The sequence below is a fragment of the Atractosteus spatula genome, chromosome 10 (assembly GCF_055471065.1).
Source record: "Atractosteus spatula isolate fAtrSpa1 chromosome 10, fAtrSpa1.hap1, whole genome shotgun sequence".
NCBI classification, from domain to species: Eukaryota; Metazoa; Chordata; class Actinopteri; order Semionotiformes; family Lepisosteidae; genus Atractosteus; species Atractosteus spatula.
The window spans coordinates 22,430,951-22,575,129 of NC_142715.1; the positions used below are offsets into that span (position 1 = coordinate 22,430,951).

At 43.1% G+C, this 144,179-nt stretch overlaps 4 protein-coding genes and 2 non-coding genes across 6 annotated transcripts; 2 read left to right on the forward strand and 4 right to left on the reverse strand.

Moving 5' to 3' along the window:
* Positions 1 to 980: 980 nt before the first annotated feature.
* Positions 981 to 7,942, reverse strand: LOC148825848 (scavenger receptor cysteine-rich type 1 protein M130-like). Its single transcript, XM_088926349.1, has 5 exons — positions 7,891 to 7,942; positions 4,156 to 4,473; positions 3,605 to 3,829; positions 2,778 to 2,810; positions 981 to 1,318 (listed from the first exon to the last, which is right to left on the reverse strand). Exons 1-5 carry the CDS (start codon positions 7,940 to 7,942, stop codon positions 981 to 983), a joined length of 966 nt encoding a protein of 321 aa, XP_088782475.1.
* Positions 7,943 to 20,528: 12,586 nt separating this feature from the next.
* trnat-ugu (transfer RNA threonine (anticodon UGU)) lies at positions 20,529 to 20,600 on the reverse strand. The gene has a single exon. It is a non-coding gene; the product is annotated as a tRNA-Thr (tRNA).
* A 3,552-nt stretch (positions 20,601 to 24,152) lies between these two features.
* LOC148825850 (uncharacterized) lies at positions 24,153 to 42,831 on the forward strand. Its single transcript, XM_088926252.1, has 3 exons — positions 24,153 to 24,732; positions 40,752 to 41,711; positions 41,796 to 42,831. Exons 1-3 carry the CDS (start codon positions 24,153 to 24,155, stop codon positions 42,743 to 42,745), a joined length of 2,490 nt encoding a protein of 829 aa, XP_088782378.1. The 3' UTR covers positions 42,746 to 42,831.
* Positions 42,832 to 48,102: 5,271 nt separating this feature from the next.
* trnay-gua (transfer RNA tyrosine (anticodon GUA)) lies at positions 48,103 to 48,190 on the forward strand. Its single transcript is given in 2 exon segments — positions 48,103 to 48,139; positions 48,155 to 48,190. It is a non-coding gene; the product is annotated as a tRNA-Tyr (tRNA).
* Positions 48,191 to 54,834: 6,644 nt separating this feature from the next.
* Positions 54,835 to 77,148, reverse strand: LOC148825852 (antigen WC1.1-like). Its single transcript, XM_088926350.1, has 17 exons — positions 77,121 to 77,148; positions 76,621 to 76,941; positions 71,478 to 71,789; positions 70,562 to 70,876; positions 69,424 to 69,651; positions 69,032 to 69,130; positions 65,676 to 65,990; positions 64,981 to 65,283; positions 61,852 to 61,917; positions 61,099 to 61,413; positions 60,832 to 60,864; positions 60,359 to 60,502; positions 59,687 to 59,758; positions 58,945 to 59,031; positions 56,562 to 56,645; positions 56,302 to 56,373; positions 54,835 to 55,010 (listed from the first exon to the last, which is right to left on the reverse strand). Exons 1-17 carry the CDS (start codon positions 77,146 to 77,148, stop codon positions 54,835 to 54,837), a joined length of 2,970 nt encoding a protein of 989 aa, XP_088782476.1.
* Positions 77,149 to 92,713: 15,565 nt separating this feature from the next.
* Positions 92,714 to 105,166, reverse strand: LOC148825853 (class I histocompatibility antigen, F10 alpha chain-like). The gene is made up of 7 exons (XM_088926276.1): positions 105,105 to 105,166; positions 103,960 to 104,192; positions 103,516 to 103,782; positions 101,588 to 101,866; positions 101,359 to 101,472; positions 101,016 to 101,072; positions 92,714 to 92,928 (listed from the first exon to the last, which is right to left on the reverse strand). Exons 1-7 carry the CDS (start codon positions 105,164 to 105,166, stop codon positions 92,765 to 92,767), a joined length of 1,176 nt encoding a protein of 391 aa, XP_088782402.1. The 3' UTR covers positions 92,714 to 92,764.
* Positions 105,167 to 144,179: the final 39,013 nt, after the last annotated feature.

Sequence of the window (144,179 nt, forward strand, 5' to 3'; positions counted from 1 at the left end):
GGACCAGACCACCAAGAGCTAAACACAGTCCCAGATGCCTTCAGCTCAGAGGTCTCTCTGACGACTGTTCTTGGAAGAGAGCAGTGATGTTACTGAGGGCTGTCAGCTCAGTGACTATGAAGGAGACCAGTGAGGAATAAAGAGTCCTCTGGATCATGTCCTGTGGTCAGGGCTGCTGTGTGACTGACAGATCTGCACAGTGAGCTCACCTTGGGTCTGCTTCTGAGGCTTTTCTTCCTGGTGTGATGGTGTGATTAGAGTGTGGTTTCTCTTGGGGCCTATCAAGACAAGTTTTATTATTCAAAACATTTCAAAATAGTAACGGTGCAATAAAATTTCCCCCTGGCCTTTACCAGTCATGGCCTCCTAATAATCTCCATCTCTGAACTGGCTTCATCACTCTGCTCTCCTCCCCAGTGATAGCTGATGTGTGGGGAGCATTCTGGCGCACTATGGCTGCCGTGGCATCATCCAGGTGGGGCTGGACACTGGTGGTGGTGGAGGGGAGTCCCCATTACCTGTAAAGCACTTTGAGTGGAGTGTCCAGAGTGTAGAATATGTAAAATATACATCTAAATGTTAAAGCATATAAAACCTTACTAGGTCTTCCATAATACATTCAATAATTAATGATTTATTTTTTATTGTTAAAGCTGTTTTAGAACAATTAATTATTTTAAAAGAGAATTACTGAATTTAAAAGAGGTTACTGAATGACTCCAAAAAGAGAATGATGGGGTAACTGATTCTGTTCCTCAGCTCAGGGCTGCAGTGTTTCTGACTGTTTTACACACTGAACAGCTGAGGCTGCTCTTCCTGAGGGGCTGGAGTGCTACTGTCAGCTTCTTTTCTAGGACCTTCAAAGATTAATGATCATATACAAAATCAAACTCACAGAAAATAGTTTATACTTTTGTTTGGATATAAATTGCTAAGAATTCTGTTGAAAGCTCATGACGAGACAATCACTGCAGAGCTGCTCAAGAGGAAGGCAGCATCACTCTTCCCTCTGTACCTGAGCAGGTGATGTTAGCCACTTCTCGGTCTGTGCAGTCATTCTGACCCCAGGGGGAGGAGGGACACTGCCACAGGGTGGAGTCATGTTTGCGACAGGAGAAAAAGTCCAGCCATTTGGGATCAGGGCTCAGCCTGGAGTTTGTCTCTCTGATGGTGCCCTTGTCTCCACAGCCCAGCTGTTTACAGATCACAGTAGCTGTGGTGTCTGTCATGCTGTTGGCACAGATGCTGCCCCAGGTGCCATTGTAGTAAACTTCTGCCTGTCCTGAACATCCTGCAGACAGCCTCAGGAGAGTGTGATCTGTCAAGACAAGAGGGAACCAAATCCTGAGTCCAATGTTTAACTCAGCACTGGTAAGAAATGGCAAGTAAATACGTAACAAGTAGAGGTTTATTCCATGCTGAAAAGAAACAACTGTTCCTTTGCAGCCTATGCATGCTGATGCAGCTACCTATTTGAACTACTAGCAAGTAAATATGAGCAGAAAATAGTCCACATTACTGTGCTCTTCCAGTCATAAATGACTCAGGTACTGTAGGTGTAACGAGGTGTAAGAGCCCAGCAGTTTCAAACAAGATGACAGCCTTGTCTAGACTATGTTTCCCAGAAAGCTTTGGAGGATTGAGCTTCTGGTCTTGGTCACCTGACCTGGAGCTGGACGACAATCGGTAAGGTATAAAAACCATGAAGCACAGGCTGTCTGAGGCACAGGTCCTCTGTGTTTCACCTTGACAGCAGCTTACGGTGCTTTTCCCTGCACTGTTAAATAAAGAGCATGATTTTTTTAACCTTACAGCTATTTAGGGTGAGTTGTCATGAATCATACATTTGACATATAGGTGACAGGAGTATATAGGCATGCTTATGTTCCAACCTGGACAGCGCAACACAACAAGCTGGATGAGAGTACTACAGACTTCAGGGTTGTGACCTTGATTAAATTAAATTCAGATCCCATTATAGGATCATTCTTATTGTTCTTGGCCCTTCAGCATTAGCAGAAAAAGTAAAAGCAGAACACATTCAAGGACATCCAACATCAAGTGATTCCACGGGATCTCGGATCTGACCGAAATGAAAACTTTGAGGCACAAACTGAGAAAGGCAAAGACCAAGACAAAACAGGCAACAGACCTTGCCGATGTTGTCAGTTGACAGTTGACAGTTGACAGTTCAGTCTTAGACTTCACTGGAGGACTGAGATCATGAGCTGTCCACACCATATTCTCAGTCACTAGTGGAGGAGAATTTGAGAAGCCACTACCTTCAGTGCCAGCATTGCTTTATCTGTTTACTGTCTATACATTTATCAGACTTTGTATTTAACATTGCCATTATACCTGAAATGTTAAGGTAGAGAGACAATTACTCCAGACAAACTGCAGTGTTCATGTAGATGTGTTTGCTGGAGATTCCACGGAGCCCTGCCTGTTTGTGTTTGGGTGGCAGAGCAGGACAGTCTTGAAAACACAGAGCAGCAGTCTTTTCAGCCTAATTGGGGAGTCAAGTGAGTAACAGAGGCTTCAATACACACAACAGATATGAGCCGTAAGGATACAAAATGGGGGCCAGTTTATACCTGATATTACAAAGGAAGGAACCACTGAAGACGGAAAACCTGTAAACACAAAGAGAGAGAGACATAGGTGTGTGAATTATGTGTGAGTGAAGCAGTTTAACAGCAGTAATGAAGAAGCAGTCCTGTTTTAACTGCCATGTGACAAAGTAAGTCTTTATACCTGGGGCCATTACAACGTACCTTTTGCAGGTAGATCCTTGCTGCTTTTCGAGTCTGTAAAACAAAGAAAGAGCTCAGTACCGTCCGCAGGTGTAATGCTTCACAAGTGGTGTGTCAGATATGTGTGTAAACAGGCCAGTTCTTCATACAGGATACATAGGTCAAGCACATTCTTATGTCTTTTAGCACTAACAGTGACCTGAATAAAGATTGAAAACTAATTTGTATTCCTTACTATGTTTGTCTACCCAACTGAAGAAAATTCTACAGTAATCTAATATATAATATTTGTTATATATGTTTAAAATTAATCATTATCTATCATTAACTGGCATTATGTAGAACTGGCAGTGTGTAACAGAGCACGTATTCAGTCATGAAGACTGTCACGCCCTCTGCAGCCAGAGGGCGCTCCTTCTCTGTCCTGTCTCTCATTTCCGGTTCTTTACTGTCCTTCCGGTGTTTCTCTCTCTCTGGGGCTATATATTTCTGGGTCTTTCATTCTGCCTGTGCTCAGCATTGACGTTCGGATGTGTTGAAACCCGCCTAGCACCAGGTTGCCCCACGTCCACTACATGAGGGCAATGGTTTCTATAGAGCATTTCCTGAACAGCTGAGCCCAGGCTAACCCCCATCTCGCCGCTAAGCACAGGGTCTTTTCGCTCTCCTGTCATTCTACGGTTCGTCCTTTCCGACATCCGTGACAAAGACAATGTGCTGCTGTGTGTAAGCACGTGATTTTTAAACACGATTCTCACCAGACCAGATGACTCCTGCGTCCTGTCCATGAGAGCACCCTGCTCTGCCCCATGAAGAGACAGCGCAGTGTGAGAGACGACTCTCATTGCCCTGGCACTCAAACACATCTGCCCTTACTGGTCCACTGCCCTGTCCAAACCAGGCCTGTCCTGGTGCTGCTACAGCCTCCCCACAGCCCAGCTGCTGGCAGAGAACACTGGCATCTCTCAGGTCCCAGTACTGGTCACATACTGTCCCCCATTTACTGTCGTACTGCAGCTCCACTCGTCCAGAGCAGGAGTCCGAGCCGTTCGCCAGCCTGAACCCTGTGTATCCTGCACACAGGACAGGGATTATAGTTAGGAATTGTGCAGTACTTACACACACTCTTCACACTTACACAAACCAATACTGTCCTACAAGTACCTGAACGTGTTACTGTTCAGTCCAATTGAATTTGAATGCTTTATTCATCAGCAAATGTGGCAATTTAAAGTTTAATTAATTTACTGTTAATAAGAAGATTGGTGTAGTGAATCTTTATGGTTAAACACCAATCCCCAGTGCTGACACAGTTATTGTAGCAATCATCAGTTTCTCTTTTAAACTTCAGTTTTGAGCTCCATTAAAGACAAAATGAAATAAATTATCCTCCTCTTACCAAAACACTGCAGTCCCACATCGTTCTCATGGGTGCAGCTCTGTGTCTTTGTGGAGGACTTTGGACAGAAGGACAGGTGAGATTCACTTCCCTGGCACTGGAGCTCCTCTGTCCAGACCTGTCCCTCCCCCTTCCCAAAATGAGCCCCCTTCAGCACCTGTGAGGGAACCCCACAGTCCAGCTCTCGACAGACAACTTCTGCTGCATCCTGCCAGTCAAAGTCAGAGTCACACACTGAGCTCCAGGTCTCTCCGTGCTGCACTTCCAGTCTCCCAGAGCAGAGATCACTGCCTCCAACCACTCTGACCCCTCGATGAGCTGGAATTTCAGAACAATAACAGAGATCACTGTCCCTGACCTTTCTGACAACTCAATAAGGTGGAATATCAGAATAATAACAGAGATGATTGCCCCTGACCAGTCTGACCCTTTGATGAGCTGGAATATCAGAACAATAACAGAGATCACAGTCCCTGACCAGTCGGACCCCTCAATGAGCTGGAATATCAGAACAATAACAGAGATCACTGTCCCTGACCACTCGATATGCTTGAATATAAGAAAAGATAGGAAGAGAGAGCAGTAATAGAGAGTGAGTATTCATTATTTGAACAAAATTGTGAGGAATTCTAAAAAATGCTAAAACTATACACTGTTTTGGAATTTTGGGAAATTGCTCAGCCAAAAATTAATCTGTAAATTATCAAGCACACATTCACTGCAGATCAAGTCACTGTCACAGAAACACTGAGAGATCAATGAAAAATAATTAAAATGACCAGAACCTCTGGACACCCCACTGTGTCATAGGAGCTGAAATCCTAGAACTCTGGGCTTCAAAGTGGGAATCTGGTTGTGAAACACAAGTAATTGACCTGCAGATATTTGAGACCCTGAACCAAGATGAAGAACACATTCTACCCCAAAGCTTCCTGATAAACCTGGAGAAAACCTGGGAACTAAACAATGTCCTTCAATATAAAGCAGAAATGAACACTTACATATAAAAAATAAAGTTGTTTTAGACGTCACGTCCAAAGTGGTGCAGAGGTTATAGAAAACCAAGCCTATCACACCCAGTCCAGCTACTGTTGCAGCTGGACTGCCTGACCTGCCCCCTGACAAAAACTGTGAACAGGACTGTCACAACCTGGCACTTCTGGGGCAGGACTGTCTGACCTGGGCACTGGCACACACTCTGGACAAGACCAGGACTGTCACAGCCTGGCACTGCTGGAGCAGGACTGTCTGACCTGGGCACTGACAGACACTCTGGACAAGACCAGGACTGTCACAGCCTGGCACTGCTGGAGCAGGACTATCTGACCTGGGCACTGACAGACAGTCTGGACAAGACCAGGACTGTCACAGCCTGGCACTGCTGGAGCAGGACTATCTGACCTGGGCACTGACAGACAGTCTGGACAAGACCAGGACTGTCACAGCCTGGCACTGCTGGAGCAGGACTATCTGACCTGGGCGCTGACACACACTCTGGACAAGACCAGGACTGTCACAGCCTGGCACTGCTGGAGCAGGACTGTCTGACCTGGGCACTGACAGTCACTCTGGACAAGACCAGGACTGTCACAGCCTGGCACTGCTGGAACAGGACTGTCTGACCTGGGCACTGACAGACAGTCTGGACAAGACCAGGACTGTCACAGCCTGGCACTGCTGGAGCAGGACTGTCTGACCTGGGCACTGACAGTCACTCTGGACAAGACCAGGACTGTCACAGCCTGGCACTGCTGGAACAGGACTGTCTGACCTGGGCACTGACAGACAGTCTGGACAAGACCAGGACTGTCACAGCCTGGCACTGCTGGAGCAGGACTGTCTGACCTGGGCACTGACAGACACTCTGGACACATCCAGGGTTGTGCTTCTCCACATGAAAGCAGATCTCAGAGAATGACACACTCTCATGGAGTTCAGCTCCACGTACACACAGCTAGGTCTAGCAGTCAGCTCCTGGCTATGTTAGGGATTCAGTAAGAGAAACCGAAACCAGTGAATGAACCCACTTGCAGGAGCTGATAAAGCCTAGCCGTGATCCGAAGAAAGCCGTAGTCGAAGAAACGAACCGAGAGTCCAGGGGAAGCCAGAGATCCAAACAGGGAACGAGTTAGCGAAGCCAAACCGTGATCCGAAACGGTAGACAATAGAGCAATCCGGGAGTCCAGGGGAAGCCAGAGATTCAAAACAGAGCGTGAGTACCGAAGCCAAGCCGTGATCCGAAAAACCGTCATCAAAGGGGGAAAAACCGTAATCCGAAAACCAAGAAAGACACAAAGCAGAAGAAGGAGTAGCGCAACTAGGAAGCTTAAAAGGAAAACCAATACTGAGCCAGGAGGTAGGAAAAGACAGGTGTTTAAGTACAGGATGAGACGGGGGTGTGGTGGTGAATAAGTAAACTGATAGGTAGACTGATGAAGTAAGGCTACGCCTTCTTCTGCCTCCGTCGTTGCCAGGAGGCAGGGATCGTAACAGGCTACAGTGCATCACAAGAAAATACATGACCATCAGTGCCTTAAAGAAGTCAAAATATGGCAGAGCAGTTTAGATGTTAGTGGTCTAGTCTGAAATATCAAACCTGAAATCATTAATTTACATAAATGAGCCAACAGAACTGTTTCTTCTCTATTTATATCCAAAGCTGCATTGTTTTCTTGAATTTTTAAATTCTGGGCTCATCAGAATCAGACCGACAGTCACTCCACCACCAAGGATCAGCCCTTTGGACAGCTGGTAGTGCAGCTGAACTCCACTACAGCACTGAGCCCCACAAGACCATTATAAGACACCTGAGACTGTCCAGATCCACTGACACTGACACCAACATACCATTTAAATACACCTGAAACTGACCAGATCCACTGACACTGACACCAACGTACCATTTAAACACACCTGAGACTGACCAGATCCACTGACACTGACACCAAAATACCATTAAAACACACTTGAGACTGACCAGATCCACTGACACTGACACCAACATACCATTTAAACACACCTGAGACTGACCAGATCCACTGACACTGACACCAACATACCATTTAAACACACCTGAGACTGACCAGATCCACTGACACTGACACCAAAATACCATTAAAACACACTTGAGACTGACCAGATCCACTGACACTGACACCAACATACCATTTAAAGACACCTGAGAATGACCAGATCCACTGACACTGACACCAACATACCATTTAAACACACCTGAGACTGACCAGATCCACTGACACTGACACAAACATACCATTAAAACACACCTGAGACTGACCAGATCCACTGACAATGACACCAACAAACACACCTGGAAATGAAAAGGCATTTCACCCAAGAGCACAGTGGAACCACAGTAGATTGTCACTTCACCAGTGCTAAAACAGTAAAGGCGCAGTGAAGTAGATACAGACTCACTGAGCACAGCCTGCCTGTTTAAACTGAACAACACTGAAGTGCCTGGATAGAGAGGATGAGCTACAGGCTCAGTGAGACTGCATAAACACAGAGGAAACACAGAAACAAGACACACTAATCAAATTAAATATATTATGTTTATAACATATTGCTTTGAATTATTATTATCATCATATTATCAATACTAGATTTGAATTCATTTAATTTTAATTAAATGGATCATGATGATGGACTCTAGATCAGTGGAGGAGTTTTCATTGTCCTCAGTGCTGGAGTCTGGAGACAATCTGTGTCTCTTACCTGAACACCTCACTCCAGCATCATAGTCATGAAGAACGCTATACTGTTTCATTTCTTGTTTTTCACAGTCCCTCAGTGCAGACTCTGACCCACTGCACTTGACCCCACCCAGCAGGACTGATCCAGACCCTGGTCCGAAGTGAGAGCTCTTTGGTGCTGAAACAGCAGATCCACAGCCCAGCTGTCTGCACACCACTGTAGCATCATTGAGATCCCAGCCACTGTGATAAACTGTCCCCCACTCTCCTTTATACTGGATCTCCAGTGTCCCTTCACAGGGACTGGCACCATTCACCAGCCTCACATCAACACTGCCTGTAGAGAGAGAGGAACAAAACTTATCGTCATGTCTACTAGATATTTTATTTTAAGACATTTTAGAAACACACCAGCTTTTTTTATTTTGTTTTACCTGTTTGATTGGATTGCTAGTCTCTCCCATGGGGAACAAGAGACAGTGGAGTGACAGGAAGTCCACCAGCAGCCATCTCACCTCTCCCTCCACACACCTGTGTCCAGATCCTGTAATATATCTCTCTGTCCATATCACTGTGTGACTGCAGAGGGCTGTTCCACTGTGGTCAGTACAGAGGACAGTGGCTGTAATGACTGTGTTCCTGTGTTTCTGGGAGCTGTGGTCAGTACAGTAGACAGTGGCTGTAATGACTGTGTTCCTGTGTTTGTAGAAGCTGTGGTCAGTACAGTGAACAGTGGCTGTAATGACTGTGTTCCTGTGTTTCTGGAAGCTGTGGGCAGTATAGTGGTCAGTGGCTGTAATGACTGTGTTCCTGTGTTTCTGGGAGCTGTGGTCAGTATAGTGGACAGTGGCTGTAATGACTGTGTTCCTGTGTTTCTAGAAGCTGTGGTCAGTACAGTGAACAGTGGCTGTAATGACTGTGTTCCTGTGTTTCTGGAAGCTGTGGGCAGTATAGTGGTCAGTGGCTGTAATGACTGTGTTCCTGTGTTTCTGGGAGCTGTGGTCAGTATAGTGGTCAGTGGCTGTAATGACTGTGTTCCTGTGTTTCTAGAAGCTGTGGTCAGTACAGTGGTCAGTGGCTGTAATGACTGTGTTCCTGTGTTTCTGGAAGCTGTGGTCAGTACAGTAGACAGTGGCTGTAATGACAGTGTTCCTGTGTTTGTAGAAGCTGTGGGCAGTACAGTGGACAGTGGCTGTAATGACTGTGTCCCTGTGTTTCTGGAAGCTGTGGGCAGTATAGTGGTCAGTGGCTGTAATGACTGTGTTCCTGTGTTTCTGGGAGCTGTGGTCAGTACAGTGAACAGTGGCTGTAATGACTGTGTTCCTGTGTTTCTAGAAGCTGTGGGCAGTATAGTGGACAGTGGCTGTAATGACTGTGTTCCTGTGTTTCTGGAAGCTGTGGGCAGTATAGTGGACAGTGGCTGTAATGACTGTGTTCCTGTGTTTCTGGGAGCTGTGGTCAGTACAGTGGACAGTGGCTGTAATGAAGGTGTTCCTGTGTTTGTAGAAGCTGTGGTCAGTACAGTGGACAGTGGCTGTAATGACTGTGCTCCTGTGTTTCTGGAAGCTGTGGGCAGTATAGTGGACAGTGGCTGTAATGACTGTGTTCCTGTGTTTCTGGTAGCTGTGGTCAGTACAGTGGACAGTGGCTGTAATGACTGTGTTCCTGTGTTTCTAGAAGCTGTGGTCAGTATAGTGGTCAGTGGCTGTAATGACTGTGTTCCTGTGTTTCTGGAAGCTGTGGTCAGTATAGTGGTCAGTGGCTGTAATGACTGTGTTCCTGTGTTTCTGGGAGCTGTGGTCAGTATAGTGGTCAGTGACTGTAATGACTGTGTTCCTGTGTTTCTAGAAGCTGTGGTCAGTATAGTGGTCAGTGGCTGTAATGACTGTGTTCCTGTGTTTCTGGAAGCTGTGGTCAGTACAGTGGACAGTAGCTGTAATGATCGTGTTCCTGTGTTTGTCAGAAGGCTGAATCACTGAAACCAGGTTTGGTGTATCTGGGTCTCAGACCCCACATGTACTTAACAGTGCACACTGACTGCATGTCTGTATCAATTAAGAGATTTAAACACTAATAAGTCTTTTCAACAGTCTACTTTGAAAATAAGTTATAAAATCCAGAACAGAATCAATAAAAATATTTTCTTAATAGATGGGTGCTTCACAAGCTGAAATATGTGAAGTGTAATGCTGCAAAAAAATGGAAAATCTGCAGCAGGAGATATAATTGAAACCCAGGCGCAGGACTTTGAGCTCTTTCAGAGTTTGAATGATCAGGGAGTAACAGATCGAATGCAGGCTGATGGGCTGAATGAAAAAGGTGAGCAGAAAGAAAAAATAAAGAGGGACACCCGTCTCCCAGCTGAAATAAAGAAAAGAAAGGCTGGAGAGTCAGCGAGGAAAAGGAAAGAATTAAAACAGAGAAAATATTTCAGGATCGAAGAGCAGGAGTAGTGAGAAATTAAAATAACCGAGTGATAAACTTGACTATGAGAGGAATGCGATCGCTAGGTTCACAAGGTTTAGCTCTAATGATGGAGATTCGGTGTTCTGAACAGTTTCAAATAAAGAGGTGATTAGTGTGACTGGGAGCCTGAATGAAAGACTGAAGGTTTAATTGAAAGACATCCTGACCCAGTCTGAATGACAGGGTGAGCGCTCGAGGGAATGTTGCTGTTGATGCGAGTCAGTCCCAGCCCAGACTGTGCGTGAAGTGTGTATACTTACTGTCCAGGGCACATTTACAGTAACTAGATTTGTTCTTTTTGATTTTCTATCACCTTCACCTATTTTTTTCCATTACACACTATATGCTACAATTCATTTAAATACTACTTTTTATTCATATATTTTTTTGCTATGCTTACATGATAAATATGTGAACAATGTGTTTTAGCTTTTACCTCTCAAGATCTTAGTACATAATTCACAGATTGAATTATAGTTGCACTTAATAATATATTCTAGAATCACAGTGCACAGGTTGTTTTTATTAATCTTTTTTTTTAAATTCCATAATGTTAGAAAAATGATCCCTATCATTAGTTATCTAAGACTTACAAACAACAATTCATTTAGCTGTGAAGTATCAGTCAAATGCAGAATAAACATGGAACAAGAATTAAACCTTTATCTCTTCAAAATGAAGGACTTCCAGGTCAAATACATATTTCTTCCAACATAATAGATCCATTTCTCAAATAAAACTCCAGTCTGAACAGATCCCAAACTTTTGTTTAAAGTTGAAAAAACTACAAGATTTGCCTCAGGACTCCTGTGTTGTTACTGAAACTGGACACTGTTGTCTAAAAGCACCCAGTATGGATTCAGGTCAGAAAACTACAACACACTGCAATACAAATACCTACCACCTGAATGTGACTGTTATAACAAATAAACACAACTATATGTCTTGTCCTCAATCATGCTACAATGTTAGATATAATTACCATAGTATCTAAAACTACTGTAATCATTCTCAAAAATAACCATGGATCAAAAATATTTTAATACATTTACCTTCAGTACTCTTATTTGTATTAGCACATTCACCTGCAATAGTTACTAATATTATTTGTTAATCGGAAACGGGCCTTAAATATACTTTTATCTCTGATCACCTGTCTGTAATAGTTCTTTGCACTAAAATTGTCACCTTCTCTCAAAATACTCTATTTTTTAATAACATTTCCATAATGTTATAATGTTATTATTATTAATGTTACTTTAATAATACAGTAAATACAAAATGTGTCAATAGTAATAATACTGGAGTCTCAATAAGACTCTAGTATTTAATAACACACTTATCTCAGTTAAAATATTAGTCTAAAAATACTCCAGTGTTTAATAACACATCAGTTAATTACCTTAATAAAACATATTAATTCATCAGTGTGTAACATAAAATATCAGTCCAATCAATACAATAGTGTTTAAAAACACACTGATCTCTGTTAATACACTAGTCTGTTTTTATACCTGTTAGAGAGGGCAGAATTGAGCACAATGAAATAAACAACCCCTGGTAAATATTTTGAAGACGTTGTATTATTGTTAAAACATTTGTATTCCTTTTTGTTTGCAAATGGGAACATTTCCACAAGTCCTAGCACATGACCCAAATTACAGCCCAAATTTTGTATTTTATTATTATGGTAATAGATAAGGGATTGTCAAGTTGAACAACATTTGTGATAAGGTTGCTAAATATCTACAATATTAATAGTTATAATAATTATATGTTAGTACTTAAAAAACATTATCCTTAGACTGTGTTGTTTGTAATAGTGTATAACTGCATATAAAACTATTAATACAGCATTAATAGAAAATAGTTTAAAAAACATATAAGCTGAATTAATATTATGATTAATTGTAGAGGTGAAATTCTTGTTAATACTGCAAAATGTTTATTATTTTTCCTTATTTATAGCACCAGATTAAAATCAATTATAATTTTAAGGAATATCCATAAAGCTGAGTTTTAAATTAAACAGAAAAGCACTTCTGCATACTGTGGTCACTACGGCGGGCAGTGGCTGTAATGACTGGAGAACCTCAGATGGCTGGTCCTGGGTTCCAGGAGACTGTGGTCACTATACTGGACATTGGCTGTACTTACTCTGTGGCTTCCAAGTCCTGGGACCAGTGTTTCTGTGTTAGTGGGACCTGTGGTCACAACAGTGGTCAGAGGCTGACAGGTACTTCACATGTTGTACTGAAATGTGTGTGAGGTGTATATTCCCATTGTCTGTATGTGAATTGTTGACAATGTTTTTCTAGCCTTTACCTGCCAACATCTAAACTTAACACATGATCATCAGATTAAATTATATTAAAGAACAACATTTTTCAAATATACCAGACAGGTTTAACATATAGGCACAGATACATCTATTGTGATGTTGTGCTGAGCAACTGCTCAAAAATCTAAACTTGAGTCCTGTGATTATGAATTAATTTTTAAATATTGCATTTGTATGATAACATGTAATTCAATATTTAATTTGTATTACTCATACTTATATAATTGCATTTGATAATAATTTCAGATTTCGAATGTAGTCAAAAACAATAAAGCATTCTTATTAAAACTTCACAATTCACAAAAAAACCCTGTCATTAGATAACTAACCTAAAAACACAAATTAAATTATTTAGCTGTAATAGTAAAATCCTGTATAAACACAAAACACAACTACCATTTTTCAATTCTTCCTGTAATGCCACAATGTCTTGTAGTTGTTAAATTATTAATGTTACACCTTAGTTTCTGATGAGAACCCAGTTAATAATAATACACCTACAATACTAAGAATTTCCACAATTTTGTTAATATTTTTCATTTTATAGCTTATAAACCAATAATGAATGTAACTTTTATCAGCCTGTGCTTTTCAATGTGAAAACAAGCAAACCTGGTCTTTATGAACCAGGTTATACATACAGTATACAAATTTTATTTTCACACTATAAAAATACAAGAGCTAATTGTCCTATGACTGAAAATGTTTTACATTTTCAAAATGTAATTGTACGTCTTTAAAATGAAGAATTCACATTCATAACTTCCTATCATATTGGAACACATATTCTTATAACACCTAGAGGAACTACTTGTTTTCACAGCAACTGAATATCACACAGCCTAACGATAGAAACCTGGACTGTCTGAATACACCAAAGATATAATGGCAGCATTAAAACTCCAGTCTTAATTCTCTAGCATAAACACTTTAGGTGGTAATAACACATTTACTGTATATCAATTAATACATCCGTCTGTAATAATTTAATATCAGTCTCAATAATAATTCACTATTTAAAAACACGTGTATCTCTATTAATGCACCAGTCTGTAATAAGACAATACAGAGGAATCAGAATTGAACACAATAAAACAATAAACAACCCAGGGTATTTCTGAATCATCCTGTATAATATGATATTATTCTAGAAACATTTTTTATTGCTCACACTTTTTTTGTTTTCGAGTAAATGAAGACTTTTTCACATGTCACAGCATATCACTCAAATTATCACTTATATATAAAGTTTATTATTACAGCAACGAGTAAGTTAAATAACTTTTTAAAGATTTTATACACTCCATGTTTTCACAAATTATCAATAGAGGGTGATAATGGCCAGCTTCTGCTCTATCCATCTATAACATTATTATTATATAATGTTTAGAAATCTTAAGAATATTTTAAAAAAAATGGTCATGGTCAAGGGCAGTGTGAGGAGAGCCTGTGCTCAAGGTGGCAGTGAGGTCATTCAGGTCAGCACAGGAATACAGAGACAAGGTGGACTGAATAAGAACTGGCTGTCCTGTGACTGTGATCAATAATTTAAATGAAAAAGAAAGAAAAGCTCAGCAGTGATTGTCCCCTCTGTACTGAGCCTGGTGGATAGCAGCTCTTCCAGTTGAGTCCCTCAGACCCTGAGTCTGTCTCTGCGCAGCTCCAGTCCACACAGATGTTCCAACCCCTCCAGCTGTGGCCCCAGTGTCTCTCTGTGTGGAGCCGACTGCATGACTGAGACTTTCTAACAGCACAGTGGAGCTGAACTGATACTGATACACTGATACACCACCAGTCTGAACAGTGTGAGGGCACAGCTCACATCCTCTTCCTTATTATTATACGTATAAGGAGCAGCAGTAGGAGCAGCAGTAAAATATTAGTAGTAGCAGTAGTATCAGTGGCAGCAGCAGTTGTGGTAGCAGTAGTAGTATTAGCAGTTATGCTGTATTTAAACTTTCCTGTTCAATATAGCAGAGTTCTTGTGTTACAGATTCACCATAATAGCTGCAACAGCAGGAGCCACAGAGCAGTAGTCAGTTTCAAATTTGAAAAAGCAACAAAATAATGAAAAAAAAAGTTCAGTCCTTGTTAATACAGTGGTGATTTAAGGCAGAGCTTTATTGGACCCACAGGTCAGACTCTGCAGTGAGTCTGTGGTTTTTGCTCCTCCGAGCTCTTCCAGCACAGGAAGCCAGGCTGAACTGTGAGGCTGTGGGTGTCAGTGTGATGAGGCAGCTGAGAGCTGAGCTGTACAGGGAGACACACAGGGAGCCCAATATTCAGAGCTCCAGTGCTGCACAGGGAGACACAGGAGAGTCCAGTGTTCAGAGCTCTACAGGGTGACAGGTCCTCTCCCCACACAGCTCTCTCAGTGTGTCTCTCAGGGCTGAACAGGAGGGGCTGTTCCTGTCTGAATGGAGGCTGACACTCAGAGCTCCAGTGTCAGAATGAGGAGAAGCTCTCAGACCTGACTGCTGCCAGAGCCTCTAAGCCTGAGTGGCCATGAGCACTGAGCTCCTCAGCAGCTGAGAAAAGCCTCCTGTCTCCTGTGCTCACAGTGTGGTTGAACACCTGCACTGTCTTCCTGCTCTTTCTCCTCTCTCTCCCCCTTTCTGTCTCTCTCGCAGTGTGTGCTCTTATCTGTCCATCTCTCTCTCTCCTCTCCTATCACTCTGACAGTCTGTGCAGAGTATCTGAAGGGGATGGAACATTGCTTGGCAAAGGAAAAGACTTCTCAGAGGCAGAATAAAAAAAAGTATCTCCTCTCAGTCAGATTCACAGCTCAGACTCACACACAGAGCTCTGGGTCCCTCAGTACTTTACCCAAACTCCTCCCTCCTGAACAGACAGAAGCTCATCTCCATCCTTCTCTTTTTCCCGACAATTCAGAACCAGAGAACATTGAGACAGTCAGTGCTGCTACATGAATAATATCAGACAGAACAGCCTGGACTCAGGTCACATCTCCCCCTTTTCTCCTTCCTCACAGCCTCTTAGAGACAGAAGTGTTTTACTGAAAAATAAGCAATATGTGTTTATCTCTTATTATTATTTTTACTGATTTAATGAACAGCAGTATTGCTACTCTTATAAGTGTAATATGATTATCATCAGCAGCAGACCGATTGTCTTGTCTACAATAGTGACCAGTTGACCAGTCTGTTAATATTAGTGTGAGTACAATCGGTAGTTTTAACATAAATGTTAGTGTTCATGTGAGTATTAATGATTATAGTGCTACTGATTGTTTTAATGCTAGTATTCCTGTTAACATTAGTGATAATTATAGAGATAAGGTTAGATTATTTACACTAGTAGTCATGTTAGTTTTAGTGATAGCATTACTGTTATTATTAGTATTATAAGTGTAGTAGTATTTTGTGTCAGTGTTAGTGATGATGATAGTGTAAGTCTTAGTGATAGTGTTACTGTTGTGATATAATTGTTATTTGTATTAGTGTTATTTATAGTGTATTTGTAGTTATGAGCGTATGTGTTTGTGAGTGTGTGGTGTTTGTGAGGAGTGTGTGGTGTCTGTCACTGTGTGAATTTGTGTTTGTGAGTGTGTGGATGTGTGTCTATAAGTATTCGTTGTGTCTATGTGTGTGTCTGTGAGTCTGTGTAGTGTCTGTGTGTGATTGTTTGGATGTGTGTCTGTCAGTGTGTGATAATGTGTGTGAGTGTGTGGGTGTATATCTGTCAGTGTGTGTGAGTGTGTGTTTAGGTGGGCTTGGGCTCCACTGGTGTGTCTGACAGAAGTGACCCATCAACAGGTGTTGAGGTCCAGAGCTATTTGTGAATGGAATCACTTTCTAGAGTCCAGACCCACATCCACAGATCTGTGAGTGCCCTGTTTTTATCACTATTACTAGTAATGACAGCAGTAGTAGTAGCAGGAGTATTAGTATCAGAATTAGTATAAGAATCTGAAGTCATGGTGGTAGTAGTAGTAGTAACAGTAGTAGTATTAGCAACAGAAGCAGTAACAACAGTGGCAGTTGGATTATCCAAGCAGTTACTTCAGAAACTACGGTTTTACACATTTATACTCTACTTTTCTATGCATGTTTTGTAAAGTGCCTTGATGATCTGGATTAATTAAATTAAATTAAATTTATTTTATATAGCGCCTTTCACAATAACTAGGTTGCCCCATGGCGCTTAACAAAGGAAGTGACTGTACAGTGGATATAAAAAGTCTACACACCTTTATTGAAATTGCAGGTTTTTGTGATGTTAACCCAGAAATCAAGATAAATCATGTCAGATGTCTTTCCATCCTTAATGTGACCTTGCAACCAACAAAATTCAAGAGAAAAATTTTGGAAAAATAATTGAAACTAATAAACCTACAACACCCTGGTTGCATAAGTGTGAACCCCCCCCCCCCCCAGCTAATACTTTGTGGAAGATCCTTTTGCATTTATTACAGCAGTAGAGTTTGTGAATAAGTCTCCATGAGCTTTGCACACCTGGACTTTGCAATTTACTCTGTAGACAAGCAAATCTGTTCAAGGAAAAAACTCAGTTTAGTGAACTACTGGTGAATTCAGCACAGCTTTTGTCATTGGTTGGCTGAGTGGTCTAAGGTGTCAGACTTGAGAACTGATGTCTTTCATCTTGGTTGGGTGTTCTGGTCTCCGAATGGAAACATGGGATTAAATCCCACTTCTGACAGCTACTTTTTTTATTTTTTGTGCATTATTCCTGTCTTATTGTGCTGACAATGACAATAGGAGGAAAACAGAGAAACCGCTTTTCAAGAACATGATGGGCAGGAAAATGCTTCGTCAATACTTAAATGTGATTAGCAGAAAGGAACTTTTAGATGGGCTCCGATTTCTGCCTTAAGAACTTTTTGAGCTGTCTGTAAGTGAAGAAAGATTTCCGGTAAGGTATGCATTCAAAAGTCAAAGACCGAAATATAAAAGCAGCAACACTGCGATTTGTGAGTGTTCTGTACTGTTAAAATCCACGGGTTTCCATGCTTCTTGGATTTCTTAGCCCAAGAAGTGATTCCTGTTTCATTTTCTATTCACCAGCTTGATTTGCATTATGCTCCTCAAACCTCAAAACCGAATAACAAACGCTAATCAAAGTTGCATTAGGCCTACACTACTTTGCCCCATCTAAATAACATTATGTGAAATTAAGAAACAGTAGTATTTTGACAAAGTGCGGTCTTCAAACAGCAAACGCTCAAGTGTTTATATTTACTTGTGAGCAGACCAACCTTGATTTAGGAAAGCCTTTGCCCGCCCTTTGCTTTAACAACGATATCTGAATCGAGCCCCAAAGTGGTAAGAAAGCTGAATTACACAAAGCACATAAGACATTGGGTTGTCACTGTACGCTATCACGTCTTGCTTGCACTGTCCTACTAAAAGATTAGAGGGATCAGAAAGGACACAGATGACCCTTGAATCCACAATTCTGAACTTAAGGGTCACCACCTCTCTTGCTCCTCTACTACAACAGTAATATTACTAGCGTTGGTTGATAGTAGGCTGATAGCTGAAACACATGGCTCACAAGCAGTGACAGTACCATTATCATATATCACTGCAGCATATTGGTTTGGGAGCAAGAGTAAATATCCCCTGGAAACATGTATGCCTCCATAAACATCGTATAGTAGGTGGACTTTTGGGCTATGAGGGTTCAAACCCTGTCTGTGCTTCTTCATTCTGCACCACGTTTCTTTATCTATGACTTCAAATTACTTGGCAAAACATTGGTTCTTGTTACTCTTTCTCTTAAGCGGAAGATTGGTAGTTCAAGCCCACCTAGAGGAGCACATCTTGTGATTCCCATGTAAGCATAATATCTGCTCAAACTCGATTATTGTTCTCAGTGACACCTAAAACATCTTGATATTTGCAAGAAATGCAAATATTGTGCACGTTTAAAGCTACAAGAAGTAATCAATTTAGTACTTAAGTGAATATGATCTGGAATGCTCAATAATGACCAACATCAGCAGCTTCCAAGAAATTAATTTGAATTTCATACTCACCTTGCATTCTCAGCTATAATACTTCAAAATTACAGTGCAGATTTGCTGGAGAACTTCACAAGCATTATTAGGATTGGACTGTACAATTGTATTTTAATATCTCGGTATATGTACCTTCATTTTAATATACATGTAACCATAAATGCTGTTTAGTATATTGTACTTTTGTTGTACTTTTTTAAACATTTTACCTGAGGATGCAAGGAGACTGTTATATCTTGTGATACATGCAAGACATCTGTAAAAGAAGGTGAAATTTTAATAAAATTGGTGATTTAAAGAAAACCACAACTTGTATGATATTATCCCCCAATATCGAAGATCAATTGAAGAATTTGAAGAAACTATCAAAGAAACAACAGCAATACCAGATGATTTGGGTTTTGAACCAATGATTACATGTCAATAATCAATTCGTCCTCAAAAAAAGAAGAGACAGGCATGTTTTGAGCCTCATAATAATCCTCTTCTGGATCCACAGGAAACGTGTTTTGGATGTACTTATAACTTCCATCGAAGAGAGATCTCATCAGTTGCATGCAATTGAAACTTGACTTTTTGGATGGTATTGAAAATATTTTTAAAAAATAAAATAAACAATTTTCCAACGAAGATCTCATGAAGTATTGCCAGGATCTATTCTTAGCGTTTAGTAGTGATAACACTGCTGATATTGATGGAGTAGAAATGTACGATGCGTTGACAGGATTTCTGAAGCGAGAAGTCCTAGAATGCCGCCTATAAATGAGCTAGGATTCATACCAAGAAATAGTTTTTGTTTTCCACCCAGAAGGCTGCTATTGCATTACACATCTTGTGAACATTACCAGTTTTGGTAGCTTCTGGGCGCGATTTTCCAAAACCGAAACTAATAACAAAATTATTTAAGATGCACCATGTCCAAAAATTGTAAATCGAGACTAGTATTACTACAGAAGAAAATATTTAACTGAAATATTAATAAGACTATGTAAGTATAAAAAATAGAACAATTCAATTTATATAACTTATTTTTTATTCTTATTAGAAATGGGCTCACACACCGGAAGACACTAACGTTTATCTTCGTTAGAGTGTGTGAATAACAGTTTAACCCAAAATGTTTGTAATTATGATTTTGTTAAAATGCAATAAATCGTCTATCAGCAGTAAGAAATCATTAAGAAAGTAAGAAATTGTTTTATTTCACAAACTGTAAGACGTGAAGAGAATTTACAGTTCGTTTCCTTCGCTTTGTCTTAACTTAAGCGTTCAGGATCCAAGCCCGTGTGCGGACGGTTGTGTTTCTTGAATCTCTTGTAATCATCAAAAGTCGTTGTTTAGTCCTTCAGTACTTTCTCGAGTTGTACCATGGATATTTTATACGATTAATACTATTCATGATCTTTTGCCTTTTCCTTCACATACGGAAAAAGTTCAAAGTGTCCTTATGGCTGTGCTCCACATCTACACGAGAGCACTTGTAACCGTACAAGACACGCAGTGAGGAATTCGCGCAGCTTTCAATTTAGTGCGGAGTCCAGAGGGAGGACTCGCTCGCTGAATGATTTCTCAAGAAATCCCAGGTGAGATTTAACAGGTGATTTCTTCAACAGCCATGACAAGTGTGGAGACGTTCTCTGGATTTCCTGAATATGACGTTAAATTAGTTCAAATCATTTGTTGTAGTTAACAGAACTAAATGCTTTGGAGGTACATTTAAAACAGCAGAGCAACACTGTAGCACTTCGTGTGTGACTGAACTTAATTGTGTAAACCTGGCTCTCTATGAACACCAACAAAGAGTTCTCACTCAACAGAAGATTGCGATGTGAGCACAATAATATAAAGCACGTGGAGATGCCAGGGATTGAACCCGGGACCTCATACATACAAAGCATGCGCTCTACCACCGAGCTACATCCCCAACGGTGTGTGCGCATGGAGAATGCCTGCAATTTCCCACTTTCGTGTTTCCTCTACTACAGAGTAAATTCATGGGATTGAAGAAATAAGGAAGGAAAAATAATCACATTGAAGCTTCCAGAGACTGGGCAAAAACGAATCAGTTATTTTTATATCCAGTCACACGGGCGACGGTGGTTAATTCCTCGACGGGGGAGTGCTTTTTTACCTCCTTACTCTACTGTCTTTCAATTCTGTTTTCTTTGAAAGCTTTTTGCATCTTTTAAGTGCTATCGGTTAAACTACGCATAGAACAACAGCAGTACTGATGATTTTCATGGACCGATTCACACTTCTTCTGTACAACTCCAGTGATAAAGCCCTGTCTGTAAATATTGTAGAAGAACGAAAAAGGGCGAAACAACGTTCCAACCACAGGAATGGTAACCAGAAGGATCGTGTTCTTATTTAATATGTCATTTTGAGATGCCTTGTCAACGCAGACAGGCATTAGAGCTGAACAAATAATTTATAGTGGTGGTTGTAAACATGGAACATGTTATTTCTATACTAGTAAGAAAGGAGCAGACTCTTAAACTCTTTAACTCTTAAGTTAAAAGAGACAAAAACGACACCTAATCACAGCTAACATTAATTAAAATGACATCACAACAAAAGAGCGGAGCCTTGAGTGAATCGAATTCGTTTTCATTGAATGTCTGTGTCTTCATCACTTTGACCGGGGTAAAGTTAGCTTGAAGTTCATAAACGATTTTGGCACGCCTGTAGCGTTTTTATGAAACAATTGCTTTGTATATACAATTGCTCTGTGTATAAACTACATTGTGAATGTTCGCACAGCCTTCAGTTTGTCTTTTTATTCCACGCACGAATATTCTTGTGTCCATATCACATATCATATAACACAGAACGCCTTCAAACCAAATGCATTTTAAAGACCACGACTTTGAAAATTTTCACAACCCCTCCATAAACATATCAGTGAGCTAATTATTCTTTTCTGACACTCGGGGGTTTTGATTGATGCGCAATTACGCACCATCTGGAACACTGGGGGATACATACATACGTTCACAACGCAGAAATACTGCTCAATAAAGTTTCATGCGAAAAACCCATATATGACCATAGGAAGCAGAACAGCAGTTTCCAATTACCCAGACTGTCAGCATGGGAATAAAGCTTTGTTTTATTTCTGAAACCCTTTCTTTATTTCCTGTTTTCATTCTGCAGGACAATTCCTATTCTTTACTCAACAGCTTTTTAAAAACAGCACCCATGATGTTCAAATCATGATGTCCATGATTGTGTACACAGAAGACTGGCAGAGCTTTGGGTTGTGAATCTCTTTTTCTCATGGTTTTATTGAATGTGGCACTGTGCACTAGGATAGGGGGATGCTGTTCACAAGCCAATAGCATTTAAACCACAGCACCCACAATGCTGCAGGTAAGTGTTTTACACACTAAGCAGGTCCTCTGACCTTTCCCAGCCTTGCTTTGGGTTGTGAAACCTCTTTCAGTTTTTTTTTATGATTTTTTCAATACGGCACCGATTAGACATGCAATACACTGGGATAGGGAGGTCCTCTTCATGACTCAATAGCATTTGAAGCACAAGATTCACAATGCTACAACCAAGTGTTTTACACATCAGACAGCCCCCCTCACCTTATACAACCTTGCTTTGGGTTGTAAAAGTGTTCTTTATTTTTTATGATTTTTTTAATATAACACTACAGGTAATATACTGGAATAGGGGGGTCTTCTTAATACATGGGGTACATGGGGATAGTGCCTTAAAAGGTGGCTTCTCAAAGCTCTTTACAGAATGACAACAACAATAAATAAAAATACACAAGATAAAACACAATTACAATATATAGAGGAGACCGTGGATGGTGGTACTAAGAAAAGCAGAGGGGTAAAGAACAGTTAAATAAAGGCTCTTCTGAAGAAGAAGGTTTTGAGTCTGGATTTGAAGTAGTTTAGAGAAGGTGACTCTGTGATATCCTTGGGGAGAGAGTTCCAGAGCTTGGGGGCATAACAGGAGAAGGCCCTGTCACCCACAGAATGTAGATGGGCTTGGGGAACAGTTAGGAGAGCAGAATTAGAAGAGAGAAGGTTGCGAGGTGGGGAGTAGGGCGATAATAGTTCAGACAGGTACTGAGGTGCCAAGCCATGCAGGGCCTTATAGGTGAGCATGAGAAATTTCATGTCGTGCATTTTTTCCCCTCTGTAACAAGAAACGTGTGCACACTAAATTGAGTGGGTGTCAAATTTGTAAACCTGAAATTATTTTTTGTTCATATAGTCATTAAGATCCAAATGACTTGGACAGAGATTCAACGAGCCCAGGCATAGAGACTGAGTGTCGAGCGAGCAGGAGCGGTGAGGAAGGAGACTGCAAGAGCATAGATATAGATACTTTACACAAAGTACAGACAGTGCATCAAGACAATATACTGTACAAACAGTAGACAACGTACAAGTAAACAATGCAGACATGTAAACAGTGACTGCAGACGTGCGGAATAAATAAGAAATTAAGGTAGATGTTTCTATTAAATTAACGGTATTCGAAATGTTGTAAAAAGAAAAGCGATTTGTTTTGTAAAAAAATGAGAGATGATTTTTATTTTATACAGGAAAGGCATGCGTGTCAAGTTGATCTTTTCGGAATGCACCATTTGAAAATATAAATTGGAAGTTAGTTTGGATAACTCCTGATGGATATTGTATTACAAATAAAGCTAAAAAGATATCATTTAAAATTGTTCATAGGTTTTATCCAGTTAAATAAGTACTGTCTAATTTTAAGCATGAGCAGGATGATTTGTGCATTTTTTGCCGGGTTGAAAGGGAATCTTTGGTACATTTACTTGTAAGGTGTGTGTTTGTGAAGTTGTTTTGGAAAGACTTGCGGAATTTTGTTTGTAGGCATTTAAAGGTGTTTTTTTTTAGGTTTAAGGACTTTGATATTGAACTGTGTAAGAGACCTTTTTTAAAAAATAATTTATTTATAGCAAATTTATTAGTCATTCTGAGTAAATTTCACATTCATAAATCAAAATGGTCCAATAATACTCCCCCTTTTAGTACTTTTCAGATGGAGTTGAAATATTATTTAAATTCTATAAAAATAAAAAAAAATGCTTAAGCAAGGAAAACATTTGATATATGTAAAAAATATAATTTACTTCGTTACCTCTGCCAGTTAATTTTTTTTTTCTGTTCGTGTTTTCTTTCTCTTGTATCTGTTTCTGCTCCTCTAGTTGTATTTGTAAATTATTTACACATTTAATAAAAATAAAACAATGTCGGCCGTATACGTTACACTATAATATAACGCAAACATCTATTCTGGACTATTTTTTCAGATTTTTATTATTCGAATATTTTTGTGGTTTATAGCAACGGTCACTAAGGAAGTTCATCTGATAACCCGGAAGCCCTCTCTATGACCACATTTTGCTTTCTGTGTTCAAACCCACGTGTTTGCAGCCGTGGCAGCTGCAGGACTTGTCTGTGTCTTCTAGATCGACTCTGAAAAAATGGAGCATCTGTTGCTTAATCTGAAAACTGAGACGCACTCTTTCATGGAGATTGTGCTTAAATCGATCGTGCATGAAGTTTCGGAAGTTTTCCGAAACCGGACAGATGATTCCGAGAAGTCGATTGAACAAAAACTCCGCCGGATCTCTGAGGTTCTGGCGAGACGGGTCTTGATTAAAATCACGTCTGTCGACAACGGTTTCGGGGTCGAAATCGCGCAAATGAAGCAGGAAAACGAGCTTCACTGTTTCATGGAGGTTTTGCTCAAATCGTTCGTGTATGAAGTTTCAGAAGTTTTCCGAAACAGGATGTCTGACTCTGAGAACGAGTTTCAAGACAAACTCCGCAGCGTCTCCCAGATCTTGGTGAGTCGGGCCGTGATTAATATCACACAGTGTGTGGAGGACAGTTTCGGGACAGAAATAACGCGAATGAAGGAAAACGAGACCTTTAAAGTGCGACTGCAGCTGTGGGAGAAGGAGTCGGGCGCAGGAGGAGATCAGGGAGGGACAGATCATGTTGGACTCATGCCTCCCTGTGAAATCACTGCAGAAACAAATGAAGAAACGGAGCCGTCGGGTAAGTGCGGTGACTTTTATGTAGTAATGTCTGTGTTTAAGAACGGTGTTTTTAACTTCCTCACTGTTGAATCTGTAGTGGAGAGATGCAGAGCGAAGTAGGAGAGGTTTGTGATGTTGCCGAGGGATTCTTTTCTGCGAACTAAACTAGTTGTGGTCTGGTTATATTCTCATTAATGTTATTGCTGTTCTTTGAATGTGGCCAGAAACTCGGTTTTGTCTAAGTATTATTGAATTTGTCATCAACTGATACACTTTCTTTATGTGAAAACCAATTTAGGAGACTTTGGAGTCTTGGAAATATGTTTGTGGGCAGATTATTTATCGACGTGGCGGTAACTATCTCTTCTGTGCAGTGTAATTGTACCGCATTGTACATTAAAGCAGTGTCCAGTCAGCCAGTGTGTCTGTATGAACCCCTCTCTCTCAGTGCAGTGTTAATGTACTGGAGTGTCTGGTCAGTGTGTCTTTATTAACCCCTCTCTCTCTCAGTGCAGTGTTAATGTACTGGAGTGTCCAGTCAGCATGTCTGTATGAACCCCTCTCTCTCTCAGTGCAGTGTTCATGTACTGGAGTGTCCAGTCAGTGTGTCTGTATGAACCCCTTTCTCTCTCAGTGCAGTGTTCATGTACTGGAGTGTCCAGTCAGTGTGTCTGTATGAACCCCTTTCTCTCTCAGTGCAGTGTTCATGTACTGGAGTGTCCAGTCAGTGTGTCTGTATGAACCCCTCTCTCTCTCAGTGCAGTGTTCATGTACTGGAGTGTCCAGTCAGTGTGTCTGTATTAACCCCTTTCTCTCTCAATGCAGTGTTAATGTACTGGAGTGTCCAGTCAGTGTGTTAAATATTGGCAATTTAGTGAAGTTACATCCCCGACTGTCCTCTGCTGCCCTTTTCAATCTTCTGCAGTGCACAAAAAAGTCTTAAGAAAATGATTACAACTTTGTTTGATCAGCTTCACCTCCTAGACCCTGTTAATTGCTATGATGAGTTATTGCTTTGTGCTCTGTTTTGCCGTCTTCTGAATATAGTCTGAGGAATACCCAACGAAGAAGTCATGTAGCTGGTGTAGTAAAGCAGGCTTAATTATTATAGAACCACTAATATCAAGATAGCGCTTGCTTTTCCCCCAAAATTGGAAACTAAAATATTATTTTTTTATGGTTTTAATATGTGCATATTTTATGTATCAAAATTACATAAATTAGACTACCTTCAGTTCGGGAACAAGTAAAGGTTTATTCCCTGCTGGAAAGATAAGAAACAACATTTCAGCTGTAGAAGAAGGTTTTGACGCCCGAAGAAGGCTCCATAGCCAGAATGTTGTTTCTTTTTTTCTCTTTTCAGCACAGGAATAAACCTCTACGTTCCTTTGCAGCCTACGCATGCTGACACAGCTCCCTGTGTGAACTACTTTAAGTATTCATGCTGTATGTATTATTTTCGTCTGTAGATTGTGTTACATTCAGATTCATCCTGTTTGTGTTCTAGGTACAATGTTTTGACGTACAGATTTGATTTCGCCACCCCATTTTGATGAAAATAATATTGGTTAACCTGCGGTATATTTTGTAGATGGAATATTTAATAATAGACGTATTCAATAGTACAAAGCTTTGAGGTCCAGCCTAGTTTGCATTGAAAGAAAGCGAATGAATGATTTTCCTTCTACTGTCATTTGTGTACTGGGATAGTCGAGTTGAAATGTCTTTAGTAACACAGAGCTGCATATAAACAGGGCGGTATCACCAAGTTTTCCCTTGTTTACTTCGCCTGTTTGGAGTCGAGTCTGCTCAACACGAATGAACACAATGCGTCACTCCCTTTTGGTTCAGGGATAGACGCGGTGAGTTTCAAGTTCATCAGCCTGCGAATGGAGGAAGGAAAAACATTTTTAAGAAATTCTGTCCACATGCACTCACTCACTGCAAAAGCAGCAGCAACCACAGGAAGCGTTTTGACCTGCGTAACAAACCGGTGACGTCACTTGGGGGGGTGTCCCATGCCCCCCTTTTTGTAACTGTGCCTCTCAAATCCTCATGTACTTGAAGTCCACACTTCTTATGCTGCGTCATGGTGTGGACCTGGAGAAAGGGCTTAGTGTACAGTTTGAAAACTGGGACATGGTCTTATAATGTTAGTGAATAGGGAGGACAAGTTATGCCATGAATCAATAAATGTGTGTTGAATGTCTTATAAACCCTCTTAACATTGACACAGGAGCAGGATTTGTGGCTGCTGCGGTTCGGAGCCTCGCATTGTCTTGCAAATGTGTTCATCTGTGTGACAATGAACCCTTTCTCAGTCTGTCTGGGGGGTGGGTCTCAATCTACTGTCTCCCTTCCTCGATTTAACATCTGATTCGTCCTCACTACCACTACGGGCTTAAGAGCTCATGAATTTAAAGTGAATATTTAACAGGCTGTGATATATATATAACCAATATAAATGTCAATATAATATACATATTACTGAGAAGTTATCATCAGTGAATGATTTTAAGATTTTAATGATAAATATCTATTGTACGTAGTGACTTTAAAATCTTTGTATATAAAATTTCAGATTAAAACAAAGTTTTTGCATATTCTTTGTTGTGTATATATATATGGTTCAGCCACAGAACCAGGAGAACATGTCTCCTTCTTCTTATAATATTATTGTGGTTTTGTTTTTGTTACTGAGAGATATTGGTACATAGTATATATATAAAACCATTTTCCATTGTAATTCAGGGTTCCGGATCGCTGAAAGTCTTAACGCACAAGAGAGAATGGTGATATACATAGAAAAATTGGTACCAGATGATTATTTGTAGCGGCTTCCTGAATATTTGTCCCACAAGAGACACTTTTTTGTTGAAACTATCAGGTTTTGATGTACTTTCATGTGAACTCTTGCTCTTCAGATGGTAAGAGATTGCATCTGGTATTGCATGTAATTAAATGGTGATTCTTTTATTTGCTCTGTTTCCTATATCAGGAAAATATAGTATATGCTCAGTAGAGGGGCAAAGTTTTTAGTAGTGTTGTGGGAATTTTCTCTAAACACTTAAACGCGCAGAAAGAGATTCTGCATTCAAGTAGTATGCTCCGTGAAGTTGCCCGTCCTACAGACAGCACAAACAATGAAACCCACGTGATTCGTTAGTGCTATGTTTGTGCCGTTGAAAGTAGCTTCTGTGCTGCTTTCGTTCCTAAGATATAGCGCCTTGTTTTTTCGGGGTCGTGACGTCACTTAGCCCCCTTCAATGTCATAGGGGAACTGGACCGGTCTCAATCGTTAGTGCTGTGTTTGTGCCGTTGAAAGTAACTTCCCAGCTACTTTCTTTCACGAGATATAGCGCCTTCTTTTTGGGGGGTTGTGATGTCACTCAGTCTCCCTACAATGTCTTGTCCCTACAATGGACCGGTCTCGTTTGTTAGTGCTGGGATTGTGCCGGTTTGTGCCGTTGAAAGTAACGTTTGTGCTGCTTTCGTTCCCGAGATATCGCGCCTTGTTTTTCCATTAATCACGTGACCATGCACAGTGACTTTGACCTCGAGTAAATCCGTCAACTGAGTTAAAGCACTCTGTTACCAGCATGAGAGGAACAATTCTGCAACTTTGTTCCTCTGTTTGCCCAGGTACGGGGGGGCCGCGGTGGATTTTGCATTTAATATCATTATCTTCTATGCGTTTGTGTGAACAGGAAAATTAAATTTTCTCCAATATACCCGAATTAGAACAGTTTCAAGTGTAGCCTTAAAAAGTGACATTAGCAAACAATTGTATGTTCTTAAAAAGAGGCTTTAACAAACAAGTCTTAATACCTCATAGCATTGTCCTTTTTTAAAAATCTGAAGAAGTAATCAGTTTCATATTGTCTCCTTCTTAAGTAAACATAGGCATCAAGGGACGTGTGAAGATTCCACCTGTCTGTCGAGCCACGTATTTAAAAAGACTTGAATTTGCAACTTTCTGAACCATTGTTGCTCTTTTTTATGCAAAGCCAAAGTGAAAAGGAACCAGGACTTCAGGACTTTTTTTTTAAAGGGGCACTATGTACAAAGTTTCATAACACATCCGAGAAACAGGAGTCTACCATCTCACACATGCAGACCGTGGCAATATTGGAAATTATTTTTATTTTCACAGAACAGAAGTGAACACATATCTAGGTTCTTTGGAAAAACTGGCATTATCCACGTGTTTGTATTAACAGGGGTCTTATGCACAAACATGAAACGATTAGCTCAGTCCTTTTATCTGTACTTCTGGTCAGTCCTTGGTGTAGAATACAGCATGAGGGCACACCTTGAGCTCTGAAGACACAGATATGACTGCCTTTGTTAGATCGCCAGATTTCTCCCAGGTGAAGTCGTGTCTTTTGCAATATGCAATGTAATGACCCAGGACAGGTGGGCAGAACGCAGTGACACCTCTTAATTTGAAGGTCCCATTTAATTCCAGGTTATGTGGAAAATCTGAAAGTTGACTCTCAAAGATATTTTGAGACTGGACAGTGTTTTCTTCACGACTCAGCCAATCTCCCATGTCACAGTCAATGTTGCCTAGTTGACAAGCTGTGCTCTACAGTACCATTACACAAGATGTGTTCTGATAAAGCTGGGTCACAAACTTGCATTTCTATCAGAGTGTTCTGCACATCTGTAATTTGAACAAGTGTTAACAACACTTTTGCTATGATTTCTGAAATATTACATTCAGCTCTCACTTATTGTAGCTCTGACTCTGTTTTCATTGCACCAAAGATGTCCCTCAAAATTTTAGCTCTTAGAATATAAACATCTTTGTGCACACCTTTCTGTGCCAAATGTTTCACCAGTTGAAATATTTCTATGCTATCTACAGCCTGATTAACATAGCTGCTAGAAGTCCTGCTACCACAATAGGCACTGCATAGGCACTGACATCAAATGCACAAGTGTTCAGTACACTCCACTCACCTTTACTGGGGGCAGGTCTCTGCTGCTTCCATTCCTCATCAGAGCCACTACAGCCTTTTTCACAGGAACCGAACAATCTATGTTGTAACCACTCAGAACAAGGCACAAGATAAAAAGATGGTTTCCGTTTTTTAAGTAGTGCTGGATGTCTCTGCTTCACAGGTGGTAGCACTGACAACGGCCCTCTCACACTGCTGGGAAACACTATGAGCACCCATTGATATTCTCATACCTCCTATGTGTGCTAGGTGCTTCATAAGGAACTTGTCAACTCGCATTGGCAGAGTGTCATGCTTCAGCACTGATTGTATTAGGTTTTTGAAATCCGCCTCCTCATTGGCTGAACTTGCAGTAATGTTCACACTTTTGAAGAGTGGAACCATTAAGCCTGTCCAGAGTGGGAGATAGCAAGCAAGCCTCGTGAGATGAGGAACAATCTCCGGTAGGAAATGCAGGTTATCTCTATCACCACTGTCCACAGCAAGCAACCTGAATTCTTCACAGATTTCTGTTACCCAGTCTTTCAATGCTGTCGGGCATGCATCAAGGGTACAGCTTGGCTCTTGGTCCCCAGCTACACCTATTTCTTCTAGAACTTCATCAGAAGGAAAAGCATCGTATCCTTCTGCTATTTTTTTGTTCTAAGTGTGAGGTTTTAAGTGTGATTTTATCTGTTATGCATGTATATATTGATTCTTTGTTACCTTTGCAGTCCTGCAGCACTTGGGTATATTCTTTTGTCAGGTTATGTCTGGCAGCACAGCCTGAATGTTAGTACTGTTAAGTTCCTACCCTCCTAACAGTGCCTGTGGGTGATGAATCCTGGAATGAAGGGCAAATATGTAGAATGAGTACTATGGTGCAACAACATACATTGTTTAAAATACAAAAAAACAAATCCTGTCCTCACATCGACTTTCGTAACCAAACAATGTGTAAAATGTTTAACAATGTCAGAATAACAATGAACAATGCAGAGCTTTAATCCAGTACATTTCCTTGGTCTCTTAAGTGTGGTAACAGTGTAACACACCAAATGATGCAATTTTATACCAATTCTGTACTTCCTTAATATACTCTGTTGTGTGAGGGTATAACTTAATAAAGCTCACACAAAACTCATTTTATCCTGTTCTATGCTCTGTGAAGGCAGACCTTAATCTATTGTCAAATGGTTAACTCTACTACATTTACTACAATAGTGGAATCACCAGTTTCATGTCTGCTGCTTCTGCGACATGATACAAACAACATAAACCATGCAAACATTCCCAAAGATGCTCAGAACTTCAAAGAGGCAGGTACTTTAACATACATTATGAACTCCTCTTCCTCTCTACAGGTAATGGAACAATAGAAAGGCAACAGCTCCTTAATAAGCTATTGCATGCAGTAGGTCTGATATCTACTTTCATACACAATTAAGAATTAACAATCAAACATCACAAATATGTAGTTCAGTACATGGAATCGGACCGCTCAAAGTTTAAAAAAAATAAAGCAATTGATGAGTAGTTTAAATCCCCAGAAAGAAATAAGGATGAATGCAAAACACTGCATATTGCTTAGAACTGAAATCTCAAACAACAAATCGTGGCGAGCTTTACACTTCTCTTTTGTTAGCTCCATGATGTCACCCTTTAATCTTAGTGTTCATGTGATGGCTGAATCCCTAGCTAGACCCATGGCCCGGGTATTATGGGAAATGTTTAATGCAAAGTATAGAGAAGTCCGATTAAAAAAAACAAAAACAAAAAATGAATTTCACCAAACCTGGCTTAAACTGTTCTTTTTCCCAATTTTTACGTGATTAATAATAATATCCTTTCAGTTACATAGTGCTTCTCTGGAAACCCCAGTGAAAGCGCTCTACAGGTAATGGGGACTTCCCTCCACCGCGTAAATGAAAATAACTAAGTTTTTTACATTGTTATGGATTACAGTTTAAGTGCACATCAAAAAGTCTCTGTATATGTAGATAGAAATTGATAAATTAATATTTTTTAGACCCGCCTACTCACGTTTACTGCAATACCAAGGCCCATCACCACTTCTTTCGTTTATGATATGTTTTTAAAGCATTGCATTCACCACTTAATCATTTCAACTTTCACATCAGCAATTTGTAACATGTCAAAGATTTTTGGGGGTTCAGTTCTCCTTGTAACAGTTACAGAAACAAAACATTATAATTTAAATTCAGAAGTGTGACAAATCCTTTCAAGTTTCACTTGCATGTGTAGAAATATCATGATAACGACAAATGAAGCTTACTAATTTTTGTGGTATTCCCCACGATATAAAACAAGTTTCTCAAATATCTTTACTTTAAAATAAATTCATGGGAACGTCAACGTAGCATCATAATTACAGTATAGCATTTCTAGTTTGTAAAGTAACTTACGATTTGGAAGAAGAGGTCTTCGCCAGAGATGCAGATAATAAATCAAACATCAACTGCAAAGGCTGGGGTCAGCTGATCAAGAGATCACAATTGAAAGATCTGGTGGTTGTGAACTTGCGGTTTTGTATGGTGCCGACGGCACAGAGTGACATCACGGCCAGAAAAAGAAGGCGCTATATTAAAATGTAAAACATCCACCCCCACCCGACCAGACAGAGTCGGAAAACAAATTGCATTCATTGTTTTCATCACATCCAGTAATTTAAGTACTGAGTGTGTTGGTACCTGTAAATGTCTTTGTAGTCATATTTGTGTATTCAGAGGTCAAGGTGTGCCCTCATGCTGTATTCTACACCAAGGACTGACTAGAAACACAGATAAAAGAACTGTGAGCTAATCGTTTCATGTTTGCGCATAAGACCCCTGTTAATACAAACACGTGGATAATGCCAGTTTTTCAGAGAACCTAGATATATGTTCACTTCTGTTCTGTGAAAATAAAAATATTTTCCAATATTGCCGCAGTGTTCATGTGTGAGATGGTAGACTCTTGTTTCTCGGATGTGTGATGAACTTGTGTAAACTTTGTACATAGTGCCCCTTAAAAATAAAAGTCCTGAAGTCCTGGTTCCTTTTCACTTTAGCTTTGCATAAAAAAGAGCAACAATGGTTCAGAAAGTTGCAAATTCAAGTCTTTTTAAATACGTGGCTCGACAGACAGGTGGAATCTTCACACGTCCCTTGATGCCTGTTTATTCAAGAAGGAGACAATGCGAAACTGATTACTTCTTATGATTTTTAAAAAAGGACAATGCTATGAGGTATTAAGACTTGTTTGTTAAAGCCTCTTTGTAAGAATATACAATTTTGCTAAAGTTCGCTTTTTAAGATTACACCCGCAACTCCTCTAATTCGGGTATGATATTGGAGACAAATTTAATTTTCCTGTTCACACAAACACATAGAAGATAATGATATTAAATGCAAAATCCACCGCCGCCCCCTACCTGGGCAAGCAGAGGAACAAAGTTGCAGAATTGTTACTCTCACGCTGGTAACAGAGTGCTTGAACTCGGCAGATGGGGTTACTGGAGGTCCAAGTCACCGTGCATGGTCACGTGATCACCAGAAAAACAAGGCGCTATATCTCAGGAATGAAAGCAGCACAAACGCTATTTTTAACAGCACAAACCGACAGAAACATAGCACTAACGAATGAGGTAAGTTTCATTGTTTGTGCTGTCTGTAGGGGGGGCAACTTTACAGAGCTAATTAACCCCCCTCTCAGTGCAGTGTTAATGTACTGTAGTGTCCAGTCGGTGTGTCTGTATGAACCCCCCTCTCTCTCTCTCTGTGTTTCTCGCGAGACTGAGTGGGTGAGTGGGCGGAGCTTCGGTGGGTTTGATCGTGTGGCGGTGTTTTCTTCACTGGGTTTGTGTTTTTCTGTCTTTTTGGGGGAAAAGCGGGGTTTATTTTCTCATCATGGCCGGTTCTGGAGGCTCTGATCCTCCAGACCTCTCCTTTGAGAAACTAACTCGACGCCATGGTGTGAAAATCTCCCCTGCGGAGTTCTGTCCGCTTGAGAGGTGCGTTCTTGCGGTCGGGGAGGTCGTGGGCTGCAGGAACATCAGGTCCGCTTCCCGCATGAGTGGAGGTATAGTCATTTTCCTGCAGTCTACCGATTTGGCAAACACCCCGGTGGAGAAGGGAGTCGTCCTGGACGGCACCTTCACCCCGGTACTGCCTCTCGCGGCCCCGGCTCGAAAGATCACCCTCTCCAACGTGCCTTTGTTCATGAGGAACGAGCTGCTGGAGAGGGAGCTGTCCCGGTACGGACAGGTGGTCTCTCCGATCAGGAGGGTCCCTCTGGGCTGCAGGGCACCGCAGCTGAAGCACGTCTTCTCTTTCCGGAGACAGGTCTACGTCATCCTATAAAACCCCACAGAAGAGATCAATGTGGCCCTTAAATTTCGTATTGACAGCTGTGACTATGTTGTATTCGTGACTTCGGAATCGATGAAGTGCTTCAGGTGCGGGAGCGAGGGGCATGTGGTGAAGAACTGCCCGGAGGTGGAGGAAGAGACAGGTAGGGAGCCTCAGCCCGAGGGCGCACAGGAGGCTAGCCGACAGCGTCAGGCAGCGGGGAGCGGAGCAGCGCAGGGAGGCAGCGGGGAGTCAGAGCCCACGGCCGGGGTGCAGGAGAGGAGATCGCTGGAGGGAGCAGGTGAGCCCGAGCCGGTGGCGTCCCAAGCAGGAGAGCAGATAGTTAAGAGTGGACCACCGCAGCCCTCAGAAGAGCAGGGAGCCCCCCACACCGGAGAGCAAGAGATGAGCGCTGGCGGAGAGATGAGCGCTGCTCAGGAGAGTCAGGGAGAGAGAGAGCAGGTAGTGACACCGACAGGGGAAAACGCGTCTCAAGCGCCAGCGAAAATTGTAGACACGGTGTGGGGAGGAAATGAATTATCATCTGAAAAAATAGATGATGGTTTTAAGACGCCGCGGAGAAAGCGCACGAAAAAATCTGTGCAGAGTGCGGTGCAGAAGAAGCGCAGCACAGAGAGCTCGGTGGAGGGCGGCTCTGTCGCCGGCCCGGGGGCCGCGAGTGACTCCGACACCGGGAGAGTGAGGACGCGCTGGAGTGTCCTCGCCGCCGCCGCCCGTAGCTCCTCGGAGTCCGGGAGCGACGACGAGGGCGGATTCACCGACTCCTCCCTCGCCTCGGGCTCCTCGGCCCGGCGGAGCTGCAGAGGAGGCTACAGTTTCCAGAGCATCAGGGAATTCTTAGAAAAGACTAAAGGTAAGAGGGGAACTGTGGTCGAGGACTTTTTTCCCGACACCGAGCTCTTTGTCCTCTCCGCGACACGCCATCTGAAGAGGGGCTCGGGTGCGAATGACTTCAGCGATCAGGAGAGATGGCGTCTGAAGAGCCTATTAGGAAAGATCAGGGCAGGACCGCGGAACGCACCTCAGCACGAATGAGTCCTGTCCCTCACGTCACATCACTATCCGTCTGCGTGCTACATGTCTGTTCGTGTTTGATGTTCTTTCTTTTTTTCTTTTCCGCAAACATGGGCGACATTAGGATAGGGAGTTTGAACACCAATGGGTGCAGGAGGGCTTTGAAGCGAGCTGCGGTGTTGGAGATTATCAAAGAAAAGAGCCTGCAGGTGACGTTCCTGCAGGAGACCCACACCGACAGCTCCAACATCGTCGCCTGGCAGCGGGAGTGGCAGGGGGACATCGTGTACAGTCACGGGTCCCCTGTGAGCGCGGGGGTCGCAGTGCTGTTCTCTGTGGGGTTCAAGCCCCTCTCTATCGCCGTCCAGGAGGTGGTGAAGGGTCGCCTGCTACTCGTGCGAGTAGTTGTCGGGAAGAAAACCTTTGTTTTTATTAACGTTTACGCACCCACTGACGGCGGGGAGAGGGTCACCCTCTTCAGGGAGCTTGAGACTGCGCTGGCGACCTGCCAGCCTGAAGAGTTGGTCTTCCTGGGGGGGGATTTCAACTGCACAGAGAGCAGCACACTGGACAGGAATCACGCAGAGCCACATGGCCCGTCGGCCAGGGAGCTGCGCAGGATCCTCGTCAAGTCTGACCTCACCGACATCTGGAGGAGATGTCATGGGGACACGAGGCAGTACACCTGGGCCCAGGTCAGGGGGAATACCCTCTCTCTGGCCAGGCTAGACCGTTTCTACTGCCGTAAAAATCATTACAGCATCGTCAAGCAGTGCTCCATCTGTCCAGTGGGCCTGTCGGACCACTGTCTCACTGTCTGCACAGTCGCTGTGCCATCAGTGGGGTCCCGCAGTGCCTACTGGCACTTTAATACCCAGCTGCTTGACGATGCTCACTTCTGTGACTGCCTCGTGTTCTTCTCGCTATTTCTTCGGCCTAGAGAAGAAACCGGGCCAGAGCCGGCAGATCCACTGCCTGCGCTTGGAGACAGGGCAGGAGCTGCACGAGGCCGGGCAGATCCAGAAGAGGACCGTGCAGTTCTATAAAGCGCTCTTCTCCAGCGAGGCTAGTGAGGACTCGGTCCGCACACGCAGGTTCCTTGAAGACCTTCCACAGGTCCCCGAAGAGGAGAGGGCAGGGCTGGAGAGGCCTCTCTCCCTGGAGGAGCTCTCCACCGCACTCAGTGGCTTGAGCAATGGCAAGACCCCTGGCCTCGATGGCCTGCCAGCCGAATTCTATCGTGCCTTCTGGGCTGTGCTGGGTCCTGACCTGCTCGATGTATATTTGGAAAGTCTGGAGCAGGGGGACCTGCCACTGAGTTGCAGGAGAGCTGTTGTCACCCTGCTGCCCAAGAAAGGGGACCTGTGTGACATTAAGAACTGGAGACCTGTTGCCTTGCTGTGTGTGGATTATAAAATCCTGTCCAAGGCTCTGGCCAACAGTCTGAAGGTGGTGCTGGGGTCTGTGGTGCACTCCGACCAATCGTACTGCGTGCCCGGAAGGTCAATCTTTGATAACATTTTTCTGATTCGAGATGTTTTGGCCACCTCCAGACTATTGGGTTTAGACACTGGTCTCATTTCGTTAGACTAGGAAAAGGCCTTCGATAGGGTTGAACATCAGTATTTGTGGAGGACCATGAGGTCCTTCGGGTTCAGCCCCGTCTTTGTTGCCATGATTCAGGTGCTGTACAGTGACATCTTCAGTGTGCTAAAGGTCAACGGAGGGCTGAGTGCTCCGTTTCCAGTGCGGAGGGGAGTCAGGCAGGGCTGTGCACTCTCAGGAATGCTCTACTCCCTTGCCATCGAGCCTCTGCTACATCAGCTGCGCCGGGTCATCAAGGGGCTGTCCATCCCGGGCTGCCCCAATTCCACTGTCAAGATCTCGGCGTACGCTGATGACATCATGGTTGTGGTCAGTGGAGAACAGGATGTCAGGGCGCTACAGACAACTTTGAGTGATTTCCAACGGCTCACTCAATGAATTATCATCAGCCAAAGTAAACTGGGCCAAGAGTAGCACCCTACTCCTGGGGGAGTGGAGCGAGATGGGTCCCCCAGTCTTGCCAGAGAGGCTCAGCTGGACCAGAGGGGGACTCAGATACCTGGGGGTGCACCTGGGGGATGAGGCCAGCGTGAAAAAGAACTGGGAGGGGCTCCTTGAAAAAGTGAAAGGTCGTCTGGACCGCTGGCGCTGGCTGCTCCCCCAGATTTCCTACAGAGGCCGGGTTCTGATTGTCAACACCCTGGTGGCTTCGATGTTGTGGCATCGCTTGGTGTGTCTGGAGCCACCAGCCGGACTGGTCGAGGAGCTGCAGGCCACGCTCCTCGACTTCTTCTGGGACGGACTGCACTGGCTGCGGAGGGGCGTCCTCTATCTGCCCAGAGAGGACGGAGGGCAAGGACTAATCGACATCCGGAGCCGGGTGGACGCCTTTCGCTTGCAGGCAGTGCAGAAGCTGCTGTTCGGCCCGGCCTCGCTGTCCTGGAGGGAGCTGACCTTCACCCTGCTGCGTCGAGCAGGACACCTCGGGCTCGACTGTGTGCTCTTCCTGATGGACACCAGCAGGGTTGACCTGTCTCCACTGCCGCCTTTCCAGCGCAGTCTCCTGGAGGCCTGGCAGCATCTGCGCGTGCAGAGGGAAGAGGAGCGGCCCAGTCTATACTGGACACTCAGAGAACCATTAATACACAATCTACGAATGGACATAGGACCGGGCCGCTCCTTGGACTTTACTTGGGCGGTGTGTAGACAGGTTTCTCAGTCAGCTTCGCTCTGCTCTGCCTCTCGAGGAGATGCTGCTGATCCAGGGTCTGTTTGAGGATCATCGCATTCCAACCACACAGCCTCCTTTCCCTGGTCTGCTAGTGTCTCCTGCGCTCAGTCCCGGACCGACGGGATCTCTCCTTGAGCCCCTTGCCTCAGAGGAGAGGTCTCTAGCTGGTGTTGGGGGGAAATGTCTGTACAGACTAGTCGTAACATCTAGGCACCAGGCCCAGCTGTCCGCGCTCCCTGACACTCCCTGGAGGGCTCGTCTGGGAGTGCCGGATGACGTCCGGCCTGCCTGGGGTAGCCTCTACAGATTTCCCCTCAACAAGAGGGCTGGTGATCTGCAATGGAGGGTCCTGCACACCATCCTGGGGGTCAACTCGTTTGTGTCGGTTCTGGACCCGGCGGTGACTGACGCCTGTCCCTTCTGCGCTCAGAGGGAGACGGTGTTCCACTGCTACAGCGCCTGCCCCCGCCTGTCGCCCATGTTTGCCGTACTGATCCGGCTCTTCACCAACCTTGGCCTGGCCTTCAACAAGGTTATTTTCGTGTTTGGGGTAGGTCATACAAAAAAACGGAAAACTCAGACCCTCCTCGCTAATTTTCTGCTGGGCCAGGCCAAACTCACCATCTACAGGACTCGGAAAAATAAGATCTCTGGTTCCGGGTCTGTAGATTTGGTGAGGATGTTCGAAGGGTTGGTGAAGAGCAGGATATCGTTAGAATTTTTGTTTTACAAATCGCATAATGACCTCAGAACATTTGAAAAGTTTTGGTGTTTTGGAAATATCCTGTGCAGGATCATAAATAATGAAAGAGTTTTATTCCAATTATGATTTTTTTCCCTCTTAATTCTTAAAATGGAGTTTTAAGACCCTTGATTAATACTTTTGTTTTTTTTTCTGTCAATAAAGTTTGATTGAACTCTCTCTCTCTGTGCAGTGTTAATGTACTGCAGTGTCCAGTCGGTGTGTCTGTATTAACCCCTCTCTCTCAGTGTAGTGTTAATGTACTGCAGTGTTCAGTCGGTGTGTCTGTATTAACCCCTCTCTCTCAGTACAGTGTTAATGTACTGCAGTGTCCAGTCGGTGTGTCTGTATGAACCCCTCTCTCTCTCTCAGTACAGTGTTAATGTACTGCAGTGTCCAGTCGGTGTGTCTGTATGAACCCCTCTCTCTCTCTCTGTGCAGTGTTAATGTACTGGGGTGTCCAGTCGGTGTGTCTGTATGAACCCCTCTCTCTCTCAGTGCAGTGTTAATGTACTGGAGTGTCCAGTCAGTGTGTCTGTATGAACCCCTCTCTCTCAGTGCAGTGTTCATGTACTGGAATGTCCAGTCAGTGTGTCTGTATGAACCCCTCTCTCTCTCAGTGCAGTGTTAATGTACTGCAGTGTCCAGTCAGTGTGTCTGTATGAACCCCTCTCTCTCTCAGTGCAGTGTTCATGTACTGGAGTGTCCAGTCAGTGTGTCTGTATGAACCCCTCTCTTTCATTGCATTGTTAATGGACTGTAGTTTCCAGTCAGTCTGTCTGTATTTACCCCCCTCTCTCAGTGCAGTCTTAATATGCTGTAATTTCCAGTTTGTTCTTGTCAGTATAAATCCCTCACTCTCAGTGTAGTGTAAATGTACAGTAGTGTGCAGTCAGTGTGTCTGCATGAACCCCTCTCTTTCTCAGTGCAGTGTTAATGTAATGTATTATTATTATTTCTGTAGTTTTATTTTTTACATGGTAGTTAGGTTTCTGACAAAGCTTGTATATCTATCACATAATATTAGAAACCCCCTTAAACCCTCTTATTCCTCTATGCTTAAACAACCCAAATTGATTGCGAGTATACTAGACGTGTGTTTGTGTAGCTTAAAGCTTACAGCTTTAGCTTGAAGCTTTTAAGATCACATGGCCTCAGCTATCATTACTATGCTAATGTTACTCATATATACATACATACCAAACCTTATGCTGATGTGGCTGTCTCTATTCTAATTGCATCTCTGACATAAGAACTTGGATGACTCAAAATGTCCTTCATGTTAACTGTGACAAGACTGAAACCATGCTTATTGGCACCACCCATCAACTTTATAAAACCAGTAAGAAACCCTATCTGTAGATGGTCTTGTACTTGAGCTTCACTCTAAATTGAAAACTTGGGGATGATTTTTGACGTTCGACCCACATGCGCAGAATGTTGTCAAAACATCTTTCATTCACTTAAAAAATATTGCTAGACTACGCCCTATGTTATCACTAACTGTGGCTGAAAAGTGTTGTTTAATCTTGAATCAACTACTGTAACGCTCTACTCTCTGGGGTTTCTAAATCCCCATTGAACAAACTCCAGTATGTCCACAATTCGGCAGCCAGTATCCTGACCAGGTCTAGTGCAAGTGTTCACATTACTCCTATCCTGGAGTCCTTGCACTGGCTTCCTGCGTCGAGTCCTTGCGTCAAGTTTCCTGTCGACTTAAAAATCCTCCTGCTCACCTATAAGGCTTTCCATGGCTCGGTACCTGTCTGAGTTATCCCCCTACTCCCCACCTCACAACCTTCGCTCTTCTAATTCTGCTCTCCTTACTGTCCCCCAAGCCCGTCTACATTGAATGGGTGACAGGGCCTTCACCTGTTATCCCCCCAAGCTCTGGAACTCTCTCCTTAAGGATATCGGAGAGTCACCTTCTCTAAACTCCTTCAAATCCAGACTCAAAACCTTCTTCTTCAGAAGAGCCTTTATTTAACTGTTCTTTACCCCTCTGCTCCTACTGTACTTAGTACCACCATCTACTGTCTCCTCTAACTGTGTATTCTCATCGTGCTTATATTGTGTATTTTTTGTTGTTGTCATTTTATAAAACGCTTTGAGAAGCCACCTTTAAAGGTGCTGTATAAAATAGTTTTTTTATTATTATTATAAAGGTCTTGTCTTCTTGTCCTATGTTTACAGGCTCAGAGGCCAGTACTCTCTCTGAAGCTGGGGAAAGGGCTCCTCTTGAACAGCAGCACAGTGAGGAGGAGTGGGGCTCCAGTCTGATGCAGGAGATAGTGCTCACTGCCACACAAGAGAAAGAGAAACTCAGGGAGCAGCAGACAGAGAGCAGACAGAGTGTCAAGGATCTGGACTCTGTGCCCATGATGAAGACAGACCCTGAGAGTGAGACACCTGGGCTCTTAGTATGTGATGATTTTACAGAGAAGATGAATAATCTGGACTCGAACAATATTACACGAGGTTGTAATGAACTGGGTTGTGTCTCTGTACAAGAGCACAGTGAAGAACTGGATGTCTTTAATCTTACAGAGCAGGACATGGAGCCCCAGTTGATTGACTGTGCAGAGCAGCAGACTGATGTACCTGGTGAAGAGAACAGTGTTGAGATACAGCACCGAGAGGAGAGTCAGTACAGGGAGGAGCAACAGCAGCTCCTACAGGGGTTGATAATTAGGCCTTGTTCTGTTCAAGTGGAGAGACTGTCATTGCACAGTCTCAAACAATCATATGATCCCTTAGCATCTGATGACTTTACACACAGGTTTAATAATCTGGTTACTGAGAAAATCATTGAAAGTTTTAATGAACTGGAGAGTGTGTCTGTTCTTGGGCAAAGAGAGGAACAACTGAATGAACTGGATGGTTTAAGTCTCAGAGAGCTGGAGATGGAGTCCCAGATGATTCACACTGCTGAGCAGCACACTGAGGGACATAATGAAGAAAACAAATCTCACTTTCATCACACAGAGCAAGACCATTCCATGGAGCATTTGCAGAATAAGAGACCCCAGATCGATCAGAGGATGAGGAAGAATCACTCAAGGCCTTGCTCAGATGGAGTGGACAAACTGCCATTATGGCACAGGGAGAAGCAGCGTTTCTGTCAGTCTAGCATTTCAAAACCCTACCAGCACCTTCACACAAGAGAGAGACCATTCAGCTGCAGTCATTGTGGGAAGAGTTTTAGTCACTCGCACCACTTAAAACGACATCAGCACATTCACACAGGAGAGAGACCATTCAGCTGCAGTCAGTGTGGGAAGAGTTTTAGTGTAAAAAGCCACTTACAATTACACCAGCGCATTCACACAGGAGAGAGACCTTTTAGCTGCAGTCAGTGTGGGAAGAGTTTTAGTAAGTCAAGTCACTTAAAAAGGCATCAGCGCATTCACACAGGAGAGAGACCTTTCAGCTGTAGTCAGTGTGGAAAGAGTTTTAGTCAATCACACATCTTAAAACGACATCACCGCATTCACACAGGAGAGAGACCATTCAGCTGCAGTCAGTGTGGGAAGAGTTTTAGTCGGTCTGGTGACTTAAAAACCCACCAGCACATTCACACAGGAGAGAGACCTTTCAGGTGCAGTCTGTGTGGGAAGAGTTTTAGTCGGTCAGGTGACTTAAAAACCCATCAGCACATTCACACAGGAGAGAGACCGTTAAGCTGCAGTCAGTGTGGGAAGAGTTTTAGTAAGTCAAGTCACTTAAAAACCCACCTGCGCATTCACACAGGAGAGAGACCGTTCAGCTGCAGTCAGTGTGGGAAGAGCTTTAGTCGGAAAAACCACTTACAATCACACCAGCGCATTCACACAGGAGAGAGACCATTCAGCTGCAGTCTGTGTGGGAAGAGTTTTAGTCACTCAGGTAACTTAATATCCCACCAGCGCAATCACACAGGAGAGAGACCGTTCATCTGCAGTCAGTGTGGGAAGAGTTTTAGTCAGTCAAGTAGCTTAATATCCCACCAGCGCATTCATACAGGAGAGAGACCATTCAGCTGCAGTCAGTGTGGGAAGAGTTTTAGTCAGTCAAGTAGCTTAATAACCCACCAGCGCATTCACACAGGAGAGAGACCGTTCAGCTGCAGTCAGTGTGGGAAGAGTTTTAGTCGGTCAAGTGACTTAAAAACCCACCAGCGCATTCACAGAAGAGAGAGACCATTGTAGCGGCAAGGTTTATTAAAATACAGGAATTAAGTTTGCTGCTCCCTTGCCAGTCTCTCTCTGCCTCATCTCAAGTGGTGCTTGATACAGAGAGGCCATACCATTTGGTTCACATTTAAGGTGTTTTTGTAGCTGATAGAGTGTCCTGATAAGGAACAACTCCCAAAGCTGAGACACATCAGCCACCCTAATTAATGGTCATCTCTGGTGCCTCACTGTCTGGGAGATTCCAAGGGAGAGTCTCATCCCAAGTGGTTTACAACCCCAAGGTCAGAGTTCATAGCTATTCATCCTCACACGGGGCGCCAGTAAATGTAGGGGTTTGTGCATTTACTGGGACAATTGTTAATTGTAGCAGTAAGTCACAAAATGATTCTCGAATGCCCATGGAACTTTCAACCAATGAGTGACCGTAGTTCCTCCAGGTACAACTCCAGCTCCTCCTGGACATCCTCAGACTCGGCTCAGACAGTCATGTAACGGCGAGTGTGTCCCAGTGCCAGGACTTTTCCTTGTTCTAAGAGTTGAGAACGGAGGTTGCCAGCGTGTAACCAAAGGATCCACCCGAGGTTAGCCCAGCAGCAAGCCTCGTGAACCCACCACGAACGCTCACCTGATCAACGAGTGAACTACGGTCGGAACTGTGGACAGCTGAATATCAGTATTCAGGACTCGCGCTACATCGGGAACGAACCGGTCTTCTTCCTGTCTAAAGATTGTGACTTTTCTGTGTGCAAACTCTGCTAGTTTCAGCCAACACTAACTAGCCGGTCTTCAGGGAGCATCAGCAGCGCACCGCAGCAGAAATCTCTCCCTCCTTCTCCTTCTCTCACGTCGAACCAGCACTGCCTTGCCAGAGAGCGCCGATTGGACACGGCAACATCCTGCCACTGCTTCTTTGCGTCCGCGGGAGATCTGAATCCCCATAGAGCGGATGAGTATTCAACATTCTGCATTACAGCTTGAGAATTCAATTGTTACCTCAATGCCAGTTGATATCAATTTAATTCCTATGAGTGATGTACTTGCTTAAGAGTATTTACCCAGTGGGCAAAAGACGTATAATATATGTCTATTAAACGCATACCTTAGACGTATAAATGTGGTCCGCAATTCGTCTAGAATGAAATTCTAATATACGTCTATCGTTATACGTCTGTGATTAGATTAGATAAGTTCATTATACATAAATGGTTGGAGTTCTAGTATACGGATAAACTTAGAGGACTATTATACATATATGGTTGGAGTTCCGGTTAACTTTAGAGGACTATTATACATATATGGTTAGAGGTAGGGCTGGACGATAATTCGATAACGATAATTATCGCGATAAAATTTTCCTCAATATAAGTTTAACAAAAGTTCGATAAATGTTCGATATAATTTTTATGCTTTGCGCATGGTATGCGTATGCGCACAAAATACTGCGCGAGTGTGCGTGCGTGTTACAGACCAGGCAGCTAATGTGGTGTTGTTGACCCACACGGTGGTGGCTGACAGGATTGTAGTTAGAGTGGAGAAATGAGCGACACTGAAGCAAATGTAGTGCTGCCAACGACCAGCTCGAAGGACGATGACATTGTCAACAGAAAAGGTCATTCAACTTCGGTAATTTGGAGATATTTTAGCTTTTTACGATCAGACATAAAACAGAGCACTTTAAACTTTGCAGTCTGTCTGAGCCATCTTCTGTGTGTGTTTTATCACACTGCAGTATTTAATTTTTCTATTAAGATATTTTGTAAATTTTACTCATGCATATTTTGACATAAAAAAGACTTGAATACACTCTATTCATTTGTTTAATGTTTCTGCTGCTTGGCAAGTATTTGTTGTGTTCTTAAAATAAAGAGTTGTTTAATTTTCCAATTAAATGTTTCTTCAACTTTCACTCAGGAGAAAAAATCTGCCTCTAAACTTGAAAGAAATAATGATTTGAGATTTATCGTGATAATTATCGATATCGACTGATATGAAATTTTTTATCATGATAATGTTTTTGGCCGTATCGCCCAGCCCTAGTTAGAGGTCTATTATACGGACAACTTTAGAGGACTATTATACGGATAACTTTAGAGGACTATTATACATACATGGTTAGAGGTCTATTATACATCAAAGATAGGTTTTATAGGTGTAGAAACTAGTAAACCAAGAAATGATTTGGTTTAGAAATTTATTCTGAAAATACACATTCACACCTGAAAAATATGTATTTCAAATTATACATTGTATACAATCAATCAACAATCAACATATGGGCAATAATCATAAAAAAACCACTAGTTAGTCTTAAACTTCAGCTACAAATTCTGGTAACATGGCAATATACAGTATAGTAATGACAAACAAACTAATTACATTAACACACTAACTAACTCAAAACCACATTTTGATTCAAATACAAATTTTAAAATGTACAACTTCTATATTTCCAAGAAAAAAAAAATATTGCAATGGAAGTTAAGACGGTTTTTGTCAACCATTTGAAAACCCTGTCTAATTGTCCTAACAGGACCAGAAACCTATTATTTTCAGTGTCCAGATCTCCTGGCCCCCTGCCTTGCATATGCATTCTTCAAGTAACGCATTGCGTGCTCCTTTATTTCTTTTTCTGTCGATGTAGGGTGGGACTTCAGCACCGCAGCTAGGAGAAAATTATATAATATTACTACTCAAATAAATTATGATTAATATCTTCTTGAGTATAATCTCAAAAATGAACCATTTACTAAGGTTACTAAGGTTTACTAAGCTCAAAGATGAAATAAATGGATAAAATTTGGCTTGCATCATAGCAGTTGAGCAATAAAGTCTGTCCTAATTAAAGAGTACCCAAAGTTTGAAAGTACAACATAGAATAGGAGTACCTTTAATTACTGTATAAAGAGTTGTATCTCCCAGGCCACTCTTTTGTTGTTTATCTTTTCGGCTTGTGCCAGCATCAGTTCATTTGTCATAAGTCTGAAAACCAAATTCTCACTGAGTTTAGACATTTTTTCAAGTAAGTTTCCACTCAGCATTTATTTACTCAAATATTTAGGATCAAATTTAGTACTGTAATCCTTATATTTTAAAAGACAATTTAGCAGTTTTACACCTTGCACATTCAGTGGTTAACACATAGGTATCTATAAGCTCAATTCTGTGGATATGTTAACTTGATCAAAGTAAAAATGTAATGTAAAAACATTTAAAAAATCAACAAGCAATACCTTGACAAGACTGTGAACACACTTTCTCTGACATCACTGCCGCCTACTCTCCGAAGTTGGTTTATCTGGAAATAATATTATATTAGAAATAATGTTAGAAGCTACTAGATCTTCATTAATTAACTAATGAGACATACCCATTTATTCAATGGAACAAACACATTTTCACATATTAACTGCACTTTTTTGCAGTATTTTCTCAGTCTATAAATACAAAGTGACCATTTTTCAAAGTAAAAAAAAAATTGTAGTAACTTTTTAGAACATGAAAACACTTTATTTTGCCATTAAAGGATAAGCAAGATTATACATTAAAAACAGTAAGATCCATCAGGATTACGAGCAGCTCAAACTCGGTCTCCCGGACAGTTGGCTGGAGAAGCTCTGTCCACAAGACTGGGCAGCAGGCCTGGCTTGGCCGGAGCTGTGGGTGAGATGTGCCCAGATCCGAGCTGGCATGGATCTGGGCACGTCTGAGGCTGCCTTTCCTGCCCCAGAGATGCGAACAGCTGGACTTCTTCATCCGTCACAACTGTGTTTTCCCCAAGATGGTGCTGCAGTGCTTCCATGCTGGGGAGGACTTCCTCTGCCTGGTGTGCGTGCAGTGGACGGAGGGGCTGCTGCACCTCTTTGTCAGTTGTGATGGATTGAAGGATTTGAAGGATTACTTGACAGACCTGCTGGATGGCCTGTTTCGCTCTGTTCGAGGAGCTGTTCTTGACGGGGTACCCTGGAAAGAGCTGTTCCTCTTTGGATACCGCGGGTCTGAGGAGGGGGTTAATGCCATTTTAGTGAACCTCCTCCTCAGCCTAGCGAGGGCAGCTGTCTGGGAGAGGGGGAACCTGGTGATGTACAATAGCCTGAAGCCAGGCCTTGTCAGGCTGTACATCGCCAGGGTGAAGGACTGCTTCTCTCTCAGCCTGGCCTACTGCAGGGCTGAGAGGCGGATGGCCGACTTTCGCAGGATCTTCTTAAAAAATAGCATCTTTGTGGAACTGCGAGAGGAAGACCTGTACTTCAGGCTCTGAGATGGAGGTGTCTCCTAATAGAGAAAGATAAGATCAGAATATATTTTATGTTTGTGGTTTAGGGTTGTTATATTTATTTTGTTTTCTTGTGCCTTAATTAGCTTATTTTTTTCTTGAACTATGTTTTATATACAGATTTGATTGGTGTTGTAATTGTCAATTTCTTATTTTCTTTTTGTTTTTAAACCATTTAAATACTTTATTGCATTATTGATAAATGAAAGATAAAAAAGGCGTTGCGTTTAGGTTGCAGTTTCCCTTGGCGACATTTGTTCAAATCTCACTTCCGACAAAGAGCCTCTCTCGTTAGAATAGAAACGACAGAACTTCTAAGTAGAAAACATTTTCACATCTCACATTTCATGTGTTTAATGTTAAGTGTCTTAGTGGTTGCCTCGGTGAATGATGGCTCTTCTCCCTTGCAGGGTGACGTTAAACTTCTTCTGAGGAGTCTCCCACGTACAGCTTTTCTTCATCAAGAGCCAAAGCAACAGAGACAGACTTCAAACTCAAATGAATTACTCCTTGAGTGTTTATGACAGTCTTTAAAAAGATGAGAGCAGGCGAAACCGTCTTTGGAAATGAGCAAATTTAGTTCATACAGTGCTGAGTACCCAAGTTTGTTGCGCGGGAGACCAGGGTACGTTTCTGTGACAGGGCGCTGGTTTAATTTTTTTAATTGGTTGAATCAAATCTGAATGGCCAGGTGGTTAAGGTGTTGGACTTTAAATCCAATGGACAAATGTTAATGTGGGTTTAAACCCCCCTCCAGGTAGACTCTTATAAATATTCTGAAGTGATAGAATAGTTTGAAGATTTACACTGTATTTAAATGTCAATAACTGAACTCTCACAATCACATACTGAAGGCTTTACATGCAGTAGCTGTGTTGCAGTTTCTAATAAAGATGGAATTAAACTGTTTGTTTTGTGTCTCCCTGATCCACTTCTTGATCCAAATGAAATGTTTAATATGATCCCTCGAGAAAAAAAAGTCCTTGAGTCATTTTCCACCTGGAATGTGGAAACGAGTTGGAAACTTGATGTCGAACTGGAATTTAAATCACCTTTCACTACATTGGGCAGTATGTGCCAGAGAGAAGCTCTTGACATCCCTTTGATAGCTCAGTTGGTAGAGCAGAGGACTGTAGTGGAAACAGTGGGGAATCCTTAGGTTGCTGGTTTGATTCCAGCTCGAAGGAAGGTGTTTTTTGTGTACTTTAATCAAAGAGTTAAAATAGTGAATCTTTTTCACTCAGACTTCGATCAAAAGCTCAATAAACGACGAAGCAGGGGCTCTTGTTCCGAATTCAGCTCACGTCTGATTGTCTTGTTTTGGCCAAGATCTGATCTTTGAATTCAGGGACTACTCTGTCTGCTTTGTAATTCAAAAGTAGATACAAATATCACGTTTTTTGTAGATATTAAGGTGTTCTCTGTTTTCAAAGGATAGGTACATAATAGGCTTTATGATTTGGTTTTGATTTTGAATCATTATATTATTAAGTTTGTGCTTCCTGTGTTTTTATCATATCGTGAACTTATTTTTTAAACAAATGCTTACAAAGGCAAACACTGCACACATCTGTTTATACTAGCGGTGAACTGTACATTTTTATTTAGTACAAGCTACTACTGCACTTTTGGGAGTACTAAGTGGCAAAAATATAATATTCTGACCCTGAAAGGCATTATACTCACTGAACTGAGAGCGTGTGACTGTGTACGGGCTTACAATTCATGAATATCAATGGTTAGACTCTTACAATGAGTGATGTTCGTGTTTTATATTATTTAGGAAATTTAAAAAAATCATTTTCAAACCTACAGCTTGAATGAAATTTTTTTTTTAAATAAAATAAAAAAAAGATTTTGTCTCTTTCTTGTAACTGTGCTAAAACAATTCAGATAATAATAATAATAATAATAATAATTGCTAACACTTATATAGCGCTTTTTCTGGACACTCCACTCAAAGCGCTTTACAGGTAATGGGGACTCCCCTCCACCACCACCAATGTGCAGCATCCACCTGATACATCAGAAAACATATACAGAATACAGATACATCAGAATAGTTAGTATGTGAAGGTCACTGGTTTATATCCAGTTACGTGTATTGGGATTGAAAATAGACTTTTACATGGACTTTATTGGGTTTTAGGAATCAGGAAATTTATTTTTGCACATCTTCGACTACGATCAGGAATAACTTAGTGTTTTCAGTGTGTTGATTGTTTCTGCCTGTGATCTCGGAATCTATTACTTGTGCCTTTACATGTACAGTAGAAACCTGGTTCGTGGCTTAAATTCAAGGTAAACAAGACTAAGGAAATGAGTTGGAAACTTGTCCATTATATAAATGAACAGCACCTGAAAGCAAACGTTGGGTCTGGTTTCCTTTCTCTCCAGCATGAAATAGCAATCATTACAAATAGCACCAGCTAATGTCCAATAGGGTTAGTCATTTTAATTAACATGAATATACTGTAAGGTCCTGGTACATGGGAGTGGATTTTATGCATAATTAAAAAAGGGCAAATTATATTTACAGGCTTCAGACACTTTTTAATACAAAAGTGACCTAAAACTCCCTAACTTTCAGGCTTCCTTGAACCTGTGATAAAAAAGGGGTCTGAAACTTCCATTCTGTTATGGAACTGTCTCTAAAGTCGGACGTGGTCTATCGCGGATGTGCAGTGTGCCTTTTCTCTTGTCGTGTTCAAGATGATTCGCTCCTGACTGCATGTTCTGTACTGCTCTGTTATTTTGTTCAGATTACCTATGTGGTGTACAGATAAAACTCAACTGCCTGGTGTATTTTCCTGGTTCAGCACCAACAGAACCAGAAAACACATCAGGTGACTTTGACATGATTTGAACATACAACCTTCTGAAGGGGAGTCAGACACGTTACCATTGTGCCACAAGGTCACTCCTGCTAAGTGATTTTAATTCCCCCAAGGAGAAAAATCCGCATCCCTGAATTTTTTTTTATTCTCTCCTGTGAGGAGCACTGCTCTTCCGAAGGGGTTCTCTTCTTCCCAGACCACAGATTATTCTTCCTGCACATCTCTTACATATAGACCAGACACACCATCTCCACTAACATCTTCACTATATCTATAGATCTGACCCGCTACAGCCCCGATATTCCTGGACAGGATATTTACCACCAGCCTCATGAAATTCCCTTGCGAGGATATGGACATAAGAATATTTGTGTGTGGTTAAAAAAATGGTGTAAATGGCTGTGAAAACATTCAAAATGTACTTTATACACAAAGTAAGTGTTTTCGTAACTGTAAGATGTTTCATGAAAACGTTACTGGCATGCCAAAATCATTTTCAAACTTCAAGCTAACTTCCCCGCAGTGTAGCGCAATTGGTCAGTGTGCAGCGCTTATACAGTGGTGTTCTGCAGAGGTTGTGAGTTTGATCATCACCTGGAGCAGTCTCTGTTTTCAGCTGCAGAAACTTTCTTGAATTTAAGTCGGTTCTTGTGTTACTTTTTCCGATCGATGGAGCTGTATTAATGCAGGCACACCTGCTTCCACGTCAAGTTAGTTTATCGTTGCTCACAAACCAACACACTGCAGACACATCTGATATTGTCACTGCTTTTGGGCCACATGTTCCTCCTGTCAGCCTACCATGATCATACAGGAGTGAACAAATGAAACGAAAGCACACCAAGTTTAAAAAGGTCTTCCTGAAATTCCTCATATTTGAGCCAGCACTAAAATATTTCATTCGGTTTCACCCAATACATCATGGAAACAGTATTTGCAGGGGAATGCTGTCACACATGAAATCTTATTTGGTTCTGAAGTTTGAGAGGTATATTACAAAACGAGTGGGTGAATAGAAAATGAAACAGGAGTCACTTCGTAGGCTTAAAAGAAATCCAAGCAGCATAAAAACTCGTGAATTTTAACAATGTAGAACACTCACAAATTTCATTGTGCTGCACCTTTCTCCTGCTGCTTTTATAATTTGGTCTTTCACATTTTAATGCCTATCTTACCGAACATCTTTTCTCAATTACAGACAGCCCAAACAGTTCTTAAGGCAGAAATCGAAGGCTATCTAATGTTTCCTTTCTGCTAAAGACATTGAAGTTTTTGGGAAGCATTTTCCTTGTCCATTAAGTTCTTGCTAAGCAATTTCTCCGTTTTCCTTTTATTGTGATTGTCAGCGAGTACAAGACTGGAATAATGCACGACAGGAAAAGCTTAGCTATCGGGAGTGACATTTGAACTGACGCCTCCACTTAGAGACCAGAGCACATGAGCAACATGAAAAAACAAGAGTCCTTGAGTGTGGCACTTTAGACCACTTAACCATCCTGCCAGGCAGCAGAGGGTGGTGTGTGCACCCATTGCTTTGTCAACTAAAAATCAGGGCAGATTATGCTAGAACAACAGAAGGATTATTAAACACTACCGATAGTTCTTTTCCTCTTATTACAGAGATTTCTACATTGCAAGACATTTGATGACTTAGATAAAGGAATGTCATGGTAAACAAAACAGGCAAGGATGGGGTTCAAACCCACAAACTTCAGTTTACAAAACCAACACCTTACCACTTGACCCCCACACCTGCAGTTCTGTATTATTTCCCATCAAGGCTATCACGTTTTTAAAATAAAAAAAATAATCTTTGTGTACAAATTGCAATGAGGGAATAAAACAAATATGATTATTACTGTTGTTCAAATTAATTCTACTGAAGTTGATTAAATCGCGTGGAGGCAACAACAACAATATCGTGATTCTTAGTAAGGAAATATGGGGCAGCAGTGGGATTCCAAGTCATGCCCTCAAAGAGACTGGAAATTTAATCCAGCCAATTACCAGTTACCATTCATAATGGCTTTTCAGCACTTGTAGTCTGACTTTGTGGTGTTATGACGCATGGAAGCGACTTCTTTGGCACTCTGAATATAGTTCTTCTGTAGAGCAGGCTTCAGACTCAGCTAATAGCGCCCGTGTAGATATTTTATTTTTACCGGAAAATGCATTCCGAAACGTATCTCTCCTGTTTTAGAAAAGTTTTCAACGGCGTATTTTATACAGCACACACACAGTATTTACTGACCCGTCTGGAAGGACCACTGACAGACTTTCTCCAGAAGCGATGGCACCACTACCAGTAGAATGAGAGAGAAATACAGCATGACATGGGGAGTCAAGGGTCTCCCACAATCCATCTTTCCTCACATTACTGATTTTTTCACTAAGAATTTGACCTTTTCACAATCAGATTTTTTCACATTTAATAAGATCTTTTAATCAACAACATTTAAGAAAGAAAACAAATGGAACATTTTTTGGAACAAGAATAATACAAAAAAACTTTCAGTGCCTTGACTGAGTGCACACCCTTTATAAAGAGGGTTGTAACTGTTGAAATGTCTCCATTCCTTTGCATCCCATGCATGCTGACACAGCTACTTACTTAAATTACCATCAGCTGTGGACCTCCAGCTGACCTGTTTACATACTGTATAGATGAGAGAGATCTAGTTAGATGAGAGGAGCATGATGGAGTATCGAAAACTTGAAAAAGCTCTCGCAGTTAGATTCTGTGTTTTTCTTGTTCCACAGATATGTTTTTAATGTTCTTTTTCTTTTGAAGTTCTTTCATGTTTGTTTCTTTTTTTATAGTTATTAGACTACTACAGGGATTTACCTAGGTTCCTGGAAGACTTCTCATTTTGTGGTTGTTGTGTTTTCGGGTTACAACTATTTTTTTTCTATTGATAGCACCCCATGCATTACTGTGGGACTAGTTAAGTTTAGTTCTTACATTCTACCTGAAATACCTCAATAACTACTGCTCTGTTTTTCTTTTTTTAAAAGGCACAGGCAATGTTTGTTTTTTTCTTGAGGCTGATTGGTATCTACAACATGTCAGTTGCAACAAACTTGGCCGCTGAAATTTGTCAGCAGCTCTGTACTAAACCTGTTCTCAATTGCAACAAACCTAAAATAACAGCTGTTGCCCATTAGATGTTACTGAAGCCTCTTCGCAGGGTTTAACCAACCGAGTAGCAGAGTAAGTGGAACAAGAGATCACATTTGAACTGTTGTGAATATAGTGGAAATAATATAGCCACTACATAACGAGCTTATGCACCACTCGCTTGAAAAGTATTTTTATATTTAACTAAAATTGCTTTCCAGACACCACAACTATTCACAATGAATTTTATCAAAACATGTCTTAATGAAAAGTGTAATTTATTCATAATTAACTTTAATGTCTATCTTAATAAGTAGTATTACATGTACAGCCTTTAATATGCAATAGTAAATTTTCAGCTGTCCTGGGGAGGGAAGAAAACTGAAATGAAGGAAATACATATTTAAAAGGGGTGTAAGTCTTAAATGTGTTCTGTCATATCTGGGCATTTGAAAAGATTTGTTGTATAATTTATTGTGATTTCACTCGTGTTTCACTTGTGTTTCTCAGGAGAAAGTAGTAACGTTGGTGATTTGAGGGTACAAAAAATATGTTGTACTGTACGGGCAAATATAAGGTTATGTTAAAAAAAACGTATCACGCTTTTGAACATGATTATTAGACACCTGTTGAATCTCAACCGGGGTTTCTTGAGAGATCGTTCAGTGAACGAGGCCTTCCTCTGGACTCCGCACTGAGTTGAAAGCTACATGAGCTCCTCACTGCCTGTCCTGTACTGTTACCTGTGCTCTTGTCTACATTATCTACGTGCAGCACAGCGCCAAGAACACCATAAACTTTGTGACGGAACGTGCTTAAGAGTGCTTAAACATTCATAGAACAAGTTGGAAAAACTGAGGGACAAAAGACCATCTACTGTAAATGGACAAAGACTCCTTATCTTTTTATTGATACTTTAAACATCTGTTAACAATCATTATGCTAAAAAATAAAGACCCTGTGCTCAAGTTGGTGATATCTCCACGCTGTTGCAGGAAGTCATTATAGAAAATGTTACAACAACGCAAGTCCTTACACTCAAAAAGCCGATGGGTGGGCGAAAGTAAAAAACCAGGCTGGAACAGTTCAATCGAGATGACAAATCCACATCGCAAAAACGAGGTCAGAAACAAGCGAGAGTCCAGGAAGCAATGATGAGTTCAAACCGAAAGAAGAAGAGTACGTGCACTAGGAAGCTCCAAAGAGAATCCGAATTAGTGAGGGATGGTGAGGGAAAAGAGGAGGGTTAAAGTAGTGATGGGAGTGAAAGGTGATAGGAAGATTAACTGCGGCGTGAGCATCTGTTTAAGTGGGTGTGCGTGGGAATGTGAAGGCGTTTGTTAGTGCGGGTGGAATGCGTGACCGTGTGAGAATTCGTAACAATATCATACTTTGAAATTTCATGCAGATAACAAAAATGGTTTTAAAAACTTTATTGCAGAACAAAATTCTAATAACAATCAAATCAGTTACAATCAAAAGTGGTACATTCAGAATTATACATCAATTAATGTTTTTTTTTCTAATTTCTGAAACATCAAATTATAAAAAAGAAGAAAGACTGAGCAGAAATGGGATGTTCAAGCCTCCTTTTTGTAAAACACAAGCTGTAGACACAGACACTGAGGACAGTATGGAAACAGTGGAGTGAAGTGGACTCAGGTAACAGTGTCAGTGTGGAAACAGTGGAGTGAAGTGGACTCAGGTCACAGACAGAGTCAGTGTGGAAACAGTGGAGTGAAGTGGACTCAGGTCACACTGTCAGTGTGGAAACATTGGAGTGAAGTGGACTCAGGTCACAGACAATGTCAGACAGTCTCAGTGCTCAGAGCAGGTTATAAGGCTGTGTGACTCTGTTGGTGAAGCTCTTCTGTGTCTAGACCTGTAGGAGGAGCGTCTCCCAGGCAGCCCTGTCAGTCTCACAGCACCTATCCTCTCCCTGAGACTCATCCCCAACATCATCATAGTTAGTCCTGTCAGGGGCAGGGGCTCCTTCTTCAGAAGGCAGTGTGGGCAGGACCCTGTCCACTCCAGGGCCAGTGTGGGGTACACCTGAAAGAGAGACACAGATACCTTAGCTGATATAGAGTCATTCCTGTCCATCAGCTGTCCTCTGCCTGTCTCCACTGAAGAGATAAAGCTGCTTAAAAAAAACAGAATACGACCTACAGTTACATTTCTCTCTTTGTGAACCTGGATGCTACAAAATGAATGGCAATCTATCTCCCTGTTCTAAAACTGCTCCTACTGGCCAGGAGATGCTGTTTTTAGCCAAGGGAATCTCAGAACAATTAAAGTTTCTAGAAACAATTGAATGGCAAGCTCTCTTAATGAGGTTCAAATATTAAACTCCGAACTGGTCATTACAGTTGATCTGAACAAGGAGTTCTCACCTTTTGTCTTTTTTGGACTATTAATTGACACTTAATCATTCACCCAGAACCAACTTAACTAAAGTAAACTGAGGTAAATGTTATGGTTGCTTTGATCACTGAATCCCACATCCCTACATCTTAGCATACATCTCCTTGCTTTGAAGGCCCTGAGAATTGGAAATGTTGACAATAGCCAGGTTTATCTAGATTTTTTAAAACACTTCCATAGTCACAATAGTATAGTGAATGGACGTTTTAAGTTGTTGTAATAATCAGAGATTGTAACAGTACATTGTGAGAGTATTTGCTGATTTTATTAACCAATCTAAATAAACAATATACAATTTATTGATAGAAGCATGACATGATCTGCAGTGATACAAATGGCTGTTAGTGGAGTAATGGTTGGAGTAAACAGAATAGTTGTTACAATATAGTAGTCAAAAGCCTTGATGTAAGTACGTAATTTTCCATATAAAATTGTATCTTTTAGGAAGAATTGATGATTTAGTGCAGATTTGACTTATGCTTATGAAGTACTAATTCTCTAAATACAGTTAGGAAATACTTTGACGGTATTTTCTGGATTTATTATTTCTCCCTGCAGTCAGAAAACACAATTCCTGGTCCTGAGTATTCTGAAGCTTTGTTCTGCCCAGACCTCACTCTCAGAATTGATTGGCTGCTGATCAATTTAAATCACCTGTTTGGCTGGGTGTGGCAGTAGGTGGGTTTCAATGAGACTCTGATCTATGAGATCAACTCTCGTAGCAGTACAGTCTCTCAGCCTGTATTGGCGAATATTGATCCCTGCGGGACAGAGCAGAGTGAAGCCACTACTACTGCAAAACGTCTGAAGCCCCCTTGTCTTGGATGAGAGTGGCACAGAGATGGATTACTTGGGGGTTATCTTCCCATCCCTGAACTACCTCACCCACACTGAGTCCCCTGGCTGTAGCTCCATTTACCTGAAGTGGGGTCTCCCTCACTGTCCCCCACATCACTGTATCCAGAGGGTGTCTCATCAGAGAGGAGTCTCCCTGTGAAACAAAGAGCAGGTCAGTAATGGCTCTGTCATTCTGACACAAACTGGCCTGTAAGAGAGCTCTTCTCTTCCAGTTAAAGTTTATTTGCTGGTGTGAAATTAGGTTGTAACTAATTTCTAATGACAAAGGTTAGTGCAGGCTGGTACAGGGCATACTCATAAGTCTTATTTATAATAACTCACCTGACACAGTGTCTGGGCTCTGGGGCAAAGTTACAGCATCATCATAGTGCTCTGGAGCCTCTTCTTTCACAGAGCACATCTCTCCTGAACCACACAGAGACAGGTTTATTGTTACAAATCAGATTTAACCTGTTAGTCCGGATCGCGGTAACCGAGGGACACTCCTGTCTCCCCAGATGACACTTTATATTATTGAGATAAATGCGAGATAAACAATGTTTGTTTGAAACCACTCCACAAATTTTCTCACATGCACGTATTCTCCAATATCACCACAACAAAACCATAAAGTTTGTTTCCACAGACATGACACTATTATGCAATAAACCAATAAATTAATGAACTAGCAGAATCCCAATAAAAACACACGGCAACCCGCCAAGCACAGCATGTCAATATCATCCATTTTTACCAACAAAACCGCAAAAGCAAAAACCAGCAAATATATATATATCCCATGTTTTTACCTTATTCTGGAGCATGATATATATCCAAAATAACCCAGACTAGTTTATCTCAAGAGCTAGAGACTAGTAAACGTTACTGATTACGTAGCAAATGTTTGAAGAACGAGCGCCAGAAATAAGGCGATTTGATTGGTAAAAACCGCTGTCATTCTTTGTATTTTCAGAAGGGGTAATCAATCAGTTTTTTATCAGTTTCGTATCAGTGCTCCTTTTTTTCCACACCAGAAGGCAACTCTGAGGTTTTTTTCATTGCATAACAGCAGATAAAGGCTCTCTAGCAGTGTCTAAAGGTTTTTAGAGCAATTGCAATGGTTATTATTCTTATTTTCAATATTGTCATGATTTTTTATTCATTTATTAATTTCATTCCAGGTCCAGTCTTCACAAAACATGATGTAGAATTTTTTCTAATTGATCAATTTGTCCCTGTCACGGACGTCCAAAGGGACTAACCGTGGAGAGCAGGAGAGTGGAAAAAGACCCAAATGCGTAGCGGCGAGACGGGAAAAAGGCCCGGGCTCATTAGTGCAAAGAGTTCAGGAGTGCCGTATAGAAACCTATGCCCTCAGGTAGCGGACGTGGGGCGCCCTGGTGCTAGGCGGGTCTCAGGACATCCGAACGTCAATGCTGAGCGAGGGCAGAGTGCAAGACCCGGAAATATATAGCCCAAGGGAAAGAGAGGGACTGGAAGGACAGCAGGCAGGAAACTAGGGACAGGACAGAGAAGGAGTGCCCTCTGGCTGCAGAGGGCGTGACAGTCCCAGATTTTTATCCAAGCTAGTAGTCACCTAGAACAAGGTTTTCAAATCATTCCCAGGCCCTTGACATGCATATAGTTGAAAAATCTGACCTCTGAAGACCAAAAAAACATGTTCGCCAGCTGTTTTTTGGGTTTTGTTTTTCATATGTTTGTCTGCTGAGTGGACACATTAAGAAATATAAGAAATTTGACTATTCACACTCAAAGCCAAGGGGGTTAGCTTCAATTTTAGACCTGAACCAGGCTCCTGCTATGTTCTGCTGCAGAGATATAACAAATGTTTAAGGGGGAGGAAATTCCAGGCGGAAATTGTCTAAATATGTCAATGTTAATAAGTAGTTGGAGACCTGGGAACATGGTTATATAATAAATTTCACATAGCTCTATTTTGTTTAAATTAAAATGGTGAATGACAACAGAGTAGCCTGTATCAGAACAAAGAGCAATGGTGTGAATCATTGTTAAATATCTGAAGAAGAGCTGGACACTAGCAGCAGAACAACCCAGAGAATAATCCAGACTCAGTGTGATGTTCTGTGCAGTGCACAGAGAGAGTAAAGAGAGTCAGACTCACTGGGATTGGTGCAGGATTTCTCTGTAGGATTGGACTGAAATAACCCACCTGACAAGGCATCTGGACTGTGAGGTATAGTTACAGCATCATCATAGTACTCTGGGGCCTCTTCTTTCACAGAGGACATCAGCTCTCCTAAAGCACACAGAGCACAGCTTCACTGTCACACAGCAGAACACATCTCATCTAGAGCACAGGACTCCTGGAGCTCCTCAGAATACACTGATTAACTGAACATCACACTAGAACTAAAATTCCAGACTAAATACGGGAGATCAGGGAACCTGATTTCTAATCCTATTCACTTCCATAATAAATATAAAACTACTCCTAGATTTTAACATATTTGGGCGGGGTGAAGATGTGAAACCTATGAGATACTGAAGAGGAGCTGGACACTGGCAGCACAGTGACCCAGACTGATAGCGCAGAGCTGAGTCCATAGAGAGTCAGTTTAATGTGACTGTTGCTGAGTAACTGAAAACCCAGTATTCAGAGGCTGAGATAAAAGGGAGAGTAGAGAGTCAGACTCACTGGGATTGGTGCAGGGTTTCTCTTTGGGACTGGACTGAAATAACCAACCTGACAAAGCATCTGGTCTCTGAGGTACAGTTACAGCATCATCATAGTGCTCTGGGATCTCTTCTTTCAGAGAGGTTATCGAGTCTCCTGAACCACACAGAGACACAGAGAATGTACACTTCAGGACTCTGACTCACTTTACCACAGTGCTCCAATCACTTTTAACATTAATAACAAACTGATGTTCATATGAACTGCAAAGTAAGTAAAATATGTTTTCTATGTAGTTATAGTAAAGTGCAATTCTAAATGCTTTGTGAGATAAAAGTAAGGCAAAACTCCAGGGTGAGTCTTATAAACAGCAATCAACAGAATCTTTAATAATTAGGTCAGGATGCTGGTGTTAATATCTCATCTGAAAGGCAGTGTCTATTGCCTTTAGTTTCCCAATCATCATAGTGGGACAACGATCCTGAATTCTGCTCCTGAGGGAAACAGTAACTGTTGCATCAACACTAGTTAGAGCTGCAGCCTAACTATTCTTTAAAGGTATCCTCTCCCTCTACTGATAAAGTCTAGTTTTGTTTTGTCTTAGCCTCTGTAATCTGTTAAGATCAGGCCAGCATTAGGCAACACTGAAGAGCAGAGTTAATAAGGTGTCAAACACCAGAGGTTATATTTGTAAGATTCAGGATTTTCTGCACAAGTTCTCTAGATGTCAGCCTGGTTTGGGATGAGAGTGAGTACTGGACTGCAGATGCCTCACTCCCACACTGATCCCCCTGACTCCATCTCCCCTCACCTGGTACTGGGTCTCCCTCACTATCCTCCACATCATTGTATCCAGAGGGCAGCTCGTCAGAGAGGAATCTCCCTGTGAACAGGAGGACAGATCAATAATACCTGCAGTCAGACAGCAGCCTCACTGTCCTCTACTGGCTGTTCCCACTGTGTGAGAAGCCAGAGTGTAAAAAGTAACACAGAGTTTGTTTTTAGATCAGGCACAGTGCTGTGCTGATTTTCTTTACTCATGTTGACATACCTCTTGAGAAAGAACTACTATCTGAAACCAGTGTGGTGAGATATTCTACAAGTGTAAGTCTTCAGATCCCCCTCCAGGGTGAAGACCAATCACACCTGAACACTCTCTCCACTCACCTCTTCCGGAGGTGTTGTAGGTTCCCTCTCTGGCCAGTTTGTACTCTATTAGCTCGTAGACAGCATCATGATAGGGGGTGTGTGCTCCCTTAGATAGGGCTGTGTTAGGAAACAAACACTCAGGGTTAACATGCAGTGAGGGGAATATAAGGTATTTGTTCAGTGCTAAACTTTTTCTTGGGCATCTGTGCACATAAATATTATAATTCTTCACATCTGCAAATTTCTGCAGATCTCGATCTTAGAGTAAAGTCCACATATCAGTTTCATGTGAGTGATAGTAGTGACCACCAGAGGTCACTAGTTCCCTCCCTACCTTTCCTCAGCTTCCTGTTGTGGATCAGCTGCCACACTAACAGGGCCAACATCACAAAAAGCAGAGCCCCCAGTGGCAGGAGGACCGGGAGCGAGACGGAGAGGCCTCCCAGAAGCTGTGTCTGGGGTGTTGTCCTGGTGCTGCCTGAGGGAGAGGGACACAGATCAGAAAATTATCTTCTGTGTCTTAATCTTCAATCTCAGTAGTGATCTCATCTGCACAGAGATTAGAAACTGGGGATTTACCTGTTTTCACTGAAGAAGTGCTGGTGGAAGTAGGAAGAGCTATAATAGAAGATAAAATGGTTTTTGATGACAAGATTCACAACAATTCTTCTGTATTTCTTGACAAAAATTAAACAGAGAGGCCACAGTTCATAGAGAGAGCAGTACTTCTGAAAATCATGCATTTTGCCAGCAGCATCATTTAGACAAACCAAAATGTATTTTATTCCCTTCTGTCAACTGCATTACCTGTTCTCACTGGATGGCTTTGAGATTCCCAACCTGAAAAAAAAAGAAAAGGGATGGGTCGAGATTCAGAGAGTATGAAAGAGAGATGATGAGCCAAGACAAACACACACTGCACTAATATAGAGTATTTAATGGCCACAAGGGCTCATACTAATTGTTTTTCTAATAGGCAGAATTTGTATTTGCATCTTCATTATTATTTACATTTGTATTCCTGTACTGAGAGCAGCCCCAAATACCCTGGGACCTCCAGCAGCTCCCACTCACCTGTACAGATGACCCCAGCGTCCTCCTTGTGCCGACAGTCGCTCTGTCCCAGGGGAGGGTGCCAGCAATCCCACAAGTGGAGCTCACTGCCCCTGCAGTTCACCTCGTCCAGCCAGATGGTGCTGTTTCCTGGTCCGAATGATCCGTTTCCCACTGCGCTCACTGCGTCTCCACAGCCCAGCTGTCTGCAGACCACCTGGGCATCTTGCAGGTCCCAGGAGTCGTCACAGACTGTCCCCCAGGAGCTATTGTGATAAACCTCCACCCTCCCAGAGCAGGCACCTCCTCCTCCGACCAGCCTGAGGGGCCACTGGTCTAGTGAACAAAATAAAACTGATTAACAGACAGAGACACAAACCTCACCAGCCTGAGGGGCCAGTAGTCTAGAGATAGGTTTGACACATCTTATCCACATCAAAGCAAAATACATCTCGGATACTGTCTGGTTTGTGCACAGACTATTTGTTATTTGTGAAACAAAATTGAAGAACACCTCCTCCTCCAACCAGCCTGAATGGCCAGTAGTCTAGGGAACTAAATAAACCTGATTAACAGACACAGAGACACAAACTCCACCAGCCTGTGTTCCATTCTATGTTCCTCCTTCCTGGTTTGACACATTTAATAAACATCAAAACAAAATACAGCTAGTCTACTGTCTAATTCAGTGCACTGACTGTATTTGTTATTTGTGAAACAAAATTTAAGAATTGAATTATTTTATCAACATATAGACACCTTTTGTAAACTCACTTGAACATGTTTCCTGGCCTGAGGCTGTGGAACAGGATTTAAAACTCCGGGGCACAGACTTCTTCTCTTCATCTAAAAGAAGGAAAACCCTGTTCATTTCAGATTAATAACTTTTATACTGGATATTCTGACATTAATGAGTATCATGTCAGAATATGTTAGCTGCAGGTATAAGTACTTGTGCAGTCATTACTTCTTCTTTTTTCTTTTGTATTAGATATTTATTTACTTTAATTTTTAATGTATGGATTGTGTATATAAAAAATATTAATTGCAACTTGAAAATGCTGTGACTTCCAGCTGTAAAGCTACAAAATATGGAAACTGTGTGAAGGTCTGAATACATTTGAAAGATACTTGTGTAACCACTGGATTTAATGTTTTACACACTGTGGGATTAGGGATTAGAAACACTAAACTCTGTTCAGGGGTCTGATAAAACTAACATTCATCACTTTTGTCAAGTGACAGCTCACCTTATGTCCTATTTAGCAGATTGTTCAGTCTCAGAAGTGGGAAATATTGTAATCAGTGTAGGCATCCTCTCACGAGGCACCAATAAATGTAGGGGTTTGTGCATTTACTGGGACAATTATTAATTGTAGCAGTAAGTCACAAAATGATTCTTTGATGGCTATTAGAATCAACCTTGCGGGATAACTCAAACGACACACACGCACAGATACTATTACATGAGAATACATTTATTAATGCATAAATGTGCATATAAATATAACAGATCTTATAGTGAGGGTTACCAGAATACAAAAGGTATATTCAATCACGAAGAGTTATAAACCAAGAGGGACATACATTCAGTATATCATTCATTTAGACCGTTTCGTAAATTAACTTGGTTACAACTTCCACACTAGATACTCAAACAAGTACATAACTCTTAGGAATTAAATTGATATCAACTGGTTAGGATAACAATTGAATTCTCGAGCTGTAATGCAGTGAAGTTGAATACTGATCCAATCTGTGTGGATTCAGATCTCCTGCAGACACAAAGAAGCAGTGTCAGGCTTTGTTGCTGTGTCCAATCGGTGCTCTCTGGCCCGGTGCGAGGCAGTGCTGGTTCGACATGAGAGAAGGATAATGTCACGGAGGTTCAAAGGGACTAACCGTGGGGAGCAGGAGAGCGGAAAAAGACCCATATGCGTAGTGGCGAAACGGGAAAAAGGCCCGGGCTCATTAGTGCAAAGAGTTCAGGAATGCCGTATAGAAACCTATGCCCTCAGGGAGGGGACGTGGGGCGCCCTGGTGCTAGGCGGGTCTCAGGACATCCGAACATCAATGCTGAGCGAGGACAGAGTGCAAGACCCGGAAATATATAGCCCAAAGGAAAGAGAGGGACAGGAAGGACAGCAGACCGGAAACTAGGGACAGGACAGAGAAGGAGCGCCCTCTGGCTGCAGAGGGCGTGACAGATAAGGAGGGAGAGATTTCTGCTGCGGTGCACTGCTGATGCTCTCCGAAGACCGGCTAGTTAGTGTTGCCTGAACTAGCGAGTTTGTGCACAGAAGAAAAGTGACTGCAGGTCCAAGAAGGTCACACTCTTTAGACAGGAAGAAGACCGGTTCGTTCCTGATGTAGCCCTAGTTCTGAATACTGATTCAGCTGTCCACAGTTCCGACCGTAGTTCACTTGTTGATCAGGTGAACTTTCGCAGTGGGTTCACGAGCCTTGCTGCTGGGCTAACCGTGGGTGGATCCTTTGGTTATGCGTTGGCAACCTCTGTTCTCGACTCTTAGAACAAAGGAAGGTCCTGCACTCGGACACACTGGCTGTTACGTGGTGGTCCGAGCCGAGTCTGAGAATTTCCAGGAGGAGCTGAGTCTGAGAATGTCCAGAAGGCTCGCTGAGGAAGCCCTGTGCTGCTTGTTTTACCTGGAGGAACTACAGTCGTTCATTGGATGAAAGTTTCATGGGCATCAGAGACCCACGTGGGGTTAACCTGCCCTACCAGGTCCTGATTAGCTGATGATGAGTAACAATGCACTCTGACCTTAGAGTTGTAAACAACTTTGGATGAGACTCCCTTGGAATCTCCCAGACAGTAAGGCACCAGAAATGACCATTTGTTAGGGTGGTTGATGTGTCTCAGCCTTTGGAGTTGTTCCTTATCAGGACACTCTGTCAGCTAGAAAAACACCTTAGATGTGAACCAAATGAAATGGCCTCTCTGTATCCAGCACCACTGAGATGAAGGAGAGAGGGACTGGCAAGGGAGCAGCAAACTTAATTCCTGTATTTTTAATAAGCCTTGCTGCTACATCAGTAATGGGCAAGGCTAAACAGATATTGTGTGACTCAAGATAAACACCACAAATACAGAACATTATTTGCTAGGGATAAACAATATGAAATCACTTTTACACTTTTACAACTGGTGCTCTTTGGCAACCGCTACCTGTTGTGTACAGATTGAACATTACTTTCTCTTCAATTAAGACATTTAAAATTCCCTTGAAACTCAAAATATTTTATTTGTTTTTGTCTTTGATAATAATGATAAGCATGTTAGTCTCAAACATCATTTTTAGATTGTAATAAGAGCCACTAGGTACAGTTTTTGTGAAACTAATCAATTGTTGATGTGTTTAGGTGTTTAGGTGCCAATGTTTTCCCCCCTGTTTTGTGCAGATTTATTTTAAATTAGCTTCTGGGCCATCCCATCATAATCCTAACCTTCACAATTTTACTGTCCACAACAGACTGTGGTCAAATACAGTGAAACACTGGGCTGTCTGTAATCTAGTCATGATCTCTTTCCCCTGTTTTTTCTGATAATAATGAAAAGCATGTTAGTCACAAACATCATTTTTAGATTGCAATAAAAGCTACTAGGATTAGTGTTTATGAAACCAATCAATCATTGACGTGTTTAGATGTCAATGTTTTCCCCACCTGAAGACAGATTTATGTCAAATTAGCTTGTGGGTCATCCCACCATAATCCTGACCTTCAGTGTCTTACTGTCCAACACAGGGTGTGGTCAAATACAGTGAAACACTGGTCTGTCTGAAGTCTAGTCATGATCTCCTTCCCCTTCACCCTCTCCTTCATACACACACACATCCAGCCCCTGCTGACCCTCAGACAGGTGGAAGAGGGAGTTCTTACCTGAGCAGGTGATCAGAGCCACTTCAGAGTCTGTGCACTGGTTCTGGTTCCAGGCAGAGGAGGGGCAGTGCCACAGCGTGGAGTCGTGAGGGCGGCATTTAAATTCATCAAGCCAGTGAGGAGCGGAGTCCCGTCTGGGGCGAGATTCAACAACACGCCCACTCTTCCCACAGTTCAGCTCCTGACAGATCAGACTCACTGTGTCCTCACTCATGCTATTCCAGCACACGTTGCCCCAGGTGCCATTGTAGAACACCTCCAGCTGACCAGAACAGCCCTCGGCCAGTCGCAGCTCCTTGAACTCTGGGGACACACAAGTGGACAGACTGAGAGAACCCTGCTCTGAACTGACACAGACTTTCTAGATTAAAGACCTCAGATAGAAACAGTGTGTCTGCGAACTACTGTGACATTAGATAATTTCATTATCTTTTTTCCCCAAATTATATTAACGTAATGAAATTCTGTTTTTCAATAGAAAATAATACAATCTTGACATTTTTTTAATCAATGTCAACATTCTGTAAATTACAATCCAATTGGAGAATATTTGGATTATTATGTCAAGCACCCTATTACTATTACAATAAAGCTTATTTTCACATTACTGTCCCTGTTCTTGTCTTGAACAGGGGTTACTGTGCTTGCTCCTGGCAGTATATGAACACAGTCCTGGTGTGACTGGAGTCCTGTACCTGAACACACCACTCCAACATCCTCCTTGTGTCCACAGTCATGCCGTCCCCACCCTGCTGAGGGACACTCCCACAGAGATGACTCATTCCCCAGACAGCCCACCTCGTCCAGCCAGATGTGTCCAGTTCCCTGGCTGAAGGAGGCTGGAACTGGAGCACTGAGGGCCGTCCCACACTGGAGCTGCCTGCACACCACCTGAGAGTCTGCCAGGTCCCAGGAGTCATCGCAGACTGTCCCCCAGGAGCCATTGTGATAAACCTCCAGCCTCCCAGCACAGTCGCCTCCTGCCCCAACCAGTCTGAGGGAGCGCTGGGCTAGGAGAGAGACAGTACCCAGTGATATAAACACATATCTATAAACATTACTGACACAATCCCCTCCTGCCTCAACCAGCCTGAGGGAGCACTGGGCTAGGAGAGAGACAGGACCCAGTGATATAAACACATATCTATAAACATTACTGACACAATCCCCTCCTGCCTCAACCAGCCTGAGGGAGCGCTGGGCTAGGAGAGAGACAGTACCCAGTGATATAGACACATATATCATTGTGGCTGGTGTGGTGCCATTCAAGCTAACATGAGGACGTTAGAAAAAAAAGTTAGGAGTCTAAAAAATAGTAGTTTACAGAGCTGCAGGACTGGTAAGCACAGAGGAACAAAGGGAATCTTTTGGTTTACTCTAATTACCTCGTCATTAGAATCGTCATGAGTCAAAATTCACAGGATGAAATATAAGCAAAGATAAAGAGAGGTAACTGAAGGAAGGAAGAGAGAAGAAGCATGTCAGATGAGAAGAACTGGAGTTCAGATTCTTGTTAAATAATGTGAACCTTGGTAAGGAATTCCTGATGAAGAGACATGGATCCTGTGCAGCTGCAGGAGTAGGCGGAAGACACAGCAGATGTACTATCAATACAAAAGTCGAGTTCGTGGTCTGAAGAGAATAGGTGATTCAGAAACCAGGGAGTTCGATAGAAGCAAACAATCCGAATCAAGAGGAGAGATTGTGGTCGAAGGGAGTAAGGTGGGTCAAAATCCGGGACAAACACAGGTGGCAAACAATCCGAGTCGAGAGGTGAGGTCCGAAGTCAAAAGGCAAAAGGAGTCCAAAAACCAGAGTGATACAAGGTACAGTAATCGCCAGGTAGAGCTCTCAGGGAGTAGACTCAATACTGAGCAGCGGATGGTTTAAATAGTGTACCGCACGGTAGAGCGTGTGCTGGTGGGTTAACACCTGCGGCGGCGCTTGCTATTAATAACGCACTGCTGGTGCTGATTAGTTCTCTTATGGGTTGATCTCCGCTGCTTGGTGGTCGTGACAGAGAGCTCTCAGTCTTGTAATTTAAGAAGATTCTGGTTTCCTATATTGTGCCATCCTAAGGCTGAAGACATTCTCTCCTAGTTTGTGATGGAGGTTTAGAATAGAAATATAGTAGTCTTTCATTCACTTTTGGGCATCATATTAGTGCTATTCTGTTAATTTAGTTTGCAGGGTAAATCTCTGATTGCATTATAGAGGATTTCATATTATAGAGTTATAAGGGAAAAATGTTTTCTATAAGAAGGGGAAAACTATGGATTTGTAGCCTATTATCAAACTGACTGCCTACAGAAAATCTGAATGGATAGATAGAAATAGCTGTCAGTCAGGGATTTCTGACCATTCACAGGCTAAGGAAGGTTAGGGTTAGCGTTAAAACTGAGGTCCTGACTCTCTGTGGTCATTAAAAATCCCGGGGCATTTCTCAAAAAGAGTAGGGGTGTAACCCCGGTGTCCTGGCAAATTTCCCACTGGCCCTTACCAATGCTAGCCTCCTAATAATCCCCATCTATGAATTGGCTTCATTACTCTGCTCTCCTCCCCATTGATAGCTGCTGTGTGGTGAGCGTTCTGGTGCACTATGGCTGCCGTCGCATCATCCAGGTGGATGCTGCACATTGGTAGTGGTGGAGGGGAGTCCCCATTACCTGTAAAGCGCTTTGAGTGGAGTGTCCAGAAAAGCACTATGTAAGTGTAAGCAATTATTATTATTATTATTATTATTATTATTATTATTATTATTACAGATGTTCAGGGCAATTCTGAGCAAAAGCCAAGCTTTTCTTTACTTTTCATTGTCAGCCTGTCAAGTGAAGATCAATCAGATTCTGATTAGGTAGCGATCAGTTAGTAAGAAACTTTTTTATACTGCTTTAATGCTATATACTGTATAGGCCATCTAGCTCTGCCAGTGTATCTTAAATTTTTTATTATTTTTTAAATATTTTTGGAAGGTGAAAAAATATTCCAGGTTCTGTCTCCATAAAAAATATGTAGATTTTTTTTTATATTTGTTCAATCTGTCTCAAATTTCTATCCAAGGTAGTAGACTTATAGGACCAGGCCTACATTTTCAGCTTTCTCAGAGTGACACAACATGGAAAAAATAATTCTGAAGAAAGAAAAATGAAATGTGTTATGCATATTTCTTTTGATTGAGTACACACAGTAAGACATAGAAGAAATCTGATGATTCAGACTTACAGCAATGCCCAATGGATACGCTTCAATTCAAACCCTGAACCAGACCTCTGTTGTCAAGCAAGATATTGCATTCCAAGATGCTTAAGGGCACATCCTTCCAGCCCCTAGATTCTGTAACTCTATCTCCAATACAGTTGTTAGGAATCTGAATGTTTTAATACTTACTTTCCTGTCATATCCATTTAAGTCCAGCTCATTCAATAAAAAACATTACATATCAGTAATATAACTAAAAAGGTTGTTTATTGCCATAATGAACCAGTACTTTTCAATACTCTGCTCATGATGTAGTAAGTGCATCTACATCCATACCTTCCGGTATTGCCCATCAATCATTCTTTATCAAAAAAAGAAATAGATAAAACGTTTTTTTGCTTTAGGCTGTAAGCTTTCATTGTTCCCATCTGTTTTAATTAATCTATTGACTTGTCAGGGAAATATTCTCAGTTCTTATCTCTGTTGCTCACAACTGCAAGAAAGGAGATCTTAATGAATTTGAATTACAGGCTTCACATCTGTTGTCAGCAGTGCATTAACCTGATGACTAAACACTGTATCTCTACAGAAAGGGATGACTGGATTGAACAATATATGGAATCTCTTCTATAATCATACTCAAATTTCAAACATTTATCCCTGGTTTATTGCCAGTCCATATTAATGGACTTAAAATAAAAACAAAAATCACTTCATACAATATATTAACTGTTGTTGACAGGTCCAGTTGTTATATTTTGTGAAAAATATTTTAGGGTTTGTGTTTTATGTCCTACATATCAATGTGCATATGTTAAAAATAAATAAAAAAAATACTTCGAATGGCTCCTACCTGAGCAAAGCAGGGCAGCATCCTGTCTAGTGTTGCAGCTGACTGTCTGTGAAGAACTGCAGTTCACCAGGTGAGACTCGTCCCCAGAGCACTGAATACCTGTCAGACACACATTACTGTCACTGTCCCACACAGAGAGGTGTTATAGACTTGTACTACAGAGCACCGAATACCTGTCACACAGCACTGTCACTGTCCCATACAGAGAGAAGTTAATGACTTGTACTACAGAGCACTGAATACCTGTCAGACACACAGCACTGTTGCCTGTCTCATACAGAGAGGAGTTATAGACTTGTCCTACAGAGCACTGAATACCTGTCAGACACACAGCACTGTCACTGTCCCATACAGAGAGGAGTTATAAACTTGTCCTACAGAGCACTGAATACCTGTTAGACACACAGCACTGTCGCCTGTCTCAAACACAGAGGAGTTGTATATTTGCACCACTGAGCCACAGCCCAGCTGTCTGCAGACCACAGAGGCCTCTCTGTAGCCCCAGGAGTGCTGGAGGAGTCTCCCCCAGGTGCTGTTGTAGTGAACCTCCACCCGGCCATCACAGTGACTCTCTCCTCCTGACAGCCGGACTCCACCGTCTAGAGTTGACAGGGAGGAATCTGTAAAAATGAATCATCATGTTTACTGTCATTCACACATCAGAATAATAACAGAAGGGTTATCAGGAACAACATTTTTTTTCATATAAAATTAGCATGACACACCCCAGTTTATTAAATCAGAACATATTGTCATAAACATATTCCTAATAATTTTCAAAATGGTTTCAGACATTTGGCAAGACATTAAGTTCTAATGTCACACTTCCTCTCTATTCAGTATAAATTCTGGCTGGCTGCCCACAACTCTGCACATCTTTTTTAGTTTCCCTTCCTTCACTTCAGTTGCATCCGTGCAGCAGCTTCCTCATGGTTGAAGAGGATGTGCCAGTGCTGGGCAGGTCAGTTGAGCCCACGTGTAAGGGGATGGAAGGATTCTCAGCACCTCAGCAGGTGACTGGGACACTAGATGGTGCACAAACTGCAGGGCTATGAATGAGGAATGTGAATGTGGACTGACTTGTGTGTTTGATAACACAAGGAGGGTGGAGCTGGAATTAGCTGCAGGGCAGGCTCCTGTAGAACAGCATGAAGAGGTGGGTGGAAGGAAAAGAGAAAGCAGATAAGGATGGAGGAAATGATGGAATGATGGGTGGTCTTGAGGTCTTGAGAAGTTGTGCTGGACCTCTGTGGAAATGAGAGAGGATTATGGGAATAAAGGTCTGGGTGAGAGGTGACTATGGTTGTGCTGGAAGTCAGGACAGTTTGAAAAGGAAGTGAGGCTTGGTGATTCCAGTAAAAGGACTGCTTTCAGTGGCACCTTGAACTGTTGGACTGGTGTAGCTGACTTGGATGTAAATGGATTTGGCTGCTTCATGAGTAAGTGGGAGAGATTTGGATTTGACCTCTTACTGATCTTTTGTTTGAAGCTTTATTAATTCTGAAAATATAAATATGTGTTGATTCTTACTAGAACAAATGACTCCAGCGTCCTGCCCATGAGAGCAAGCCGCTCTGCCCCATGAAGAGACAGCACACTGAGAGAGATGGGTCTCATTGCCCCGGCAGTCAAACACATCAACCCCTCTTGATCCACTGCCTGGTCCAAACCAGGCCTGTCCTGGAGCTGCTACAACCTCCCCACAGCCCAGCTGCTGGCAGAGAACACTGGCGTCTCTCAGGTCCCAGTACTGGTCACACACTGTCCTGTATTCACCGCGGTACTGCAGCTCCACCCGGCCAGAACAGGAGTCAGGGCCGCCCATCAGCCTGTAGCCACTGTATTCTGCAGACAGAACAGGTGACTCAGGAGCTGTAGAACATTAACACCACTCTAGACTTTATACAAAGGACGGGGGAGTCAGGAGCTGTACTGTATGAATGCAGTGTTATAATGGTTGATTTTAACAGTGTGTTCATTGTACAATAACTTCTCATAGTTACACATACTTATTGAATATTTAACTTCAGTACACAAGAGTAATTTTCTGTCACACTGTGACAAACAAAGATGAATCAAGCAATGTGGAAATCACATGACCACAAGGCCACTGCCTGCTGCAGCTCGCTGACTGATCCAAAGATATTAGTTTGGGGTGCAATATACGGTGGCCCGAAACGCAAAAGACAAACAAATAAACATTTTTTAAATATTCTTAAAATTACTAAATACCTTCAAAAAAGCAAGGACATACACACTAATGACTTTTGCCATTTTGTCTTTAGGTATTTAAGTAAAAAAGATGATGTCACTGTAGAACAGACAATGCTCTCAAAGGTTAGTGGGCAAAGCTATGATGAAGAGAGCTAATTAGCCCACACTGCCCAGAGTGAGATACTGAAGTATTTACATAAGTGGGTCTAAGTATAGACAGCAGTGCTCTCACCTGTACAGACCAGGCCGATGTCATTGCTGTGAGTGCAGCTCTGATGGTCCCTGGTTGAGGTGGGACAGTCATGGATTCTGGTCTCATTTCCCCAACACTGGATCTCCTCTGTCCTGATCAGCCTCTGCCCCTCTCCGAAATGAGCCCCTCTCAGCAGCTGTGCCGGAAATCCGCAGTCTAGTTGGCGACAGACGACCTCCGCGTCCTTCATGTCAAAGTCGGCCTCACAGATCGTACCCCAGGACGTCCCTCGCAGAACTTCGACTCTGCCAGAGCAGAGACTCCTGCCCCATGCTAACCGCACTCCTGTACCTGAAGAGACATTAACACTTAATCTTCACAAGGGCGCAAAATATAAACTAAGGTTCTTATTAGTTTCCTTTCTAGTATTTACTTCATTAAAAACACCTGAGTGAACCCTCTGTGTGTTTGATGTGTCTCATTCTACTCTGGTGTGACAGAGATTCCTGCTAGTTGTAATCTCAGTCTAGATTTACAGTTAGGGACACATACCTGTACATCTACGTCCAGTACAATAGACTTGATCAGACATGTGACAGATGTATAAACAAAGCATTTGACAAATTGTAGCAGTATTAAAGCACATTTACAGTGTGCGTAACATGATACAGTAAATTAAAGAGATAACTATGTGTAGATCTTCTGTATTAAATATTTTAATTCTAAACTTAAAACAGCTTGAAAACATCTTTTTTTATTCAGTCTAAAAGTTTCTGTAACATTTCTAAATGCTCAGAGACATAAATCGTTAAATTAAACTTTTTTAATTTGAGATAATTTTACATAGTCACAGCACCCTCTCATCCAGGAGGGGGTGCAGAGGGACAGTCAGAGAGTTGGACTGGACTCTGTACAGACCTGAGATCTTGAGAGAGAATGAAGCAGGACTGAGATCTAGACAGACAGTAGGAGCAGCTCCTGGGGTCTCAACAGCGGTCAGAGAAACTGAAGCCTCATGCCCAGATCTACCTTGAGATATGAAGCTTTAGCAACAATTAAAATCATCAGACAACGTGTACAAGTTGTACAAAGCCTGTATTCTGTAGCTCTTGGGATGTGGTAGCTCATAAAACTGTCAGGTCTGGAGGTACATTGCTGGGTTTAAATCTACCCAAGTGAATCCAATTGACCTGCTTCTAGAAGAGCTGCATTAAATCAAACTTAAAAATGTCCATACTCCTGAGTCCCGCAGGCTGTCCAATAAAAAAGAAAATGTCCAGTAAAAAATACAAAAACATCTTGTTAAATGATGAAATCAGTCTGTTCCCTTTCCTTGGATATGATGCTGCCAGGGTGTTGAGAGTTTGACAGATGTCTCACGTTCCCTCCAGCAGAAACAGTTATTACTATTATATAAACCAATAATCTTTTGTTTACAGTGTTATTTTGTTTTTTGTTTTTTTGTTTTCTGTACAAAAGGTTACGTGTTTAATCTTAAAACTGCAGTGTGGGGTGTGACAGTGTGAAAAGTCTTTCCACTGCACACCACTAGAGGGCACTCAAGCTGTTCCCTCTCTAACCAGTTTTTGCATGAGAATGGGAATTAGTATCACCTGGGTCCTCATTAGAGAACCCTACAAAACATTCTCATGTGATTTCCCTTGTGTTTGCCTCAGAACCCCAGCATCAGCTGCAAGACAGCAGACATCTGTATTACTTCACGTTCTGTGCCCAAGAGTCTCTCACTATTTGTTCAAACTTGAGGACAAGAAGAAACACATCTCATAGACTGTGTGTCAGCTCTCTGCTTCTACTAGAAGTATCAACCCTCCACTGGGTGAAAAGGCAGCCCGAAAACCCACTCTGACACAGGGGTCTTATTACAGCTCTTGAGTAAGAAATGAAAGAGACTAGTGTGTCTGAGTGCAGGATTTTTAAGTATTTCTCTTTGTCATCACCAGGGCCATAGATACTCCTGAGGAGTCCAGTGAAAATCTGTTAAATGTTTCCCAGAATCAGCTGAGACACAGGTCAGCATTCAGACTGGTGTCTTGACTCAGCTCCAGTTCCAACAAATTAAGCATTTAAACTATTATTATAATTCCTGCTGCTCAGCATGTCCATAGATATTACTGAACTGCTGAAAAAGAGAACTGCCCGTGGAAAAAAAAAATTAAGAACAGTTCATTCTCATGCTGTCAGAGCAGCATGTTTTTCTAGGTGTCAAACAGTCCAGAGACTAGAGCAGGGACTGTCTGACCTGGGCACTGACACTCACTCTGGACAAGACCAGGACTGTCACAGCCTGGCACTGGTGGAGCAGGACTGTCTGACCTGGGCACTGACACACACTCTGGACAAGACCAGGACTGTCACAGCCTAGCACTGCTGGAGCAGGACTGACACACACTCTGGACAAGACCAGGACTGTCACAGCCTGACACTTCTGGAGCAGGACTGTCTGACCTGGGGACTGACACACACTCTGGACAAGACCAGGACTGTCACAGCCTGGCACTGCTGGAGCAGGACTGTCTGACCTGGGGACTGACACACACTCTGGATAAGACCAGGACTGTCACAGCCTGACACTTCTGGAGCAGGACTGTCTGACCTGGGCACTGACAGTCACTCTGGACAAGACCACAACTGTCACAGCCTGACACTGCTGGAGCATGACTGTCTGACCTGGGGACTGACAGACACTCTGGACAAGACCAGGACTGTTACAGCCTGGCACTGCTGGAGCAGGACTGTCTGACCTGGGCACTGACAGACACTCTGGACAAGACCAGCACTGTCACAGCCTGGCACTGCTGGAGCAGGACTGTCTGACCTGGGCACTGACAGTCACTCTGGACAAGGCCAGGACTGTCACAGCCAGGTACTGCTGGAGCAGGACTGTCTGACCTGGGGACTGACAGAGACTCTAGACAAGACCAGGACTGTCACAGTCTGGCACTGCTGGAGAAGGACTGTCTGACCTTGGCACTGACACACACTCTGGACAGGCAAGACCAGGACTGTCACAGCCTGGCACTGGTAAAGCAGGACTGTCTGACCTGGGCACTGAAACACACTCTGGACAAGACCAGGACTGTCACAGCCTGGCACTGGTGGAGCAGGACTGTCTGACCTGGGCACTGACAGACACTCAGGACAAGACCAGGACTGTCACAGCCTGACACTGCTGGAACAGGACAGTCAGACCTGGGCACTGACACACACTCTGGACAAGACCAGCACTGTCACAGCCTGGCACTGCTGGAGCAGGACTGTCTGACCTGGGCACTGACAGACACTTAGGACAAGACCAGGACTGTCACAGCCTGACACTGCTGGAACAGGACAGTCCGACCTGGGCACTGACACACACTCTGGACAAAACCAGGACTGTCACAGCCTGACACTGCTGGAGCAGGACAGTCAGACCTGGGCACTGACACACACTCTGTACAAGACCAGGACTGTCACAGCCTGACACTGCTGGAGCAGGACTGTCTGACCTGGGCACTGACACACTCTGGACAAGACCAGGACTGTCACAGGCTGGCACTGCTGGAGCAGGACTGTCTGACCTGGGCACTGACACACGCTCTGGACAATATGACAACACACACTAGCTGAGGGTAAGACACAGTAAAGAGAAACAGACCCTGAGGAAGTATAGGCTCAATTACCGAAGCTCACTTCTATTAAGATTAATAGAAACAGTATTATTCTTCATGTATTTACAGTATATATTGGCTACAGACGTGTGCATATGTGACCTTATTTCAGGTACAGTGCCTACATATTATTTTCTAATTTGTAAAGGGATGAGCATGTGGAGACAAGACAAGATTGTGATTTCTGTCAAACCCATGAAGATTGATCTGCCATCCTCAGTCACCTGTAAGGTGACATTTAAAAGCAGGAAGCAGTTCACCCTGATGAGATGGGAGCAGAAGGAAGGGACTGATCACTTTTGAGAAAGATATTAAAGAGCTGGTAAGCAGCTTAACTGCCTGTTGTATTAGTTCATGTGAAGATGCTCATTCAAATGTTTAGCTTTAGTTTTTTTTGTTTTTGGGTTGTTTTTATTGTTCTGTAAATAATGAAACACTACTTTGGAAATGAAGGCTTTATTTGTATTCATCCAAATAGCTGCCTGTATACAGCAGCTGGCTTCTGGGTTTGACACTAACTTACAAAGTGTTTTTATTTTCTGAAACCTGAACCCTGGAAAACATAAAACAGAGGGAGAGGGACATTTTTCCCTAGAGAAACAGAGATGTTATATCAGATTGTTTAGTTATTTTTTAAGAATGTGAATGTATTCATGATGTATTTAAAACATTCCATACTGTATGTACACTGAGAACTGAGGGCACCTTTGCTAAAGGATTGTAGGAATATGGAACAGGTTACCAGATATCCCAGCTTTCTTGAAGAAACAGTGGATGAGATCCTTGGATCAGTACTGACTACCAAATGGACCAGGAAGCTGAGAGATCTCCTCTACATTGTAATAGGTTAAATTTTGAGAATACATATCAGTCATATTGTTTTTATTCTATAGTTTTTATTTCTATAGTTTTTAGATATTGTTGTAACTAATTTGTTTTACTCAATCTCACAGAATGCGGTCATTGTTGTAATGTTTGTAAATATGTCAGAGAAATGCAACTGATGTTCAATGTCAATGCTGTAATTCTTTGATCAATACAGCTCTTTGAATCTGAATTAAATAGAGAAAAGGGAGACTTAAGAGAGACACAGCTGAACTGTAAGTGAAAATGATGCTGGTGAAGACAAACAGTAGTTTTCAAATCAAGACCAAGAATAAATTTGTTTATACTGATCTATCGGTCACATACTGTAAATTTACTTGTAGATTTATAGCCTTATGATCAAACACTGTCCTTTGGCCTCATTATTTGTCAATTGTAAAACCTAACAGGAATCATACAGGTGGGGTTGGGGGTTTCAGACAGTTTTCAATATCTGTTCTACACACTGCAGGAAATACAATCCAGAAGGAGAAAAGACACACAGTGACAGGGAGGAGTGATGTCACAGCTCTCAGCAGGACAGGAGCAGCAGCAATGGGAGGATGGACAAATGATGAAGGACTCTAGATTGGTGCAGGAGTTTTAATTCTCCTCAGTGCTGGAGACTGGAGAGAGTTTGTGTATCTTACCTGAACACTTCACTCCAGCATCATAGCCATGATTCTGATAAAAGCTAATCTTTTTCACTTCTTGTTTTCCACAGTCCCTCAGTGCAGCCTCTGACCCCCTACAGGAAACCCCACTCAGCAGGACTGATCCAGACCCTGGTCCGAAGTAAGCTCCTCCTGGTGCTGAAACAGCAGATCCACAGCCCAGCTGTCTGCACACCACTGTAGCATCATTCAGATCCCAGTCAAACTGAGCTACTGTCCCCCACTCTCCACCATGATACACCTCCACTGTGCCCTCACAGGGACTGGCACCTTTCACCAGCCTCACATCAGCACTGCCTGCAGAGAGAGAGAAACAAGACTTATCATCATGTCTACAGGATATTTTTATACTAAGACATTTTAGAAGCACATCTGGAATTTTTATTTTGTTTTACCTGTTTGATTGGATTGCTAGTCTCTCCCATGGGGAACAAGAGACAGTGCAGTGACAGGAAGTCCACCAGCAGCCATCTTACCTCTCCCTCCACACACCTGAGTCCACATCGTGTTATATATCTATCTGTCCATATCACTGTGTGACTACAGAGGGCTGTTCTGCTATGGTTACTACAGTGGACAGTAGCTGTAAAGACTGTGCTCATGTGTTTCTAAAAGCTGTGGTCAGTACAGTGGTCAGTGGCTGTAATGATGGTGTTCCTGTGTTTCTAGAAGCTGTGGTCAGTACAGTGGTCAGTGGCTGTAATGATGGTCTTCCTGTGTTTCTGGGAGCTGTGGTCAGTACAGTGGTCAGTGGCTGTAAAGACTATGTTCCTCAGTTTCTAGAAGCTGTGGTCAGTAGAGTGGACAGTGGTTGTAATGACTGTGTTCCTGTGTTTCTAGAAAATGTGGTCAGTATAGTGGTCAGTGACTGTAAATACTATGTTCCTCAGTTTCTAGAAGCTGTGGTCAGTAGAGTGGACAGTGGTTGTAATGACTGTGTTCCAGTGTTTCTGGGAGCTGTGGTCAGTACAGTGGTCAGTGGCTGTAATGATGGTGTTCCTGTGTTTCTGGAAGCTGTGGTCAGTATAGTGGTCAGTAGCTGTAATTACGGTGTTCCTGTGTTTCTGGAAAATGTGGTCAGGACAGTGGACAGTGCCTGTAATGAGTGTGTTCCTGTGTTTCTGGGAGTTGTGGTCAGTAAAGTGGACAGTGGCTGTAATGACTGCATTCCTGTGTTTCTGGAAGCTGCGGTCAGTACAGTGGCTGTAATGATTGTGCTCCTGTGTTTCTGGAAGTGGTCAGTTGGCTGTAATGATGGTCTTCCTGTGTTTCAGGAAGCTGTGGTCAGTAGAGTGGACAATGGCTGTAAAGACTATGTTCTTCAGTTTCTAGAAACTGTGGTCAGTATAGTGGTCAGTAGCTGTAATGACTGTGCTCCTGTGTTTCTAGAAGCTGTGGTCAGTATATTGGTCAGTTGCTGTAATGACTGTGTTCCTGTGTTTCTAGGAGCTGTGGTCAGTACAGTGGTCAGTGGCTGTAATTATGGTCTTCCTGAATTTCTAGAAGCTGTGGTCAGTAAAGTGGTCAGTGGTTGTAATGACTGTGTTCCTGTGTTTCTAGAAGCTGTGGTCAGTATAGTGGACAGTGGGTGTAATTAGTGTGTTCCTGTGTTTGTGGGAGCTGTGGTCAGTAGAGTGGTCAGTGACTGTAATGACGGTGTTCTGGGTTTCTGGAAGCTGTGGTCAGTAAAGTGGTCAGTGGGTGTAATGACTGTGTTCCTGGGTTTCTGGGAGCTGTGGTCGGTATAGTGGTCAGTAGCTGTAATGACTGTGCTCCTGTGTTTCTGGGAGCTGTGGTCAGTACAGTGGTCAGTGGCTGTAATTATGATCTTCCTGAATTTCTAGAAGCTGTGGTCAGTAAAGTGGTCAGTGGTTGTAATGACTGTGTTCCTGTGTTTCTAGAAGCTGTGGTCAGTACAGTGGACAGTGGCTGTACTTATCATGTTCCTGTGTTTGTCAGAAGGCTGAATCACTGAAACCTGGTTTGGTGTATCTGGTGTATCTGGATCTCAGGCCCCACATGTACTTAGCAGTGCACACTGACCACATGTCTGTATCAGACACTGATTTAAACACTGATAAGTCTTTTTAATGGTTTACTTTGAAAATAAGTTATAAAATCCAAAACAGAATCAATAAAAATATTTTCTTAATACATGGATGCTTCACAACTTGTGCTGTAATATGTGAAGTGTAATGCTGCAGAAAGATGGAAAATCTGCAGCAGTAGATATAATTGAAACCCAGGCGCAGGACTTTGAGCTCTTTCAGAGTTTGAATGATCAGGGAGTAACAGATCGAATGCAGGCTGATGGGCTGAATGAAAAAGGTGAGCAGAAAGAAAAAATAAAGAGGGACACCCGTCTCCCAGCTGAAATAAAGAAAAGAAAGGCTGGAGAGTCAGCGAGGAAAAGGAAAGAATTAAAACAGAGAAAATATTTCAGGATCGAAGAGCAGGAGTAGTGAGAAATTAAAATAACCGAGTGATAAACTTGACTATGAGAGGAATGCGATCGCTAGGTTCACAAGGTTTAGCTCTAATGAAGGAGATTCGGTGTTCTGAACAGTTTCAAATAAAGAGGTGATTAGTGTGACTGGGAGCCTGAATGAAAGACTGAAGATTTAATTGAAAGACGTCCTGACCCAGTCTGAATGACAGGGTGAGCGCTCAAGGGAATGTTGCTGTTGACGCAAGTCAGTCCCAGCCCAGACTGTACATGAAGTGTGTATACTTACTGTCCAGGGCACATTTACAGTAACTAGATTTGTTCTTTTTGATTAAATGTTCATCCACCTTCAGTTTGGAGTGTGAAATATTTTTTTCCATTACACACTTAAATTCATTTTAACACTACTTTTTATTTATACATGTTTTTAGCTATGATAACATGATAAATATGTGAACAATGCGTTTTAGCTTTTACCTCTCAAGATCTTAATACATAATTTACTGATTGAATTATAGTTGCATTTAATAAAATATATTCTAAAAGCACACAGATAAAATTAAAGGTTGTTTTTATTAATTATTCTTTTTGAAATTCCATGATGTAAGAAAAATGACCCCTATTATTAGTTATCTAAGACTTAAAAAAAACAACTAATTTACCTGTGAAATATCAGTCAAATGCAGAATAAACATGGAACAAGAATTAAACCTTTATCTCCTTAAAATGAAGGACTTCCAGGTCAAATACATATTTTTTCCGACATAATAGACCAATTTCTCTAATAAAACTCCAGTCTGAACAGATCCCAGTATCTAGTAACTGCCAGAGGAAATACTTATTTTCACAGCAACTGAGTCTCACACAGCTTGAGAAGAAAGCTTTGGGCTGTGTGAAAACACAGGAGCAAGAATCAGAGTTAATAGATCTTAAAACAGTTGTTTAAATAACTACAAGATTGGCCTCAGAACTCCTGTGTTGTTACTGGAACTGGACACTGTTGTCTAAAAGCACCCAGTATGGATTCAGGTCAGAAAACTACAACACACTGCAATACAAATACCTATCACCTGAACTTGATGGTATAATATTTATAACAAATAAACACAACCATATGTCTTGTCCTCAGTCATGTTACAATTGTAGATAATTCTGCAATAAAATAACCATAGTCTCTAAAATACTGTAATAAATAACCCTGGATAAAAAATATTTGAACAATACATTTGCCTTCAGTATTCCCATTTGTATTAGCACATTCACCTCCAATAGGGCCACACTTTCTAATATTATTTCTTAATCAGAAACTCAAACATACCTTTAGCTTTCTTTGCACTTAAAATGTCACCTTCTCTCAAAATACTGTAATCTTTAATAATGAAGAAGATAAGAGAGACAACAACATTTCCATCTCGAATAATAAAGTAAAAATAAACTTTGTCAATAATAATAATACTGGAGTCTCAATAATACTCCAGTATTTAATAACACACTTATCTCAGTTTAAATATCAGTCTCAATAATACTCCACTGTTTAATAATACTTATAAATTATTTCATTAATTCCTTTAATAAAACCTATAATTATTAGTATGTATAATAAAATATGAGTCTGATCAATACATTAGTGTTTAAAAACACACTGATCTCTGTTAACACACTAGTCTGTTATTATACCCTTTAGAGAGGGCAGAATTGAACACAATGGAATAAACAACCTCTGGTAAATATCAGTGAAGACGCTGTATTATTGTTGAAACATTTTTACTTATTTTTGTAAGTAAGAAAATTTCCACAAGTTCTAGCACATGACCCAAATTACAGCCAATAATCTTAATTTTATTATTATGGTTAAGGGGTTGTCAAGTTTTATAACATTTTTGTTAAGGCTGATCAATATCTACTATTATTTGTTAAATTAATTATATGTTAGTACCAAAAACATTATTATACAGTAATACTGATGTCTGCATATAACACTATTAATACACCTTTAATAGAAAATAATTTACAAACATATAAGCTGAATTGACATTATGATTAATTGTAGATTGTGGAGGTGAAATTCTTGTTAAGACTACAAATTGTTTACTCATTATCTTTCCTTATTTATAGCACCAGAATAAAATCAATTATAATTTTAACAATTATAATTCTTCACACCTGAGGCTCCACGGCCGAAACGTTGTGTTCTCTTTCTTCTTTTTTTCAGCATGGAATAAACCTATTACTTGTTCCATAATTTTAATTATATTGTTTATGGAATATCCATAAAGCTGAGTTTTAAATTAAACAGAGAAGCACTTCTGCATGCTGTGATCACTACGGTGGGCAGTGGCTGTAATGACTGTAGAACCTCAGATGGCTGGTCCTGGGTTCCAGGATGCTGTGGTCACTATACTAGACATTGGCTGTAATAACTCCAAGTCCTGGGACCAGTGTTTCTGTGTTACTGGAACCTGTGGTCACTACAGTGTTCAGAGGCCAACATGTGCTTCACATATTGTGCTGAAATGTATGTGAGGTGTATATTCCCATTGTCTTAACACATGATTATGTGATTAAATCATATTAAAGAACAATATTTAAAAAAAATACCAGACAGGTTTAACATATAGACACAGATACTGTACATTTATTGTGATGTTGTCCTAAGAAACTGCTCACAAAACTTGAGTCCTGTGATTGCGAATTATTTTTAAATATTGCATTTGTATGATAACATGTAATTAAATATTTAATTTGTATTACTCATACTTATATAATTGCATTTGATAATAATTTCAGATTTCAAATGTAGTCAAAAACAATAAAGCATTCTCATTAAAACTTCACAATTACAAAAAAAACCCTGTCATTAGATAACTAACCTAAAAACACAAATTAAATTATTTAGCTGTTAAATAATAGACAAATCCTGTAATAAACACAAAACACAACAACCATTTTTAATTCCTCCTGTAATGCCATAATGTATTGTAGCTGTTAAATTATTAATGTTACACCTCAGTTTCTGATGAGACCCCAGTTAATAATAATACACCTACAATACTAAGAATTTCCACAATTTTGTTAATATTTTTCATTTTATAGCTTCTAAACCAATAATGAATGTAAGTTTTATCAGCCTGTGCTTTTCAATGTGAAAACAAGCAAACCTGGTCTTTATGAACCAGGTTATACATACAGTATACAAATTTTATTTTCACATAAATATAAAAATACAAGAGCTAATTGTCCTATGACTGAAAATGTTTTACATTTTCAAAATGTAATTGTATGTCTTTAAAATGAAGAATTCACACTCATAACTTCCTATCATATTGGAACACATATTCTTATAACACCTAGAGGAACTACTTGTTTTCACAGCAACTGAATATCACACAGCTTAACGATAGAAACCTGGACTGTCTGAATACACCAAAGATATAATGGCAGCATTAAAACTCCAGTCTTAATTCTCTAGCATAAACACTTTAGGTGGTAATAACACATTTACTGTATATCTATTAATACATCAGTCTGTAATAATTTAATATCAGTCTCAATAATAATTCACTATTTAAAAACACTTGTATCTCTATTAATGCACCAGTCTGTAATAAGACAATACAGAGGAGTCAGAATTGAACACAATAAAACAATAAACAACCCAGGGTATTTCTGATTCATCCTGTATAATATGATATTATTCTAGAAACATTTTTTATTGCTCACACTTTTTTTGTTTTCGAGTAAATTAAGACTTTTTCACATGTCACAGCATATCACTCAAATTATCACTTATATATAAAGTTTATTATTACAGTAGCGAGTAAGTTAAATAACTTTTTAAAGATTTTATACACTCCATGTTTTCACAAATTATCAATAGAGGGTGATAATGGCCAGCTTCTGCTCCATCCATCTATAACATTATTATTATATAATGTTTAGAAATCTTAAGAATATTTTAATAAAATCCAATAAAAATTAAAAGCAACTAATTATATTTAGACACAGCTAATTATATTTCCTTACTTACAGACAAAGATAAAATACAGTTATAATATTTTTGATGAATACCCACAAAGCTGAATGTAAATAAAAATTCAAAAATTGTTCAACCCACTTATTGCTCCATTTATATAAAAAATCTAATTAATTTAATTCTAGTTGTTGTCTGTCTGTCTGGACAGGAGAAGACTGTTGCTTACCGGCTGAGCTGTGCAGCACCAGGACAGCGAGAGAGAAGATGGACAGGCAGCTCTCCATTGTCATCAGGACAGAGCGCAGCTGAGACCCCTGTCTTCACCCCTGAGCCCACAGGGCAACTGAGCTGCTGCTCCGCACCCCAGACCCCCAGTAACAACACAGCCCCCCGCCCCGCCAATCACACACAAGCACTGCCTTTTCAGACTGACAGCAGGAACTTCTCACACAGGCGGGACGGCCAATCACACAGGGCCCTTTCAATCTTCTCCATATATATCAGAGACACATCACTGTTTCCTCTCCTGAAGACACTCCCAGCAGTGCGGAGGAGAGGAGAGACAGGACCAGCTCTGTGTCTCACTGGAGGAAACACAGGTACAGATACAGACAGCAGGGCTGCAGGTGCTGCAGGGGCAGGAAGAGATCAGATATTGAATTAAAAAAACTTGTAGACAAGTATTATAATTTTAAATCAGTATCAAGATAATCAATTATGTATATATGGCCCTGTAATTCTTGCTGTCTGTATCAGGAAGTGTCTAGTGACTGGTGTCCAGAATGTGGTCCTGTCCTGCTGTCTGTGTCAGGCAGTCTCCAGTGACTGGTGTCCTGAATATGGTCCTGTGTGTCTTGCTGTCAGTGTCAGGCAGTGTCCAATGACTGGTGTCCTGCAGTGAGTCACAGAGTTGTTGTGTCTCCAGACAGTAATGTCTTCTGGTCCTGGTCAAGGGCAGTGTGAGGAGAGCCTGTGCTCAAGGTGGCAGTGAGGTCATTCAGGTCAGCACAGGAATCCTGAGACAAGGTGGACTGAATAAGAACTGGCTGTCCTGTGACTGTGATCAATAATTTAAATGAAAAAGAAAGAAAAGCTCAGCAGTGATTGTCCCCTCTGTACTGAGCCTGTTGGACAGCAGCTCTTCCAGTTGACTCCCTCAGACCCTGAGTCTGTCCCTGCGCAGCTCCAGTCCACAAAGATGTTCCAACCCGTCCAGCTGTGGCCCCAGTGTCTCTCTGTGTGGAGCCGACTGCATGACTGAGACTCTCTAACAGCACAGTGAAGCTGAACTGATACTGATACACCACCAGTCTGAACAGTGTGAGGGCACAGCTCACATCCTCTTCCTTATTATTATAGGTAGTAGGAGCAGCAGTAAAATATTAGTAGTAGCAGTAGTATCAGTGGCAGCAGCAGTTGTGGTAGCAGTAGTAGTATTAGCAGTTATGCTGTATTTAAACTCTCCTGTTCAATATAGCAGAGTTCTTGTGTTACAGCTTCACCGTAATAGCTGCAGCAGCGGGAGCCACAGAGCAGAAGTCAGTTTCATATTTGAAAAAGCAACAAAATTATGAAAAAAAAAGTTCAGTCCTTGTTAATACAGCATTGATTTAAGGCAGAGCTTCACTGGAGCTACAGGTCAGGCTCTGCAGTGAGTCTGTGGTTTTTGCTCCTCCGAGCTCTTCCAGCACAGGAAACCAGGCTGTACTGTGAGGCTGTGGGTGTCAGTGTGATGAGGCAGCTGAGAGCTGAGCTGTACAGGGAGACACACAGGGAGCCCAGTGTTCAGAGCTCCAGTGCTGCACAGGGAGACACAGGAGAGTCCAGTGTTCAGAGCTCTACAGGGTGACAGGTCCTCTCCCTACACAGCTCTCTCAGTGTGTCTCTCAGGGCTGAACAGGAGGGGCTGTTCCTGTCAGAATGGAGGCTGACTCTCAGAGCTCCAGTGTCAGTATGAGGAGAAGCTCTCAGACCTGACTCCTGCCAGAGCCTCTGAGCCTGAGTGGCCATGAGCCCTGAGCTCCTCAGCAGCTGAGAAAAGCCTCCTGTCTCCTGTGCTCACAGTGTGGTTGAACACCTGCACTGTCTTCCTGCTCCTTCTCCTCTCTCTCCCCCCCCATCTCTCTCGCAGTGTGTGCTCTTATCTGTCCATCTCTCTCTCTCCTCTCTGCTTACTCTGACAGTCTGTGCAGAGTATCTGAAGGGGATGTAGCATTGCTTGGCAAAGGAAAAGACTTCTCAGAGGCAGAATAAAACAAAAATATTTTTCTCCTCTCAGTCAGATTCACAGCTCAGACTCACACACAGAGCTCTGGGTCCCTCAGTACTTTACCCAAATTCCTACCTCCTGAACAGACAGAAGCTCATCTCCATCCTTCTCTTTATCCTGACAATTCAGAACCAGAGGACATTCAGACAATCAGTGCTGCTACATGAACAATATCACACAGAACAGCCTGGACTCAGGTTACATCTCCCCCTTTTCTCCTTCCTCCCAGCCTCTTAGAGACAGAGAAGAGCTCCTGGTTCTCCTCTCTGTGAACTGGGCTCAGGGGTCACTGATCTGGCAGCTGTGGACTCTGTTCCAGGTCAGAAGCAAGAAGCTTCTATTAACCCTTTCCAGGACCTCCAGCCCCTCAGTATTACTGCCCTGATTCATTGTCTTTACTGTAAGTCACTCCTCCAACCCTCTGTCAGAAGTGTTTTACTGAAAATTGAGCAATATGTGTTTATCTCTTATTATTATTTTTACTGATTTAATGAACAGCAGTATTGCTACTCTTATCAGTGTACTATGATTATCAGCAGCAGCAGACTGATGGTCTTGTCTACAATAGTGACCAGTTGACCAGTCTGTAGCTCTGAGCAGTGGGACTCAGATCACACAGAAACCTGTCTGTGTGTTATTCCACACCAGCCCTGGGATACAGCGTCTCCCACACGTCTCTCACGGAGTCTTATAAATATACAGTTAAACAGAGTCTGATAACAGTTATACAGTTAATATATAATTAGCTCCCAGAGCGCCGGGATCAGAGCGCTCGGAGGAGAAATATTGATCACTTATCTATCGACAACCAATTAATTCAACTAAAAAAACCTTAGAATCATCGATTAACTTCACCGATTGGTGAGTTCTGATTCTTTTCTTTCTTTAAATTATTTAAATATCTAGAAAACAGTCAATACAGCCTGTATCGATCAAATACCATAGTGCGTTTAGTGTTCATAATGTTCAATCCCAAATTAAAGAATGATTATTCAAATGATTGTTTAGAAATTGTTTTCTAGAGCTTGAAAATTATATTCCAAGTTGATAAATTTCTGTAGGTAACAGTTTAAATGCATTTTTCCACTGTTTACAAATTATAAGTATGGTAACCATGGCGACACGTGCCACATCACTGTGCCCAGCTAGGTGTCTCGCCTTCATCACAAAGAGTGGTTTGACGTCACGGACTAATACTAATGCGAGTGTATTCATATTTAATATTAGTGAGAGTACAATTGGTAGCTTTAATATTAATGCTAGTGTTCATGTCAGTATTAATGGTGAGTGAGCTTCTGATAGTTTGATGCCAGTATTCATGTTAATATTAGTTATAATAATAGAGTTACTGTTAGAGTATTTACACTAGTAGTCATGTTAGTTTTAGTGAAGGCATTACTGTTATTATCAGTATTAGTAGTGTAGTAGTAGTTTGTGTCAGTGATAATGATAGTGTAATTCTTAGTGATAGTGTTACTGTTTTAATGTTAGTGGCATTTGTGTTAGTGTTAGTTATACTGTATTTGTAATTATGAGTGTGTGTGTTTTTGTCTGTGTGTGTGTTGGTGTGTGTCTATAAGTATTTGTAGTCTATGTGTGTGTCTGTGAATGTGTGCGAGTATGTGTGTGAGTGTCTGATTGTGTGTATAAATGTATGTCGTGTCTGTGAGTGTGTGTTGTGTCTGTGTGTGTGTCTGTGAATGTGTGTCTGTGAGTGTGTGTAGTGTATGTGTGTCTGTCAGTGTATGAATGTGTGTCTGTCCGTGTGTGTGTGTGTAATGTCTGTGTGTGAATATGTGTGGGTGGGTGTCATGCAGTGTGTGATAATGTGTGTGATTGTGTGGGTGTATATCTGTCAGTGTGTGTGAGTGTGTGTGTAGGTGGGCTTGGGCTCCACTCGTGTGTCTGACAGAAGTGACCCATCAACAGGTGTTGAGGTCCAGAGTCGCCTGAGAATGGAACCACTTTCTAGATTCCAGACCAACATCCAGAGAGCTGTGAGTGCTCTGTTTTTATCACTATTACTAGTAATGACAGCAGTAGCAGTATTAATATCAGAATTAGTATTAGAATTTGTAGTCATGGTCATAGTAGTAGCAGCAGGAGTAACAACAGTGGTAGTTGGATTATCCAAGCACTTACTGCAGGAACTACAGTATTACACATTTATACTCTATTTTCCAGGTATGTTTTGTAAAGTGCTTTGATGTTCTGGATTAAAAGGCAAAATATAAGAAAAAAATTGATTGATTGATTGATTGATTGACTATGAGAGTGAAGTCTGGTCGAACTTGTTTGTCTAACTGAACTGTCCTGTCCACAGATGTCAACAGAGGTGAACAACATAGAAGATGTCCAAACCCACCAGAGACTGGAGACAAGTTTGAGAGTCAGGCCCCAGACCCAGAGAGCTGTGAGTCCACTGCTGGTCTTCTTCATATTGTGATTCTTCCTCTTCTTCCTCCTCCTGAAATTAAAGCTCATCGCAGTAGCAGGGCTCTGTTGTCTTCTCTTGAGGAGGAGAAAGACTCTACCTGACAGTGTGTGCATCTGCGTGTGTGTTAGTGTGTGGGAGTGTGTCTGTGGGTGTGTGTGCTTGTGAGTCTAGTCCAGCCCGTGTCTGTAACAGAACTGTGTCTGACTTCCTCATATCAGGAAGGAGGTAACAGGAGACTCAGCCAACATAGGTTGTGGAGCCAGACCCAAGACCCCAAGAACAGCGAGTCTGCATTATTATTATTATTATTATTATTAGTAGTAGTAGTAGTAGTAGTAGTAGTAGTAGCAGTAGTAGTAGTGAGATACTCTATTCTCTATTATATTCTCTATTCTCTATTCTAATACTGTACCTTTATCCAGACCTTAAATATCCAACTGTGCCTTGAATATTTTGAGTCTTCAACAGTGAGAGACATCAAAATATATTATTAAACACATTATTTCCACATCTTCTTATGAAAATAATTAGATTAATTGTTTAATTGGCTAACCCCGTTTGGAAAGAAAACCTGGAGATGCACCTGGCTCTCCAGGGATTGTGATTGGGCTTGAGACCCCTGGTCTAGCAGAACTGGCCCCTCAACAGGTCTTGACCGGGATGTTGGGGATCATGAAGCTGGATAGCTGAGGGCTGGACACTGCTTCTGGATCGAGGACGACAGGCCACTGTCATGTAGGGTCATCTTGGCCCATGATGATGATGTGTGTTTGTGTGACTGGCTGGTAACTCTGTTTTCTTCCCCCCAGCACCGCCGGAAGAAACTCGCTCAAGTCGAGAATGGAATGGCCGAGCAGAGAGAAGGGTGTCACACCGAGACCTGGGGCAGATCCCACAGGAACGTGAGTATTGGCTTCAACAACATGGTTGGATAGCTTGTTCCACACACCCACCACCCTCTACATACAGTAGTGCCTCCTGTCCTGACTGTAGGGTCTCATCCAGCTCTCTCTTAAGATAAGCCACCCTATCGGCTTCAACAACATGGCTAGACAGCTTGTTCCACACCCCCACCCTCCTCTATGTAAAGAATACTGTATTAATACTGTCAGACTAAGAATAAACCTGTACTGAGACACAAACTTGGTTGGCTTCTGCTAGTGAGACTAAAGCAGTCAACTTGCTGACAGGTCTTGACAGAGGTGGACGTGACCCTGAAAGGCCGGAGAGGGGCAACCGATACTGAGGCTCTGAGCAAAGATTCGTCCAGTGTAAGACAACCAATGTGTTCTGCTCAGGATGATGATGGTGATGCAGATGGTAGTGTAGATAATGAAGGTGGTTATTATGATGATGTTGATAGAAAGGTGTTGATGATGATGATGGTGGACATGATGATTGTCATGATGAAGAAGGATATGGTGATGAAGATGGTGGAGATCATTTATTAGAAATGTGATGAAGATGATGGTGACGAAGATAGTGGAGATTATAATGGTGGAGGTGGTGATGATGGTGACACAGTCATGCCTGTTTGTGGCTGTGTGTGAAAGGGAAGGAGGGGATGGATCAGGTCTGCCGCTGTCATCTGATAGGACTATCAGAGGAAGAGGGAGCAGACTCCCCCTGCGTCTCACCCCGGGCAGCCGAGAGCTGCAAGTCTGTGAGCCTGATATGTCTGTGACGTCTGTCCAAAGTTTGGTTTCAGCTGCAATGATGGTGACTGTGATTGCTGGGAGACCAGGGGCAGGGCTTGGTCCTCCTGGAGAAGACCCTCTCAGTTTTCTCTCTGTCCTCCTCATGCCCTCTCTGTGCCCCTGTCCCCTCAGGCCAGCCAGCCAATCACCAGGCAGGAGGTCAAGACCCAGCTGTGAAACTGCCCTAAGGGCCCAGAGAGGGATCTACAGAAGGACAGGGCATGGACCTCCTCCTTGGCAGCCCCAATACCCCATTGCTCGCCCCCTCACCCACACCCTGGTACACCCGCTCACCCGGGCCTGACCCCAGCGGCCCTGTGGTGGCTCAGGGAGGGCCTGCAGGTCGAGCTGGAGTGGCTGCTCCAGGAGGAGGAGATACGGGTGCGGACCTGGGCTCAGAACATGATATCATCTATCCAGCTGGACTGCCTGGCGCTGTACAATGAAGTCCTGCCTGACTTTGAATCAGAGGGTGCATACACAGGATTGGTAAGTCCCTTAAACCCCTCCTCCTTGCTTGAATCACACTGAGGTACGCAGGGGCTGGGGCAACTCACCTCTCCAAGACACCTGCGTCATCCCACTCCCATTTCACCTCAACATGGTTCTGAGAAAATCTCCCGTCCCCAAGGGGAGAGAGACAGGAGCCGGGCTGGGCCTCCAGCCCTCTGTTTATTCAAGATTATTGCCTCAGGAGGTGGGTGAGGTGGAAGACCCACTGTCTACAGATCACCACTAGGTGCAGCATAAAGCAGGGGGTGAGACTCTTGATCATGGATAAGGATAACAGTGGGATGACTCCCCCTCTATTGACTCACTGCCTACTTATGATGTCATGAAGTGAAACTCCACTCACAGTGGTGCCTTTCTTTCTGTCTTGTTGTACAGAATTTATCATCATGGACAACATAGGTCATAGTTTAATGCAAATATTCATTGAGTGGGTGGCGGAAGAATTCATTTATACTCCTTTTGTCTCCTTAGCTAAGATATTTTAAAAATACAGTGCAGATTTGTTAGAGAACTTAACAAATAAAAACGACAGATCGCCGGTGTCATTAGGTTAGGACTGTAGAGTTCTGGTATAATCTTTTGGCATATTTATCTTAATTTTAATGTGAATCTAAAGACAAATGCTATTCAATATTTTGTAACATCCAATACAATTGTAAAATAGGCTGTTATTGTAATAAAATTGGCGAATAAGAGAAAACCACAATTTGTATGATATTATCACTAAATTTCAACGTTCAGAGGAAGGATTTGAAGAATCTATCAAAGGATAAACAGTGACAGGAGTGGATTTTTTATTTGGAACCAATACTTTTGCACCTCAATAATCCACTCATTCTCGAAAGAAGAAAACACAGATATGTTTTGAGTCTCACCATGATCGTCTTCTCAATCCAAAAAAAAAGCTTAAATGTGATAGTTTCCATTGTATTTTGGATGCAACTACCCTCGAAGACAGTTTCACCTTGAGACAATGACTCTCTCACCTGGTAAAATGTATTACCTCTCTTCTGTGATTGAGACCTGTATTAAATCCCAGAGCCCTGGCACAGTGACTCTCTCCCAGTTGCATGCTGTAGTGTAATGGAAAGTTACTGAGAAAAAGTGTTTTATCCTAAAAATGTTGTTTACGATCAGAGCTGTGCTGCAGAAGCAGCTAGATACTTAGAACAAAGTGTGATAGCACCAAACTCATCAAGGGCACTGGATGTTTTAATAATGTTTATCTCTGTTGCTTGAAGAAGGGAGTATGATAAACTATTTTATTAACTGCTCTTCTTTGCTTAAAGCAGAAAACTATAAGGAATGGAAAATTACTGCTTCGCCTGTCCTTGAAGTGTTGTGTCAGCTTAAAAAAAAGATACAAAACAAGGGGTTCTCCTTGCTTGCTTTTGAATCAGCCTTCACTTCTCTGCACAGACCAGTGATTGCTTTTTCCCATATTGCAATATGAATAAAGACCTTACTGAGTGAATGAGAACACCTCTCCTGGCTCTTCTTTGATAAAATTCCCCGACAGTAGCTATCTCAGATATCTGTTTACAGGGCACTCAGTACTTGCACAGCCTCACCCAAACTTCCCGCCATTCTGACATCTCCTGTCCAGCCCCACCTCCACCTCTCTCCCATCACCAACCTGCCATATCAAACAAAACACTGTGCACCCTGTTCACTCTTCACTTTAAACTGTTCCCTTTCGACAGCAAACACTTTAAATCAAGTCTTCACCCCTGAGGTTCATAGTGCAAGTAGAGAAGCATCTAGTAAACCATTACTCAGTCATTAACATGTAGCATTGCTTGCAAGCCTCAAATATTAAAGTCTGATTTATTTTATTGAAGACCTTGGTTAGAAAAAGTATTACAATAAAAGTTTTAAAACATATTCCTGCAAAATTCTCAAACAGACAGACTAGAAAGGCTTTTGAGAGCTGAGAAACATGCATTTAGTTCTCAGATTCTCTTCTTGGTGCATTTAATGTGCATTTGGTGCATTTAATGTGATTTAATTAATATAAAATGAAAAGCATATTCAGGTGCAAACATGTTTTTCCAATGTTACACTCACTATACCATTGTCAACTTATCGCAAATTATCTTCAAACATGGTCAAATACAGTACGTATTCTAAATAATACCCAGAAAGAAAAGAGAAAATTTAATATTTTGATTTTAAATTCAAATTTCAGTAGTGCAACAATGACCAAGTCCCAGTACTCAAGTCTCACTGTAGCTGGATTCCAGTATCATCAGCTGTTGGCTGGTTTGTAAATCCTCTGATCCTCATGTCCTCCTCTTGGGGTGCAGGGAAGACGGGGAGGTTGTTCCCCTAATCCTGTCTTGTCTCTGTTCCCAGATTATTGACCGCTTCCTGTCACAACAGTGCCTCCAAGAGGAAGAACCCTGAACAGTGCAGTGTCTCAGATATATCAGGATAATTAGCCTGAAGCAACTATGCCAGTTTCATATCTCAATGAGACAGTCACCCAGATACAATACAACCCAGAAACCTAGATACAATCACAGGCCTAAAAAAACAAACATTAAAGAACAAGCAGAATAAGTGAAGGAGGGCATGAAAGATTACTGGTGAAAATGTCTCGGCACAGCTGACTTTAAACCTGCTTCTCTGCTCTGGCACACATTTCTCTCAGTGCTGGAGGAGCTGAGTGTGTGTTTAAGCATTGTGTTTCACTGCTTCTTGATGCTGCAGTCAAGACACTGGTGAAACTGTGTAGGCCAGTGTGTATAAAACACTTGTGACATTATATTGTGTGAACTAGGGGTCACAAATTATATTCCAGCATTATTTGCTTTGTCTCAACATCACTGTTTAGCTTCTGGCTTTTAGGTTGCAGCATGGGGTCAAATTCTTCAGCCTGATCGCAAGCTCCTCTATCTGTCACACTGGAACTGGTACTCCCCTCCGAACTGATGTGTGAAGAAACACCTGAAAGACCAACAACAGACACACTGGCCATCACCAATCCCACAGCCACCGACTCCTGACCACTGCCAACAACAATAACAACAGACACACTGGTCGTCACTGATCCCACACCCACCTACTCCTGACCAACAACAACAGACACACTGGCCATCACCACTCCCACAGACACTGACTACTGAACAATAACAGACACACACTGGCCATCACCAATCCCAAAGCCACCGACTCCTGACCACTGCCAACAACAATAACAACAGACACACTGGCCATCACTGCTCCCACAGCCACAGACTACTGACCAACAACAACAACAGACACACTGACCATCACTGCTCCCACAGCCAACGACTACTGACCAACAACAACAGACACAATGACCATCACCACTCCCACAGCCACCAACTACTGAACAACAACAACAGACACACTGGCCATCACCACTCCCACAGACACAGACTACTGACCAACAACAACAACAGACACACTGCCCATCAACAATCCCACACACACTGACTACTGAACAACAACACCAGACACACTGACCATCACCAATCCCACAGACACTGACTGCTGACCAACAACAACAACAGACACTCTGGCCATCACTGCTCCCACAGCCACAACTACTGACCAACAACAACAGACACACTGGCCATCACCACTCCCACAGACACTGACTACTGACCAACAACAACAACAGACACACTGGCCATCACCACTCCCACAGACACTGACTCCTGACCAACAACAACAACAGACACACTGCCCATCAGCAATCCCACAGACACTGACTACTGACCAACAACAACACCAGACACAGTGGCCATCACCGATCCCACACACACTGACTACTGAACAACAACACCAGACACACTGACCATCACCACTCCCACAGACACTGACTACTGACCAACAACAAAAACAGACACACTGGCCATCACTGCTCCCACAGCCAAAACTACTGACCAACAACAACAGACACACTGGCCATCACCGATCCCACACACACTGACTACTGAACAACAACACCAGACACACTGACCATCACCACTCCCACAGACACTGACTACTGACCAACAACAACAACAGACACAATGACCATCACTGCTCCCACAGCCATCGACTACTGACCACCAACAACAGACACACTGCCCATCACCAATCCCACAGACACTGACTACTGACCAACAACAAAAACAGACACACTGGCCATCACTGCTCCCACAGACACTGACTACTGACCAACAACAACAGACACACTGACCATCACTGCTCCCACAGCCACGACTACTGACCAACAACAACAGACACACTGACCATCACTGCTCCCACAGACACTGACTACTGACCAACAACAACAGACACACTGGCCATCACCGATCTCACACACACTGACTACTGAACAACAACACCAGACACACTGACCATCACCACTCCCACAGACACTGACTACTGACCAACAACAACAACAACAGACACACTGGCCATCACCGATCCCACACACACTGACTACTGAACAACAACAACAGACACACTGGCCATCACTGCTCCCACAGCCATCGACTACTGACCAACAACAACGACACACTGGCCATCACCGATCCCACACACACTGACTACTGAACAACAACACCAGACACACTGACCATCACCACTCCCACAGACACTGACTACTGACCAACAACAACAACAGACACACTGGCCATCACTGCTCCCACAGCTACAACTACTGACCAACAACAACAGAGACACTGACCATCACCACTCCCACAGACACTGACTACTGACCAACAACAACAACAGACACACTGGCCATCACCACTACCACAGACACTGACTACTGACCAACAACAACAGACACACTGGCCATCACCACTCGCACAGACACTGACTACTGACCAACAACAACAACAGACACACTATCCATCACCACTCCCACAGACACTGACTACTGACCAACAACAACAACAGACACACTGCCCATCACCAATCCCACAGACACTGACTACTGACCAACAACAACACCAGACACACTGACCATCACCGATCCCACACACACTGACTACTGAACAAAAACACCAGACACACTGACCATCACCACTCCCACAGACACTGACTACTGACCAACAACAAAAACAGACACACTGGCCATCACTGCTCCCACAGCCACAACTTCAACAGACACACTGACCATCACTGCTCCCACAGACACTGACTACTGACCAACAACAACAACAGACACACTGGCCATCACTGCTCCCACAGCCACAACTACTGACCAACAACAACAGACACACTGGCCATCACTTCTCCCACAGACACTGAATACTGACCAACAACAACAACAGACACACTGCCCATCACTGCTCCCACAGCCACAACTACTGACCAACAACACCAGACACACTGACCATCACCACTCCCACAGACACTGACTACTGACCAACAACAACAACAGACACAATGACCATCACTGCTCCCACAGCCATCGACTACTGACCACCAACAACAGACACACTGACCATCACTGCTCCCACAGCCATCGACTACTGACCACCAACAACAGACACACTGACCATCACTGCTCCCACACACACTGACTACTGAACAACAACACCAGACACACTGACCATCACCACTCCCACAGACACTGACTACTGACCAACAACAACAACAGACACAATGACCATCACTGCTCCCACAGACACTGACTACTGACCAACAACAACAGACACACTGCCATCACTGCTCCCACAGCCACAGACTACTAACCAACAACAACAGACACACTGGCCATCACCACTCCCACAGACACTGACTACTGACCAACAACAAAAACAGACACACTGGCCATCACTGCTCCCACAGACACTGACTACTGACCAACAACAACAGACACACTGGCCATCACTGCTCCCACAGACACTGCCTACTGACCAACAACAAAAACAGACACACTGACCATCACTGCTGCCACAGTCAAAACTACTGACCAACAACAACAGACACACTGATCATCACCACTCCCACAGACATCGACTACTGACCAACAACAACTACAGACACGCTTACTATCACCGATCCCACACACACTGACTACTGACCAACAACAACAACAGACACACTGGCCATCACCGATCCCACACACACTGACTACTGAACAACAACACCAGACACACTGACCATCACCACTCCCACAGACACTGACTACTGACCAACAACAACAACAACAGACAAACTGGCCATCACCACTCCCACAGCCACAACTACTGACCAACAACAACAGACACACTGGCCATCACCACTTGCACAGACACTGACTACTGACCAACAACAACAACAGACACACTGTCCATCACCACTCCCACAGACACTGACTACTGACCAACAAAAACACCAGACACACTGGCCATCACCGATCCCACACACACTGACTACTGAACAACAACACCAGACACACTGACCATCACCACTCCCACAGACACTGACTACTGACCAACAACAACAACAACAGACACACTGTCCATCACTGCTCCCACAGACATCGACTACTGACCAACAACAACAACAGACACACTGTCCATCACCACTCCCACAGACACTGACTACTGACCAACAACAACACCAGACACACTGGCCATCACCGATCCCACACACACTGACTACTGAACAACAACACCAGACACACTGACCATCACCAATCCCACAGACACTGACTACTGACCAACAACAACACCAGACACACTGGCCATCACCGATCCCACACACACTGACTACTGAACAACAACACCAGACACACTGACCATCACCACTCCCACAGACACTGACTACTGACCAAAAACAACAACAGACACACTGGCCATCACTGCTCCCACAGCCAAAACTACTGACCAACAACAACAGACACACTGGCCATCACCGATCCCACACACACTGACTACTGAACAACAACACCAGACACACTGACCATCACCACTCCCACAGACACTGACTACTGACCAACAACAACAACAGACACAATGACCATCACTTCTCCCACAGCCATCGACTACTGACCACCAACAACAGACACACTGACCATCACTGCTCCCACAGCCATCGACTACTGACCACCAACAACAGACACACTGACCATCACTGCTCCCACACACACTGACTACTGAACAACAACAACAGACACACTGGCCATCACTGCTCCCACAGCCACAGACTACTAAACAACAACAACAGACACACTGGCCATCACCACTCCCACAGACACAGACTAGTGACCAACAACAGCAACAGACACACTGGCCATCACTGCTCCCACAGCCACAACTACTAACCAACAACAACGACAGACACACTGGCCATCACCACTCCCACAGACACTGACTACTGACCAACAACAAAAACAGACACACTGGCCATCACTGCTCCCACAGACACTGCCTACTGACCAACAACAACAGACACACCTGCCATCACTGCTCCCACAGCCACAACTTCAACAGACACACTGACCATCACTGCTCCCACAGACACTGACTACTGACCAACAACAACAACAGACACACTGGCCATCACTGCTCCCACAGCCACAACTACTGACCAACAACAACAACAGACACAATGACCATCACTGCTCCCACAGCCATCGACTACTTACCACCAACAACAGACACACTGACCATCACTGCTCCCACAGATACTGCCTACTGACCAACAACAACAGACACTGGCCATCACCGATCCCACACACTGACTACTGAACAACAACAACACCAGACAAACTGACCATCACCACTCCCACAGACACTGACTACTGACCAACAACAACACCAGACACACTGGCCATCACTGCTCCCACAGACACTGACTACTGACCAACAACAAAAACAGACACACTGGCCATCACTGCTCCCACAGCCACAACTACAACAGACACACTGGCCATCACTGCTCCCACAGACACAGACTACTGACCAACAACAACAACAGACACACTGGCCATCACTGCTCCCACAGCCACAACTACTGACCAACAACAACAGACACACTGACCATCACTGCTCCCACAGGCACTGACTACTGACCAACATCAACAACAGACACAATGACCATCACCAATCCCACAGACACTGACTACTGACCAACAACAACACCAGACACACTGGCCATCACTGCTCCCACAGCCACTGACCACTGACCAACAACAACAGACACAATGACCATCACTGCTCCCACAGCCATCGACTACTGACCACCAACAACAGACACACTGACCTTCACTGCTCCCACAGACACTGACTACTGACCAACAACAACAGACACACTGGCCATCACTGCTCCCACAGCCATTGACTACTGAACAACAACACCAGACACATATACCATCAAAGCTCCCACAGCCACTGACTACTGACCAACAACAACAGACACACTGACCATCACTGCTCCCACAGCCACTGACTACTGACCAACAACAACAGACACACTGACCATCACCACTCCCACAGCCACTGACTACTGACCAACAACAACAGACACAATGACCATCACTGCTCCCACAGCCATCGACTACTGACCACCAACAACAGACACACTGACCATCACCGCTCCCACAGACACAGACTACTGACCAACAACAACAGACACACTGGCCATCACCACTCCCACAGACACTGACTACTGACCAACAACAAAAACAGAAACACTGACGATCACCACTCCCACAGACACTGACTACTGACCAACAACAACAACAGACACACTGACCATCACTGCTCCCACAGCCACTGACTACTGACCAACAACAACAGACACACTAACCATCACTGCTCCCACAGCCACTGACTACTGACCAACAACAACAACAGACACACTGCCCATCACCAATCCCACAGACACTGACTACTGACCAACAACAACACCAGACACACTGACCATCACCAATCCCACAGACACTGACTACTGACCAACAACAACACCAGACACACTGACCATCACTGCTCCCACAGCCACTGACTACTGACCAACAAGAACAACAGACACACTGGCCATCACCACTCCCACAGACACTGACTACTGACCACCAACAACAACAGACACAATGACCATCACCACTCCCACAGACACTGACTACTGACCAACAACAACAACAGACACACCGGCCATCACCACTCCCACAGCCACTGACTACTGACCAACAACAATAGACACAATGACCATCACCACTCCCACAGACACTGACTACTGACCAACAACAACAGACACACTGGCCATCACCACTCCCACAGCCACTGACTACTGACCACCAACAACAACAGACACAATGACCATCACCACTCCCACAGACACTGACTACTGACCAACAACAACAGACACACTGGCCATCACCACTCCCACAGACACTGACTACTGACCAACAACAACAGACACACCGGCCATCACCACTCGCACAGACACTGACTACTGACCAACAACAACAACAGACACACTGGCCATCACCAATCCCACAGACACTGACTACTGACCAACAACAACAGACACACTGGCCATCACCGCTCCCACAGACACTGACTACTGACCACCAACAACAACAGACACAATGACCATCACCACTCCCACAGACACTGACTACTGACCAACAACAATAGACACACTGGCCATCAGCGCTCCCACAGACACTGACTACTGACCAACAACAACAGACAGACTGACCATCACTGATCCCACAGACACTGACTACTGACCAACAACAACAGACACACTGACCATCACTGCTCACACAGCCACTGACTACTGAACAATAACAGACACACACTGGCCATCACTGCTCCCACAGACACTGACTACTGACCAACAACAACAACAGACACACTGCCCATCACCACTCCCACAGACACTGACTACTGACCAACAACAAAAACAGACACACTGGCCATCACTGCTCCCACAGCCACTGACTACTGACAAACAACAACAGACACACTGACCATCACTGCTCCCACAGCCACAACTACTGACCAACAACAACAGACACACTGACCATCACTGCTCCCACAGGCACTGACTACTGACCAACAACAACAACAGACACACTGACCATCACCACTCCCACAGACACTGACTACTGCTACTGACCAACAACAACAACAACAGACACACTGGCCATCACCACTCCCACAGACACTGACTACTGACCAACAACAACAGACACACTGGCCATCACCACTCCCACAGACACTGACTACTGACCAACAACAACAGACACACTGGCCATCACCACTCCCACAGACACTGACTACTGACCACCAACAACAGACACACTGACCATCACTGCTCCCACAGCCACAGACTACTGACCAACAACAACAGACACACCGGCCATCACTGCTCCCACAGTCATTGACTACTGACCAACAATAAGAGACACACACTGGCCTTCACTGCTCCCACAGCCACTGACTACTGAACAACAACAACAGACACACTGGCCATCACCGATCCCACACACACTGACTACTGAACAATGACAGACACACACTGGCCATCACTGCTCCCACAGCCACTGACTACTGACCAACAACAACAGACACACTGGCCATCACTGCTCCTACAAACCCTGACTACTGACCAACAACAAAAACAGACACACTGACCATCACTGCTCCCACAGCCATCGACTACTGACCACCAACAACAGACACACTGTCCATCACCACTCCCACAGCCATCGAATACTGACCCACAACAACAGACACACTGGCCATCACCACTCCCACAGCCATCGACTACTGACCAACAACAACAGACACACCGGCCATCACCGATCCCACACACACTGACTACTGAACAATAACAGACACACACTGGCCATCACTGCTTACACACTCTGACTACCGAACAACAACAACAGACACACTGGCCATCACTGCTCCCACAGCCACCGACTACTGACCACCACCAACAACCAACACACACTGAACATCGTTGCTCCCACAGCCACCTGCTCCTGACCACCAACAAATACAGACACACACTGGCCGTCACCGCTCCCACAGACCCTTCCAATCACCCTCCCCCTTTCAGCAGAGTCTCACTTGAGTCTCCACTGTCCACTGAGGGGACTGAGACTTTTTTACTCAGCATCTCTCTTCCTGGGAATGAAGCAGTAAGTCATGTTATTTAGTCTGCAGACAACACAGTCACCAGGAGTTTTTTAACTTTGAATCTCTAAATTCATATTTGTGTACTATATTAATACAGTCCAATATCACTGTCATACAGAGAGGCACTTCTCATGTGTGACCCTAGACCATTCTATAATACTGAACTACACATCCAGAATACAGAGAGACAGCACTGGCAGTATGAGTGACAGATACTGTAATGTGAAGAGACAGTGCAGTACTTGCTATGTGTAAACTGGCAATGAACTCTTACCCATCTTCCTCTTCCAGAGAAGAATGCAAACCACTCCTGTTGCAAGAAGTACCAAGCAAACTGCAGTTGCAGCTACACTGATGGCAACTCTGGGATCTTGGGACTCGGATCCACCTGACAACACACACAGCACAGAGTTATACAGTGTGTCAATGTCTATAGCACAGGAGACTGGAGAGCTTCAGTGTAGAATTAGTACAATATAATCTGAAGAGTTCCAGTGACGTACCCCATGTCAATGTAACATTGTAGTTGGAGCCACCGTGAATAACAGTACATCTGTACTCCTCTCTCTCACTGGCTCTGATCTCCACACTCTTCCTCAGCTGGAAGGTGGCGTCACCGTTGGGTCTGATCCCACTAGACTGCACCTCCTCTGTCTCGTTCTCTCCATTCCTGGACAGACTGACCACTATGTCTCCAGGGTAGAAACCAGTGACCAGACAGGAGAGATAGAGAGTCTGAAAGAATCCCGTTTGCTTGGCAGAGACAAACACCTGAGGAGAGACTGAAAGACATGGATTAATGAGACCCACTGCCTGGACACTCCAGTACATTAACACTGCACTGAGAGAGAGGGGGTTAATACAGACACACTGACTGGACACTCCAGTACATTAACACTGCACTGAGAGAGAGAGGGGTTAATACAGACACACTGACTGGACACTCCAGTACATTAACACTGCACTGAGAGAGAGGGGTTAATACAGACACACTGACTGGACACTCCAGTACATTAACACTGCACTGAGAGAGAGGGGGTTAATACAGACACACTGACTGGACACTCCAGTACATTAACACTGCACTGAGAGAGAGAGATGGGTTAATACAGACACACTGACTGGACACTCCAGTACATTAACACTGCACTGAGAGAGAGGGGGTTAATACAGACACACTGACTGGACACTCCAGTACATTAACACTGCACTGAGAGAGAGAGGGGGGTTAATACAGACTTTGACTGGACACTCCAGTACATTAAAACTACACTTAAAGAGAGGTTTTAATACAGACACACTGACTGAACACAAACATGCTTCTTATCTGTTTATTCTGGAATAATTTCAGAGTTCGCTGGGTCACAACCAACAAGGATCTTAACATTGTATTACCAGAGAAGGGTCAGTAAAGTACTTCAGCCTTGAGAGCTTTACAAAACCATTTGTAAAACCAACCAAAAATAAAAACACAGCTCCCTATTTTTAGGAGGAATAATATGAGCAACTTCTTCAGTATTACTCACTTTGTTCTCTCTAGAGTCTAAAATAAACCATCACCAAAAGCTAGACTGTCTCTCAGGTTCTCTTCAAACAAAAGGCCCCGACTTGTAAGCCACCACCTTCGGAGCCAGAGAGAAGGCGGATAATTCCTCACAGCTCTGAAAAAAATGAGCAGGCTGTTTCCCCCCCAAGGTATCTTGGAACTTGAAGTTCTCTTCCTGCACAGAGGAAACTACAATTTTTTAAACAGACAGGGTCAAGAGGTTAGAGGCTCCTCAAAACTCTAGACCCAAAGCACACTCCCTCTATAATTATGCTTACGTCTCACTTTTCTGGACACTTCACTCATAGCACTTTACAAGTAATGGGGACTCCCCTCCACACCACCACCAAAGTGTAGCCCCCACCTGGACAATGCAAAGGCAGCCATAGTGCGCCAGTACACTCCCCTCACACCAGCTGTTAGTGGGGAGGAGAACAGAGTGATGAAGCCAGTTCATAAATGGGGAGTTTTAGGAGGCCATGATGAATAAAGGCCAATGGGACATTTCTTTGGCCAGGAAACCAGGGTAACACCCCTACTCCTTTCAAGAGATGCCCTGGGATTTTGTATGACAAAAGAGTGTCAGGACCTTGGTTTTACATGTCATCTGAAGGACAGTGCCTTTTCACAATTATCACTATATTGGGGCATTAGGGCCCACCCAGACCATAAAGTCAGCATCTCCTACTGTCCCCCCTAACACCTCTTCCAGCAGCAACCTTAACTTTACCAGGAGGTTTCCTATCCAGGTACTGGCAAGGCTCATGCCTGCTGAGCTTCAGGGGATTGTTAGTTGTGAGTTACAGGGTGATGTGGCTACTGGCACATTTATGCACACCTAAGTCCTGGCCCATATTTTGGCACAATTTCCTTTCACACACTCACCTGAGTGATGTCCCCTAAACTTCAGGTAGCTGTCCATGAGCTCGGGACAAATGTATTTCAGATAATCTCTGTTCTCTCTATTGTAGTCTGTGTTGCGGTCCATGTGCATCTTGAGAGACTGGTGGATTGGAGAGAGATTCACCCACTGGGTGTTGAAGCTGTCGAACTCGAGCATGTCCTCCCCATCGTACCCGATCCAGTCGAATGATTCCACCCTTCCTTTCTCATCCTTTGAGCAGCCCACAAACCTCTGCAGGAAATGAACCCCTGAGAGACAGACAAGAATGAGCTTCACTGTTACCTCTCTTCAACACCTGAGAGACCACCAGAGAAATAACATACACAATTTACAGGCAATCAACATTATGTGTCAACAAAGAGTTCTTTACATGTGAGGACAAAATATCACATATTTGTGACAAAATATTAGTTTTTTCCTCTCACCACCAGTTACGTTTTTTAGCTCTTTCATCATTTCAAAGAAGAAAAGCTCCTCCAGAATGCATTGGTTTGCAGAATCTACTGCAACCTGCTTCAGCCAGTCCTGCTTGAACATGACACGCTTCATACCACTGCTGTACTCCATCAAGGGCTCCCCATCCAGAGAGACTAAGCCATGGAAATTCCCATTCTGTTCCGAACCAAGTTTAACCATATATGAGTCTACCAAAATATGTCTCTCTGGAAAAAAAAGAAATAGTATGTTAATACTTACTGCACAGTATGTACACTTCAGTACAGTAACACTGCACCGAGAGAGAGGGGATAATACAGACACACTGACTGGACACTCCAGTACATTAACACTGCACTGAGAGAGAGGGGTTAATACAGACACACTGACAGGACATTACACTGCATTAAGAGAGGTTAATACAGACACACTCAACATTATATTATATTGCAAAGGAACAAGTAATAGGTTTATTCCATGCTGAAAAAAAAGAAGAAAGAGAACACAACGTTTTGGCCGTGGAGCCTTCTTCAGGTGTGTATTCAGTATTATATGTAATATAATACATTATATTATGTATAATATAATACATAATATAATGTATTATATAATATAATATTATATTAACAGTGGTCCTGGAGAGATGGTTTGTTTGCATTTTTTTTTCATACCAAATCAGCTGATTTAACATAAATCAGTTCATGTGTATAAATACAGCCTTTTTGTCACTGCCTCTCCCAGCTTTTCAGGTCCGTCAATTCTCAGCGCTGTAGACACTTTTGCTCCAAATATGAGCACACTTTCCTTGGACCTTCATGAAATTACCCAGCTAGGTGAGTCTGGCAAGACACCAATTGCTAGAAATCACTCAGTCATGACAACAGGCCTGTTTGTACGTTAAATCTATGGAATTGAGACGTGAAGAGGAAATTATGTTTTTGTTGTTGTTTACGGACAGCGTATCATAATTATCATAATTAATGACCCCCAAGGCTGTAACCGAAATGTACAGATGCAAACTAAGTGACGACAATAAAATAATGATTAAAGTATAGCTTTAGCGATACATAAACAAACATAGCGAACCCTTATCACGAGTTTACTACTCGTGCATCTGGAAACGCACCAGCAGGACTCATCTCCAGCGACCCAGCCTGGAAGACCCAAACCCACCAGAACCGTGAACAGCATCATCATGCCCCTGCTCTGTTTGATTCGAGCTCTTAAAAAAGAAGAAGAAAAAGAAAAAGAGCCCTTAAAACACCAAAGCGAAGGTGATTGTGCAGGTGAGGATGCCAGTGTTTTGTAACACTCAAGTACTTTCGGTTTTGGTAACCTGTTAAGACTCGTTTAACACGCGGGCGGTGCTCAGAAAACCCGTGTATTTGCTTGTGTGTGTCTAAGATACTGTTTTCACTGGTAAAAAATCCGACATAGAGAAATTCTATACAAACTGGTGTCATGAGAGGCCCCAGGAAAGATACTGTATAAAATAAAAGTTATTACAGTTTGTTGATAAAGCACTGATACTCCTTGGCAGGGTTATTTTTTTTTCCAAGATGGCGCCGTGTTAGTGGCAGCCTGCTACAGCAGCTCTGTGTCTTTTTGTTGTCTTTTTGTTTCTTTCAGTTAGTTAGTGCTAGTGTGTTAGTGTTTTTTCTTCATACCTTTGCCGGCAACTAGATTTGCGATCACAACATGATGGATACTAGGAAGCTGAGAAACTTTTTCTTGTTTTTTCTGATACTTGGACCTCTGTTTCTATCGGGTTGCAATGCCGATAGCCACAGAGGCATTGTCTACACGCGGGACCAGCTGATCGCGCTAGCGCGTCCGGCTCTACTCACTGGAGAGAAGCCATCGGTGCCGGAGGAGCTGAGGAGGAGAAGCCGAGGCTGTAGGGCTGGTGCAACGTGAAAGGCGAAGAGAAGGAGATTTAAACCCTACCTTCCTTCGATCATCATGGGAAATGTGAGGTCCTTATCGAACAAGATGGACAAACTGGGAGCATTGGTGAGGAGCCAGAGGGAGTATCGTGAATGCAGTATCATGTGTTTCACCGAGACGTGGCTGCAGGAACTTATTCCGGACTCGAACGTTACCATCGGCGGCGGTGCGGGCGGACAGAAACACAGAGAGCGGCAAGAGGAAAGGAGGGGGGCTCGCGGTGCTTGTAAACAACAGATGGTGTAATCCTGGACATACTCATGTTAAGGAGTGTAACCCGGACATCGAACTGGTAGCCATAGGACTGCGTCCATACTATCTGCCGCGGGAGTTTACATGCGCCATCTTTGTTGTTGTTTACATTCCACCTACAGCAAATGCAGAGGTAGCGTGTGACGTCATAAACACAGTCACAGCCAGGCTACAAACAAGGCACCCTAGCGCTTTTATAGCTATTTCAGGGGACTTTAACCACGTATCTATTTCCACCACTCTGCCTACTTTCCACCAGTTTGTTAAGTACCCGACCAGAGAAAACAAAACACTGGACTTATTATATGCCAATGCTAAGGATGCATATAGTTCTACAGCCCTTCCCCCCCTTGGCAGATCAGATCACAACCTTGTCTTGCTTACACCACTATACACGCCTATTGTCCAGCGCCAACCTGTGACCATGAGGACTGTGAGGAGATGGTCTCAGGAGGCTATGGAGGATCTACGTGGTGCTTCGGAGGCCACCGACTGGGATGTGCTGTGTGAGCCACATGGGGACGACATAGACAGCATGGTGGACTGTGTCACTGACTACATTAACTTCTGTGTAGACAACACCATCCCCACCAAAGACGTACACTGCTTTTCCAATAACAAACCCTGGATCACCAGCGACCTGAAGGCTCTTCTGAATGACAAGAAGAGAGCCTTTAGGAGGGAGGATGAGGAAGAGGTCAAGCGTGTACAGAGGGAGCTAAAGCAGAAGTTAAGAGAGAGCAAGGATGCCTACAGGAGGAGGGTAGAGGACAAGCTGCAAAGGAATAGGGTGAGAGATGTATGGAGCAGCATGAGAGAGATCACTGGCTTCAAACAGGCTGGGGGTGCAACAGAGGGGAACCTGGAGATGGCCAACGAGTTGAACCAGTTCTTTAACAGGTTTGATTCTGGGTCCTCTGTGGCTCAACACCCATCCCCCCACAGCCCCACGCTCCCTAACCCTTCACAGCTGCGACTGCCCAACACCTCCTCCATCCCCCCACAAACATGGCCGCCTACAGCTACAACCCCCAACAGCTACTCACCCACCCATCCCCCACAGCTGCCACTCTCCAACACCTCCGCCATTAACACCTGCAGCACTGAAAGCACTATGAGCACCATCCCCCAGGCCAGGCTGACCATCACAGCTGACCAGGTGAAGAAGGAGCTGAAGAGGCTGCACCAGGGTAAGGCCACAGGACCAGATAACATCTGTCCCAGAGTTCTGAGGGCCTGTGCTGATCAGCTGAGCGGAGTGCTCCAGCGACTGTTCAACCTGAGCCTACGCTTGGAGAGAGTCCTGGTGCTCTGGAAGACATCATGCCTGGTCCCGGTACCAAAGAAAGGGCGCCCCTCTGTCCTCAACGACTACAGACCAGTTGCACTGACTTCTCACGTCATGAAGACACTGGAGAGGCTGGTCTTATCCACCTGAGACCCCGGTCAGCTCATCACTGGACACCCTACAGTTTGCCTACCAGCCCAGTGTTGGTGTGGAGGATGCGATCATCTACATGCTGCAAAGGGCCTACTCACACCTGGACAGGGCTGGCAACACTGTAAGGATCATGTTTTTTGACTTCTCCAGTGCCTTCAATACCATCCAGCCCTTACTTCTAAGGAGGAAGCTGGAGGAGATGCAAGTCGATGCCTTCATGACCTCGTGGATCACTGACTACCTGACAGGCAGACCACAGTCTGTGAGACTTCAGAACTGTGTGTCTGAACAGGTAGTGAGTAACACAGGGGCACCTCAAGGGACAGTTCTTTCTCCATTCCTCTTCACCCTCTATACTTCGGACTTTAAGTACAACTCAAAGTCATGCCACCTGCAGAAGTTCTCAGATGACTCTGCAATTGTGGGATTTATCAAGGGTGGGCAGGAGGAGGAGTACAGAGGACTGGTCAGCAGCTTTGTGGAGTGGTGTGGGGAGAACCACTTGGAACTGAATGTAACAAAGATAAAGGAACTGGTGGTAGATTTCAGGAGGAAAAAGGTCAAACCTACTCCTGTCTACATCCATGGGAGTGGCGTGGAGAAGGTGGACTCGTACAAGTACTTGGGAGTGCACATCGATGATAGACTGGAATGGTCTAAGAACATCGAGGCCATCTATAAGAAGGGACAGAGCCGACTTAACTTCTTGAGGAGACTCAGGTCCTTCAATTTATGTAGTAAGATACTTCATATGGTCTATCAGTAGGTGGTAGCGAGCGCCATTTTCTACGCAGTGGTATGCTGGGGCCCTGGGATTAGAGCAGTGGATTCTAAAAGGCTGAACAAGCTCATCAGGAGAGCAAGCTCTGTCATTGGGTCTGGCCTGGACCCCTTGGAGGTATTAGCTGAGAGGAGAATGGTGTCCAAACTGGACACCATCATGGACAACATCTCCCATCCCCTCTATGACAGGCTTGCAGAAATGAAGAGCACGTTCAGCAATAGACTGATTCATCCACGGTGTGACAGGGAGTGCTACAGGGGGTCATTCTTGCCTTCTGCCATAAGACTGTACAACGCATCCACCTTGTGTCTGGGCAGAGGCAACATTGACAGTGACCTGTTTCTGGACTGAACGCATCTACACATCTACTGCTACATCTGTTCTCTTTCTTTCTTTTCCCGTTTACAACCGTTTTTTGTGCAATATATGCCAGGGACCTGTGCAATACATTTATATCTATATTTATATCTATATTTATATTTATATTCATATGTGTGATACGATTTTTCTGTGTACTGTTCTGTTCTAGTTTGTTCTTTGTGTGTCCGGACTGTGAGTAACTCTTTTAGTGCACCCCTCACTGTACTGATTGTATTGTATGTATTGTACTATCATTATTATTGTATCATTCATTACACTGTGGCTGTGTTGTCTGTGTTAAGCTGCTGTTGCACTGCAATTTCCCTCATGGGATCAATAAAGTATCTATCTATCTACAGATGCAGCCATTCAAAACAAGCGGGCGATACCGCATTATTTTACGGTGCGCTTACGCAGTCTACCGCGAGTTACCGTAAATTCTCCTATAGTACCGCAAGTAAAATAATAGTATCCGGAATTTCCGCAAGGTGGAGCTAATAAAGCTCAACCTCTCATGTTTTTGCTGTGGCCATCAAAGTCTTTAACGAAGATATTACTAATAGTATTAATAATGAATGACCTTGGACAAGCTGTAAACTCAAAGTATTGCCCTGGTCCACATTCTTTTTTTCATTGACCATCTTTGTAAAAGTAACACCACAGCATTTCGCAATCACGCATTTTTTTCCAATCATGCAAAGTACAGTAATTTTTGAGAATCGATTCACCATGCCTTACACATGCTCAAAAAAGAGATTGATTTAGGAACATAAACATATTACCGTATGCAAACTGTACTGTATACAGTATGTATATGTATATTTAATGTCTTAACTGTGCTCGTTTAAGTATTGAATATTTATATGGAATTTTACAACTGAAGGGAAATCTTAGTAGCTGAGCATAAAAAGAATAGGAGCATACTGTAACGCATGTGAAGGCCATAAACAATATTAATTTTGGAACATAAACATACAGTATATGGCTGGTCTCGGTACTTTGAAGAAAAAATACACACCAGTATTCCATTTCTCCCTAAACATTTTAAGCATCGAAGTCTTTAACTAACGTGATACCGGAGTCATCAAGCATACTTTTAGAATTTGATTAAAAGGAAATATAATATGGAATCGGGTATCTAAAGAAATTAATAATGATATAATTATATTCATGTACCGCAACACAAGAATAGTACACGCTGTACATTGTCTGTTGATAATGTTTGTAGGGCTTTTTCAACACTCCTCATGTGGCGCTGTGGGTTAGGTTCCTGATTCACACATCACACATTGTGTGTTCAAATCCAGCTGGAGCCATGACTTTTTTTTAACAAACATTTCTTTGAAAAAATAAAACGTTTCCCTGCCTCAGAGATTAAATAAAACTTCACTCACACCAAACAAATTTATATTTCTAAATATCACAAGATGATCGAATTTAAGTCATTTTAATAACAATGAATAGTCACCTATGCATTACAATCTAAACATTTATATTGATTTAAATGGCGTTTAAATCGCCTTTATTTAAAACCCATAAATAAAGCTGATACTGTTTAGACTTTTAATTATTTAAAACTGTATTACAGCAGCACAATGCACAATGCAACGTAAATCGCTATCTTTGTCTTCTGCGTAATAATGTTCACCTCTCTGTCCAGCAAATTAACAATAGTAATAATAATGAACTTTATTGTACATGGCGCCTTTAAAGGTGGCTCCTCAAAGCGCTTTACAGGATAAAATTAATAACAACAATACTGTTAGGCTGAGCAAACGATTTTTTTTTAAGAAATACAAAATGAGATATAATGATGTGTTCCGGCTTAGACATTAACGAAGAGCATAACACATGGGCAGCGTAGCGGTCGGCTCTGGCTTTCCCATCTATACCGATACACTGCAAGTACAACCCCCCTCTCTGCGAGAGTGCTGGCTGTGACGAATTAAACCGGTTTCACAGGTATTTTCAAAGTAGAAGGGGGCGAGATTTCCAGCGAAAGACACCTCCCCCCCTCCAAAACCCAGTAAGTACAGTACTTACTAGTTAAGAAAGCTAGGCTCCTCAATGAAATCGCTTTAACATGCTAATGCATTGGTGTAACAGTCCGGGCGTGGCAAGCTTCTAATGTCAACCCGACTACGGCGAAAGGAACCGTTCTTTCATTGGAAGACAATGAACATATTCTAGCCCTAAATGAATTAATAGCAAACATGGTTTACATAAAAGACATTTTTCCAAGAAAGTTTAGCCTTTGTCACTAATGAAACCACTAAAAAAAGACATAAATATAGAAATCTTAAGATTTTTAATACATGACTTTGCTAAAATTTATTTAAAAATAAAAACGATTACAAACACCAGCGGCGAGAGAGAACAAGGGAGGGATGTTGGTTTTGCATGCGAGGCTATTGAAATGAGGTCTATTTGTGAATGTGGAGTTACATGTTCTGGCTGTTTGTGAATTATCATTGTTGAGTATGGAGTGTTGAGGTATTGATTTTGTGTAATGCTTTATGTTGAAAATTGAGGTGGATTTTGTTTATGATAAAGAGGATAAACTGGGATGGGAGGAGGGTTTGGTTTTGCATAAGGGGCGGGGTTATGATAATTGGAGGAATTTGAGAGAGTTTAATGGTTTGATATATTTGATTTTGTATTGTGGTTGTTATCTATGTTTTTGGTTGGTATTATGTTTATATGGTTGTTTTTGTTGGTTGGTCGTTATTATGGTTATTATGTTTATTGTGTCATTTTTGATTATTGGATGTAATAATCAAAAGAGAGAGAGAGAGCGAGCGCCTTCCTTTTACTTTTGTAGCCAAAGGGCCTTGCAGATCAGATTACCTTCCCCCTATGGAAAGACAGACACATGTTTTCACAGTTTAGAAGCCACTCTTCAGACGCAGGCGAGCGAGCAGCCCCTAGATAAAACATCAACTTTATTTAAACTCCAACGAAAGTATTAATCGTTTTTTTAATCAAATTCTAAAAGTATGCTTGTTGACTCTTGTTGTATCACGTTAGTTAAAGACTTTGATGCTTAAAATGTTTAGGGAGAAATGGAATACTGGTGTGTATGTTTTCTTTAAAGTACCGAGACCAGTCATATACTGTATGTTTATGTTCCAAAATTAATATCGTTTATGGCCTTCACATGCGTTACGTATGCTCCTATTCTTTTTATGCTCAGCTACTAAGATTTCCCTTCAGTGGTAAAATTCCATATAAATATTCAATACTAAAACGGGCACAGTAAAGACATTTAAATCTTTCTACAACCGACCAACGAGTACCCATTCAATCCTAAAACAGGGAGAGAGACAGACAGAGAGAGAGAGACATACACCAAGGGGTGCGGAACCAGGGAACTATTTACATGGAAAATGGGCAATCTCCCCAGACTGTCCGCCCGTTTCACTGTTACCTGGATACCTCGTGGGGGATATCCTCTATATCCTCTTGGGGGGAATATCCTCTTGGGGGATATTCTAACAACAAGTGATTATAAGACGATCTATCAAAGTGCAATGAGATACAATATGTTGGACAGTATGCTTCTCAAAGCGCTTTACAGGATAACAACAATAACAACAACAATTTTACAAGTCCTGGGAAGAAGAATATCATCAATATTAATAATAATAATAATAAACTTTATTTTATATAGCGCCTTTAAAGGTGGCTTTTTTAAAAAAAAACTTTTTTTAAATGCATTTGCATTTGCACACAGAGCAGTGTTTACTTGAACATGGAGATGCCAAACTGAATAATTCCTGCACACAACCATTGCAGCGGAATTTGCATCATTTGGCAGGGCTATGATTCATACAAGTGGTGGTGGATTTGGAGACAAAATGTATTTACATTGGGTTGCTGTAAATGGCGCACTAATAAGCCGAAAGCTCTACTTATTATTATACAAAAGAATGCACCTGACAAGCTGGACAGTATGCTTCTCAAAGTGCTTTACAGGATAACAACAACAATAACAACAACAATTTACAAGTTCTGGGAGGAAAAATATGATCAATATTAACAATAATAATAATAAACTTTATTTTATATAGCACCTTTAAAGCTGGCTCCTCAAAGAGGTTTACGGGATAACAACCGATGAAACAACGGTGGTTGGGGGTTGTGAAACCGGTTTGTTCACAATGTTACACCAACGCATTAGCATGTTAAAGCGATTCCATTGAGGAGCCGGGCGTGATAATTGTTTTGTTCCTTAATACAGTATCTGATCTGCAAGGCCTTTTGAAACAAAACAAAAACTAAAAATAAGATACAATCTCCAATCATTCACAACATAACCATATTTTAAAACATTTACATATATTGTTAAATTATTACTTTAGGTTACTGAAACAGCCATCTTTAACCATTCCGTGTCTGAGTCGCTGAAGGTAGAGACACGTTCGAAAAAAGTTCACCCCAGCTACAATACATTATTTTTAAAATTTTTGTGGTAAGAGGGAGCAAAACCAGTATTTACTGCTAGTAATTACGGTACGATCTATAATTGAAATCTGAGCCTAAATAAAAAGAAAAAGCATTTTCAGAGAGCAATTACGCTGTGTTTATGTAGAATAAGTGATTAGGTTTATGAGCAATCTAATTACTTATTCGTTTAAAACGCTATATAAAATAAAGTTTATTATTAATTTGCTGGACAGAGTGGTGAACATTATTATGCATAAGACAAAGATAACGATTTACGTTAAAAGACATTTAATTAAACACGGGTTTGTGATTTAATTTGGAATGGGGGTGACGGGAACTCTTAATCTAAATAAAAATAAAATAAATAAAACAGGTTTCAATAGTTAATAACCACTTTTTATGCACGAAACATGGGTGATTTTTCTTCCTCCTGATCAGTTTAGAAATCTATGTACGCTGTAAGGTTTTTACTTCTTAATTAAACTTTTAAAATACACGTTTCGAATAGAAAGAAATTCTCTTCCTGGTACAGTATGTATAGCAAACCAGCACGTCTTTTTTCTCCAATTAGAGGGGTGTCAGATGGTGTCAGCCAATCACCATTCTAAATGTAGATGATAGATACTTTTATTGATCCCGTGAGGGAAATAAAGTAAATCATTTTCATTTTAGGAAATTATTAAACGCTCGGTTAAAAGCAAAGGAGATTGTCTGTTATAGTGGACATAAAAACAAGAGTTTGCTGCGGCGTTATTGGAAACCCAAATTTAACAAAAAATCGCTGGCATTATATCCTAGAAGACACAGACTGGCGCCAGACCGGGAGAATGCCCGCAGCGTAAAAGAAAATGTCTGATGAACTAGGCATTGGACAGTTTCCAAGTGCTTGTACAATAGATGGAAATGTTCAAATAAATGTGCAAAAGAAATAAACAAAATAATAATTTATTTATTTATCATATTGGCTAGCTAATGTCCTCTCTTTGCTAGTTAGTGGCTGTGTTTCTGCGTTGGGTAGCAATGGGTGACTGTTATCAGGCGGAAGATGTAAACAGCTTAATTTTCGTGTTAAATATTTTTTTAAAATTAAAATTCATTCTATACAGCAATCGCATATTTGGGTACCGTTTCATAAAGCTTTCATGCTTAAAATGTTTAGGGAGAAATGGAAGACTGGTGTGTATTTTTTCTTTAAACTACCAAGAGCAGCCATACACAGTACAGTTTATGTACATACAGTAATGTTTATGTTCCTAAATTAATATCGTTTATGACCTTCAGATGCGTTATGCTCCTCTTCTTTTTATGCTCAGCTACTAAAATTTCCCTTTAGTGGTAAAATTCCATATAAATATTCAAAACTAAGCGGATTAAAATGTGCACAGTAAAGACATTAAATGATTAAATCTTTTCACTACCAACCAATGCACCACGAGTGCCCCTGTCGGTCATTTTGGCCAGCCAATCACTTACCGCGGTGCCCTCCGGTGCCCTGCGGTGGCTTGTGGGTAGGTTACTGTACCGCAGGTTTTTACCGCGCATTTTGAATGGCTGCATCTGTATGCCAACACCTGGAATGTATTGATACCATATCCCCAGTAATGCTCCTCAGGCCTAACAAGCACACTGTTGGTCCAACTTAGGAAGCATCAGACACAGAAATGGTAACAACATCCTTCTTTCTGTTCACTCAGTCTCTGGTGCAGTGGCTCGGTGAAAGTGCGATGCGTGGATCCAGCGATCTCATCCTGTCACTCAGATGGCACAGTCAGTAGTTATTGGCACTTGATATGGTCCCTTCCAGAAGGATTGCAACGTCTGGCAGGGTATCTCTTCTTCACCTACACCCACTCACCAGGTATCCGGTCGTGTCTCCCCTCTACTGGAGGTCCCCAAGCGTCCAGCACCTGTTCACGAGTCCTGTGCAACGCTTCAGTTAACAAACCTACAATACTGTAATAGAGAGTTTAGTAAATTCAACAGTCCATTAGCCAAACTTGGCCTCCAGGGAGTTTCTTTGGCTGCCCGTGATGACTTCAAATAGGCTCAATCTCACAGTTCCATTTTCTCCAGCCCACAAACTGCACAGGACCGCAGGTAGAGCATCTACCCACGGTTTTCCTTCGGTTGATATTTCCTTTGTTGGTCTTTTTTTGTGAGTGATGGGGGCAATGTAACTTCCACCTCACCCCTAGTGAGGCGATTACAGCCTGGCACACCTTCCCAGTGTAGTATGCCCCTAGATCAGTATCCAAGGGGCAGAGCAGTCCGCACCACGGGATCATGTTTGTCATACGCCTGGGTATCCACCAGCAGGAATTACTGGCCTTAAAATGGCATTAGGCTGTGAGGGCATGCAGGGCATCTGGTGTGCTGATGGCACCACACCCCATCATCATACAACCCCACATTCATTTCACAATTTTTCTAACCACATCTATTAAAGGCCTCAACCTGAATTCTCCCTTTACCCCAATAGAGGATTCACAGGGGTCTCAGACTCCTGCTCTCCCAGTGCCGCTCGCCTGGCATCTGCATCTGCACGGTTGTTACCTTGAGTTACTGGAATTCTTTATTTATTTATTGTGTTATTTACACCTTACTTCAGCTACTTCAGTCAGCAGCTGTAAAACTACAAATCCATCAGGGCTTTATACTGGCTTTATACTTTATACTGGCTTGCTGCACTGAGGCAGTGGAGGGGCATTTTTCAGATCGTTTGCACCTCAAATTCTGTTGTAACAACTCAGCCTGTTCTCTGTTCTCCCTCATGCATCAGAAAGGACCCATCAGTAAACAGTATTACATTTTCTTAAATTTTCACGGTCCCCCACCTTTTGGCTACAGCATCTAATGATATAATAGTATCCCACCGGATGGTGCCTACCTCCATGCTCCTGCGTCAGCACAGCTGCCCAGAACCCATATGTAATTTGTATGTAAGTTTCCAAACTTACATACAAAGGAATGGTTGATCCATCTGAGGAAACCCCATTCTCAGCACCTGTAAGAGAGCTTGTTTCAAATTATTACAGGCAGCTTTTGCTGCTGGAACCAAGGCAATCCTGTCTTTGTACTGCACTCCCCCCTTATGCAGATCTGTTAAAAGATGTGCTCACCCTGTAAAAACACACACACTGGATTGGGACAGACTTAGGGAGGCTACAAGGGATTTACAGGATCTGATCTTTAGGTAAACAAATCTCACAAGATCTGTTTACTCTCCCCAGACAAAGCTCTTAGCTGGGTGATACATTTTTCACTGTTCTTCCCTGTCAGTTGAACCACAGGGGAGGTCCCTGCTTCCTTCATCCTGCATGCTCTTTCTGCAGTATCTGATTTCAAGCCATTCAAATAAATTCAACTTTTGTTTTAACTATTACAACTAATTGTATATAAATACAAAAACTGTTTATCTAACTCCTTTAAGTCCACCTGTACTGTACTTATACGTTTCAGACGCTCTTTTATTTTCGCTCTTTTTATTTTTAAGTTGATTTTTGTCAAGTCTCTTAAGTTACATCTCTAGCCAGTCCAGCTGGCTAAACACACTCGCCCCGTCATTTGCAATACCAAAACTCAGTTACGCACTGCGTTTTTTTACACACACACACACACATACGTACATGCCGGCACACAAATTCATAAAACACTCATACACGTCAAGAATATATTTTTTCTCTTCGTACTACAATGTGCTGTATTTTGTTTCACTTCTACATGTGTCCTTTTTTTAACAGCGTTAAACACGACATCACTTATTCCACTATCCGTCTGTTTATTTTTTCCACCACTGCTCAGACCAAACACCGTCTGACAGTCTGTACCCCTTTTTCAGCCTTCGATCCTCCTGCACAGCCTCTTTTGGCTTTTGTTCAATCTCTTCTTTGTAGCGAGTAAAGTATCTTTTCTTTTATTTATTTCTTTTGGGTTATTTTTCCCCGTAAACACACTTTTTTGTAACCACATTCCGATTTCTCTTTCTCTTTTCTCTCATGTATCTGCCTCCACTTGTGCCGGCTGCGCACCAGGGCGGCAGATACATCCTTGTGCTTTTGCCAATACTCATATGCTTTCTTACAGGCATCTTTGCCCCAAACTCCCTTTGACAAACTCAACTTCTTTCTCAAACAACCAGTTAGCACACATGTTCGGTTTCTTGAAGAGTTACATTGTTGTGTGTGAGGTAACAGCTCATAGGGGAATGCTTTCACTTGAAAATCCTGTGCATTCCTGCACTTATTCAACTACGGGCATTTGTTACCTCCAGATCTAAATGCCTCTCAGAGCCTTTAAAGAGGAATTACACAGCACTGTTCACAGGCAAGAAACGAGACCTCGAGAACTCCCTTTCTGGATCAGTAATTCACCATCCCCAGAGAGCTAGCATTGCTGCTTTTGCCCCGGGGTGGACTTACGCACTAGGTTCCAGTTAGAGCTATTCTCGGATCTCAATGTCCTTTAAATCCTGATACTTAGTGCTTTGCTCTTTTAATATGAGGTGCGTTTACGTTAGTGTTTAACATAGTGATTAATAAACATGAATGAATTAAACTTCATTGTGTATATTTGTGGTGTGTCTTTAAAGCAATTTCAGGGAAATATTACAATAAAATTCAAGCAACTGATGCAAGTTCATTTCTGATTGAGGATATTATTTCCACTATATTCAGGAACGTTCTCATATCATCTGGTGTTCTGCTTAGTCCCCTACCTCACCAACGACTACAGGGCAGCAGCTGTTACTTTGGATTCCTTACAAATGAGGGACCTCTCGCACCATCATAATCTCATCATCAGAAAGTCGTGAGTTTTGGGGCAGGGCCGCTTCCTCTCTTGCTCTTTTCAGACACTTGTGGCAAATGTTCGCTCATAACCACGTCTGGAATGCGTGACCTTTACACAGGAGAGAAGCAAAGTCAAATTCCATTTCCTAAAGAACATTCACATTCAGAAATAAGTCAAGAAATTTGCCATTACTTTCGCTCGCGCTGCTGTCAGCCTGCCCATGTTGCCAAAGAGAGATTCATTCGGCATCAACATGACAGAACAGCGATCGTTTCAAAACAATGTTCCACACTCCGTAAGCAAGAACTTCAGTGTTTGCAGTCACCCGATATGCCGATAGTCAAAGGAGCGCAAAACAAGAAGCGTCAAAAGACAAGATGGGTTGATGGAAATAGTGTTGAATTGATGAGCACAAAAGTTCAGCTCGTACAATAAGAATCGGAGCTGTGAGTTATTAGAATTCTGTTTGTCATCCACAATAAGGGCAATGTTTAAACACAAGGATCCCCAGGTGAGAGCCTAGTAACATAAACCCTTGGAGCAAAAGCAGATGATTAACTTCATAGTTTGTGTGGTTGAGCCAAAGTTGAGCATGAGGATATGTGAGTCACCAATCTTAGAAATGGATCCAACTTCAGACAGGCGTCAAATGTAAGACTATACAGTGCAGGGGCAGCGGCACTTTAATGATCAGAAGGATAACAAGATTTTTAAGGCATTGAAATTGATTTTCTGGTGATGCACACAACAGCTGCAACATTTTAAAGGGAGCAAAATGTTTTCATTTTTGTAACAAAACAACTTAACAAAAGACAAACCAATATTTGGTTTACTGAAGTATCCACCTGTCATTCTTGTCATTCAGTTGATACTCTGTGCTTTGCACCTTTTGCAGCAATGACAACTTTTAGTCTTCCTGTGTCAGTCTTGCACATCTAGAGTTCAGAATGCTCGGACAGTCTTACTTGCAGTTTTGCTCAAGCTCTGTCAGGTTGGATGGGTGAACTGGAATCAAGTACCTCTACAGATTGTCAATGGAATTCAAGTCTTGGCTATGGCTGGACCACTAAAGGACATTTACTCACTTGTTCAGAAGCCACTCCAGTACTGTCTTGGCTATTTGCTTGGGGTCGTTGTCCCGTTGGATTGTGAATCTTCAGAAACCCCAGTCTGAAGGATGAAGCAGTTTCTGCTCAAAGAGTTGCCTACGTTTTGCTCCGTTCACTCCAAGCAGATAGTCCAACATTTGTCGTCTCTCGGCCATGATTACACTGCCCTTTCTTTCATCTTTGTCCTTCTACAAAGATTCCAGGACTCTTAATTCACCATAATATCAGAAGCCAAAATTAACCTTCTAACATGTACAAATCATTTGCAATGAAAGGAGGTGGAAGGGTTTAAGAATGTTTGTAAGACCTGGTTGATTACCACACATAAACATAGTTTGTTGTCAGTTTTTTTTTCTCTTTGAAAGGCTATAGGAGGGGCGTGATGGACTGTACCACTATCATAGAAGATGTTTTTCTTCTAAGGACACTTCTGTAGAAGCAAGGCTTATTTAAAATACAGGAATTAAGTTTGCTGCTCCCTTGCCAGTCCTTCTCTCCCTCATCTCAGTGGAGCTGGATACAGAGAGGCCATTCCATCTGGTTCACATTTAAGGTGTTTTTCTAGCTGATAGAGTTTCCTGATAAGGAACAGCTCCCAAGGCTGAGAATAACCAGCCACCCTAATAAATGTTCGTCTCTGGCGCCTTACTGTCTGGGAGATTCCATGGGAGAGTCTCATCCCAAGGTTTACAACCCTAAGGTCAGAGTGCATTGTTACTCATCCTCCACCTCAATCAGCCAATCAGGAACTGGTAGGACAGGGTAACCCCACGTGGGTCTCGAATACCCTCGGAATTTTAAGCCAATGAACTACTGTAGTTCCTCCAGATAAAACAGGCAGCACAACACCCAGAAGAGTCCCCTCCAAGATGCTCTCAGACTCAGCTCGGACAATCACGTGACGGCCATTGTGTCCAAGTGCCAGGACTTGACTTTGTTCTAAGAGTTGAGAACCGAGGTTCCCCGCGCGTAACAAAAGGATCCGCCCGAGGTAAGCCCAGCAGCAAGCCTCATGAACCGCCGGTACTCCACCGCCAAAGCTCGCCTGATCAACAAGTGAACTACGGTCAGAACTGTCGATAGCTGAATCTCAGGATTCAGGACTAGCACTACATCGGGAACGAACTGGTCTTCTTCCTGTCTAAAGAGTGTGACTTGCTTGGACCCGCAGTCACTTTCCATGTGCACAAGCTCTGCTAGTTCAGCCGGGACTAACTAGCCGGTCTTCAGAGACCCCACTGCCTGTGCACAGCAGCAAGAATCTCTCCTTCCTTCTCCCACACTAAACAGGACTGGCTGGCACCAGGCCGGAGGACACCAATTGGATGCAGCAAAGGCCTGTCGCTGTTCCCTTGTGTCCGCGGAAGATCTGAATCCACACAGATTGGATGAGTATTCAACATTCTGCATTACAGCTCGAGAATTCAATTGTTACCTCAACCTGAGTTGATATCAATTTAATTCCTATGAGTGACGTACTTGCTTGTGAGTATATAGTATAGAAGTTGTAATCAAAGCTCATTTACGAAACGGTATACATGAATGGTATACTGAATGTATGTCCCTCTTTGTTTGTAACTCTTCGTGATTGAATATATACCTTTTGTATTCTGCTAACCCTCATTATTAAATCTGTTATGTTTATATGCAGATTTGATGTATTAATAAATGTATTGTCGTGTATTATTATTCATGTGTGTGCTGTCATGATTGTAGTCCCTCCCCCTTAAGGGCGCTCCGGTTCTTTCACTTCGGACTTGATTTTGTGCACCTGGCCCCTGTTTCAGCTTCCTTCCAGCCCCCCTTAAAAGCCAGACGCCCACTCAGTTTAGGGCTCTGCATTGATTCCCGCATTGTGCGAGCCCGGGACCTGGATGCACCTGGCTCCGTTATGGTTTTAGTTTCTGTTCCCATTCCCGTTCCCCCTGCCGGTCCCGAACCGGTTCTGGATGTTAATCGTCTGTCTCGGATGGATCGCCTGGCCTTGGACTTTTTGCACCATTTTTGGATTTCCCGTTTGACTCATCCCTGGATCGTTTGCCTCGGCCTCACCTCTCCCCACCACTAGCCCTCCATGGACACGCCCTCCTTGTTCTCATACCCGTATTCTGCATGCTTTTTTCCCCGTGTTTTCACACTTTAACCCAGATTGTGTCATCTACGTAGGGTCCGGAAAGAACTCTCCTTGACATTTCTGCTTCTTTGATCCTCTCATTTTGGCACAGGTTTCCTCACAGTACGATGGACGCACTCGAACTGGTGTATCAAATCGGTGAAGCAGGGATTGCCGAACTTTGTGGGTCGATGCATCCCTTGACCTGTCAAATTTTCCACATGCCACGGATCCGGCCCATGGGTGTTTATTTGCCTGCAGGTGGGCTGTGGGCTGCTCCCCCACAGTGACGGACAAGTAGACTTCACCTGGGTGTCCAGCAGGGGCAGGGTGTGTGGGCGGTATCACTCTGCGGGGGCGGCTGGCGTGCCATCGTGACCCATCTGATAGGTGGAAGGTGGTGGCTCTGTAACCTGTGAAGGAAAAGACCAAAAAGACTGGAACTTGTGCTCCTGGTGATGTCACGGATGTCTGAAAAGGGACAAACCGTGGAATAGCAGGAGAGCAGAAAAAGCCCCTATGCGAGGCGGCGGAACGTTGAGTTAGCCTGGGCTCAGCAGTTCAGGAGTTGAATAGAAACCTATGCCCTCAGGCAGCGGACATGGGGCAACCTGGTGCTAGGCGGGTCTCAGGCCATCCGAACGTTAATGCTGAGCGAAGAGGAATGAGTGACCAGGAAATATATAGCCCCAGAGGGAGAGACACCGGAAGGACAGTAAAGCACAGGAAACAAGGGACAGGACAGAGTAGGAGCATCCTCTGGCTACAGAGGGCGTGACAGATGAGGCTGTCGTATCCGGACTCAATCCTGCACTGGCAGCTTCACCCTATGTAACCTGTCATACCACCTTTTCATGTGACTCTGGCATTCGGCCTTCCTGCGTCAAGAGAGTTTGAAGTATGCCCAGAGCCTGTCCAGGGGCATTTCTAGACTCACGACCGAGCATGAGGAATTGTTGATGAGCTGCCAATTGAGGCGTGCTGTAGTGAAAAAGACTGTGAAGGAGCACAGCTGAGAAGGAGCAGCCCTGGGACAGGTGGGCTCTTATGCCGTTTTTGAGGGTCAGTTCAGTCGTTCCACACCCCCGTTCGCCTTTGGGTTGTAGAAAGCAGTGCAAATATGTCAAATGCCTCTGTCTGCCAAGAAAGACACAAACTGCTGTCCGTTGTCGGTGGTGATGATGGTTGGTAGCCCCCTGCAGGCAAAGAGGGCTTCCAGGAATCCCGTGATTGCCTGAGTTGTGATCGATCGTGTGGAGGCTACTTCTGGCCGTTTTGAATGGAGGTCATAGGCCGCTATGGGGAAGTGCTGATGGGGCAGGACACCATGTAGCTCCCCACAGATGTCCAGCTGGAGGTGATATTAGGGCTTGGCCGGCCAGTCTAGGGGCTGAAGAGGTAGCAGAGGAGGCCTCCTGTTTTCCCGCTAAGGAGGCAGGCCTAGCAGTTTCTGACCAGTGCCTCTATGTTCAGGTTGATTCCTGGCCACCACACCAGATCCCGGCACTGTTGCTTGATGTTAACAATGCCCAGGTGGCTTTCATGTGCCATCTGCAGGACACGTGCTAGGAGACTAGCTGGCACAATCATGCAAGTACCCTAGGAAACACAGGAGTTGTTCCAGCAAGTAAGCTCATCTTTGACAACATAGAAGGGGCCCAGTTCGGCAGGGGCCTTGGAGGGTCACCTCGAGCGTATAAAGGCGTGGATGTGGGAGAGCACTGGGTTCTGAGGGTTTCTGTAGCTCCTGGAGAGAGACTATGGCCTGAAGTGGAGTGTGGAGCATTTGGATGAGGTCGGGCTTGAGTGTGTCTGAATGAGGGCCTCCAGGCAGGTTAGGAAAGGAGCAGGACAGTAGATCTGCAACTACAGTACTTTATGTCCTGGAGTCAGCTTGAGTGTAAAATTGTATTGCTGGAGCCTCTCAGACCAGCGTTGGAGTCTGAGTGGTCGATGCCCTGTTCCTAAAGTGGCGAGCAGTGCAGTGAGTGCCTGATGGGCCATCTGTAGCATGAATGCATGAATGCATTAATGCATGAATAAATGACCATACAAATACATGTGCCACCTGTCACATGCCCGGATGCAGGCCAGGGCCTCTTGTTCCCCCACAGAGTACTTCTGTACCATAGGACTGGGAGTCCGGGATGCAAAGGCTATAGGTTGCTCTGCCCTGTTGTGAAGTCGGGCCAGTACAGGTCCCAGTGCTGGAGGCATCGCAGGTGAAGAAGGTTGGGCTGGAGAGGTCAAAGTGTGACAGGACAGGCGGTGAGGTAAGCTGAGCCTTCAAGTGACAGACGGCTTCAGAGCAGGCAGGAGTCCAAACCCAAGGGGCTTCCTTCTGCAGTAGCTGACGCAGTGGGGCTGTAGTGGCTGAGTAGTGTGTCAGAAACTGAAGATAGTAGGCAGTCATCCCAAGGAAGGAGGTGACCTGAGCTGGTGTGGTACACTCTGGGATGAACTGAATGGCCTCGATGTTGAACTGCAGTGGGTGAGACCTGCAGCTGTAAGGTGAAAAACCACAAACTTGCTGGCGTCAGCGGCAACACACATTTCTCTCCCTTGAGGGTGAGGATTGGTGGTGTTCGAGCACCTTGAACACCTGTGGAGGCGCTCATCATGGCTGGCAAGGGTTGGGCCATAAACCACAATGTCATCGAGGTAGATGAACACCCCAGGGATTCTGGTGAAGATAGTGGACATCACTTTCTGGAAACAGCTGGAGGCGGAGCTCAATCCAAAGGGCACCCTTGAGCAGCGGAAGACACCGATGTGTGTGACGACAGCTGTCAAGTTCCAGCTGTCAGGGTGGAGAGGAATCTGGAGGTAGCCCTGATGAAGATCCAGTTTCATAAACACAATGGAACCGGAGAACTAAGAGGTGGGCTCTTCCACTGTTGGGAGGGGGAACTTATCTGGCTTGGTTCACTGCTTTCAGGTCCTCACAGATTCACTAGTCCTTGGGCTTCTTCACAACCACCAGATTGGACACCCATGGAGAGTTGACCAGTTCAATGATGCCTGCCTCCTGGAGTCCCTGGAGTTTGGCAGTGACCTCATTGCGGAGACTGGATGACTGGGCGCACAGTAGTGTCAATCAGGGGCTTGTGGTTAAAAGTGGTGATGCAGCTGAGGCCATGGAACTTTGAAGGCTACTGGGTCTGCCACGTAGAGCTGACCGTGAGAAAGGCTGAGCCAATGTTGTCAAGCAGAGAGAACTCGAGGCGAGTAAAAAGGTCCAGTCGCAGGAGATTGGCGCCGTGGCGAGACACGTGGAAACTGAAGGCAGAGAGAGGCATGGAGCCATTGTCACGAACCACACTCCTGCGTGCACCTCCCGGAGTACACACCTGGGCCGTTGTTAGAAATTAGCACTGCACTCCCTGTTTTCTCATTTAAACCCGTTCTCTCCGCTCACTCCTCGCTCACTGTTGAGATAGTCCTAGCCTTTCTCTTGTGCGCTTTCTTTCTTTACTCTTTCCTGGATAACCAACCCTGCTCTGCCTCTGACCTCGACTCCGTCTCTGCCTCGCGTCTCTTGGATTTGGATACCTCGCTGCTTAGACCTCTGGATTCCTGACCTAGCCTGGCTATCCCAACCTCGAACTTTGTCTTTTGCCCCCTTGAAGTCTGACTCGATTCCTCAGCACCGCATAGGGTCCAATTACCTTTATCACTAGTCCACACTGATTAGTGTGACAGCCATAGCGCACTGATAAGCTGAGTGAGCCCACTATATCAATTTTAGAACTGCAATAACCGCACAGGGTGGTGGATGGTGCTAAGAGAGGCAGGTGAAAGAAAAACTTCTCCACTGTTGAGAGATTGAGGATAGAGACAGCAGCCCCAGTGTCCAGCAGCAGGGGAATACACAAGCCGTTCAGCTCAACAGTGCACGATTTGAAAGCTCTGGGCGCTGCGTTCACTCTGTGAACCGTGGTAGGAGCAGAGTAGAGCGAAGCTGAAACTGAGTGCCGTGGGCGAGCCGGCGCTGAACGGCAGACCTTGGCAAAGTGATTATATTTGCCGCATCGATGACACTGATGCCCTCAGGCAGGGCAGGTCTGAGCCCTGGTGGTGTGAGAGGGTGAAACGCATTTCCCACAGCACCTGGGAGGAGACTCACACAGCTGCCGCATGTGTGTAGCATGTCTGGGTCTTGTGTGAGCGAGTCCTGGCTGTCCAGCCGGTGCAGCTACTCCACATGGCCGGACGTGAGTGCAGGAGAAGAAGCAGGTCAGCACACTAGTGTAGAGGACAAGACAGCGGCGGTCTCCATTTGAAGTGCTATTTGGACAGCCTTGTGCAGCATGAGGTCATCTAGTGTTGCAAGCAATCTTTCTCTGACTTTCGCGTTGTTTGAGTGCTCTGCTAGCTGATCCCTTATGAACTTGTCCTGCATCGTGCCGAATTGGCAAGGGGGAGGCTAGGCGCGCAGGTCTGCAACAAACGGATGCACAGACTCACCCAGCTGCTGTTTGCGCTGTCTGAAGAGAATCCTGCGGAGGATGACACTCTGGGGGGCGGTGAAGTGCACTTTCAGAAGCTCCACAGCTTCAGCATATGTTGCAGCCGGGCCGAGAGTGTGTAAAATGCGCTGTCCCTTGGTCCCTAGGCAGTGTATGGGAATCGCTTTTTTCCGGGCATCCAGCACGTTTCTGAGGTCAAGTGCAGCCCATTAAGTCTCAAAAGAGTCCAGCCAGCGAGTCCAGGGAACTGGAGGCTTGCCAGGTTAAAGAGAGGAATAGGGAAGGCGGTGGCAGTGAGCTCCATCCTTGTCGCCAATGTTACACCCCTACTCTTTTTGAGAAACGCCCTGGGATTTTTAATGACCACAGAGTATCAGGACCTTGGTTTTACATCTCATCAGAAGGACAGCGCCTGCTTACAGTATAGTGTGCCCCTCACTATACTGGGGAATTAGGTACTGACCAGGCTCACACCTGCTTAGCTTCAGTTGGTTGCCAGTTGTGAGCTCCAGGGTAATATGGCTGCTGGCCAGTCTGTACCACAAAAGAGAAATAAAAGCACCACTAGGATTCAGACCCACGATTTCCTGTGAAATGGCTTTTATCAGGCACTTTTCATCTTTTCACCCGGAGGGACAGACCTGTGCGTTATTTCTGAAAATGCTTTTTTCTTTCTTTCTTTGTATACTCATTGATAAGTAAATGGGGAATCCTCCAAGGGAAACAAATTTATTTTATTTCATTGCCGAAAATAGCACCGGCAAGAAGTTAGAAGAAATTATTTAACATGATACGTGATGTAATTTGCCAGAGGAAGTGCATTTTTCTATTGGCATTGTAATCTCTTCTGAATGTGTGCGTTGATACTGTTGCTGGTTTATATACTGTATAAGACTGTAAAATGTCTTCTTTATATTATTCTGTATTTATTTGTGAAAGACAATAAATTTCATATATTTGATTTCTGCAATCTATTCAGTCTTTAACAGGCAACTATGCACTTCCACTTTGAAAAAGAGTAACTGTAACTGACGTTTTGCAAGGTACTTGAAGACCTAGATAAAGGAACATAGCAATGAACGAAGAATACACAAAGAAGGCTCAAACCCATGATCTTCAGTCTACAAAACCAACAACTTCCCACTTGACCACCATACAAACCACTGTGCGCGCAGTACACAGCCACCTGCTCCAGCCTTCCTGTGTTGCGGCATGAGCGCACCAAGAGGAGCGGGAGAGTGTTGCGGGAATGTCACTCAGAAGGAAAGCCACCCAGCTGCGCCCTCTGAGCTCTGTCCAGTGCATCTTGCTTGCGTGGACTACTGCCTGCGATGGGCAAGAAACAATTAGCAAGAACAGAACAACACCCCACGGGTGTCTCATGACCACACCTTAGGTTGTGACACGTGGAGGTGTGAGGGGTTGCCAGGCCAGATTGGACCAGAACTTGGGCGGTGGGGGGACAGGAAAGCAGACAAAGAGGTGACACCTCAAAGTCTGCACGATCACAGCTCTCCGACGCCCCAGGCTTCTCCTCGATAAGCTACTGGATACACCTGCCCCTCCTCACACAGACCGTGGAAAATCCCCGAGTGGCAGGGCACTCTCTTCCTCCCAGGAGCCCTTGGACACGACGCAGAGGAGATGGGGGCAGCTTAGCTCCTGTGCAGAGACTCGAGCTGTTGTTGCTGTGGACGCTGTCTTTTCTTTTCTCGGGGTAAGAGTGAATGTTGAGTTGCCCTTAGAAATGAAGCAGAGCACTTCAACGGCACGGGTGTGTGTGTGTGCGTGCGCCCTGGTGATTCTGGGAGACAGATCGAACCTGGGCTAAAAGAGAGGGGGCTTAGCCGTCTTACATTTGCTAGTTCAAAGTTGTACAACCCATTTGTATCTGCTAGGCGGCGCAGTCGTCGTGCACAAAGAACGCTTTGAAAAGCGTCAAAATCCAGTCATTCCGAGTTGGTCGTTTGTGTTTTCGAAATGCTGATTTGCTGCGAAATGCTGAAATGATCTCTCGGCTCCTCGGTTGTCATTTCTGCTCCGTAAAGGAATCACAGCACGCGTCGGCTTCCAGCACGGTGGGTCGGGACACGATGCCGGGGGTCAACAAAAGCAATGTCTTCCTCGCTAGTATAGTGGTGAGTATCCCTGCCTATCACCCGGGAGACTGGGGTTCGATTCCCCGATGGGGAGCTGCTCTTCTTGTACCTCTTTAGAGAAAGGACTGCCTTTCACTTCTCTGTGTCTTCTTTCACAGCGCCGTGCACCTTTTCATTGCTATCATTTTCAGAGCCTCTGCACGGCACACGACTCGACATAAGGACGCGCATTGAAGTGAAACCAGGAAGCGCTCACAAGTGACTCTGGACCTCAACACCTGTTGATGGGTCACCTTTGTCAGACACAGCAGTGGAGCCCAAGCACACCTTTACACATACTCACACACACTGACAGATATATGCCCACACACTCACACACATTATCACACACTGAAAGACACACATCCAAATACTCACACACAGACACTACACACACTCACAGACACACACATAGACACTACGAATACTTATAGACACACATCCACAAACTCACAAACACACACTCACACACTGACAGACACCACACACACCACACACAGACACATACACTCATAACTACAAATACACTATAAATAACACTAATACAAATACCACTAATATTGCAACAGTAACACTATCACTAAGACTTACACTATCATCCTCTCTAACACTGACACAAAATACTACTACACTAATAATACTAATAATAACAGTAATGCTATCACTAAAACTAACATGACTACTAGTGTAAATAATCTAACCTTATCTCTGTAATTATCACTAAGATTAACAGGAATACTAGCATTAAAACAATCAATAGCACTATCATCATTAATACTCACATGAAAACTATCATTAATATTAAAACTACCGATTTTACTCACACTAATATTAACATGAAGACACTAATATTAGTATTAGTTGCTGTCCGTGACGTCACACCGCTCTTTGTGACGAAGGTGAGACACCTAGCCGTGGACAGTGACGCGGCGCCTGTTGCTGTGGTTACCATACTGATGATTTGTAAACAGTGGAAAAATGTATTTAAACTACCTACACAAATTTATCAACTTGGAACATAATTTTTAAGCTCTAGCATACAATTCCTAAGCAATCATTTGAATAATAATTCTTTAATTTCAGGTTGAACATTATTTACACTAAAGGCACTATGGTAATTGATCGGTACAGGCTGTATTGACTGTTTTCTAGATATTAAAATCAGGGTCAAAACGGGAAAAGAATTAGTACTCACCAATCCGTGAAGTTAATCAATTATTCTATGGTTCTTCAGTTGAATTAATTAGTTGTCGATAGATAAGTGATTGTTACGTCCCAGTGTGTGTTCTGTGTGTGTTTTTTCCGTTATGTCCACACTGCTGACCCTTGATTGTTCTCCCTTCCCCATTGGCCCACCATTACACCACACTTTCAGTTGATGTCATCATCAATTAGCTCTCAGCCAATCAGAACACATCTTATTCAGCATATAACCTGGAGGTTTTCAGCAAGAAGAGGCCTTTCGTTTGACTTCTGTCCTGTTTGGTTTTGGTTATCGCTTCGCTTCGCTTCGCTTCGCTTCGCTTCTGGTTATTGCTTCGGCTTTGTTTGTTGGATTGTTTTGCTTTGTGTGTGTGTATTTTCGTATAGCTTCGGCTTTGTTGTTTTGTTGGTTTTTTGTTAGTTTCTTTGTACTTTCGTTTGTTTGTGTGTTCATCCTTGTTTTGTCATTACTTTGTCCCAGTGTTACATGTTCAACTTTTGTGTTCTTTTGTACCCTGCTCCTGTTGATTACTCTTGTTTTCCCTTATTTGTATTCCTGGCTCACTTGTGTTTCTGTGTTAACTTTTGTATATAAGGTTAGTTTAGGTTGTTGGGTACACTTACACACTTAGTTGATTTTGTATTAGTACACTAGTTTAGTACGGGTGAGTGCCATTTGTCTTGTATGGTTTTGGGTAGTCAGTGCAGGTTAGCTAGGGTGTTGAAGACGCCGAAGACCGTGTGTTTCGGGTTTTCTTTTGTAGTCAGATTAGCTTTCCCTCACTGTCCTAGCCAGCTCCATTTTGTTTGTTATTTTCTTTTCTTTGGCACCACTCTAGTTCCTTACCCTTGTTATCACGCGTCCTAGTCCCTCACTAAAACCCCCCTGCTTCCAAAAGAATTATCCTAAATGTTACACCCCTTTACCCCTAGACACTTGGGGTCATAACAGTGATCAATAACTCTCCTCTGTGCGCTCCGCTCGCCTCCCGCGGTCTCACTCTCTGATCCTGGTGCTCTAGCTGGTGTCTGTGACGTCACAGTGCTCTTTCTGACAGAGCAGACATGTCTCCGCTGGAGGAGACTCCTGTCCGGAGCCCAGGGGGCTTTTCTTCCAGATATAACATCTCCAATAATAAAGGCGATTCGTAACAGCTGGAAATGGAGAGCGACAAACCAAGGAATAAAATTCATTAAACCAAAAAAATAGTTTACTTCACAGACTAAAATAATTGTATAGCATATTCCCGTAGAGCAGAAGAGAAAGGGCACAAGCCCCTCTAATAAGCTCTTTTAAGCGTTTTAAACGAATCTCCGCAGAATAGAAGCCAGGAGGATCAGACACCTGATCCTGAAAGTTGAAGAGTATCTCCTGGTTTTATTTCCACCCGAGCTCTCAGCTCCTCAGCCGGTTTGATGATTTAATTAACTGTATAACTGTTATCAGACTCTGTTTAACTGTATATTTATAAGACTGTCTGCGAGAGATGTGTGGGAGACGCTGAATCCCAGGGCTGGTGTGGAATCACACACAGACAGGTCTTCTGTGTGATCTGAGTCCCACTGCTCAGAGCTAAAGACTGGTCAACTATTGTAGACATGACCTTCAGTCTGCTTCTGCTGAGAATCATAACACACTGGTAAGAGTGGCAATACAACCAATTAATTCAACTGAAGAACCGTAGAATAATCGATTAACTTCACTGATTGGTGAGAACGAATTATTTTCCCATTTTGACCCTGTTTTTAATATCTAGAATACAATTCAACTGAAGAACTCAGATTGTCAGGATAAAGAGAAGGATGGAGATGAGCTTCTGTCTATTCAGGAGGTAGGAGTTTTGGTAAAGTACTGAGGGATCCAATGCTCTGTGTGTGAGTCTGAGCTGTGAATCTGACTGAGAGGAGGTACATTTTTTTATTCTGCCTGTGAGAAGTCTTTTCCTTTGCCAATCAATGTTACATCCCATTCAGATACTCTGCACAGACTGTCAGAGTGAGAGAAAAGGAGAGAGAGATGGACAGATAAGAGCACACACAGCGAGAGAGACAGGAAGTGGGAGAGAGAGGAGAAGGAGCAGGAAGACAGTGCAGGTGTTCAACCACACTGTGACCAGAGGAGACAGGAGGCTTTTCTCAGCTGCTGAGGAGCTCAGGGCTCATGGCCACTCAGGCTCAGAGGCTCTGGCAGCAGTCAGGTCTGGGAGCTTCTCCTCATACTGACTCTGGAGCTCTAAGAGTCAGCCTCCATTCTGACAGGAATAGCCCCTCCTGTTCAGCCCTGAAAGACACACTGAGAGAGCTGTTAGAGCCCTGAGACAGCTGTGTGGGTAGAAGACCTGTCACCCTGTAGAGCTCTGAACACTGGGCTCCCCTGTGTGCCTCACTGTACAGGAACAGAGCTCTGAATGGACTCCCTGTGTTTCTCTGTACAGCACTAGAGCTCTGAGCACTGGGCTCCACTGTGTGTCTCACTGTACAGCAATAGAGCTCTGACTGGACTCCCTGTGTGTCTCTGTACAGCGCTAGAGATCTGAACACTGGGCTCCCCCATGTGTCTTCCTGTACACCTCATCACACTGCACTGCACAAACCACAAACTCACTGCACAGTCTGACCTGCAGTTCCAGTAAAGCTCTGTCGAAACAGGCCCATTTCCTAAAGACAGGGGAGTGAAGAGATAGTGCAGTTTTACTGAAGATAATATGTCTCTCTGTAAAAATATGGTTTCATGTCATTATATGACATTTTTTTCATGCTAGCCCAGCAGGAATTGTGGCCTTAAATCACAGCTGTTCAGCTGTGATAACAAGAACTGATTGTTTCTAGTTAATCATTTTGTTGTTTTTTAATACTTTGAAACAGATTCCTGCTCTTCTGCTCCTGTAGTTATTATGGTGAAGCTGGAACAAATACTACTGCTACTATTACTACCACTAATACTGCTACTACAACTATGACAGCTACTACTACTGCTGCCACTGATACAACAGCAACTAGTAATATTTTACTGCTACTACTAAAGCTACTAGTACTACTGTTCCTACTGCTGCAGGTACTAGTGTTACTGCTACTACTGCTGTCACTGCTACTACTTCTTCTACTATTAATAAGGAGGATGAGAGCTGTGTTCTCACTACCATTACTACTACTACCATGACTTCAGATTCTAATACTAATTCTGATACTAATACTCCTGCTACTATTACTGCTGTCATTACTACTAATAGTGATAAAAACAGAGCACTCACAGCTCTGTAGACATTGGTCTGGACTCTAGAAAGTGATTCCATTTGCAAGCAGCTCTGGACCTCAACACCTGTTGATGGGTCACTTCTATCAGACACAACATTGGAGCCGAAGCCCACCTACCAACACATTCACACACACTGAGAGATACAGTATACACCTACACACTCACACACATTCACACACACAGACACTACACATACTGTCTAACACCATACACATTTATACACACAATCAGACACATACATGCACAAATACAAACTAGCACACATTCACAGACACACACATACTGTAGACACTACACTCAGAGATACACACCCACACACTGATATGCACACATTTACAGAATCACACATAGACAGTACACATACTCACAGACACAAACTCACACACTGACGGACACCACATACACTCTTACCTACAGTTACACTATAACAAACACTAACAAAAATACCAAATATTACAACAGTAACACTATCACTATGACTAACACTATCATTATTACTAACAATAACAAAAAATTACTACTACACTACTAATACTTATAATAACAGTAATAATATCACTAAAACTAACATGACAACTAGTGTAAATAGTCTAACAGTAAATCTATAATATGCACTAATATTAACATGAGTACTAGCATTAATATTAAAACTACCAGTTGTACTCTCACTAATATTAACAGGAATACACTAGTATTAGTATTAGTAGCTGTACGTGACGTCATACCGCTCTTTGTGATGAAGGCGAGACACCTAGCCGGGCACAGTGACGTGGCGCGTGTCGCCGTGGCTACCATACTTATGATTTGTGAACAAATGGAAAATGCATTTAAACTGTTACTTAAACAAATTTATCAACTTGGAATATAATTCTCTAGCTCTAGGATTAAATTCCTAAATAATAATTTGAATAACCATTCTTTAATTTCGGATTGAACATTATTAACAGTAAACGCACTATGGTACTCTAATTGATCGATACAGGCGGTATTGACCGTTTTCTAGATATTTAAAACAGGGTCAAGAACGGGAAAAAAATCAGTACTCACCAGTCGGTGAAGTTAATCGTTTATTCTACGGTTCTTCAGTTGAATTAATAGGTTGTTGATAGATAAGTGATCAATAACTCTCCGCAGTGCGCTCCGCGCACCTCCCGCGGTCTCGCTCTCTGATCCCGGCGCTCTGGCTGGTGTCTCTGACATCACAGTGCTCTTTCTGACATATATAACATCTCCCCCCCCAAAAAAAACACACACCGCGCTTTGAAGAGAGGCGATTCATAACAGCTGGAGAAGGTGTAATAATTGTGTGCGTCAGCAGTGAAACTGCATGTTGATTGATGGAGGGCTGAGCGGGGAATAGCGGGTGCTCGGGGTCACAGGTCATAGTGAATTTAGGAGCTAACTGGTTCGGAGTTACAGGTTAAATAATAAAGAGTTTGTTCGAGTGTCACATCTTCGTCCTGGGTTCTTAATTTTTACACTATACGTGTACGAGAAACAAGACGGTGTGTGCAACTGCACAAAGAACGCTTTGAAAAGCGTCAAAAGCAAGTCATTCCGAGTTGGTCGTTTGTGTTGTCTAAATGCTGAATTCCTGCGAAATGCTGAAATGATCTCACGGCTCCTCGGTTGTCATGGACTGCCTTTCACTTCTCTGTGTCTTCTTTCACAGCGCCGTGCACCTTTTCATTGCTCTCGCTTTCAGAGCCTCTGCATGGCACACGACTCGACATAAGGACGTGCATTGAAGTGAAAGCAGGAAGCACTGCGACATGCACTGTGCAGATCCCGCCACACTAAGAGGTGAGTGGGTCTGTTTGATCACAGCGAATCCCCAAAACAGTGTGCGTGGCGACAAAAGAAGCCGATCTGTTTCGAGCCAGGAACCTTTTCCACCCCGCCGTGTGTCTCGGTAACTCGCCGTGATCGTATAGTGGTCAGTACTTTGCGTTGTGGCCGCAACAACCCCGGTTCGAATCTGGGTCACGGCAGAATAGGGGCGTCTGCTTTTACTACTTGCACGAATGAAGGCAAAAAAAAGCCAATCGATGTGAACAAACGGCGCTTTACAGAGGAGTACTGCCTGACTGGATCGTTGATGAACGACAGAGGCCACTCCGACCTCTTCTCGGGTTTCTTCAATGACTTACTAAGGATCTTCTTCACATTCGCCCATGCAGGGGAAGCCAGTTACACCAAAGCAAACGCAGGAAAGTGCATTTCAAGCAGAGACCAGGAGGGACTTGTCTACATCGAGAGTGGTCGGAGAATGGAACAATGCGCCCAGCCCTGTTGCTGGAGCATTTTCTTGATGAGATCTTGGGCTCACTAAGAGGCCCCCGCTGGATGCTAATCTTTCTGTTGTTCTTGCAGGTCCTGCGTTGCTTTTGAGCCGACAGAGCTCGTCCTGGTCTGTCGGCACAGCCCAATTGCAAATGATCGGCTCCGCGTACAGAAGGAACGTGCGTTTGGTACAAGAGTGCATGAAGGCATCGGAAATACATTGGGAACAAATGACCGGTCGCTCAAGACCTCTGTGAAGTACAGGAGCGTGCAAAAAGAGGCTGTTTCCACCCAGTCTCGAACCAGGGACCTTTCACATGTTAGACATGCATGATAACCACTACACTACAGAAACCTGCAAAGGCTGCTGCTGCTGGTGTCTCACTTGTGTTTCGGGCTGAGAAAGGGAAGCGTCACTTTAGGCAGGGGGCGCTGGAGAGAGGAACAAAGGGCGCGATGAAACAAAATGCCAAAACCCGGGATTGAGCCAGGGACCTTTAGATCTTCAGTTTAACACTCTCCAAACAGAGCTATTTTCGCTATGCACACAGCCTACCACCACCTGCTCCAGCCCTCCTGTGTTGCGGCACAAGCGCACCAAGAGGAGCGGGAGAGTGTTGCAGGAATGTCACTCAGAAGGAAAGCCACCCAGCTGCGCCCTCTGAGCTCTGTCCAGTGCATCTTCCTCGCGTGGACTCCTGCCTGCGACGGACAGGAAACAATTAGCAAGAACAGAACAACACCCCATGGGTGTCTCATGACCACACCTTAGGTTGTGACACGTGCAAGTGTGAGGGGTTGCCGGGCTACTTTGGAGCAGAGCTTGGGCGGAGGGGGGGTGGGAAAGCAGACAAAGAGGTGACACCTCAAGGTCTGCACGATCACAGCTCTCCACCGCCCCAGGCTTCCGCTCGATAAGCTGCTGGACACACCCGCCCCTCCTCACACAGACCGTGGAAAAGCCCCCGAGTGGGAGGGCTCTCTCTTCCTCCCAGGAGTTCTTGGACACGACGCACAGACAGAGCGCGGGGAGCCGCCGCCTGCAAACACGGCTCCAGGCAGGACTCCGCTCCGCAGGAGCCGCAGAGCAGAGCAGAGGAGATGGAGGCAGCTTAGCTCCTGTGCAGAGACCTGAGCTGTTGTTGCTGCGGACGCTGTCTTTCCTGTTCTCGGGGTAGGACATCAGGAAGCACACTGAAGCGCTGCGACATGCATTGTACAGATCCCGCCACTACTGGGCCCAATTTTCCCGGTTCGAAACCGGGCGGAAACAGGCCCGTTTCGTTTGTCGCCACGCACACTGCTTGGGGATTCGCCTAGCGCTGTGATCGAACAGACCCACTCACCTCTTAGTGTGGCGGGATCTGCACAGTGGATGTCACAGCGCAACCTGCTTTCACTTCAATGCGTGTCCTGATGTACCCCGGTCTCCCGCGTGACAGGTGGGGATACTTGCCACAGAGAGGAAGACATCGCTCTCTGCTTAGTGTGCAAAACACTTACTTGAAGCATTGTGGGTGCTGTGGTTTAAATGCTATTGGTTTGTGAACAGAATACCCCTATCCCAGTGCATTGTGCCACATTAAATAAACGCACGAGAAAAAGAGATTCAGAACGCAAAGCTGTGTCAGTGTTCTGTGTAAAAAATCCGTTTGAACATCATGGGAGCTGTTTTTAATAAGCTGCTGAGTAAAGAATATTTTAATCTTCCTGCTGTCAGTAGTAGTGTGCATATAGTTGACTCTTACCTGAATGAAAACAGGACGTAAAGGAAGGGTTTCAGAATTCAGACAAAGCTTTATTCCCGTGCTTACAGTCTGAGTAATTGGAGACTGCACTATTCTGTTGCCTATAGTCATATACGGGTTTTTCGCATGAAGCCGTATTGAACAGTATTTCTCGCGTTGTGAACTTGTGTATAGAGGGGTCCCCCGGGTTACAGTTAGTGCGTAATTACACATCGATGAAAAACCGGAGGTTTAAAAAAAGATAATTAGCTCACTGATACTTTGATGTAGAGGCTGTGGAAATATCCACATGTCATGGTCTTTAAAATGCATTTGGTTTGAAGGCGTTCTGTCCTTCCGTTGCGAAGATATGGACAAAAGAATATTCGTGCTTGGTCAAAAAAAATGTCATATAAACGAAAAAGTAAAGGCTGAGAAAGCATTCACAATGTGTTTTATACACAAGTATTCTCGCGATTCTAAGAGGTTTCGTGTAAACGCTACAGGCGTGCCAAAATCGTTTTCGAACTTCAAGCTGACTTTACCCCGGTCTGGTACCGTAGGTCACGTAGCTTAAAATCCCAGTCATGTTTTTTTTCCTATCTTCTTCTATCATAACGTACCATTTCGGACTGTCACAAAGGGCTTGATTTCATTAAATGCATGTATTCATTTCCTTTCTGGGAAACTTGTATTTCAAGAAATTCACACAGCTTGCGAGAAATGAAATTCAATTCTTGATTATCAGTGCAGAAGAAATATTACCAGCTGGCAAAAAAATATTTTTTTTAACCAGAAAGTTGTGATGCGAGACACGGACCCACCATTCTGTCTGTGTGGCGCGTTTGGTTGTTAACTGAAAGGTTGGTGGTTCGAGTCCACCCAGGGACGGGTTTCTTTTGCGATGTAAACATTGTCTTCGCAAAGGTCGATTGGATTTCTCAGCGAAACCTTTACCATTTTAATATTTGCAGGAAATGCGAGTGCTTAACACGTGTCAGAATCACCGGGAAATGTCCAATTACTGTATGCCCAACGTCGCAACTCCCCAGAAAACCATATTCACCCAAGAAAAAGTCGAGTCGTCATTTATACCCCCGTTGCATCCTCTGCTGAAATATTTTAAAAATACAATGCAGATTTGTTTAAGAACTTGCAAGCATTGTTACATTAGCACCGTGCATTTGGACTTCGATATTTTGACACATTTACCTTAATTTTAAACATAAATACTGTACAATCTATTGTAATTTTGTTGTACTATTAAAATATGTTAGCTGAGGATGCAAAGGGGTGAAAGGGAAAGGTCAGAGGGTGTAGTAACACCAAGGTTAGGATTGGTGGAGGTGATAAGGGTGTTGATGGTTTTTCTCTGTAGAGGATTTTGAGTTTTTTATCCTTCTCTGAAGTGAGAAACTGGAAGAGTTGGGAGTTGAAGGATCTGATGAGGTTAGTTATGAAAGGAAGTTGATGTGGAGCTGTTAGCAGTAAAAATTACTTAATGTCTTTGATGTTGTCATCAAAGATAAACTGTAGTCAGCAAAGATAAAAAGAAAATTATCTTTGCTTACTGCCCTGTCTTTCTCACACCTGAAGAAGGCTCCACAGCTGAAACATTGTGATTCTTTTCTTCTCTTTTCAGCAGGAATAGTCCTTTACTACCCACCCGTTATCTAACATTCCTATAATCACAACTATGAATGTCCACTTTGGGTATTTTTTCCATGATTATTTATTATTATTATTTATTCTGTCATTGAAGCATATTTTATGTCATAATCACTGAAAAAATATTTTTTTCATTTAGAAAGTAAGAAAATGATAAATCACTAGGAATTGCATTTAGCCTGTTCTAATCTATATTTTCTATATACTTTAACATGCCATGTTCACAATGTCACAACTCATAAATGAAACAGTGAAGTGTTGTAATTACAAATGTACGTAGTGTCGGGACATTGAGATGTTTTGGTAATGAGGAAGGAGGGACATGTTCACAGGGTCAAATTTATAAAACACTACAGTAAAATTTCTTGTATTTCGGGATTATGAGAGCCTGTTACATTGTGTCTCACACCTCAGTGTCAGAATTTTGAGACATTTTTCTAACCAGGGGTAGGTTCATAGCAATAAGCAGAAAGTGCGATCATCCTTTGCTCATCCTCGGTTAACCATATATTCTCATATGCCATGTTCTGAATGTCCCATTTAAAACTGCTATATTAAAATTAAGACTTTTTATGATCAGAAGGCAAGGTTGTGGTAAATATGCATAAAGTGCAAGTGAACTTATGTTTTGCCTTTGTCTTGTTATTGTGAGTTTTGAAAATTGGTTTTCAATTTTCTGAAATTTGTTTCACACAAAAATGCAATTTGGATAGTCACTACTTATATATTCCCCTTTACTGAGGATATGTACAGTAATCCATCCCGATTAGTACTTTTAAAAATTACTGTAGAGAGCCATCAGAAAGGGAATGAAAACTTGCATTAAACAAAATCAAGCTGCATGTAATCATCCATAGTGATACATTTTGTAAGACAAGACAGGAAGAAAGACACTGCTGGGATTTGAACGCAGAATCTCCTGTTTAATAGGAAACACTTTAACCAAATCAGCCAAGATGCTGTCAGAGTATTAACATCATGTCTGCGTCAGTGATTACAGCTGACTATCGCTGGAGGACAGTTCACTGTGAACAAGTCAGCCTGCATAATGAGGGGGAAGAGACTGACCTCTGTGATGCACTATAGAGTTACACTAACCTTCAATCAACTGTTCTATGCTGCATTCTACCCTAGTGGTAAATATTGGTTTCCGTGCGTGTAATATTTCTTTTTTTGTCAAATATTTTCAAGCACAAATTTTGCTGTTGAAAATAAGCCTTGTGGTTTTCAATGTTGTGATCCTTTTCCCCCAGTGTCACCCAAATTGATACATTGTGCTTTGGCAATTCTTCAGGCTATATTGTTTAGAGGAGCTCAGTTGAATTAGTTTGCGTATATAAAGTATTTCTTTTCCCTTTAATCCTTTAAAACATATTACATTTTCAAAACATTTTATCTTTCTTCCTACTAATTGTAGCGGCAATGCTTGTTAATAAGACAGAATTAAGTGTTGCTGTGCTTTCCCAGATGAGGCCCCATCTCTCTCTTCATTCTGAAGCTATTCAGGCAGGCTGATTTAAAGATGTTTTCTTTTGATAAGGGACAGCTCCCAAATGGGGATGCATTTAGCTAAGCCTGGCTATCATGATCAATGGACATCCATTGGCGCCTATCTGTCTAGGGAGTGCCAGATGGACATCTGGACTGTATTCTTAAGTGTCAGGAGTAAGTGACTCATATCTCACCTTGATCAACCAATCAGGGACTGGTAGGGCCGAGTAATCCACGTGGGTCTATGATGCCCATGAAACTTTCATCCAATAAACGAGCTGAAGTTCCTCCAGGTAAAAACAGGCAACACAGAGCTCCAAGACTATTCTAAAGGGAATTCAAAGGAGAATTCCAGGGCTGTGAGACAATTCCAGGGCGGGATGGCCCAGGAGCAGAAAGGCTCCCAAGGGCAGGACATTCTTGCAGCGCGCCTCCTGACCATCCTGAGACTCAGCCTGGACAACCACGGAACGGCCAGTGTGTCAGAGTGCCAGAACTTTGCTTTGTTCTAAGAGTCGAGAGCGGAGATTGCCAGAGAGTAACCAAAGGATCCACCCGAGGTTAGCACCAGCAACAAGCCTCGTGAACAGGTCGGAACTGTGGACAGCTGAATCACTATTCAGAACTAGCGCTTCATCAGGAACGAACCGGTCTTCTTCCTGACCTGCTGGGACCCACAGTCATCTTTTCTCCTGTGCACAAACTTCGCTAGTTTCAGCCAAAACAAACTAGCCGGTCTTCAGAGAGCATCAGCAGCGCACCATCGCAAGCCGCACAGCAAAGCAGAGCAGAGTCCGCAGGAGATCTGAATCCCCAGAGATTGGATGAGTATTCCACTTCACTGCATTACTGCTCGAGAATTCAATTGTTATCCCAACCAGTTGATATCAATTTAATTCCTAAGAGTTATGTACTTGTTTTGAGTATCTAATGTAGAATTTGTAAACAAGTTTAATTACGAAACGGTCTAAATGAATGATATACCGAACGTATGTCCTCTTGATATGTGTAACTGTAACTGAATGAATATATATCTTTTGTATTCTGATAACCCTTACGATAAGATCTGTTAGGTTTACATGCATATTCTATATATTAATAAATGTATCTTCGTGTATTAGTACTTGTGTGTGCGTTTGAGTTATATCACATGGTTGGATTCTAAGACCATTAAAAGAATCAATTTTGTGATTTACTGCCACAATTAATAATTGTCCCAGTAAATGCCCAAACCCCTACAGAACTGGTGCCTCGTGAGAACACACTACAACAGTGTGTGATCTCCTGTCCCAGCCTGAGGAGCAGACAGCGAGCCTTTCTCTCAATAATAATAATACAGTGTTTCATTTCCTGCCCCAGCCAGAGGAACAGACAGTGAGCATGTCTCTCAACAATAATATGAATAAACTGTGTGATCTCCTGTCCCAGCCTGAGGAACAGACAGTGAGCCTGTCTCTCAATAATAATAAAACAGTGTGTGACCTCCTGTCCCAGCCTGAGGAACACTGAGCCTGTCTCTCAATAATAATACAATGTGTCATCTCCTGTCCCAGCCTGAGGAACAGTGAGCTTGTCTCTCAATAAAAATAATAATACAGTGTGATCTCCTGTCCCAGCCAGAGGAACAGTGAGCATGTCTATCAATAATAATAATACAGTGTGTGATCTCCTGTCCCAGCCTGGGGAACACTGAGGCTGTCTCTCAATACTAATAATACAGTGTGGATTTCCTGCCCAAGCCAGAGGAACAGACAGTGAGCATGTCTCTCAACATTTATATTAATAAACTGGGAGATCTCTTGTCCCATTCAGAGGAACAGACAGTGAGCCTGTCTCTCAATAATAATAAAACAGTGTGTGACCTCCTGTCCCAGCCTGAGGAACACTGAGCCTGTCTCTCAATAATAAAACAATGTGTCATCTCCTGTCCCAGCCTGAGGAACAATGAGCTTGTCTCTCAATAAAAAATAATAATACAGTGTGATCTCCTGTCCCAGCCAGAGGAACAGTGAGCCTGTCTGTCAATAATAATAATACAGTATGTGATCTCCTGTCCCAGCCTGAGGAACAAACAGTGAACCTGTCTCTCAATAATGATAATAATACAGTGTGTGACCTCCTTTCCCAGCCTGAGGAAGAGACAGTGAGCCTGTCTCTCAATAAAAATAATACAGTGTGTGATCTACTGTCCCAGCCTGGGGAACAGACAGTGATCCTGTCTCTCAATAATAATAGAACAGTGTGTGATCTCCAGTCCCAGCCAGAGGAACAGACAGTGAGCCTGTATCTAAATAATAATAATACAGTGTGTGATCTCCTATCCCAGCCTGGGGAACACTGAGCCTATCTCTCAATACTAATAATACAGTGTGGATTTCCTGCCCAAGCCAGAGGAACAGACAGTGAGCATGTCTCTCAACATTAATATTAATAAACTGTGAGATCTCCTGTCCCATTCTGAGGAACAGACAGTGAGCCTGTCTCTCAATAATAATAATAATAATAATAATAATAATAATAATAATAATAATAATAATAATAATACAGTGTGTGACCTCCTGTCCCAGCCTGAGGAAGAGACAGTGAGCCTGTCTCTCAATAAAAATAATACAGTGTGTGATCTACTGTCCCAGCCTGGGGAACAGACAGTGATCCTGTCTCTCAATAATAATAGAACAGTGTGTGATCTCCAGTCCCAGCCAGAGGAACAGACAGTGAGCCTGTATCTAAATAATAATACAGTGTGTGATCTCCTGTCCCAGCCTGGGGAACACTGAGCCTGTCTCGCAATACTAATAATACAGTTTGTCATTTCCTGCCCCAGCCAGAGGAACAGACAGTAAGCATGTCTCTCAATAATAATAATAATGAACTGTGTGATCTCCTGTCCCAGTCTGAGGAACAGACAGTGAGCCTGTCTCTCAATAATAATAATACAGAATGTGATCTCCTGTCCCCGCATGAGGAACAGAAAGTGAGCCTGTCTCTCAGTAATAATCATATAGTGTTTGATCCACTGTCCCAGCCTGAGGAACAGACAGTCAGCCCGTCTCTCAATAATAATAATACGGTGTGTGATCTCCTGTCCCAACCTGAGGAACAGACAGGAGTGAGCCAGTCTCTCAATAATAATAATACAGTGTGTGACTTCCTTTCCCAGCATGAGGAACAGACAGTGAGCCTGTCTCTCAATAATAAAAATACAGTGTGTGATCTGCTGTCCCAGCCTGAGGAACAGACAGTGAGCCTGTCTCTCAATAATAATAATAATAATACAGTGTGTGATCTCCTGTCCCAGCCTGGGGATCAGACAGTAAAACTGTCTCTCAATAATAATAATCCAGTGTGGGATGTCCTGTCCCAGTCTGAGAAACAAACAGTGAGCATGTCTCTCAATAATAATAGAACAGTGTGTGATCTCCAGTGCCAGCCAGAGGAACAGTGAGCCTGTCTCTCAATACTAATAATACAGTGTGTGATCTCCTGCCCCAGCCAGAGGAACAGACAGTGAGCCTGTCTCTCAATAATAATAATACAGTTTGTGACCTCCTGTCCCAGCCTGGGGAACAGTGAGTCAGACTCTCAATAATAATAATACAGTGTGATCTACTGTCCCAGCCTGAGGAACAGTGAGCCTGTCTCTCAATAATAATAATACAGTGTGTCATCTTCTCTCCCAGCCTGAGGAACAGTGAGCTTGTCTCTCAATAATAATAATACATTGTGTGATCTCCTGTACTAGCCTGGTAAACACTGAGCCTGTCTCTCAATAATAATAATACAGTGTTTGACCTCCTGTCCCAGCCTGGGGAACAGTGAAGCAGACTCTCAATAATAATAATACAGTGTGATCTACTGTCCCAGCCTGAGGAACAGTGAGCTTGTCTCTTAATAATAATAATACAGTGTGTGATCTCCTTTCCCAGCATTAGGAAAAGACAGTGAACCTCTCTCTCAGTAATAATAATACATACAGTGAGCCTGTCTCTCAATAATAATAATACAGTGTGTCATCTCCTGTCCCGGCCTGAGGAACAGTGAGCCTGTCTCTCAATAATAAAAATACAGTGTGTGATCTCCTGTCCCAGCCTGAGGAACAGACAGTGATAATAATAATAATACAGTTGTAGTGTGCTCTCACGAGGCACCAGTTCTGTAGGGTTTGGGCATTTACTGGGACAATTATTAATTGTAGCATTAAATCACAAAATGATTCTTTTAATGGCCTTAGAATCCAACCATGCGATATAACTCAAACAACGCATACACACAGGTACTAATACACGAGGATACATTTATTAATACATAAAATATGCATGTAAACCTAACAGATCTTATCGAGAGGGTTATCAAATACAAAAGGTATATATTCATTCAGTTACAAAGAGTTACATACAGATGCAGCCATTCAAAATACGCGGGCGATACCGCATTATTTTGCGGTGCGCTTTACGTGGTCTACCGCGAGTTACCGTAAATTCTCCTATAATACCGCAATTATTATAATAGTATCCAGAATTTCCGCAAGGTGGAGCTAGTTGAAATCTGAACCTAAATAAAAAGAAAAAGCATTTTCAGAGAGCAATTACGCTGTGTTTATGTAGAATAAGTGATTAGGTTTATGAGCAATCTAATTACTTATTCGTTTAAAATGCTATATAAAATAAAGTTTATTATTAATTTGCTGGACAGAGTGGTGAACATTATTATGCATAAGACAAAGATAACGATCCTG

Coding starts and splice junctions, on each gene's coding strand:
- LOC148825848 (XM_088926349.1), bottom strand. CDS start 7,942: ATGAAACAGTATAGCGTTCTTCATGACTATGATGCTGGAGTGAGGTGT. Junction 4,474..7,890: donor TGCTGGAGTGAGGTGTTCAG/GTAAGAGACACA, acceptor CTGAAATTCCAG/CTCATCGAGGGGTCAGAGTG. Junction 2,811..3,604: donor AGATGTGTTTGAGTGCCAGG/GCAATGAGAGTC, acceptor TTTGTTTTACAG/ACTCGAAAAGCAGCAAGGAT.
- LOC148825853 (XM_088926276.1), bottom strand. CDS start 105,166: ATGATGATGCTGTTCACGGTTCTGGTGGGTTTGGGTCTTCCAGGCTGG. Junction 101,473..101,587: donor CAATGTTACATTGACATGGG/GTACGTCACTGG, acceptor GTGTGTTGTCAG/GTGGATCCGAGTCCCAAGAT. Junction 101,073..101,358: donor TCTCTGGAAGAGGAAGATGG/GTAAGAGTTCAT, acceptor CTTCATTCCCAG/GAAGAGAGATGCTGAGTAAA.
- LOC148825852 (XM_088926350.1), bottom strand. CDS start 77,148: ATGTGGACTCAGGTGTGTGGAGGGAGAG. Junction 69,652..70,561: donor CGCTGGAGTCATTTGTTCTA/GTAAGAATCAAC, acceptor TCATTTTTACAG/ATTCCTCCCTGTCAACTCTA. Junction 61,918..64,980: donor GGCTCTGATCACCTGCTCAG/GTAAGAACTCCC, acceptor TTTTAGATGAAG/AGAAGAAGTCTGTGCCCCGG.
- LOC148825850 (XM_088926252.1), top strand. CDS start 24,153: ATGGAGCATCTGTTGCTTAATCTGAAAACTGAGACGCACTCTTTCATG. Junction 24,733..40,751: donor TGAAGAAACGGAGCCGTCGG/GTAAGTGCGGTG, acceptor CTATGTTTACAG/GCTCAGAGGCCAGTACTCTC. Junction 41,712..41,795: donor TTCAAAACCCTACCAGCACC/TTCACACAAGAG, acceptor GACATCAGCACA/TTCACACAGGAGAGAGACCA.